Source organism: Ostrea edulis, chromosome 1, assembly GCF_947568905.1.
Source record: "Ostrea edulis chromosome 1, xbOstEdul1.1, whole genome shotgun sequence".
Taxonomy (NCBI): domain Eukaryota; kingdom Metazoa; phylum Mollusca; class Bivalvia; order Ostreida; family Ostreidae; genus Ostrea; species Ostrea edulis.
This window is the reverse complement of record NC_079164.1, coordinates 22,326,254-22,470,432: the sequence shown is the minus strand read 5'-3', so window position 1 is coordinate 22,470,432 and position 144,179 is coordinate 22,326,254. Positions and strand designations below refer to the sequence as shown.

Below are 144,179 nucleotides of genomic sequence, written 5' to 3'. Positions count from 1 at the left end.
TATGTACTATTTCATATGGATTGTAATTTTAAGATTTAACTCCCTTTAAATGCAATTTTTGTACATGATATGAATTATGATATTGCAATAATATTGGATGGGACCGGTCGATAAGGGATGCTTCCTCCTCCTAGGCACCTGATCTCACCTCTGGTATATCCAGGGGTCCGTGTTTGCCCAACTCTATTTTGTATTGCGTATAGGATTTCTGAGATTGATCACTGTTCGATATCTTCACCTTTCATTGTAAAGTTAAATGTATTAGATAGAAATCGTTAAGATGTACACAGAGACACTGAGTAAAAATTTATTGTTCTTTACATATTTCAGGGCTTATTGCGCATGTAAGTCGTATATTAACTTATGTCAATGTGTCTGAATAAATTGTATCAGTCACGAACCTTCAACAGGTGTTATGTTTATCATAACTTTTTTTAGTCTCTTCGGGTAGTTCAAACCTTTTAGACCTGGAATATTTATATGTATACTTCTTTTTTCTGTGTATTTTATTTCATAGGGAGACCAGGCTTGGCTTGCAAAATCAAGATGCATCCTTACTATGCTCTTATAAAATGGAATAAAGAGGTATGCGTCTAAATTTTGAAATGCTCCTCTTATCATCGCAAACATGGATTGATTTATCTTATCGCATATGTGATCTTCAAATGTTTTAAAAGTTGTTGTCTATTATTTCTCCTGTGTATATTTTTAAGCGCTAAGCGTAGCTTAAGCGCTTATTGCTGCCAGTTGGTTTTTGCTTTCGTCATCATGTTTATCGCCACCTATAGGCGAATTTATGCATCGCTGTAGTCAACAAGTCGTGTTTAAAGTAGTCGTAATTTTGCAACTGATCTAGCAAGGGGATAACATTCATATCTGCATTTGCATTTTTTCCCCGGAAATACAGTTCGTTGAACAGTGAATAAAATATGTATAAAAAGGGTGATATTTTTGTCCTCATTCTTGGGGAAAGTGAGACACAGATGCAGGTCATTCTTCAGTTAAAATTCCCATTTGAATCTGCGTCTGTAATAATTAAAGTGATTCAAAATCTAAAATTGAATAAGAATATGTATATGAAACCTTTCTAGCTAGGGTGCCTTTGCATTGTTACCTTCGCATGGCGCTTAGAAGCCAGGAAGATCAATTTGCATGGTGCAATCTATAATTAGAAGCCACGTCATTAAGCTATACACGAGTCAGGAGGGTTTTCCACTTGTGTTTTGGCTGCTGTTCCGACTCAGTAAAATTTTTGTCCGACGCAGCAAAAATGTGTGCAACACAGTAAAAAATTAACTGATCCGCGTCCATTGTGAACGAGAAAGAATTTGTGCACGATTATGCTTTGACAGCGAAGGACAGAGATCGGTGTCTCAGAAGGATGATATTGCGTAACTGCTTACACCTTCCCCGATCATATATGTAAGTCGGTCATGCAGAAATTTAGAGGATGCAACGGTGTAACTTAAGCTTACTTTATTATTTCTAAACGACCAAGATATTCTTCAGAATCATCGTCAATACAATCAAATTTGATTTCGTGATTTAGTTTCAAAAATGAGACTAAAAATAATAGTTTTGGGGCAAGGAAAAGATAAAAGGTACAACATTATATTATATCATATTATATTATGGAAGACAATACTCCGGTTTCAAGTATTCAAAACACTGCGTGGAATTTTACGAGGGCTGTATACTGAAATACATATGTTTAGAACAAGTGTTAGATAAACATTGCCACTGTGTCAAGCATGAATGTGAAATGGTTTGCGGTCCACAGCACGCTACATACAACGAAAAGTAATCGTGTTTTCAATTTCTTTGTACTTCAAACAAACAATTGACAATGACATGCATATGCATATGCTACATGTATTTCCGAACGTACAATTGATGAAGAAGGGGGAGGGGCATGGATGTACTGTCGTTGTTCCCTGTCCCCACATTTTGTTTTCGCTGAACGATCTTTTCATATAAAAAAGATGCATTTAGTTTTTTGGTGAGATGCCTCTTCATTATTTCTAACAGCGGTTTGAACATTACCGTTTGAAAATTACTTTTGTAACTTTTCAGTACCTAGTTTGGGATTTTCATTTAGCTACATTTACATGTTGTAAATCTTGCATATTTATTGCGAGTCACTTCTGTTGCGTTGGGGGTTTTTTCATATTAGAACTCCTACACAAGCTTCGAATCTTATGGTTTTTTGCTAAGGTTATTAGCATTTTCATATAAAGAACTGTTTTATAAAATTAAAACAATAGCAATGTGTATTATGTCTCATTCAGACAAACGGATGAGTCTCCTTTGCAATATGAATATGAGCTTTTACACAAGAAGTGTAATACACACAAGTTGATGAGTACAGCGTTTAATGTACCTGTGTACAAACTCTTGGGGTTTTTTTGGGGGGGGGGGGGGGTTGTTTGGTTTTTTGTGTTTTTTTTTTTGTTTTTTTTTTTTTAGATTTACGTATAACAAACAATCACTACAATTGCTAAATGTAAATCCATGCTTATATGTTAGTCTAATTCATCATCATATTTGAATTAGTATATCCTCTTGCACTAACTTTCATGTTAAAAATGAGCTATCTCCGCTCTTGTTGATGACGCAGTATTCCGTTTCAAAGTAATATTGCACATGTATGATGAACATCTTTTCTAAATAACTTCCTAAATTTTGTTTTCAGTTATACATGTATTTATCGGACTTATTTGGATTCAGATTCTCTCCAACCTGATTTTGAATTGAAAATAACTTCATTATTGATTACAAAAAATAATTCCACTTTCATGGTTTGATTGCTATTTACAGATAATTACAGTATGCACTGGATTCTGTAGTACAAGTCATACAGATGCATGTTTATGTGTGTATTTAAATTATTTCTGGTAAGGTAATGAAATGGATGTCAAGCGTTTCATAATCCTGCATTATTGGTGTGTTTTGACATGTGGCATTTGTTAGTGTATGTGGTTATGTGTAATTTTCTTTTTTGTCCAGTTTATTTGTTCCTTTCTATTATAAGTGACTTACATATATGTATCAAACTATTGATTTGTTTCATTTCAGTTGTATTCTAAAAATATTTCATACACTATTTAACTGGAACACAACAGTACGTTAGTTGCGCAATAACAATTGAACACTTTATACCGAAAACTACCATTACAACTGTTTTCACATTTTCTACCAAAAATGTTCTTCTCTATAACATCACATCTGTAAGAGAAAAAAATGCATAGTCATGTAGAGCATTTAATGATCCAGGGACCGGAGCAGAGCGGATCAGAAACCCTTGCCTAGGGAAGGTGGTGGGAGCTAAATAGGGTATAAAGTGTTCATTTGTCAAATATTTGAATAACATAGCCTTAAATGCTATTGATTGATTGTATCTTGTTTAACGTTCTTCTCAATAATTTTTAATTCATATGGAGACGTCACCAAGACCGGTGAAGGGCTTCAAATTTAGGCCTATGCTCGGCGCTTACGGCCATTGAGCAGTGAGGGTTTTTTAGCGTGCCACACCTACTGTGACACGGGATATCCGTTTTAAAGGCCATCTCCGAGGACCCGTGACATTCACACCTGATGCCGAGAGTTTGGTGATGGAACTGTCACTACCTGTTTAACGAACTAGGTCTGTCGCGGCCGGGATTCGAACCCCGACCGCCCGCATACAGAGCGAACACTTTACCTCTGGACCACCGCAGCGGTGGTAATGCTATTGATACTAAATTCTGATTATAGATATTTGATAAGAACAGGTGTCCTTTACCAAAATTGTAAATTTCATGATCCAAGGATAGGATTTTAGTTTAGTGTGGGATCAAAATTATCATAGTGGCCATTGTTTTAACAACATCATATAAAATTTATATTTCAACGTGTTGAAAAGTTTCAGGACATTGCTTCCTATCCATATTTGTTATTTTCTTACAGAAAATGTACTACTTAGTTATGCGAAAATAAAGAACAATGCATAAACCTTTTTTTAATGTTGTTCCTGCTCATTAACATTACATACAGAATTCATGAAGTCAGCTTAGCGCTTTTAAGTACTTTCAGTACTTTGATTGTTATCTGCTATTTGTAGAGGGTTTTTCTCTTAAGTTTGTATCTTTATTGTAATGTGTGATTTTTTTTTCTCACTGATATACATATGCTTACATTGATCTGAGTTAAACCTTTGTAGCCATGTGTCGCTTAAATCGGATTCATACACTGCAGTCCAGGGCTACTTGCAGTATTTCGTAGCCTTTTTCTTGGGATATTCTTTTGAGAGAGAAAATTGTTATCGACGAATAGATATATTTCCGAGGGGACAATTCTGGAGAAGCATCAGTCCGAGAACCGAACCTTGAGGAATACCTGATGTAACTTAATGTACTCCTTTAATTGACACTCTTTGGTTTCTTCCAGTTAGGAAACGTTCGACCTATGTGCCATGATCAGAAAAAAAATGAAACTCTTTGATGAATTATGTTTTCTTATGATTCTATATCCTTATACTGTAGAAGACATGACCAATGTGGGGATGCCTGATAATTATTTACCTTCTTAGGCTGATAATACTTTACTTCATAAGTTGGTCTACTTTGTTTACTTTCTTTGTCTTTTTGATTATGTATTTTTTTTTCGCAGTGCTGAATAGGGAATCTTACCGGGTACCAGTTGATTCATCAACTCATCCTCCCTTGAGCATAATTACGTCATCCATTATCCCTTTACGGATCAGTCCATTGGAAGAATAGGATATGTCCTAATTCGCTCCCTAGAAAATAATATTATATTGATTAGAAAGCCAAAAACAATAAACATGTTATTGGCAGGGTAACTACGTTTGTAGATTTAGTGGTAAATATTTGGGGTTTTTTTTAATTTTTATTTTGACATTATTTTACTCATATAAAAAAGAATTCTGTATGAAAAAGCGATGTTGATAGCATTAAGATTAGGGCAAACAAAATGGACCCTTAGACATACCAGAGGTATGGAAAGCCGTAGGGTACCCCCACATTATTATTATTTTTCCCTATATAAAATACCAAAATTATAATCTCTTCCAAAAATAAAAATTACCCCCTATTTGCCGATATTATTATTATATCGAAGCGATAATAATAATCTGTCCCGATTCTCAGATACCAAATTATAATTTCATCCCCAAAAGAAAAATATTCTTCATTTATGACATTTATTTATTATAATTATAAATACTGCCGCAATAATTATAAACCGACCCGATTTAAAGTCACACATTATCTTTATAAATATAATCTTTCCACCACAATAATAATTACTGAAGATCGCCAACAATAATTATCTTTTTTATTTGAACGCTACAGAATATAATCTGTACTGACAATAATAATTCTGGACCAGCCAAAAAGACAAGATTATTATTGTTGGTGGAAAAGATTTGGACGCTTGAAACAGAAAACGTTTGTCTGAATCGGATTCACAATAATAATCTCCGACTACAGAATGACAGATATTATATGAAGCGTGAAGGCAGATATTATTTCATGCGTGACTGTGCAAGTGGTTGGTCGAGAGGGAAATCACGTGACGTAGTTTCACTTTGAAAAGGTATCCTGGTATGTGTTTCTTTTGGAGGATGATAAATGTGAATAATTCAATGAATAAATCTTTGTTGGAACCGGTGTATAACATTTTATATCTTTGTGACATGATAGATAGAAAGGGAATTTTATCAAACACACTGGCCAGCTACACAGGCAGTTGTTTTTTTTTCGTAACACAGGCCACCCCAGGGCTTAATTACGCATTAAATGATATAGGGCTCACGGCGGGTGTGACCGGTCGACAGGGGATGCTTATTCCTCATAGGCATCTGGTCCCACCTCTGGTATATCCAGGGGTCCGTGTTTGCCCAACTTTCTATTTTGTATTGCTTATAGGAGTTACGAGATTGATCACTGTTCGTTGTCTTCACCTTTCATGGATCTCTTTAATCTGTGTTTTATGTTGATTTTTTTAATGTACTGAATAGGGTGTCATCGCATGATGTGTCCATTTCTGGTACAGGAACAACCTTATCCGGGGAGTGGGCGTGTCAGTACTAAGTAGCACCTCCACCGCTAAATCCCACATCATTTTGTATACATGACCATCCTTCTGCTTAGATAATTCACAAAGGTGGTACTAAGTACACATACGTCATGCAGTTAATTGTTTCCCAGCTATTCACACAACCATCTAAGGGTGCATACAATGTATAATTAAGGAGTTACCTTACATCGTCATAATGACTGACTTCCTTTTAAAACATGGATGAAAAAAATCAGTATTAGCAACATTTATCTATTCCTTTTGGATTTAACTACCTAGCTAAGTAGCTCAGTAGGTTAGCAAACTGACTGTAGCAACAACCACGCTCGCTAGGTGGCGCGTCATGTTCTATTTTTATTTCTACAGGAAAAGTGGGACGAGGTTCCACCCCATTTTTTACGGGCTAGTATGGATAAACCTAGAGCCTACGAATGATGCGAAGTTGATCGTTCGGATCTAAAATAGCTATATTTAGCGTATCTCACGTAATTAGGCACATTCCAGAAAATCCCTTTGAGATTGAAGCGATTAAGCAGAGCGAGTATATGTAAACATTTACTTAACGGTGAAATACGCAACAAAGAGTGACATATTAATACATTTTATGCATGAATAAATTATACTGAGGTCAAACATTGACGATAATTGCCCGTGTTCATATAGTATTTGATTGATTTAAATATCCAGGGAAAGATAACTCCCATTATTAACGTACTCACAACGTACCGGTGGTATACATTAACACAATGTTTATACATTTTTGAATGATGAGTGAATCTTTATTTTCATCAGAATATTTTCCATCACACTCACAGACCAGGTCCCCATACCCCTACCAGTGTCAATCTGTGACTGATAGCAATGCGGTATTTAATTTGTTATAGTCTAGAGGAAATTCGAAATATGGTAGCGACATTTCTTCCTCACTGAATTAGCTGGATTTTCAGCGTTTAAAGAAAAGTAGGGTATGGACTGGGTGGTTAAAAATGCTATTTGCCAAATTTTCAACAATATCAATTACAAGGCAAGGCAAAAGGGGTCATAAGCTACCGATGATGCAATTTTCTTAATTAGTGACTTACTTACAGATAAATCAGGGACCTTTATACTATAGTTAGTATATAGGTCCCTGGATAAATAAAGTAACTTACAAATATTTTATTTATTTATTTATCTATCATTTCATTTCATTTTTTTTTTAATATCATGGTTTGTACTTGAAGAGTCATCGCAATAAAGTGACATTAATTATTAGTGTTACAAAAAAATCTGATCATGCAGTTTTTAAATTTCTGAATTTTGAAAAAATAAAAATAAATAAATAATAGACTCTGATACCACTCAGCCCCCCGACTGGCCAGAGAATTCTGCTTCTGTCAATTCTGATGCAACTAGCTCAGCCCCCAGACTGGCTAGAGAGTCCACTGTTTCGGTAAACTCTGATAATGATGCAACTCAATCATAGCGCACATCAATTCAGCAGAATAATTACTGCTATCACCAATTCAATTAATGTATGCAAAAATTCTGAAATGAAAATATGTTAAAATTATTTGAAGAGATCATTGACTTGTTGCATGCTTCAAATGAATTGATAGTATCTTCAAAATAATTAAAGATGCCTTAAATTATTTGAGTTTATATTGATTTGGCACTCCATACAACTGAGCCAAAGACCTCAATAAGCTTGTCTGATCAGAATGTCATTCTTGCAAGTCCTCTTTCAATTTTTCATTTGGCATTTCAATGAAACTTAGTATAAAGTATCTTTGAGTAAAGAACTTTTAAGTTTGTTCATTTCAGGTTCCATGCCACCCCCAAAAGGGAAATGGACCTTATATCAATTCATGAAATATAATAAAAACCAAAACATGTTAAAGCATCTGCCATATTCAAGTGGTCCAGTGTTTCTTAACAAAGAATGACTACCAGAAAACCATCCGTATAAGAAAGTTAAACAATTATTTTTTTTCATTGAGACGTACCGGTAGTACATACACAAGAAAGATATTTCATTGAACTGAGAATCAATTCCACAATACTATCAAATAATTGTTATAATGAGGGTTTTAGGAGAAATCAACACCAATCATGGTTCAAAGAGTTATATTGCCTTAATTACATTAGCCCTAAAATATATAAGATTATTTAAACAATGTCACATGGCATAGTGTCTAAAACATATATATACAAGTATGTGGATGCATACTGTAAATTACATTATAGCAACCAACATGACTAGTTTAGATCAGAACCTTGCTTGGACAACCATAGTCAATGAAAGCACAAGCACTTTAAGTGTCAAAGACAAATCAATAATTACATGTATATTATTTATTACACAATCATATATATCTGACATGAAAAATACATATCAGAAGGTGCTAAACATTTTGAAAATATGTATGTATAGTAAATAAATTTGTTTTTCTGTAAACTTCTCCTGTGGTTAGCCAGTTTAACAGTACAAAGGTATGGCTTGGACAAAATTCATGGGTGTTTTTGTGGGGGTGGTGGAGGGGGATGGGAGTGTTCAAACAACAAATTCTGTTCATGAATAGCCTTTAGCATTCATATCAAATGAAATTCTGTAAAGCTCCACATCTAAAATATTTCAATGATAACAAGATGTGTTTGTGAAACACAAATGCCCCCGATAATGGCCAATTCCGAAGATGGCCAAGGTCACAAGGGCAAATATCTTGGTACCAGTAGAAAGATCTTGTCAAAAGAAATGCTCATGTACAATATGAAAGCTCTAATATTTAACATTTAGAAGTTATGACCAATGTAAAAAAAAAATTAAAGTAGGTCAAATATCAAGGTCAAAAGGTTCAATACCAACGGAAAGATCTTGTAACAAGGAATACTCATGTGAAATATCAAAGCTCTATCTCTTACTGTTCAAAAGTTATTATCAAGGTTTAAGTTTTCAAAAAGTAGGTCAAACTCCAAGGTCAAGGTCACAGAGTCAGAAATGTTGGTACCCACGGAAAGGTCTTGTCACAAGGAATACTCATGTGAAATATCAAAGCTCTATCACTTACTGTTCAAGAGGTATTGGCAAGGTTAAAGTTTTCAAGAAGTAGGCAAAATTCCAAGGTCAAGGGTCAGAAATGTTGGTATCCACGGAAAGGTCTTGTCACAAGGAATACTCATGTGAAATATCAAAGCTCTATCACTTACTGTTCAAAGGTTATTAGCAAGGTTAAAGTTTCAGACAGAATGACAGAATTACAAAATGACAGAATGACAGACAGGACAAAAACAATATGCCCCCCCCCCCCCGATCTTCGATCTCGGGGGCATAAAAACATCCCCAGAAAATGTGAATACATGTAAATGTATCTGATTAGTTAAATACATAAAACTATTGAACAGAAATCGGCTGACAATAAAAGCAAGTATACAAAGTCATTGAAACAAAGGTATATTCTACAACATCTCATGATGTTAAAGAATCATCAAATGCATCATGCACTCCCTCAGATATATGCAGAGATGACGAGCAGAGGTCCAGTCTCTCAAGGTGTCAGGCAAAGGCAGATCATGCTGATGCAAAATAGATGTTGCCACAAATGTAAAATCGTCATCAATATCTTGGAAATTGTTTAAATACAAGTCTCTGTAAATGAGGCACTGTATTTTGTTGAACTGCATAGAAGTATTGTGAAGCAGCTAAAATAGAAAAAAAATCTATTATAATTGCACAGTGAATCTCTAGACATATTCAACATACCCAGGTCACCTGAGTACTAGTGAAAAATTATCACTACTCCCAAGGGCTATGGAATCTAGAAATAATTTCCTGTTCTGAAATCTAATCTAAATTTTAACATTCAGCAAAAGTATAAAACAAGATGTGTTCTTACAACTTCAATGCCCTCATAAGTGCATGCACTGATGAAAGGCTTCACATGATACAAGAGATGTTTGTAAAACACATATGCCCCGCAGCTCAGGAATTCTATAGCCTTCTCTGCCCCCAGTGAAGTGTCCTGAAGGGCATATGCCAGGGCCATGTTTGATGCCGATGCATTGTGACCAGGACCCTCTTGACGGATCTCTTGGAATAAGGCAAATTCAGGTGAGTTGAACTGGCAATTTACACAAGTCAGAATGTATTTCCATGATATTCCTGCTTTTGTCGAGTGCAGCACAGTGATGTTCGGAGCGGTACAGGTGGTAGACTGATGAAGTTGTATCGTTTGATTAATCATCTCCATCATCTTCTCTTCGTCCACTATACGTCGCCCGCCTAAGTATTCTCTTCTCTTTGGTGTTTGATTTGGAAAGTCGGAAGGAAGTGGGTGCAGAATGCAGGATGGTCCACTCTCACCATCACAGTTAGGAGTTTGGTAGGACTGGCTGTCCAGACTTGGCTTGGTGACCAGGGCATGATCTGTTGAATTCAGCCTGACAAATGATCGTCGACTAAAATTTCTCTGTACATCAGTCTTAGTCTTGCGGCCAGGGGAATGACCTCGATGAAATCTGCCCTGCCTTGGGAGCTTCTTCTTGCAGAGTTCCTTCCCTTTGTTCCATGGAACCATATTTTTCTTAAACATGTTGGTGAGTAAAGTAGTGCATCTTCTGGCAGATTCAGGCATTGATATGTTGAATTCTCTTAGCTCACCCATATTTATAGTGCCTAATGTTTGGTTAACTTTAGAATGGCATCTTTCACATCTCTAATAACAGTTTTAATGTGACCAGGGATAATCCAGCATGACCAGTAAGTGCCACATCCTGATAGTGGCTGCTGTGGTCCTGTCTGCTTATCTGCTGACAACAGAGAGATTAATCTATTTTCATTGACTTCTGTTGTTGTTTCTTACAGCCAATATAATGTAGAATTTGGAAATATTTTTTCTTATGTGAAATTCTATTGTTAATATTTTATTTTAGACATTCTTTAAGAAACTTCACCATATTTGGGGGTAGCTTTTATAAAAAAAAAATCTTAAGATTATCTATTTACATTATTGAGCAAATTTGTTATCCTATTTAGGTAAAGGGGATGTGTATACAATATATAAAAATAATTGGTAAGAAATTTATTGCAGCATATGTCATATGTGAGCATTTCAAAATTGTGTATTGTATGTCTGATGCTTATTTCATCCTCTGTTTCAGGAGATTCAGCTCATCACTTCAAAGGGCCTTCACTCTGCCGTTCAGATGACAAATACAATGTGACTTCATAGGGATGTGTAGTATGGCTGTAGAAGTTGTTGTGCCAAGTTTCATGAAAATCAAAGAAGGTTTGTGTCTTTATTAGGTTACAGACTACTAATTTTACCCCTATTTCATTGACGCAAGTAGTGCCAATTTATAAATAGAGGTTTTTTCTTAAAAATTATTGAGGATGTCTGTGGGGTGGAATTGTGTTATTATAGGGCATAGATGGAAAGGAGAGGGTCTGATTTTTTTTTTTTTTAAAATATAATAATGGGAAATTCTGCTCTTAAGTGTGTAGTAGGAAGGGTGTAAATAGGCCATTGTTTACCCGCTTCTCAAAGGGAAAGGGAAATATGCAGGGTAGGGGTTACTTGCGGTGTCATAACAGAACTTGTGTGCGGTGGATTTTCCTGAGATTCACAAATATTTTTGGACTTGAATTGCTCTAAGTCTGTGCCAAATTTCAGGTAAGTTGAGGCGGTGGAATTTTTTATATTAATTTTTATGTTATAAAGGAATGTATAGGAAAATAATTGGTAGTCTGTGTCCAACAGTTGGTGCTGCTGAGGAAAAATAAGTCGTGTAACGTCTACACGAAGAACATTATTAAAATATGAGGAAGTAAGTAGCGTATAATTGATGTGAAATTTTAATTGACAGGTCCGAAATCTTCCATACTAGTCTGAATTTCGCTGCTGTCATAGGCGAGAAACGACTCCGTGACCTGGACCGGTAAATGTCCTAGTAAAAATAAACAAGTGAAATCGAGAGAACGATGACGTATATCTTTGTTATTTTAAGAACCAGTGACTTGAAATTTGGCATGCAAGTAGTTAAAACATTAATCTATGCACGGAAAACGACAAACTACGCATAGCTTACCTAGTTTAAGATTTTTTAGGCATTTGAAGCGAGTGGTTAGTTTTTTTATGTGTCAAGAGTTAGAACCCTTTCTATATTTATGGTATCACAGAGTTCGGGCCCAAAACGGGCTTAGCCCCTGTGGGCCAATGTTAAAAGATGCTTAGAGCTCCTAACAGATGATGAGTTAATCTCAGCGAGATTCGTCGAGGCTGGATATTTGGACTGACGCCTCTTCCGAATCTCAGACCAGTGTCACATAAAGTGATTCGGGAAATCTTGCCTGAACTTCGGCCGCTTGTTGCGATTAAAATGGGTTAAATTGAATTTCTTGCCCGCTTCAACTTTTCGCCTCAGACATCCTATTAACTCCCTATCACAATGAAACATGCATTTCTTACCTTTACAAGGTGTAAATCCCACAGTAATTCAAGTTGGCTATTTTCGAAGCCGTTGCAAACGGCCACCATTTCATATTTTACCTTCTCAACACTGAAGAGTTCCGATAGTTTAGGACGCCTTCTAATAGATTGATTAAATATTACACAGTTTTCTTTTTATTGCTTTTAATTTTTATGCTTAAATGCTTTGTACAAAGTAATTGTCAACCAGTAAGTTCTGTATTTTCAATCATAGTACAAATTGTCATGAAGTAGTATTGAGATTGAAATGAACTCTCTAACAAAGATAACTACTCTACGTGAAGAAATAGTTATAATATATAGCACAAGAATCCCACTTACGTCCTACTCGGGGTTGAACGCAACTTGTGGAACCAAATCTCTTAGTAGTGTGTGACCAGATTTTTATCCAAACCACATTAACACAGGAGTTTGACGATTTACAAAAATGATTTTAATTGGGGTAGTTAGTTGCACCAGTCAAAATGGCTTTGATAAGTCAAAGGGCAGACGGTTTTACAATTTTCAGTCACTTGGAGCGATAACTGACGTCAGTTTATGAACTGGGGTAAGAAATTCAACTTAGAAATGATATATAATGCTACACATTCTATGTAATAGCTTGTTGCAATGCTCAAACATTCTATTTAGTCGTATAGTGTCAGGACCCAGCTAAAATTCGACCAAAATTGATAGGCATTTTTCCGCATTCATTTATGCATATCTTGAGAAGTATATGGAATTTCGGAATGAACTTTAGTAGTAATGTAGATTGGTTATGTATGAATATATTAGAATACAGTGTAGAATTTTATACTATTTGGTTTATTGTTTTTACATCGGCGAACTTGGGTATCCTATATTTAGAGTTCTATACCTTTACTCTTTAATAGTAAATTTGAACCCAAACGATATAATTGTCTGTGTCTAGTACATATATCCATTCATTCATTGACATCCCGTGGGCATCCTGGTTAGAATAGGTCCTCAGTACCCCTTTGCTTGTCATAAGAGGCGACTAAATGGGGCGGTCCTTCGGATGAGACCACAAAAACCGGGGTCCCGTGTCACAGCAGGTGTGGCACGATAAAGATCCCTCCCTGCTCGATGGCCATAAGCGCCGAGCATAGGCCTAAATTTTGCAGCCCTTAACCGGCAGTGGTGACGTCTCAATATGAGTGAAATATTCTCGAGAGGGACGTAAAACAATATTCAATCAATCAATCATTCATTGGCTGGTTAAACAGAATATTTCCAGTAGCATATTGATGGTTATTGATGTCATTTTAGAAGCTTTATGTGTAATTCGTCGAGTCCTTGAGATTTGTTTATTTTCAACTTTTACATCCTCATGAAAGGTGAAGATAACGAACAGTGATCAATCCCATAACTTCTATAAGCAATACAAAATAGATAGTTGTGCAAACACGGACTCCTGGATATATCAGAGGTGGATTCGTGAGCCTAGAGGAGTAAGCATCCCCTGTCGACCGGTCACACCCGCCGTGAGCCCTATATCTTGATCAGGTAAACAGTTATCCGTAGTCAAAATCAGTGTGCCAAGAACGGCCTAACAATCGGTATGAAACACGTCAGACAGCATTTGACCCAATGATAGGTTGTATTGGCAAACTAGATCGTTATAACGACCATAGAATTTGCGAAATGCTGACTTCAAACGAGACTGTTGGAACCCATGCACCATCAACTTGTTTGTCAGTAGCCTGCTTCAATTTAAAAACTGACCATAAGCAGAACAAGCTCTTGCGTATCGAATCAGTTGAGAGAGATAAACACCATATGCAGGTGATAATGGAATATTGCTATAATACTCTCTGTTTTGTATTGCTTATAGGAGTTATGAGATTGATCACTGTTCGTTATCTTCGCCTTTCATTAAGTCTCCCAAACAAAGTTTGGAGACTTATTGTGTTTGCTCCGTTCTGACCATTCTTATTATTTTTCCGCTTCTTCTTCTTGCCGCCGAAAATGGCTGAAATATTATCAAAACGGCGTAGAACCATAAACAATCAATCTTCTTCTTTCTCGCACCTAAGAATGTTCGCAGTAGCTCTGTAACCCGTTGATGAAAGTATTAGATATTCATGGATATGATAGGCCAATGTATTTGGCTGTACAGAAATGATTTTATTGGCAAATGGAGGAGGGTTGGCGTACATGGGGGGGGGGGGGGGGGGGGGCAAATGGGGTCGGGTCTACCATAGATTTCTATGGGGGGGGGGGATTAATTCCAAACTTTAACAGATGTAATTTGACAAATATAATAGATAGAGTCGTAGGGGTATGAAATGAGAAGAGAATGACAGTGCTTACAAACTAGTATCAAGGTCAAGTGACCTTGACATCTGATTTTGGAACGTAGAATTGGTATTACTTCAGAACCAGGTCTGATAGAAACATTGGATTTTCAGAAAGGATTATGGTATCTACTAATTTTTATCAAGGTCAATTGACTCCATTGACCTTAACCTCTGACCTTTAACATAAAAATAGTATAACTTTAGAATCGTAATTGATAGACATGATATCTTCGGAAATGATAAGATGATGCAACAATGTGGATCATAATCGAGCAGTCCCCAGAGAGGTAATCCCCCTCTACACAGTCTTCGTCGACTTTCAAAAGGCCTAAATTGACAGCGTCGACAGAGATGTCATTTAGAGACCACAGGCACTCGACGTTTTAAACATCTATAATAAAAAATAGTCTTCCTGTAAACATAATATTAACGATGTTTGACGGTTGATTTTAGCCGATAAATGGACTTTATTTCCAGTTCACCATGACGATGCGAGAGGTAAGACCTTGACAGAGTTGCTTCTAACGGTAGGGGTCTAATTATCATATTATATCGAACTTTTCTCCGAAATTTTCAAGCGATGCAGCTGGTAAAAAAAAAAACCAAGATGGCGGCGTGATATACCTTGTGAATATTATGTTTACAGGAAGACAATTTTTTTTTTATTATAGATGTTTAAAAGATCGAGTGTCTGTGGTGTCAGGTTGCAGAAGAAACAGGGAAGACTGGGTTCCAAATCAACATCGGGAAGACAGAGGTCATGAAAGTGAACAACAAACAGCAAGCTTCAGTGCGACTCCACCAAGTTGACAAGTTCGTCTACCTGGGCAGTATGATCAGCAAAGATGAAGACGCCAAATGCCGCAAAACAAGACATGCTTTCAACACGTTGCGACTAATCTGGAGATCAACTGCTATCTCACTCCACAAGATTCGAATATTCAACAAAAATGTGAAGTATGTCCTACTATATGGTTCAGAAACTGGCGAGTTACAAAGATCAACACTAACAGACTATAGACAGTTATAAATAGATGTCTCAGAAATATCCTCAACATCAGGTGGCTGGAAGTCATCGCCAATGGACAACTGTGGGACAGGATGAAACTAGCCCCAATTGAAACTGAGATCAAGAAACGGAAATGGGTATAGATTGACCACACTCTACGAAAGCCTGCATCAATCATCACAAGGCATGCCCTGGATTGGAACCCACAAAGGAAACGGAACGTGGGTCGACCAAGGCGGACATGACACAGAACTGTTGACACCGAGGTGAAGGCCGCCGGAATGACTTGGGTCGAGCTGAATAGGATCAGCCAGAACCGTGTGCGTTGGAGGAGTGTTATTGCTGCCTTGTGTTCCTCCAGGAATCAAAAGGCATAAGTCCAGTAAGTCATACCAGTCTTTGCAAAGGTTTGGAATCTCCGCTGTATACATGTAGTCAGAGTACATGTAGGTCTAGTGAAATTATTGTTGTATATACCAATATATCTACATTCACTGAATCTTTTCTCTTGTACTTCTTTTGAAATTGACACTGCTTTCACCATACCTTGAATACATTTTTGTTGCAAACTAGTTCAGTCCGGTTTTCTAGATCCTCCTGTCTGCAAAATCATGACCAAATATGGAGTGTCATCAAGGTCAAAGTGTACATTGGCTGTTCTAACGACAATCGGTCAACCATATGACATTTTAGATCTTAATTCTAGTTTATAATTTTTTTTAAATACATAAAAATATAAACAATAAAATGTCTTTCTTTGTTGTTTCATTGTATGATGAAGGTAGTAATCATTGCATAAAAATTTTGCATTTTTTCTGCAATGCTAGCTACCTACCAAACTTCTGCCAGAGGTCGTTTGCACAACATATAGTATTATATATGGTAGTGTAATTACACACAGTAATTAGGGGTATGAATGGAAGCTAGATAAAGAAATAATGTACTCTAGTATGCACCATGTATGACAATTTTCCCCTGGACCTAACAGCTAGAGGAAACTGGCGGTGCCGAATATTTTCCATTTTCTGCCTTCGATCTTGAAGAAGTTATTTACTGCAAACTGGTGATACCTGTCATACATATTTGTTCAATGTCTTCATTCTATTTTAAGTGTTCAGATTTAACCCTAACCACCCACCCCCTTTCCAGCCCCCTCTTTCAGAAATGGCACGTAATATTAGGAACATAACGGTTGTTTAATTTGTTGTTGTTTTTATGACGTTGATATTAGTATTATCGACTTGATAATGTGACTGTGTCGTGCAAAAGTTTTTGGAGTATGATTTGAAGCCTTTTATGTTAAATATCCATCTTTTGCATTACAGTGGAGTATTAATCATATGTACTTAAATAATACCTTTACTATTATTACATGTAGTGTTGTTATGTTCATGTATATATTTTTTTCCGTGTGTATTTCTGACTGTTTTACATTAGGATACGGTGATACTTACATGTAATACAAATAAGTATTACCATGTTCAAAATGTCTCATGTATGAACATTGCTCATACTAATAGTGCATATTTTGCTCTTGTTTTGTTCTTTTCTTTTTATCATCATTTTTTTTATAAACATTGCACATTGAAATGTTAACAATCATGTATGCTGTATGCCCGAGAGGGCCCTAATTTGGAAATAAATCATATTCTATTCTATTCTATTCTTAGCCTGGTGCAAGCACATCGGAAGGCCTCGGGAACCAGGCTATTCTATTCTATATCCAAGAAAGCGGAAAAGTCTAATGGAATATTTTAAGTACGAGTTATTTGGTATAGTTGAAGATGGCGGCGCCCACTGATCACGAGAAAAACGCAAACAAAGTCATTAAAAGTGTTTCAAGGCAAAGCAATGAAAAAAGGTTGATAGTTGTTCTAGAAAAGGCATCGTTAGAATCAGTAAAGGTTTGTATTTCGTGTTTTATAACTTTTGGTTTGCATGAATGCACATTTACCTCTGAAATAAATGGTAAATTAGTTCGAATTATCTCAGAAACTAGTTAAGAATTTACTTTTCATCTGAATAAAACGTGAATTACAATGATTTATCTTGGTTTTAGGTGGGGAAGCAGTTTGAGTTGCTAAACTGCGATAAGCACAAAGGTTTAGCCAAGAAATTCAAACGGGATATATCACTATGTCGTCCAGACATAACACATCAGGTATTTTATCATTAAGAAAGTTAAAAGTAGATACCCGTGTTGTAAGTGGTAATTAATATGTATTGTGCTATACTGATTCCTGTTCATAGAACTTGTAGGTACTATGATCTGCTGGTTCCTATCCTCCTGAAATTGTGTTTTGATGAATTAAAATTTATAATTAATACATATCCCTGTGTGTCATACTTGCCAACCTCCACATGTAAAAATCTGGTCATGACCCTCTTTGGACTGCTGTGGTGAAAAAGTTAGTGTCAAACACTGCAGCGTATTCAAGGTTTCAGTTATGGTAATATATGAAAGAATTTTTCAAGACTGAACTGGAAAAAAACCCAGAAAGGATGTTTATGTTACAATTTCGTTTTCAGTGTTTGCTAATGTTGATGGACAGCCCACTGAATAGAGCAGGACTTCTTCAAGTATATATTCATACAGAAAAGAATGTCCTGATAGAAATCAACCCTCAAACAAGAATTCCCCGAACATTTGATAGATTCTGTGGTCTTATGGGTAAGAAATTCATCAAAACATACTATTAAACTAAATGTCAGAGGGACTTGATTTGTAAGTGTTTATGGTTAAATAACACCAGTATATTCTCATGATTTTATTTACAGTACAGCTATTACATAAGTACAGTATTCATGCAGCAGACGGACCACAGAAACTTTTAAAAGTAAGTATCTAAAGGCAAAAATACTGTTACAGTAGTATGTATGTGCAGACGTATGTACATTTGTATATATACATCTATGCAGATTGGCATACCGCAATTTTGTGCAGTTACAGTTTTTAGCTCACCTGAGCTGAAAGCTCAAGTGAGCTTTTCTGAACACCCGTTGAACATCGTCCACCTATCTGTCTGTAAACTTTTCACATTTTCTACTTCTTCTCCAGAACCACGGGACCAATTTCAACCCAACTAAGCAAAAAGCATCCTTGGGTGAAGGGCTTTCAAGTTTGTTCAAATGAAGGGTCATGCCCCATTCAAATGGGAGATAATCACAAAAATGGACTGGGGTCATTTAAAAATCTTCTCTTCAAGAACCACTAGGACAGAAGAGCTGAAATTTACATGAAAGCTTCCTGAAACAGTGCAGATTCAAGTTTGTAAAAACTATTACCCCCCAAGGGTAGGTTTGGGGCCACAATAGGGGATCAAAGTTTTACATGCGAACATACAGTGCTCCCTCGATATATTGCCAACTTTTGTTCAAGACCAATTTTGGCAATAAAGCGGGGGAGGCAATATAACAAATTCACCATTACAGATGATTTACTGAGCAATCAAAAGAAATTTAATTTTGTAAATTTATTTGGGCTCCATTCCATATAAACATTTATATAATCTTGAATCTTGAGTTTAATTCAGCAATTATTTGTAATTAACCTGAATACCTTGTCCAAACAGTCACGCCTCACTTCACTGCTCTCAAAGTACAAAGGTGTTAGGTACTTGGCATTATCATCAAAGGTATTAAAAGTTAAAACCCTATAAAATTTGACCATATGTTTGTGAAAATTAGTGCAGGGTTGGCATTATGACTGGGGCGTTAACATGGGGAGAAATCTTAAGGCATTAAGCGGGGGTGGCAATATATCGAGGGAGCACTGTATAGGGAAAATCTTTAAAAATCTTCTTCTGAAGAACCACTAGGCCAGAGAAATTTTCATGAAAGCTTACTCACATGGTGCAGATTCAACTTTGTTAACATCATGGCCCATTGGGGGTAGGTTGGGGCCACAATAGGGGATCAAAGTTTTACATGTGAATATATATAGGGAAATCTTTAAATATGGGTCAAGTGACTCAGGTGAGCAATGCAGCCCATTGGCCTCTTGTTCAAGTCTATTATATTACAGAGGCTTTTAGTTGTAAACATGCTTTAACAAAAACATTTGGGCATTTGCTCTTTAGTTGTTTTATGTGTTCAAGGAGCAAATGCAAACACTAGAATGCTTTTTACTGTAAAAGCCATATGAGACATACTACAGTTTTGGTTTTTAGGTGATAAAAAACCCTGTCAGTGACCATTTTCCTCTGGGTTGTAAGAAATATGGGACTTCATTTCATGTTGAAAAAGTGACAGATCCTCGTGAAATTGTGCCAGAAAAGGAACCTGTTGTTGTTGTCGTAGGAGCTCTTTCACATGGCAGTGTAAGTAATATAAGCTATACCCACAGAGCGTTTCTGTACATGTCTCTGATTATACTTTCATTGCTTTTTCTTAACTTATCAGGAATGTGATAAGTTTAAAACTGTTCTTGACATTTCATTCCTGGTCTATTTAATTTCTTACTCTATCAAAGTTCGGTCACCGTTTTTGTGCCTGTGGCCCACATGTTAAGGAAGTTTATTGGTCTGACACAGTGACATTGTAACAGATAGCCAAATCAGATTTATTTCTTCACATCCTGTACAGGTGGACGTTGACTACACAGAGGACGAAATCTCCATTAGCAGTTACCCCCTGTCTGCAGCCTTAACCTGTGCAAAGATCTGTTCAGCGTTTGAAGAAAAATGGAATGTTGTCTGACCTTAGCTGTCAAGGTTGTTTCACAATGCCTTCCTGGAGGGTGTTTGTCTTTCATTTATGTAACGTTTATAAATCTCCTTATTTCAACCTTGGGAGAAATTAGACCTTGGACTATCGATCAAGGCTTACAATGTACCTGATTTCCTCCACAATCAGAGAAACTATTGGAGGTAGTCAGTTTGGTATTGTTTAAGCATAGAATTTTTCAACAACAAAAAAAACAGACATTAAATATGTAGAAAACAAAGTTGAAGTTAGTAATAATTTAACCACTTCATATGTACTAAATAATGTGCTTTTGTTATCAAACAGACAAAATTGTAACAAATGATCTGCACTACATAATGAAAAAAGGTAAATTCTGAGATACTTAGATGAACTAAAGGCAATGCATTCTTAATCTACTGTTGCCACATTAAGCTTGCAGACTTGAGCGCAAGGATAAAAACAGGATGTGGCTGGAATTTCCTGTTAATTGATCTGTTCACCACTCATCATAATTTTTTCATCTCATCTCACTGTTGCTATCTAAACAATCTAATTAAAATTATATGTTAGATTCGCTCGCATTACATATGCGAGTATGCAAGCTGATCCAACTTCTAATTTTAATTAGATTGGCTATCTAAAATACCTAAATTTTAAAACTTTTTTTATTTTGTTCACACTTCCTCTTCAACTATTTGCTGTTTTACCAGAAATCAATCAAAGAAGCACATGTAGGTTGTCTAGGTTACCTCACAGCAACAGTTGTATTTGTGTCTGTATTCCAAATAAATCAAATCTTTCTTCTTTTTTCCCCTCAGAATCGCTGTATTTTGTTGCTGTTATTTGGGTTCTTTATTGTTTATTTCTTTTTTTTTAGTTTGAAACAACATATTGCATTCTGTTCATGAATCCCACACAAATTTTGAATAATTTGACAAGCCTGTAGAAGACAGTGACTTACTTGTGTTTTAAATATATTGGAAACAAGATGAAAGTTTTCAAACACTTTATAGCAAATAAAATCTTTTTCGGACACATTCATGTTTTGTTATATTGTAATGAAAATTTATTCCTTTGAAGATTGATATTGACACCAGACAGCTATTTTGTAGACAGAAAATCTGGTTTGCTTTAATTAGATTTGATACATGTACATGTAGTATAATCGACATTATATGCATTTTCAAAAAAACTGATTAGTTTTCCTCACCATATTTTCACATTTTATCTTTTTTTTTTTCGTGTCCTGGATCACAATATGTGGGACTTATTATAATTAAGGTAAAACAAGGTTTAAGTGAGTAATTTTATTGCAACAAAGAATAATGTATAGAAAAAAAATAAACAAGTTAACAAAATGCACATGCCTTTGAGATTCATTGGAAAATACAAACATTATATGAAATTATGATCATCTTATAATAGATCATGACTACACATTAGAATGGATCACATTTATAGCGCATCAAATACAATGCATCAAAGGTCGAAGTCCGCTATTTCACTGGACTAAGCTGAACATCAATGAGAATCGGTGTCAATTCTGTGAATGCTAGAATAATCGATTCGGAATCCTCGGAAGTTTGTGTTCTTGTCGGAAGTAAAGTGCAGAAGAAGTTTATTGCTGCTAAAATAGATGATCTTGTCTCCAAAATTATTTCCAGAAATCCTGAAATTAAAAATAATCTTAAATATTGTTTTAGCTTAGAAATACAGAACCAAATATAGGTTTTTACAGTGAATTTAATAGATAAATGAATGAAAAGAGGAAGAATGATTCAACTTACATTTGCCCCACCCTTTCTGGTCCGTATACTCGGACGTCAAGGACATCATACTCGTATTCCGAATGAAAGTCACGGAACGTCAGTTTTAAGAATTCAAATGGACCCTATCAATGTGGACAATTTTGTAGGTTTACTCATCAAAGTACAAAGCAATATTCGACAGAAATATTTGAAAAAGATACTCGTTGCAATTTAAAAGAAATGTCTTGAGAACTCACTTCAATTAGCCAGTGACATTCCGCGTTACTGTTATATTCGTTGGGGTAATTGGGAGAGAGAATCGTGCCATTTTCGCCCAGGAAGGTTCCTCCACAATCTTAAAGTATTAAAATAAACAATTTAGTAAAACAAAATCAACCGATGAAAGCATTTTGCAGAGAACAGTTGGTGATTCGCTGAATACTACTCACTCGGTGTAGAGGGCGCCACGTCGTCACACGTGAACCCACTGACTCCGTAGGGACAAATGCAGTGGCAGTTGGGTCCGATAAATCCACCATTTTGACAGACAAAGTTGGTTTTGCAATGCCCTATGAAAATTTATCTTTCAAGTAGTCAAAACATTTTAAAATGTGCACTTCATTTTATACACATGACATGAAATTCAGGTTTCCGTCTGTTGAGAGAGAATGGGTGCTAAATTGAACGATTTTGTAAGCACATGTTCTGCTCTATAGATTAAATATGGATTCATTACGTACTGTCGCACTGGTAAGCCTGATTAGCGAGCTTGATATCTAGAAAGCTTGGGCCGTCCCTTTGCCCCATCCACGACTGAACCAGAGTGTCGCGTGCAACAATTGTCTTCGATTCCCCATCTCTTGAAAATGCCTGCAGTAAAATGGTAACATGTAAATACGCCCACCCTTACGGCCGCCGTTTGTTTGATTATCTGACCAAGAACAATTGTATTAATTGAATGGTAGATTTATTACCTTGTCGCTATAATGCATGATGGATCCGATGTCATAGGAGAGGTTATACGTGTAGACCTTCTTGTTGGAGTATTTCTCAAAGTTCTTTTCGTTCCCAGGGCTGATGTTGCCATCGACAATGAGGATGTGCTGATCTCGGTCGGACCGAGATTGTTCATGTACAAACCCAAAGCTATGCCCAAGCTCATGCGCAATGCTCCCAGCCTTAAAGAAAAGAATAAAATGCAGTTGTTAACGAAACCCTGCAAAATTTGCAATGAGTTTTAAAATAGGTTGTCATAAATAATGGAACTGTAGCTCCAAGGAGCTTTTAGAACGACATAATTTCATTGCAGAGTGATATTTTCACATATTCAACTTAATCATTTTACATACCCCGCATCCATTGGAAACGTTTACAACCTGTTGTCCTCCAATTCGTCCAACATTGGATTCACATCTGAAACATTAAAACTTTTTAAAGACAAACTCAAAGAACGAACTTAGCTGCATTGATTTTCTGAATGATACATTTATAATCTGAGTGATTAAAATTTACATATTTGCAAAGGAATCAAAATAGAAAGTACTGCTGACACATCAAGTTATGAACTTGATTTTAAGTAAAATTTCAATGAATGATTTACATAATTAATTTCATAAAATAGAAAAGAAATGATAATGGTTTAAATATTTTAAGGTGTATACCAGCACATGTTTTATATTCCCAAGTAGAATTTTTTTTTTTTCGCAAAAGCTCACGAATGGATATTTATATAGCATTTTCGTAATCATAATATCTTTTGTGCTTTAAAAAAATGGGTTTTTTTTTTCTTTATAAAATTTTGATAAGAAGTTCCACTTCATTCGATGTGATATCTTTTGGGAAATTTACAGGAACTACGTCTGACTTCCTGTTTTGGATAGTTGATTTTGAACTACAAACTTTGTTCAGTGTTTCTATAAAGTCTATCGTTTATTGACCAAAAATAACATATTTTCCCTATATATCAAAGTAATGAATCGCCGAAGGAAAACAGTTGTTTTGTGTTTTTTTAATTTGAGGGTTTGAAAACATACAATAACATACCCGTCATAAGTCTGTTGAATTGTGACGTAATCACTATATTGGTTTTGGTTTGATGCGGTCCTGGCGACAAACCTAATGCACGTCAATTTCTCCCACATCTTGATCGCAGAGTTCAAATTGGAGGCAATGGTGAATTCTGCAAAGAATAACCAGTTTACTTGCTATTCTCGCCATTACACATCCAAAGATTTTCTCGAAGTGTTTCATTTGGACCAAAATATGACTAAAGGGTATAATTAGAGACCAAATGCAAAAGAATTTGCCACTGGTCGTAATTTCCACTGAAGATTTTGGTTTTCCGAGTTGTTCATAAGGTACATCTTCGGCCACGGAATCGAATCCCGCTGTGGGACATAGAAACCGGTTCCTCAGATGTAACCGAACACACCGAAGTACCATGGTTCAAATGTTTCTGTGTAGGTCAGTTTTTTTCCCCCGTAAATCTAAACAATAAAGCCGGTGTCACCGCAATAACGTGAAATGGCTTTCGAAATGATGTAAAACACACAAATAAAATAAATACAAATAAGCAAAATAAGTTCATTTGTTTTTGCTTGATTTGTAATACAAGGCTTTAGTAAACTTCATACCAAGATTTCCGGTTTCATAAGGAACAACACCATTGGGCCAGTAATATCTCGCGTCAGCGACAATTTTTCTCAACTTCAATGGAACCCCCATTCGCCGACGTAAAACGTCTCTATTTATAGCGATCTTCTGAGCTGGCGTCAAGGTCATGTCCGACTCGAAGGTCCAGGGTTTGGGATAAAGTTCATCGTCAGGTTGGTGTCGCTGAACCCGTGCTTTTGGTTGGTTGGTCAAAGTGTTGCTGTGAACATACTTCGACGGACTCATTCCGACATAGACGTTGAAAAAGTTATGCAGGCCAATCCCGGCTCCCTATCATTAGATATAAAAGACAGTCCTCACATCTCTGTGTATTAATTAACAAGAACATTTTTTTATTATCATAATAGGGGATGATTTTAGATGATCAAACTCGTTCACTTACCGTTAATGGAGCTGCAAGGACAAAACTTATGCATGATAGTGGAACTAAGAGAAACAACAAAACCATATTGTACAACGTCTAAAGTAGTCCTTCACGAGAGAGAGCAGAAATTAGCTAATTTATAGAACCAGTCTGCAGTAAATTACTTCGGAATGAACAATTCCAGCAGCAATAAATCCTTTGGTCCTTTTTCTGGTTCCAGTCTTTAAATACAGATTCCATGTCTTATCATGAGGCCTGGAACGGCCCGGCATTGTCGTCATATATTACGTTTTCCGCGCCCCTGTTTGTATGGTCCACGTACATGATGTTTTGGGTGGAATTAATAATTGATTACATGAGATAAAGAAAGGTAGACGAGCCTTTGGTATGTGATTAAATAAAAGATTGACTTCTTAAATCAAATTATTTGTTAATTATCAGGGTGTTTGACGGACACCTTTAATAGTTGTGTGCTTCATGGTGAGGCAGGAATTTACCTTGTATATACAGTTTACCATAACCAAGGGCAATGCCCTTTATTAATTAAAATTTAAAATTGTGTACAAATTTAGATTTGTTTAATTCCATATTAGTAAAGGACGGCAGCAAACTTGAAGGAGGTGGCAATAATTACGTAACTGCAATTCCAAAGACAAAGCGCTTTAAGCGGATGCAGCCACATTTGACGTCTTCAGTTTTGAACCTGTTATCGTGAAATTTCCCGGGCTTTTTCCACAAAGTTATATAAATGACTTCCAGTCAGCTAAGTAAATACTCTCACTACTTATCACTTCAGCACGTTTGTAATTAGATTTCATATGTAAATAACAACAATCCGCAGTCTCCACATTTACGATGTAACATTCCAATCCATGCTGAGAACTGAGGTCTTCGGTTCATTCACGTATAGCCCTCCTGAAGGCAGCTTGAAATTAATGTGAAAAAGATATAGATTGCAAGTCTGGGAACGGCAGTATAGGACATTGGGTACTCAGCATCTTTCGGAGTGACATTTAAAATACTTGTATATTTTTAGAAAGATATGAAAGAATGTTTAAATTTTCAATTATCTCATGTCGTTGAAATGACAAAAGACTCCATCGGCCATTTAAAAATCTTGTATATTGGTTTAACAATTTCAGTAATACATGAAAATACAGTAGATGTTACATGTAAATTTTCATGTCTTGGAAATGACAAAGACTCTATTGACCATTCGAATCCAAACAAATTCAATAGTTTTTAAGATTGCGACTGCACGTCCGACATGCGACTAGGAATGGTTCTTTACCTTAGGATGAACATACTGTGTTCGAGAAACAATCAACATCTTACTTACAAGTTCATTCCAAAAATAACGAGTGTCCGGTGATATTGGACATACAGCGTAGTGTCATAAATGTCATAAACTTTTATTTATCTTATTATTATGATTCATTGAAAACAACCACTTTTCTAAATCGATTTCTCAAGTTTATCAACATTCAAATTATAGTGACCTTTGTACCATTAACAGCACCAATATTTGCAGTTTCTGGTCTCAGTGGGGGTTTTCCCAGTACAGCCATGCACATGACTGTAAGCACAACTCACTAGAGGTTACAAAGGATCATATGTAAGGAAATGGAATACTAAAAGACCACATGCATTTCTGCAATTATTGGTAAAAAATTTACAAATCATGAATAGAATTTATATCCAGATGTTTCTTGATAAATGTTTTAGATTTCATAAAAATTCGAGCAAAAATTAGTTCAGGATGATTGTTCAAACAAAAGATATTTTTAATGAAATTTATAGCGTAAAATGTGAAACTTGACTCATTTATGGCACTACGTACTAGAACGATATATATATATATATATATATATATATATATATATATATATATATATATATATATATATATGTAAAAATTTCTCAAAACGAGGACCTCATATTAAATTGATTTCTTCCCTCGGATAGAATATTTTTACCAAGAAGGTAGATTTATAAGTTATCATGTTGGTCAGGAGCTGATACCGTGTTGAGTTTGCAACTCCATCCTCAACTCTAGGCCCTGCTTGGAAAAATTCTTGATTGGTTGAAATTTTAAATGTTATGATAATGTGAATAGTAGGTTGCGTGCGATCAACATCAAATTAAGTCAAGTTAAGGGCGACACAGTTTATCAAAGTAATTCCACCCTCCTATGATGTCATTAGATTTTTGCAAAATTCTGTGATTTATTTAGATTTATGCATGATAGGAACATAAATTTTGTTGGAGTCTTTTCTGATAGTTACTGTAAAAAATCTTGTTAAAATTAAACTACTTTAAAAGTCTAAGTTATAGGTAAATAATCAGTGATATGTTTCAAAATATTGAACCCAAGGGCAATAACTCTGTTTTTATTGTTTTCTTTATCAAGTCTATTACGCGATAGATTTCCTCTATTTTTTTTACAGAAATTTTGTATACTTTTGTGAAGAAACAGTTTTATGAAATTGTTATGAATGCTACTATATTTTCATAACCAGTTTTTATGAAATTTTGATAACACTGTTTAAGGAAAATTGCAATTTTCTGACAGCGATATATGATTCTGTACATATACAGGGGCGGATACAGGAATTGCGGTTACGGGGGGCGCCACTTTATGAGGCTGGGGGTCTGGTAGTCGGAAGCTCCTAGATTTTACAGATTTTATAGGGCTTGAAATATGTCTCCTTTTAAAGTCATTTGTACTGTTTTCTATCATTTTTAATAAGGTGAAATTAGTAAAATAACGCAAATTCTAAGGATTTCTGGAAAAAATTAAGTTCTCCCAATAAAGTAATTCTAGAAATCAAAGGATTTTGTCATTTATTTCTCCGAGAGCGGAAGAAATTATTGCTTCTTTTATCATTTAGTACATTTTTCTAAACAAGATGCCACGATTTACCTTAAATTTAAAAAAATTTAGGGGAGGGGGGGGGGGGGGAGGCGCTGGCAGCGCCACTGATATATGTATGTCTCACATCTTAAAAAGTGTGATGACCTATATATTTTATTTGATCATTTGTTAGTTTTAACTCTAATGAATGGAAATAAATACACTTTTTAAACTTGTATCAGATAAAACTGCGAGTATGGAGTTGTCTTAAACGAAAGAAAACAATGAGAAACAAAGACCCCAATCATGAATACTTGAAGAATTTTCCTAAACAGAGACCTTCGACTTTATTCTGAGGTACACCCACGATGTAACGATGTAAATAAAGGGAGGAACACGTTAAACATCCTGAGAGTTTAAACGTGACTAATATCTCGACAACATACTGATAGGAGAAGTCATTTGCTGACCAATCCGGAACAACAGTGTTCGCGTTTCTGGTATAAACGTGAACTGTTGACTTCCGATTTTGACGAACAGTCTTGTGATTTTCCAAAGACCAAAAAATATTGTGCTAAATGAAAAATGAGTTCATCACACCACAGTATGTATGGTATAACGCCTTTATTGGGCATGGATGCATTGTATCTGTATTATGCTATTGGTGAAAAGAAAGTGGGAGGGGCTCTACTTATCTAGAATTTCCTCCGCCTTGACTTGGATGTTGCATATTACCAGACGCTTGGCTTCTAATATATACAGATATGTTTATTCACCAATGAAGGGCTGTCGGAGGAGGGGGCCATGTACAGTTTAACTAGCAATTAATTTTAACAATATGTAACTGGGAGGAAAAACACAACAAACCAGACCGGCATTCAAATTGGGCAGCCCTGAATCTCTAGTCAGGTGCTCCACTAATCTCAGCGAGATTCGTCGAGGCTGGATATTTGGACTGACGCCTCTTCAGAAGAGGCGTCAGTCCAAATATCCCGCCTTGACGAATCTCGCTCGGAAGAGGCGTCAGTCCAAATATCCTGCCTTGACGAATCTCGCTGAGATTAGTGCTCCACCAATTGAGGTATCTGGACACGGGTGATGTAGCAGTGTCTGCTATTGCCAGTGTGAGGTGTTGCTCTAAAATTTGATAAAGAGGTCTACATGAAAATTTTTAAAGCCTAAAAAGGGTATTGTCAATTAATATTCCACTGTGATGTGGATAATTTTTATGTATATGATCTTTGATGTCATAATTCTCATTGAATTTGATATTTTAAAAACGTTAGGAAACGAGCAATGTATGTCAGCACTTGTAAAATTGTTTCCTTTTAGAATAGGGAGAGTGCAGGCATCGAGCAACATCAAATTGATATTTGGTATAAGCTTATGTTATTATATTCAAATTATGTACTGGTAAATATCTTTTTACTGCTCTACCAAGACCTGCTTTTTGTCAATTTTATCAAATAACGTTGTAATTGACATATAAATGACATAATAATTTTAGAAATGGTAAATTTAGTATTTTGCTGGAAATGCACTGATTTAATAGCTCCTTTTCATTTTGATATTTCTACCATCGATCACTTTGATATTATTTTGGAGTAAAAATACAGTTACTGTGTAAGAACCTTAAAGAATTCAACATTTTCCAGCTCCTTTTTCCCCACTTTGCTAACATTTTTTAAATTGATTTTCAGTGTATATTTGTATGTTGCTGAGATACAAACAAAGCGTAGGTTTTGTTCAATTGACTCATTTCATCAGTTACTCCTTGGACTTTGCATCCATTACACCCCCATCGGTACAACCCTAGATACTGTAAAATTAATGAAAAATGGCTTTCAGATGGACTTACTTCATTACAATATGAACAAGAGTCAGCAGCATTTGATTAAATACATCTTGCATACCTATCGTGCTAGAAAATGTCTTCACAAGTCAGCTCGATGGGTGGAGGTTTTCTTTCTGATGACAGTGCACTAAAATTTGATTAAAAATTTAACTGAAGTTTTCTGCAAAAGAAAAATTACCCTAGTAGTGTGTGTTGGAGGAAAAAATTGATCTCATTAAAATTAGATCTTTTGGTTCGCTCACTTAGATTATGAGTCATCTAAGAGAGCGGATTAAAGGATCTGATTTAACGTAATTAGATTGAATAATTTCATTTGTAATTCCAATATTTTATTTGTTGAAAAAATTTATTATTTTTCAATAAAATGATTTGCTTGTATAAACTTTGCAACGACATGACATGGCAGATGTAAAATTTATGCCTTGATTGTGTTAAATATTTTAAAGTTAAAATAGATTACATGCTTAAGGAATGAATTTGATAGTTAAACCCTGTATTGGGAATAAATAGTTTAGGGAAGTTTACGTACATTCATTACCATCTTTACAGTTCATGAAGCGTAAACTACTCTAAACATTTTTATACCCAGTAACATGTTTTGCTATTAACTTCATTTCTTAGATGTCTTCCAAATTGCTTTAAACAGAAAGCACTCGGGGTCAGGAAGAAACAGAGAAGTTAAGAAGTAATCTAGAGGAGCAACTGGATCGTCTTGTTCAACAACTGGCCGACCTAGAGGAGGCAAAGTAAACATTTTTATTTAAGGAATTTAGTTTCATTTTAGAGAGTACATAAGGGTATGAACTGTGAAAAGTATGTGCTTCATGAAAAATATGCCGGGGTGAAGCATTGCAGTTCATACCCTCATATATTTCCAAATAGGAATTTATTTTTAATATTTTCATTCTACTTTCATTTCTGTCAGAATTTCCAGTCATTAGATTAATAGACATACTATATTTATCAAGATTTATTCCTCACAACTAAAACACATTCATGAGAAAATAACTATCATTACAATTTGAGATATCAAAGACAGAAATATTGGAAATGTAAATATTTACAAATGAAAGTTACTATTCTCTCTCTCTCTCTCTCTCTCTCTCTCTCTCTCTCTCTCTCTCTCTCTCTTAGCTCACCTGATCCCAAGGCTCAAGTGAGATTTTCTGATTGAAATTTGTTCCTTGTCTCCTCACGTTGGCGTCATAAACTTTTCACATTTTCATCTTCTCCAGAACCATGGGGCCCAATTTAACCAAACTAGGCACAAGCATCCTTGGGTGAAGGGGATTAACTTTTGTTGTTCCCTTCAAAGGGGAGATAATCACAAAAATGCAAAATTGGGGTGGGGTCATTTAAAAATCTTCTTCTCAAGAACCACTGAGCCAGAAAAGCTTAAATTTACATGAAAGTTTCCTGACATAGTGGAGATTCAAGTTTGTTAAAATCATAACCACCGAAGGTATCACATTAGGGGATCAAAGTTATGCATGTGAAATTGTGAATATACAGAAAATATTTAAAAATCTTCTCAAGAACCTGACAACTTCCTGATATAGAGTAGATTCAATTTTTTTTCAGACCATGGCCCCCGGGAGTAGGGTGGGGCCACAATAGGAGATCAAAGTTTTACATGCAGATATATAGGTAAATCTTCTCAAGAACCACTGGGCCAATTTCAATCAAACTTGGAATAAATCATTTTTTGGTGAAGGGGATTCAAGTTTGTTCAAATGAAAGACCGTTCCCCTTTCAAAGGGGATATACTGTATAGCAGGTTAATATCGCCATCAGGAAAAAATCACGATTTTTTCATTTAGCAACAAATCGTGGCCGGTTTAATACGCGGAAAAACAAATCTTAATATCCTTCAATTTATTTCTTATCAATATGAAAGATTAATTCACTGAACGTTAAATTTGCAGAAATTTTTGTTTCAGCGAATATAGCGAAAATTAACTCCGCAAGTTAATTTCTTGCTATACAGTAATTACAAAAATGCAGAAATAGGGTGGGGGTCAATTAAAAATCTTCTTCTCAAAAACCACCAGGCCATAAAAGTGGATATTTAAGTGAAAGTTTCCTAATATAGAGTAGATTCAAAATGTTCAGATCATGGCCCCCGAGGTTAGGATGGGGCCACAATAGGGGATCAAAGTTTTATATAGAAATATTTAGGGAAAATCTTTAAAAATCTTCTCAAGAACCACTGGGCCAGAAAAGTTTATATGTACATGAAATCTTTCTGACATAGTGCAGATTCAAGTGTGTAAATATCATGCCCCGTGGGGGTAGGTTGGGGCCACAATAGGGATCAGAGTTTTACATGCAAATATGTAGGGAAAATCTTTAACTATAGGCAAAAGTGACTCAGGTGAGCGATGTGGTCCTGGGCCTCTTGTTTTTCATTCTTTGCATGGTAAATTTGTTTTTAATCTTTGAATGTAATGTTGTTCTGCCATTATCAATAGAGAAGACCTAGATGCAGATGAATATGAAGAAACAAAGCAGGAGACGATGGACCAGTTGACTGAATTCAAGGAGTCTCTGGACAATATGGTGGGCGGCAACCTCAGTCTAGTCGATCAACTCAGTGGCATGCAGCTGGTATGTCACAAAATAACCCACCATTTGTTCACTGGTATATATAGATTTGTACATTATTAGATAGGAGAGAAATTACTGTAAATGTATTTTTATTTGGCGTGTACCATTTTTAGCGGAAATTAAATTTTTGCCTGTTTAGCTTGGGTTTGATATAAAGTATTTTGCAAATATGCACAAGTCAACCCATAAGAATAAACATTTTGCAGTGTACTTGATTTAGCAGTTCTAAGGTCTCTTCTGCCAAAGGTGCTGAAAAAAATACACTAGCTGCCAAATGTAATATGTTTATAGTAAAAATTCAAACTTATCAAATTTGTGTTTAGCTTGATGAACATTTTTAATGGAATATGTGTTGGTGTGCAGTCATGCCATTTATTGACTTCATGATGCAAGATGTGACAAAGGTTGATATGACAAAGGATTACTGCAGATTCCTAAATATATGCGAAGAATTTATTTTCTCGTAACTTCATGAGAAGTATCATCTGCTAAATAAAAACTCACTTTTATTTTTCTGTTACTTAAATACATGTAAAACTGTTGATTAACAGACCATGAATTCTAAAACTGTTGATTAACGGACCATGAATTCTAAAACTGTTGATTAACGGACCATGAATTCTAAAACTGTTGATTAACGGACCATGAATTCTAAAACTGTTGATTAACGGACCATGAATTCTAAAACTGTTGATTAACGGACCATGAATTCTAAAACTGTTGATTAACGGACCATGAATTCATGTTCTCACGATTTGAAGTCTACAAGTTAATTCATGATATTAAGTTCTCACATAAAATAAGGACTCTATGTAGTATATATAAGAAGGGCTTTACTTTCCCAGTAAAATCGCAGTTGTGCTTTTGTGTCAAAAGTAAGTGTATATTTTGCAAGAATCACTATGCAACTCGGTTGTTATTTCCAATTTGATCAGTTTGATGTAGAATAGGAATTATGTCATCATAAAAACATCTAGCACATTTATGTCACAGATATATCTTTTTCAGTACACATAAGTGATAGAAAATTTTCTTTGTTCAAAGCTCTGCTCTATGTTTTCTGAAACGAAAAATGTTAACGTAAAGTATCAGCTTTAACCAAATTCGAGTAAAGTTAGAATTGTGTCATTATGATGCTAATACTGTAAATGTTAGGGACAAATTATACAAAATTGTAATGGACATGATCTTTTTATTTACTAAATGATGATTTATTTGTTTTTATGGCTTTAAAATTTTGAGTTTCGTGGTAGCCCAGAAAGACTGTCTTTACCATTGTAGTGGTCAGACGGCTTCGATCAAATCCCGGTCTGGTCCGTTGTATTTTCTCCCGTCCTGTTACATTTAATGGTGTTGACCCCTGGACTTGCAGGTTAAAGTCTAGTTTGGGGCAAAAAGAATCTGGGTTGTGTGTCTTCGAGGGCTAAGTAAAGAAGATGGGTGAACTTGCCGAACAATAAGCCTATTCATGATTGGACACCGGTCGCGAATCGGGAGTGTAAAGTCCGCATTGATTGTACCTGTAGTTACAATAGATACAGTACCATACCAAAACGATGTCCAAAATATTCAGAATTAAAAACAACTATATAGATCATACATCAAAGAAGGATATTTAATCAAAATCATTATCAGAATTTGTTTCACAGGCAGCATCATGTACATGTATATAAGACATTAAGCGGTTTTTAACACACACACATAATTACACTGATGCCTGGAGTACCTAAGGTACCCAATAACACTGCATATATGCTCGCAACATCCAACAGTACGAGTTCCGCATTTCCATTGACATATGAACTGATGTGAATGAGAAACTTCACGTTTTGTGGTGTAAATTAAATCAAATGTGGAATAGCGTTTTCTATATGGTGCAGTATTAATGCTTTGATTTGGATTCAGTTTTTCCCCAACTAATGTTTTGAATAGCATTTACAACCTACTGCTACTAATATACCGAATATAATAAAGGCATCAGGTTTTACAGTTACAGAACGCACCTTTGCTGTTAGATTTCCCAGCAAATACAAATGGGACAGAAACAGAGACTTGATTTGCTTTTGTTTTTGTACTGAACTGTAGTTCACTGTGCCTTTTAGATAGTCTACACTGGTTGCATATTTGGTTTTGTCATGATCTCTTCAAGTAACTTCTTAACCATTGTTGAAATTGTACTCATTACCTTTCCTTTAAATTGCATTTACAACATCCATACTTCACAGAAGGCCCCATACTTGTTTACATTTATTCACTTGATGCATGTTGGAATCAATTACTTGTGATTGTCATTAAGACTGCCTGCTATGAGTAAAACTTTGCATAAAATGCCAGAGACAAATAATTATGGGAAGTCTGATAATTCATAAGAAAAAATAATAGGTAGGAAAAATTGGTATTCGAACCACATATATGCAATCTGGGCCTGTCCAAAACTTTCAGTGAGACGTCCACTATACCACCTCGGCTATCCATCTCATGAGAAAATTTCGAATTTCAGGCTATGTAAAGTAACCCGTCGTGGACATAGAAATTTTCTTGATAATACGACAAAGGTTATATACAAGAAGTAGGTTTTTTCCATTGAGTGGGTCAAGTCTCCATACTTTTATTTACAAACATTTTACACCTGAACATGTTCTAACATATTTTACTCAGTTTCACAGTGGAGACTTGGCCCACTCCATATGAAAATCTGCTTGGAAAAGTCAAATTTATTGTTATTTTGTGCATTTTTCGCGTATACGTGATTTTAAATAGGATTTTTTCAATGTTCCTTTGAAATGGGCATATTGAAAAAGCATTTTTGAAAAATATGGATTGATTGTTGTAACTAGAATGCAAATTTTTCTTTTTCTGGAGAGTTTTAATTTTAACTTTGATATTTGTCCTTCTGTGGGTTCTCGGCTCGATAAAGTCACCCATCTTCTTTAAGGAGGGAGGAATGTAGTGGTCAGACAAATTCAACAGTCAGTGGCCAGGCAGTTCAGTTGGAAGAGCACCTGACTAGAGATTCGGAGGGCCCGTGTTCAAATCCCGGTCTGGTCCATTGCATTTTCTCCCTTCCTGTTACTAGTCAATGTAAACTTAAGTCTGTTATTTGCACATTTTGGTTTTACACATATATGATGTTCTTAATTCTCTTATAATCCTTTTGTCCAATATACCACCACTACATGTAAAAGTAGAAGGAAGGGGAGCAGGTTAATTCAGTACAAACATATTGCTGTTAATGGATTACTCCTTTCCTTCCCTCACTGTTACTTTTGCAACATTTTGCTACTGTCCAGGGAAATCAGAATACCTCAGCTACATGGTTATCAATATTTCATGGTGAATTGAGACCAACTAAAGCTTCATCATATTTTGATACAGTAAACGTGTTGAATATTGAGGGGTTCTCGGTGTCCTTGATATGTCTGTATAGTGCACATCTAGTTTCAATGTGTTCTTCTTGACAGGCCATCCAGGCAGCTATTAGCAAAGCATTCAAAACTCCCGAGGTCATCCGAATGTTTGCGAAGAAACAACCAGGACAGCTGAGACAAAGGTTAGCCGAGGTATGCAAAGAGAGACAACTCTGTTGAAGTTATTCAACATCAAAGAAAAATAAAGACTTTAGAATTCTTTTTCTTTGATTATAGATAAGAAGGGATGAAAAGGTGGGAAAACTTTCCAAAGATGTTGCCATTCAGCAGTCTGTAGAAATCCTGACAGCCCTGAAAAAGCTAGGCGAGGCCCTTTCCCCCGAGGAAGAGGCTTACTTACAAAACAACTCTAGTGCCAGTCTAAAACAGTTTGAACAAGTCTCAGGGGACTTGGGTTGGTTGATGAATAGTTTTTTTTATCTAATAACTGAAAGCTGCCAAACAGTATATCTGTAGTCTGAAAAAATTCCAAGACCATCGAAATTTTTCAGATATGGAAGCTTCAATTCTACAGCTAATAACTGTCAGATGCTGAATTTAAAAACATACCTGCTGTACCATTTGTACATGTTTAAGAAGTTTTGATCTTTGAGAAAAGCTTCTGTGTCTTTTTGATGTTAAAAGCAAATGTTTCTAATTTTTTTCCAGTTTTATTAGCTCACCTAAGCTGAAAGCTCAAGTGAGATTTTCTTATTACCTTTTGTCGGGTGTCAGTCCGTCCGTTAACTATTCACATTTTTTACCTCTTCTCCAAAACCACAAGGCTAATTTCAGCTAAACTTGCCACAAAGCATGCTTGGGCAAAGAGGGTTCAAGTTTGTTCAAATGAAGTGGCACACCTCTTTTGAAGTGGAGAAAATCTAGATTTAGTGATAATTGTGTGGCATCTTTTAAAAAATCTTCCCAAGAACCACTGGGCCAAAAAATTTGAAATTTACATGAAAACTTCCTGAAATAGTGTAGATTCAAATTTGTTCAAATGATGGTCGTTGGGGGGGGGGGGGGGTGTAAGGTGGGGCCACAATAGGGGATCAAAGTTTTGCATAAGGATTTATAAGAACAATCTTTGAATATCTTCTTCTCAAGAACAACAGGACCATAATTAATCATATTGATATGCAAACATCCCTAGGTAGTGTAGATTCAAGTTTGTTCAAATTGGGGACAATTTCTCCCAGAAGTAGGGTGGGACCACAATATGGGAATATATAGGAAAGGTCTTCTCAGAACAGTAGGTCCATGCTGAATCATGTATGTTCAAATTGTGTGCCCCCCCCCCCCCCCGGAGTAGGATGGGGTCACAATAAGGGATCAGAGATTTGAGATTTACATAAGAATTTATATGGAAACAAGATTTTCATCTCAACAATGACAGAACCATGATTAGTCCTGTTCATATGTAAACATCTACAGATAGTTCAGATTCAAGTTTGTTCACATCAGGGGCCTCGGGGATAGGGTGGGGCCACAATAGATCAAAGTTCATATGGAAATATACAGGAAATTAATTAAAATGGATTCTTTTTAAGAGTAGCAGGGCCACACTAAATCATATGGAAATACAAAGGTACCCAAGTTGTGTGAATAAAAAAAAAAATGTCCCCACAATAGTCAGGGATTGATTTTGTTTTGTGTGTCTGAAACTTTGATCTTGCTTATAACTTTTGAATGATGAATGAAAGGGTTCTCATATCTCATATGTGCATTCCTTGTGACAAGACGTTTTTTATGGCACCAAGGTTTTTAACCTTGTAACCATGACTTCAGAGTTTGACCTACTTTTAAGAAAACCTAATCTATTCAATATCTCCTGAATTGTTTAAGATAGAGCTTTCATATTTTGTATATAGATTTTTTTTATGGCTAGACCTTCCATTTTATACTATGATCTTTTACTTTGTGACCTTGACCTTTTCCAGAACATGGTCATGTTTGTAATTGGTATGGAGGCATTTCCATGTTGTGTTAATTCAAGTTAATTTATAGTGTGACCCTTTGGGGCTAGGTTATGGGGTCAAAAGTTTTAAGATTTCAAAAATTTGAATATTACAACAGCTGAACAACAGCAGGGCTATGGTGACTCAGGTAAGCAATGTGGCCCAGGGGCCTCTTGTTTACTTCTATATTATCTCAAGGTTCATAGGAGTCTTGATTTTGAAAACAGTACTTTCAGAATATACTATCTTGGCAAAATTGACTTTCGTTCCTCAAATGATGTTGTTATACATTCATGTAAATTAGACGAATGTGATTGGTTTAAAAACGTTTGTTAAAAAATACTTTTACCCCACTTCATGCATAAACCACGCCCTCTGGGTAACTGTACATAGCAACGGTTGTATGCATGACGACGGATAACAGTATAAAATTTGTTAACTGCTTAGAATGATTGCGTGTACGGTTATTTTTACATGTTTTGCAGAGTAACATGTGAAATGGTCACCCTTGAACGTTTAAAACATGTAATATTTTTATACTGTCACATGCATATTATACCTCAATCTAATTAAAATTAGATCTTTGATCCGCTCATGCAATCCCTATACACAAACTTTGTGTAGCGGTTGCATGAGCGGATCAAAGATCTAATTTTAATTAGATTGATTATACCTCTGCCCCTTTTGATATTGTAAACATATCGGAGATGATGCTATTCTGTATGTAAACATTGATAGTAAGTAGCTTTTCTTATCATATAGATGCTGGAGATTTTTTTCTTTGATATATTACAGTATAATGTGTACCAATATTATATTTCAATCCATGATATTTTTTACTAGTTCATGAATATTATAGGCATAATTAATTCATCACAGTTACTCTAAGCTGATCGAGTCTTCTTTGACCTATTTGACCCCCACTTACTGTGATGCGACTCTCAAGATCAAAGTCTAGCACTCAAACTACATATGATATACGTCTCTTAGATGATTCAAAGCAGGGTCACTGATACGTTTTACATATTTCAGCCTCTGGTGATAAAGTATTAGCAGTCGCTAGCTCACAGGTGAAGCAGGCATCCAAATAATTCAACAAAGAACAACGAAAGTTGTGTGCCCTCATTACGTCATCTGACAGGTCGTCCATTACTTACTTCATCACAACGCATACCACTACTGTGTATCCAGCGCTGTGATTTCTGCAGAGATGCTTCACGGACTGCTACAAACGAAAGGACTGATCCAATCATATTTACTTTTGTTACCCAAGAGACGTACTCTGTTTGAATATAATGTGGCATGACTTTGTACCAGCATTGGATTTGATTGGTTGTGAGATAATTCATGAGTCAGCAATATGATTTCCCTAATACAATAAAATACAATGCAGATGTTTAATTTATAATTACAGAAAATTTGTTTATAGTAAAGAGTGTATAGTACTCTATTTTGATTCTGCAAATTTGATCACAATTGTTATGTTCCCGTAAAACCTAGCGACACATAGGGATTACTTAGTCCATTGTTTCTCCGTACTTTGTCTGTCCGTCTGTCTGTCACACCCTAGAACTTTGTGTCTAACTTCGTAATGCAAGAATTTTTATGGAAGGTTCATTAATATAAATTATGATAATAATTAAGCAACACCATTAGAAGAAGACAGTACTTATTGACATTGATAGATAATACATACTGTGGGTTTTTTTAACTATTCACAATAATGACCAACATACCCACTGGCCATTAATAATAGACAAGCATCGTACCAGAAATGAATGAGAGCGTCTTGAGTGCATTTAAAGTGATTTAGTTGATGTCGAGGACAAAGTACAAACACGGAAGCAATATATTATGCATATCTTTGACTTTATATAATTGTTTTGTAATAATTATACTAAATAGCAGTATTTAATATTTTATATCATTAAAACATTTCAGTTATTTTTAATACGTCTTTATAAATTTGTTCAAACAACTGGTGTGAGATGTGTTCAACCAACTTTGCATTTTGTGAATGCATTTGTAAATTTTACTTCCACCGGATGATCTGTTTTCTGTTTCGTGTATTTCATTCCGCAAAAATTAATTTATTATATTTTTTAAATTTAAATATGTTTTTAGATTATATATATATATATATATAACACTCATATCGGGGGATGATCCGATTTGTATATATTTCAGTTTTAAAACGGAGGATACTCCGATTTGTATATATGCTCCGTTTAGCAGTGAAATCCTGCTAGTGATATCGAATCTCGTGCAGCATACAAGTGTACTGCATTAATGAAATGATGCTAAATTTCTACAGAAAAATATTATCAGAAATGATTTTTTGTCGGAGTACTCACAATGTAGGTGGTACAGATTAGATCGGGACAGTGTCGAGTTCGCAGGCAGTAAAGTTCCCCTCACGTTTTACACCCTGTTTGAGGAGGCTTTCATTGGGTTAGGGCTCTCTGTGGATTGTTATCCCATGACGGATATTGTGTGGTTGAGATAGACTCTTAGCGATCCCGCAAGATTATCAGTGATAATTATTAAAGCATCCGGACGTTTATTCCCCGAGCGGACAGTGCACAATCTTCCACGTCAGAAGATTAGATATGTAATTGGGTTTCAGCGTTTTACCCTCCGGTCAGAGTCTCTACAAAGGAAAGCCGTCGTGACGTATTAATGGACTATTAATGCCAATACACACTTTCAGGTTTAATAATTCCGTGTACGAGGCCACATGTAGCATGTCAAAAGAACCATGCTAAGTTCTCTTGGCGATGGACGTGAATCCCGGGTGTTCGCGCGCTTCTGTTGTCGGCTGCTGATGACTTACAAGAGAATCTGATGATGCGTTTTGCACATTGGCACGTTCTTTAACTCAGAGATGTGAAGTTCTTTAGTACATTTTATCGCCGCAGTTTTAGCCCCTTTCCCTTCGGGACAGCGCTGTATCTATGGAGCACCAGATTTCATCTGGATTGTCTCACTCTTCCATCGTTCACAGTGATTGCGGATGTTACAATGTTACAAAAACCAATAGCGTATGAATTTACATTTGTTTGGTAGTACACATATTTTGCCAAAAAAAATCATGAAAAATGTTGAGTATTCACAGTGCTTTTGGTTGGATTCTTCTCATATCCATCGGACGCATTGAGATGTGATATTTTTGCAAGCAATTTTTCTTATAACTGGGTGTTGATTATCTTTAGGGTTTTTTTGGAGGGAGGGTATTTATTTTTTTATTCATTTTTTATTTCGGTTTTTTGGTAATGGTGTTTTCTTACCTATTTTTAATATTTTGGTATCTTGGTCAGTTCAAGGTCACGCATTTCGAAATCCCGTCACAGAAGACATTAAGTTGTAACTATTAGTGGTTACATACTGATTTTGTTATAGTGATTAAACATTTTTATACGATCATATATTTGTATTTTTACAAAGTGTAATCAATAACCACTTGCAAAATGAGACGTACGATAGAATTAAATTCCACTGATACATGTTCATAAAAACATGTTGCACATTGATTTCAATCATGCTTCTAGGCTTAGAAAACTCTTGACTTTTTCATATAACACTGGTGTATTAAAGTGTATATGGACATAAAATAAAATATCGGATTACATAAGAATTCTTCAATTTTTATACCCCCCCCCCCCCCCCCCCCCCCCCCCAACGAAGTTCCGGGGGGTATATAGGAATCACTCTGTCTGTGCAGATTCGTGTCCGGGTCATAACTTCTTTGTTCTTTGACTTAGGCATACCATATTTGGCACACAGGTGAATCCCCATGAGACGATGTGTCGAGTACCTTCATGACCTCTATATGACCTTGACCTCAAGGTCAAAATTAAAGGGTTTTTTTTTTTTTACAATGGATTCGTGTCCAGGCCATAACTTCTTTGTTCTTTGACATAGGCTAACCATATTTGACACATGAGTGTATCACCATGAGACGATGTGTCATGTACCTTCATGACCTCCATATGACCTTGACCTCAAGGTCAAAATTAAAGGTTTTTACAATGGATTCGTGTCAGGGCCATGACTGCTTTGTTCTTTGACATAGGCATACCATATTTGACACATGAGTGTATCACCATGAGACGATGTGTCGGGTACCTTCATGACTTCTATATGACCTTGAACTTTGACCTCAAGATCAAAATTTATTATAGGGATTTGACATAGTCATATTATAAGACATGGGTGTATCACCATGAGACTATGTGTCATGTACATTCATGACCTCTTTATGACCTTGACCTTTGATCTCAAGGTCAAAATTATAGGTTTATGCCATGGATTTGTGTTCGGACTATATCTTCCATTTTCTTCTACAAAGGCATACCATATTTTTACACTCAGGAAAGAGGTAATTTATACCTATTAACAACACCCTTTGGGAGTGTGGGGTAAGCGGAGGGGGGTATTCTTAGTGAGCATTGCTCACAGTACTTCTTGTTACTTTAAAACAAGAATTGGGGTAAAGGAACATCTAAAGTGGCCTCTAAAGAAGTAGTTAATCTGATATTTGAGGTAGTTTTTATTGCAATTGGTTGTCGTGCGTTAACAATTGAACATTTTTAACTTCTTCTTGATTACTACCAGTCCAATATTCTTTTCAAATTTGGTATGAAGCATCTTTGGGACAAGGGGGACATAAATTGTAAATTTCAGGACTCCAGCACCCCTGGGCTATAGGGACGGGGCAAAATCTGTCCAAATTTGACTAATTTTCAAAACTTTTTCTAAAGAACCACACAGGTGTAAGAAAAACTAAATGCATAGTGATGTAGAACAGGAAGGGCTATACCAAAATTGTAAATTTCATGATCCCTGGGGTAGGGGTTCTGACCCCAGGGCGTGGCCAAACTTGGTATATAGTGTTTATATGTAAAACACTTAAATTAACATCTTCTTTAGTGCTATTGATACTAAATTAAAACTAAATAGATATTTAGAAAGAACAGGCAGTCCTTTACCAAAATTGTAAATTTGAAGATCCCAGGGATAGGGGGTTTTGGTATTAGGGTGGGGCCAAAATGGTCAGTTATTAAGTGTGTGAACAATAGACATTTTTAACTTCTTCTTGATAACTATCATTCCAATTCTATTTCAAAATTTGGTATGAAGCATCTTTGGAAGAAGGGGGACATAAATTGTAAATTTCAGGATTCCTACACCCCTGGGGCTTTAGAGGCGGGGCAAAAACTGCCCAAAATTGACAAATTTTCAAAAATCTTCTGTAAAACCGCACATATGTAAGAAAAGCTAAATGCATAGTAATGTAGAACAGGAAGGCCTCTACCAAAATTGTAAATTTCATGATCCCCGGGGTAGAGGTTCTGACCCCAAGTTGGGGCCAAATGTAGGTAGTCCTTTACCAAAATTGTAAATTTGATGATCCCCGGGGTAGGGGTTCTGACCCCAGGATGGGGCCAAACTTTGTATACAGTATTAATCTTTAAGTTTACTGATACTGTATAAAATCTAAATGCATACGTAGGAATAGCAGAAAAGGATGTACAAAAAATGATAATTTTACAACCCAGGGTTTTGACTCTGGGAGGGGTCCAAATTTGTCATATCATTTAATGTTAATACATCTATTATATTAAAGCCTTTCATCAGTGTATGCACTTTTGAGCGCATGAAGTTTTAAGAACACATCTTGTTTAATACTATTGCTGAACATTAGAATTTAGCTTAGATATTCATAACAGGATTATTATTTTTTCTAGATTTCAAAGCCCTTGGGAGTAGTGACACTTTTTCACTAGTACTCAGGTGACCGATAAGGCATGTGGGCCTCTTGTTCTATATTCTGTTATGTTTGCCAGTTAAGACTTGAATATATTTAGTTCTGCTGGGAATGAAAGTAATTTACCTTTTAAAAAAATCAATCGACATCTTATACTTACATTTTACAAGGGGACATGTCTGTAGGCTTGAAAGCTAAAAGTATTTCCGAACTCAAATTACATAATCCGGTCCCACGAATCACATAATCCGGTCCCACAAATTACACTAATCCGGTCCCACGAATTACATAATCCGGTCCCACAAATTACATAATCCGGTCTCACGAATTACATAATCCGGTCCCACAAATCACATAATCCGGTCCCACGAATTGCATATTCAGATCTCTCGAATTACATAGTCCGAATTATCAAATCGTTCCTATGGGTTACTAGCATCAATATCTTTATCACGATTACCAATTCCTTCCCACGGATTTACTAAACGTTCCTTTGGATTGTTTTGAATCTTTCCCACGGATTAACGATTTAAATCGTTCCCACGTATTACCAATTCTTTCCCATGGATTACCAAATCGATTATCAAAATCGTTATCACGATTACCAAATCGTTCCCACGGATTACCAAATTGTTCCCACGGATTATCAAATCGTTCCCAAAGATTATCAAAATTATCGTTATCACGATTACCAATTGATTCGCACGGAAAAAGAAATCGTTCCTTCGGATTCGTTTCCACGGATTACCAAATCGTTATCAAATCAAATAGTAGCAATTAATCAATTCCAATTAGGAAAATGTGAGGAGGGATATTATTTTCCTATAGCACAATATAAGAAAAACATCTTTTTTAAATATATAAATATTATGTATGTGTTATATATGAAATGATCTATCTCATAAATCCAATTAAGAATACAAAATTGAGAGTAGGGCAAACACGGACCCCTGGACACACCAGAGATGGGATAAGTTGTATAGAAGGAGTAACATCCCCTGTTGACCGGTCACACCCGCCGTGATCTATCCTTCATCAGGTAAAGGGAGTAATTCGTAGTCAAAATCTGTAACTAACAATTGGTATGAAACATGTTGGACAGCATTCGATCTAACAACCGTTATTGTTCGCCATAATTCTTCGCATTAGAATAAGAAAACAAATTATTAGACCAAGGAAACGAATTCACAATACACGTGGGACCGAGTTGATAATCTGTGATAACTCTTTGGTAATCAGTAGGAACGTTATAATCCGTGATAACGATTTGATGAATTGTGGGAACGATTTGGTCATCCACGGGAAAGGATTAATAATCTAGAATTAATTTTAGCTTTTCAGTTAAGACTATGGACTGGTCCCCTATAATACAAGTTCCCAAGACACCAATTTATAACTGTAAGAGAGAGTAATAGGACTTCATAACACACATATATATGTATTCAAACTGTATAAGTATGTTGCGTATCTTCTGATGATGTTTTCGTTAATCGATTTCTTTTACTTATTGCGTTACAAGTAACAAAGGTATTTCTGTCGTGTTGTCCATTACTGTTAAGCAATGTTACAAGTAACAAAGGTATTTCTGCCGTGTTGTCCATTACTGTTAAGCAATGTTACAAGTAACAAAGGTATTTCTGCCGTGTTGTCCATTACTGTTAAGCAATGTTACAAGTAACAAAGGTATTTCTGCCGTGTTGTCCATTACTGTTAAGCAATGTTACAAGTAACAAAGGTATTTCTGCCGTGTTGTCCATTACTGTTAAGCAATGTTACAAGTAACAAAGGTATTTCTGCCGTGTTGTCCATTACTGTTAAGCAATGTTACAAGTAACAAAGGTATTTCTGCCGTGTTGTCCATTACTGTTAAGCAATGTTACAAGTAACAAAGGTATTTCTGCCGTGTTGTCCATTACTGTTAAGCAATGTTACAAGTAACAAAGGTATTTCTGCCGTGTTGTCCATTACTGTTAAGCAATGTTACAAGTAACAAAGGTATTTCTGCCGTGTTGTCCATTACTGTTAAGCAATGTTACAAGTAACAAAGGTATTTCTGTCGTGTTGTCCACTACTGTTAAGCAATGTTACTAGTAAGTACTCGCAACCTATTCATAATCTAGAGAATAAATGCCCTTATCTGTGTTATGATGTTAAAGACAATGTTACCGTTCATCAAATGTAATTCATTACCTTAATGGGATTATTGTTGATTTCAAAAAGTCGAGTCTGTTTTCTGTCAATACTTGTTGTGCATATTATTTGATACAAAAGATGCGAAATGATAAAACTGAATTTATATTCATTTTATTGTCCTGTTGCCTGTGGTCATATTTTTAAAATGCTAATGACGGTCTGTCACGTGCATACAACACATGTCATAATGTTTAGTCACCAATACTCACGAGATTGTCGCCGGCACTCCGGCTCTTATCAGTATTCGTAGGACAGAATTAACTTTAAAATGTTCTTGGGCATGGTCGAGCACCAATAGTCAGCACGTTTGAGAATATATCAACACGTATTCCAATAATATGTGTGCAGAATCACGAATTTTGATGTGTATGAAATTTCAGAGCACGTTCAGAGGCTTTTGCAAGCAACTCGTTTTAAATTATTATCATGTTTTGTTTAACTGTTTGAAAGTCAATTGAAACTCAAGTATGTTTTGTAGAACAACGAACGAGCATAAAATTGTCACTGAAAAAAAAATCTACAGTTTAGAAATGTTTTGAACAAATACATGTACCTTTGGCAAAAACAGAATGATCTCCAAGTGAGATTTATTTTTTTTTTTTTTTTTTTTTTTTTGGTTCTCGTTATATAAACGACCCTATAATTTCTTTCTTGATAGATGGATCAAAATGGATTTCTTTCCCTATTCTAGAAAGATAGAAAAATTTCTGATGAAATAAATGTGTTCTGATGGAATATTTTCCTATATCCTGTGTGATTTTTTTCTTTTCCTGTTATTGGACGTTGAGTGTATGGTAATCTACCAAATCTGTACAGAAGATGAAACACCGAAAGCTATTATTTACCATTATAGTTTTTATTGTGATCCACGCTGGGCTGGACTCCACGGTTTATCAAATCAAAGCACACTCAAGCCCCTGTCATTTGGAAGATAATATGCTAAATAGTCGTTTATCAAACCAGCATAAAGTGTACAGTAAATCCAATAGTTCATTAGTGATTGCGCATCTAATGGCACGGGATATGTGGGAATTGACACTTGCACGAGCGCCTTGGGGGCCAGCAGCGTGCTGTTAGTGAAAAATGGACCAGCGGGACCGTGCACGTGTCCACATGATAACGTGAAATACACGATTTACGACCCATCACTCTCGGACTATCAGAATGGAACAAAGTTGTTCCAAAGGGGGAAAAATCACGCTTTTTTTTTTGAAAACAGAATTTTTTTCAAAGCCGTTAAAAATCTGTACTCTTCAACATCTCATTCCGTGGGTAATTTTATTTTCTGTAAACAGACTGAGTAACATCCTCCAGTACGAGCAATAACACAGTAGAAGGCAATGCCATGGTAATTAAGATTGTGCATGGTAACATTCTTTAGCGTTGATTTATAAATTAAATTGTTCTCTCTGAGAATCCCATCGAACGCAGATAAAGGGAATTGTGACGTTTTGTTTCATTAGCTCCATTCTCTAATTTTGCTCTGTAATTAGATCGTTTTAATGGACGTTCCTTGGGCACGTGTAAATTTTGATGTCGCGGAAACCGAACAGTCCGTAGATTTCTATTATTGAGTAAGTCTCTGAGTCACTGTTGAAACATTTCTGTTATAAGGATTTATTCAGAATTCAACGTTTTAATGTCGTGTTACGTTTGGTTTCCATAGATAAGATAGGGCATTTCATTGCTTGATATCACGAGAAGAAAATTTATGTGGCTCTAACATTTCCACATTCATCCTTTTTAACACTTTTCCCCCACATGAAGTTTTATAGTACATGTAAGTTGTAACAGTCGCCACCTGTTACGTTCACGGTCAGTGTTGTTTTTATATAACGTATCTATACTTGAATGCTACGAATGATACATATACTACTACCATACTCTTTGATAATTTCGTACAAACGACAACCTTTTTATCTATATCATATCTATAATACTAATGGAAATTATCAAACTGAATGTTAACCCGAACAAAATACAGTGCGAGCGAATTGATATCTAAATGCATTGCTTACAATATCTTGACGGGTAAGGATTGCACAGATCGGAACAAATAGCTGATGACATTTACTTCTAGATCCTTTTTATTTCCCGAGCATAGAAAGCAATTCCATCATCTGATTTGATGCGCATGGATCACACAAAGCGAATTGTTCTGTTTGAAGGTGCCATTAAAGCTTGTTTACGTTTCATCAGCACCCCTTTCCCCTCTCTATTGATAAATTCGAGAAATAGAGATGCAAAAAGCGACATGCTCCGTTGGCGGCCTTATCGAGTCAAAAGAGAAGACTCTCCGTTCATTTCGTCTTCATTTCCGCCAGCGGGAGGCGTCGTGGCGCACCTGAGGTAGACCTGCTGTCCTTATCGCAGCACGTTTCCCCGGCAGAACGTATGACGATACACTCATGTGGCCGATTAATGAAAGTTTGGTAGACTTCCCGTGCCATCAGGTGTCTTGGTATCTTATACTTACTTTGTCTAAAACGTTAATTGGAAAATACAATTAAGACAAGCGTGTCCACGTGGTATACTAAGAAGACGATCACCCCGTGAGTCCAAGTCTGTTTAATGTGAGTGAGGCAGCCTCTGGCGAACGGTGCTATACCAGGGGGCGCCTTTCACTGTTTTCCTGTACACCGGGCAGTTGAAAATCAACAGGCACCTGTGCCTTGCCGCTTTAATGATTGACACCAGTTTTGTAACACGCGCTGATCCGATCAGTTTAAAAGAGAAATTCGGAGCATCAGATGTACATTGCTGATAGGACGCAAGCACAGATTACAAGTAATTAGCAGAGGGAGAAAGAATTGCTGCCGAATTTCCCAGATATATTGGAAAAAGGTTACACGTTTTTGTGCAATATCGTTCGTGACAGCATGATTGGCAGGGTGGTGAAAATTTAACATTCATTCAGTTATATTAATTACCAAAACTATGCGGAACACATAGTTTTCTGTTTCGTTGCATGCTAGGAAAACAAAATTTGTTATTATGTGTGCATTCAGTGGGCTTTATACAATTCTGTAAACGACTAGTGGATGAGAAAAATGTGGATTAATTTTATTTTATTAATAGTGCACTTATTCCATTTCGGTTTTGGCGTTAAACTTGGCACGTGTTACCAGGATGGCAACTGTCTCTTGCCTTCGTGTTTTTGTGGAGGAAAAAACGCGCCAGGAAATCTGGAACCGACGGAAATTCCTCAAATGATAATGTTTTCATTTGATGATGCTGTCACCGGAGAAATTCATGAAATGTATGACAAACTTTTTTCTCGTGGACGATTGAATCCAAACGGATGTCCTATTTCTATGACAATGTTTGTTTCTCACAATTTTACGGATTACAACCTTGTAAAATCTCTGTTCCGGAGAGGACATGAAGTTGCTGTCCATAGTGTTACTCACAAAACTCCAACCACATTCTGGAAAAAGGCATCTTACGATCAGCTTCGATATGAAATTGTGGAACAGCGGAGTATTATCGCAGAAAATGCTAGAATACCCGTTCGAAACATTACCGGTTGGCGGAGTCCCTTTTTACAGCCGTCCGGAGACGCACAGTTTGCGTTACTACAAGAAAACGGATTTGAATACGATTCCACATTAACAATTGCAACAGAAAATGGATTTAGTGCTAAAAGGTGGCCAAACACAATGGATTTTGGGTGGCAGTTGGATTGCAATGTTCGCCCGTGTCCATTCGGAAAGTACTCTGGACTATGGGAGGTTCCAGTTCAGATGCTAGAGGTGGGAGACTCTGGAAGTGGGTGTCTTTACGCAGATTCCTGTCGTCCGAAGACGATGGAGGAAGCATTCCAGTTGTTTTGGGTCAACTTCCACAACCATTATACAGGGTCTCGTTCACCCTTATTTTTCACTATGCACCCTTCGTGGTTACGGGAGGAGCATAACATGAAAGCCTTGAACTACTTTTTATTGACTATATTACATTATTATCATGATGTGTATTTTGTGACTTATCAACAGCATTTAGCGTGGATGAGAAATCCTACCCCTCTTTCGGACATTTTGAGGTTTGCACCCTGGAAATGCGACCATTTACGATTGATTTCCAACACCGTTGAACAAGACGATGGTCGAAATAGTGCGTCAGAGTCTTGCCATTTTCCAAAACTGTTCCTTGTCTTCTCTACAATTCCATTGTTATATAGAAAAATATTTTTTGGTATTTATTTTCCTTTACATTAAAAGATATACTCTATAGCATTCTTTTACTGTCTTGATATATTTAGGAATAGTTCCTTTTGATATCGAAGTACAGTTATTTAAAAATGCAAAAATTACTTAAGGATTCTGTTCATAAATACTAAGTAACGTTCACTGCAAAATTATTATTATTCTATTTATTTATTTATTTGCAAACTTGTGGTTCTTGAATTTCAAATAGGTATTTTCTGGATCATATATCCTTGAATAGTTTTTTTTTTTTTTAAAAGATATAGATATTTATTTATGAATTCTCTAGAATAAGAAATATTTTTAAATGAATATATACATGTTTACATTGTATATTAGTATTCATGCAGATATGCATAGTGCTCAATCTATCACTAGGTATTTGAAAAATATGAAATCCTGCATAGTTATGATTTAATCCATCGAGAGAAGAAATTACCCAAACATTCCATCCATGGATTAAGTAAATTTTATGAAAAAAATGATGATATTATGACCGACTTTCAAGTTTTACTTGATTGCCATGGTGCATTTCAAAATAATGTAAAACTAAACTACCTGTGACTGAATAAGTTGACTTGGATATACCTGCAGTACGAGGTCGGTCTATTCGACATTACGATCTTTATATAATTCAAGTCGCGCGTTTCATAAAAATGGTGTAACCAGAATTGAAAAATAATAGGTAATTATTGTGCAAATATTTATAAAAGAATCAATGTAAAAATACATACAATTCAGTATTATTTACTTCTGTTTGGGGTTTAGTTTTGAATTTACAGTTGTGTTGTCGGTCGCTGAAGTGAATCCGGGAGTGGGTTTTTTCACGCACATGGATTCGCGGACACCGCGTGCCTGAGGGGTGTCGATGGTGAAAGCAACTGTAATCTTATCGTCAATCTTTTACAATACACCTGTGCATGGGGTCTTGCCTGTCTCGGCAGGGCGTGCCGAGTTATAACTGACGAAAATCCCACTTCAGCGCTTCTTTGCCATATTGCACGCTCTAATACGGCTAATGTTTTTTTTTTAAGTTTATCTAATTAAGCGTCAGAATTAGTGATTATACATCTTGACATTTTTGCGATAATTTTCAGAGCGGTTTTATTTTTATCGGACTCGGCAGGAACAATCTGATAACTCTTAAACCCTAGAATGCTAGTCCAAGAAAATAGAAAATTAAGTAATGCAAGAAAATGGGTTCCATTTCAAATCAATACGATATAGTCTTTGTTCTTCAATTGATTGCCGGTATCCCAATTGTATTTAGAAGATCAATTTTCCTATTACATCGCAAAAATTTCATCCTGTTTGCTTCCGCACCGATAAAAAAAAATGTAGAAACAATTGAATCTAATGTGCAAAAAATGCCGAGATTTCTCATTTTTGATATTGGAGTGTAGAAATAAGAGTGTTTTCGTGTCTCGGGGCTTAGTCTACTTCATCCTTCAGTCTAGTTTCGTAACAGTTACATTGGAATGATCGCCAAGTTTTGTTCTGCTACTTGACGATAGTGTAGTAATGGTACGAATTACCATTTTTAAAAAAAGCACGTGCCGGTTCTGTTTAATTCGCAGACATGCATTCCCCCTCATTAAGGTTTCCTTCTCTCCATGGTGCAGATTCTCTGAATTAATCAGAATCGGTTTATTCCCTCCGTGTAATAATGGGCGAGCTTTCATGTTATTTCGTTAATTCATAGCTTCAAATGACACAAGCAGCGCTTTCACTGCTGGTGTGGAGTTTTCGGTGCGTTAGACCCTTGGGTTCTGGAGACATACCACACCGTTTTCATTCCTGAGCATGATTTGTTCACCTTAAGGCGCGTTCGTATCAGACACGCGATTATCAGATGGTCCGAGGTTGTAGGGCCTGGGGATCTCTGTACCGATAACTCACGCCCCAGGGATAGGTGGGATTTTATTTTGGTCTTTATCAAAGCCACCTTATCGTAAATTTTATATCAACAAATTTACTGGCATCCCGTCCTCTATTAGCTGTATAGATAACGATTGTTTGTATATAAGAAACATTCTGAAACATATCTGCAAGTGTTTATGCGATCTGTATTTACTTTCAGGCAAGGCAATAATAATTCACGGTTTAGTTTTCCTATCATAGGGAGCAATGATCATTTTTAATATCGGAGAGGTTTCAGTTTTCTCAGTTTGATCGTGCGTTCTAGGCACAGAGTTGACCAAATTTTCTCCCTCAGACGAATTTTTGACAAGGAATCGTTAAACATGGATCCATCATACACAAGGCCTGGCGACTCTGGAATCATCAATTAATATCTTCTGTTTATAGGTCTGCTAACAAGCAGCCTAATTTGTATCGGCACACCAACAACTTGTCTGAACAACTCGAATCAAAATCTCATTAGAGGCACTTAATCACTGTAGCGGGTGATTTATGGAACGTTGGCCAGTTATTGTGAGATGCGAGATGTACGAAATATTTAACAAAGAAGCTTGTTTCCTCCTCGTCCCCCAGAAATCCTCTCTCCCGGATATCAAAACATGGACATTACCGTTGTTCTGAAAGTCGACGAGATTTTATAAATATACGACTCACTTTAAACTTAAATATTTATGCTTACATCATCGTTAGTGGCAAAAAAGATGAATGTCTTTTGACCCCGTTTCCTGTAAAACATACGAATGTCTTGGTTTATATCTGATTTTGCAAGCGTGGGCTAGATTCTATAAACCAGTCATTTCCGATATCGTGTAAATTTTCTTCTCTCTCTCTTTTTTTTTTTTTTTTTTTTTTTAGGAAAGGAGGATGTGGGTTTTATTATTTTTTGCAGAGTCCCTTCGTTTGATACCGTTGTCTTGGAGATATAGGCACAATGACCCTGCGTGACTTGTTTTCTTGTTTTACAGTGGATTTGGGTGGGCCCCTGTCGTGAGACGCGTTCTTTCTGTCTGTTCCCCTTGTCTAAGTGGGGGATCTACATGTCAGTAACTCCGTGTACATGTTTTGTAAACGCTACCGTTGTATTGACAAATCAGAATTTCTCTTGTCGCGGAGTGAGAAATGCTTCCGTATCACAGGACTATTCTGGACCACGACCTGCGAAATGCCAGGGAATGGTCACGGTTATTGGAATTTGTCATTAATCTTCCATGTAATATACCGCTAATATCCCGCTTGATCAGTACAATACAAGAATCTTTTTGTTGTTTATTATGCTATGTCTCAATCCATCTTGATTCCCTTGTCCACAAGACTCTTAGTAAGGGTCATCTTGACATTAATAATACTTCGACTTTCTACCTTAAGTGCAAATATATTTAGGTTTATCTACTCAACTGTCCTTCTTTTTCTAAGGAAGATTTCGAAACTTTCTCATGTGAAAAATATCACTATACGTATCAACATTTTACTTTAATTTCATAATGTTTTAGTTTCGGTAGTTTCTTGAAAACCAACGAGATAACGTACCAATATTTGTAAAATAAATACTAATAAATATATATTTCAATTTACATAAGGTAACGTTTCGGTCAGATACTGCACAATAAAGAAACGAAATAAAAACTCTTTTAACTGCCTCTCCAAGGAGCAGAAACATAACTTGCCCGGTAAAAATAATTTGAAATATATATAAACAGTGATTACTGAATATATACAAGAAAATACAGTGTTGTACAAATGTACCTTTAAAAATAGATCGTTGCCGAAGTAAAGGATCACATTTCTGTGGTTTATGTTAGAAGCCCCATATAGGATAAACCGAGATTTGTATCAAAACATGCAATAGCAATATCGACTACCTGTTTGCTGAATTTTCACAATATGCAATATACATGGTATATGTTCGGCTTGATTTACATTTTCTGTCTGAACGTGTCAAATTAGCACAGTCTCAGTTTTTTCTGAAATCTCCACTTGCCATGCATGCCCTGGGTCATTTATTCAAAATGTTTGAAAATGGAGATGGCGTTTAATTTTGCACCCTTCTCAGATGACTCCTGATTTTTGAGCGTTAGTTTGATTTTTTCCCCTTAACTTTTGATTTATGTTGTCGTTTCATTTTGATAACTGGATTATATTTCAATAGTACAAAATACTCCGTCGATGGGATGCAAACCCTTCAACCGCAATCATTGCATTTGGAGTAAAATTACATCAGACTTCATAGATCAGACACCAAATGTGTTGGACTTGGGTTTGGGGATCTGCAACTTTTCTGTAATCTTAGTACAAATATTCTGACTGACTTTAGATAATGTGACACGACCTGACAAACAGATGATTTAACACAATGTTGTTGAACAGGAATTGATCGTCAAGCTTTAATAAAATAAAATGTCTGTAGGGAGATATCAGTTCCTTTGGCAGCATCGCAAGAATATAAACATGTCTTAGTAAAGCTATTTGTAAAGTTATATGACCCATGTTCATTTTTTTGTTGTTGGTGAAATACAAACAGAGACGAATGAAATTTCAATGTCACCGTGGTAGTATAAATATATTTGCATCAATATACTCAATGTGTTCTTTAGTTTGACTGTGTACAAGTTCTTGTCTGATTTTTACATGATGGTACATGTACATTGCATAAAGATCTTAGGTTCAATTACTCTCAATTTCAATTACATTTACAGGAAAACTGCCTTACACAGAAACATGTTTTCTTTTTTATTTAAAAGGTCAAAGATCATCGGAAAATACTTTCAGGAGTATTGTTTCCTTAGATGCACAAGATCAAGGTTATAAATTCCGACATTCTCGGTGTAGAGGATTCTTCTTCTTTTTTAATTCCATCTTTATCAATATTTCAAGAATGGTACTCTACTTCCCAGGTTAAAGGTCAAGGTTATTGGAAAGGGGAAAGGGGATTTCAGAATTTTTAGTATACAAGTGTTAACAGTTTTACATGGTTTTTATTAAACGTCCAGTAAATCTACTTTGAATAAAGAGAGCTACTATGTCCATTATAACATATGTCTTAGGACCATCCTAAGAATCATTCTGAGACATATCACAAGTCATGTCTTAGGACTATTCATTGGAAACCTTCGATAGCATGCCTGCTGAATTACTATTGCTTTTCATGCTAAAATATGTTGGTTTGGTTTGAACATATTTTATTGTAACTGAATTTATAAAGGAATTGAGCACAAGTAAATTCTGTAAAGGTCAAAGTTGAAATATGTAATTCTAACGTTCTTTGTGTACATGAATTTGAGTGTATTTTATATTCGATTACAATCATACTTGCAGAAATATCGATTTTATCTTGCGGGTAAACCTGACTTCTTCTTTTTTAGTTTCCAAAGGTAACCACTCGAAGGATATTTCTTTGCATAAGTCTCAGGTTCTCTTACAGGGATGTTATTTTATATAAATACCTGTTACTTCTCAATTTCAAATGTCAGAGAACTGGGTTGATGGAGAATGAGTTTTGTCCAATGTTTTGACAAAAGCTATTTGCAAAAGCTTGGAAATTTCGCATGACTTAAGGATGACAATAACCACTCTTGATTTAGGTCAAGGTCATGATTATAGGAATAAATGGTTTTCCGATTACTGTCCGTGGACTTGTTTTAGCCAGGTTAAAATTTAAGCGGCTATTGCGGTGAAGCAAGAGCGCTAATTCATAGTTGCGCTAAAATAAGGAATTCTCTCTTTATCAATTATCATACATAGGAGAAGCGATCAATCATGACGTCAAATAGAGCATCAGTCCCGACTGCACCAAATTTTAAAGACGCTGAATTAAGTACACTTACAGTATATCTCTGATTCTATATTTGAGCTGGTTTTTATGGTTAAAGTTCAAGGTCACTAGGTCACATATATATAGCTTTAAGATATTCGAAGCTTGGTATTAAAAATTCCCTTGATATCGGTTTTAGGTCCGAAGATAAAGGTCAACTGCTCACATAAGTATCTTCTTCTTTCTTTTTTTTATCTAAATATCTTTTATTTTCCAGTTCCTATATAGGAATTTGGTTGTAGGAATATGCCTTTCTACAATGGAATTCTCCTCTCTGCAAAACCCCCATAGTTGAGAGTCAACAAATCATTTGACAATTAAACCTCGCTGTCTATTACGTATTCATATATAGGCATGTAAAATGAAAGGTGAAGATAACGAATAGTGATCAATCTCTTAACTCTTATAAGCAATACAAAATAGAGAGTTGGGCAAACACGGACCCCTGGACACACCAGAGGTGGGATCAGGTGCCTATAGGAGAAGTAAGCATCCCCTGTCGACCAGTCACACCCGCCGTGAGCCCTATATCCTGATACGTTAAACGGAGTCATCCGTAATCAAAATCAGTGTGTCAAGAAGGACCTAACAATCGGTATGAAACACATCAGACAGCATTTGACCCAATGATAGGTTGTATTGACGAACTATATCGTTATAACGACCATAGAATTTGCAAAATGCTGACTTCAATCGAGACTGTTGAAATCCCTGTACCATCAACTTGTTTGTCAGTAGCTTTCCTCGATTTAAAAACGTGTATCAAGGGTACAACAGAAGCGGCGGATCTCCCTGGATTTCTATATCTGGACAGCATGCGCTAATTTACTGTCACTCTTTAAAAACCGTAAAGATTTTTTATAACTCATTTACATACACAATGTTTATTTTTGACATGCAGTCTGTCTATTTTTCGCATAAATTTCGAATATTAGTCGTTACGGTTCTATAAAGTAAAACCATGCATTCAAACGATTAGAATTTTAGAATTGTTTTTTTTTTTTTTTTTTTTTTTATAAATGAACGATTATATACTTCATCGTAAATTCATTGTATTCATTCATAGAGAATGACATTTGGTTGTCGTATGATCTATTGTTGAAATCGTCTTATTCACGGTTAAAGGGACTGATTCACGATTTTACCCAAAATTTTCTTTTTCATTTTTAATTATCAAAATCTACCGTCTGATGTGTTTGAAAGATTTCAAATGAAAATTAAGGTTAAACATCATCACAGAAGCTCATTTTAGAGAGTTTACTATTTGTTGTGTAAACAAAGATTGCGGTATGCTATTGTTTACGAAATTTTCAAAAGAAATGGATATCGATCTAAGTTTATTATATCTTTCACATTTCAAGCATTTTGGGGGTAAAATGTGCCATCTAAAAGTTAAAATTTGTGACAATGCAAAATTAAGATGAATTATATTACAAAATCAATAATTCACTTATTTGTTTGTTTACATAAAAAGACTCGAGTCTTTGTTTACATAACACATATCTAAGGCTAAAATATTGCTTTCATTCTTGCATTCAGAAGGTCAAAATTTTGGCTGTCAACATTACATGAGTTATATTTTTAATGTTTAACATCAAAAATGAAAAATATTTTTATCAAAAATCGTGAACCAGTCCCTTTAATTAAAGTGACACTTCCGTTAAAAACAGAAAAGTTTCGTCCCTGTAAGGTTAATTTGAATAAAAAGTAAATTTACGTCATCATTCATGAGATCGAAAAAAATTAGTATGAATGGACCAATGGGTAATGGAGAAAGAAACAAAGCGTAATCAACGAAGCGTATCCGACAATAGGGGAGTAACCTTAATGCCTCCTGGAATCTGACATATTCTTGTTTAAATCCATACTGTGATTGTATTTTTATAAAAGATCAAGGTCACTGGAGGAGAAATTCCTTGTATAATTTTTACTGTATTCTAATTTGGTTTTCCCATTCTACACAAAGGTCACGGTTCCCATAAATAGGTCAAAGAGAAGACATGCACAACGGTCAGGATTCCCATCTCGGTCAAAGAACAATGACACTTAGAAAATTCAAAGTGTATATACATGTACAAGATTTTAACCATATTGCATGTTCTTTTTATTACACTTGCACGACTGCTACCTTGCATAAAAATCTAGATTCCAATTGACTCTCAAGGTTAAAGTCTAAAACATAAAGGTCAGAGGGAAACTTTCAAATTGCCCAATCTCACTTTGAGGAACCTATATTGGAGTCGATTTGGTTGAAGCTGTATATTTTACAAGTATTTCACCATCTCATGCGCATCATTAGTATGCTTTAAGAGAAAGGGACTGTATTAGACTGTTGCACCATCATAAAATGGAGAAATGTGTCTTTGGAAGATTGTAGGAGTTACCATCAGAAACGTATTGTATTTCTCCATAGCAGGCAAAAGAAAAGACAAAATATTGATTCGTTTGGTCATGACATGTTCTTTGGGGGTGAAAATGAACTGCTTCCCAAAACTAAAGCACGACGCTAACTCATTGATGGTGTTTCAGAGTTGTATCTACTACGATGACTCAGACTAATAAGTATGAAACATGTCATGCTGTTTTAATACAGTGTAGCATCCCAATACTAAGATTTAGAAAGTACCAACCCGGCCATTGTCCGCGGTATCATCCAAAATGTGTTTCTTCCGTTCATAATGGGGAAAAAAATCGTCTTAGATTGCAATCACCGTTTATAAAAGGAGTCGATTGAATAATCTCCTGTTGACTGCTCTTGCGCATCTTATGAAGAAGAGGATGGAAATATTTCTATTGATTGTCTGGTGCGATTGTTTTGTGCTTTTGTTTTATGGGAAGGAGTCACACCATTGTGAATCTGACGCATCTTGATGCATTCACGCTTATATAATTCTCTGTGTTATAGCGTTGTCTGTGTGATTAATTATTGTTGAAGAATTCACAGATTGTGTAATTCTGTGACGTAATTCACAGATTGTGTAATTCTGTGACGTAATTCACAGATTGTGTAATTCTGTGACGTAATCCACAGATTGTGTAATTCTGTGAGTACAGAGAGCGTAATTCACAGATTGTGTAATTCTGTGAGTACAGAGAGCGTAATTCACAGATTGTGTAATTCTGTGAGTACAGAGAGCGTAATTCACAGATTGTGTAATTCTGTGAGTACAGAGAGCGTAATCCACAGATTGTGTAATTCTGTGAGTACAGAGAGCGTAATTCACAGATTGTGTAATTCTGTGAGTACAGAGAGCGTAATTCACAGATTGTGTAATTCTGTGAGTACAGAGAGCGTAATCCACAGATTGTGTAATTCTGTGAGTACAGAGAGCGTAATCCACAGATTGTGTAATTCTGTGAGTACAGAGAGCGTAATTCCCAGGGAAATGAGTCGATTAAATCCCGCACATCCACATCAACAAACTTTGTAGAACTTTCCACAGTAACTTTTTCTTCCCCTTTAATGTTAGAAAATGTAATGGAAACAAAAGTTGTTTGAACTTGTCTGATAAAGTTCAATGTCCAAGGAGTTCATTGTAAGTGTAAAGAATAAAGAGACAGCCACCGATTATGTATTGTTTATGAACTGTAAATTTATCGATCCTTTAAAATGTTCAACTCCTTAAAAAATCTATCTCATCGACCCTGTGTAAACTGTATTTCTGACCCTTTTATTCGTTTCCGTATCATGACGGAATATGTAGAATTTTATGAAGTATATCCCATGTCTGAATTTCAACACATCTTAGGATCACTGCAGAAATTCTTACTCGAATTATTATTTACTGAAAGTAAACGAAGATGATAAGGATTGACTTTATCTAAAACACATCCTCAAAAAAGAAATGCTGTCTTTGCAACAACACTGTTTCTTTTGATTTACTTTTCCCTTCATGTACGGTTTGGTATTCCTTCACGTGTTGTGTAAAGTTGGTCAAATTAAAAAAAAAAAATCTTTGACTTTAATTATCCGTCAAATCTTTAATGTTTCAACATGCTGTCAGTTGACGCTTGTTTTGTGTGGAATTCTTAAGAGTTTTTTAGATCCTGGTGTTTCTTTTCTGACTATATTAACGATAAGGCAAGGAAACGTTAACTCAACCACACAACGAAAAGCGATAATATCAAACACTTCTTTAAAAATAAGATGCAGACATATGAAATTTTAGAAATCACTTCTCCCTTGATACTGTTGAAAAATCTGAACCCTCACGCAAACAAGTAAGTAGAGAAAAACTGATCAAATAGCTCCGATTTTATTACCATAGATACGTGTATGTTTAATTAGGTGTCTATCTTAGCATTTTCTTCTTGACTTAGCGCCGAGCAGTGTCGTTAAAACGAACTGATCCAAGATGTTCTTAATCATTTCATAATTTATATTTCTAATTTCTCCCAGGAGTCTTTTGATAAAAGATTTCATATTGCACATAAAGTCAGTATCGTAATTTGCGTGACGTTTTTACGATTGCGTTTCTGCACGGACGACGGCGCCGCTACTTCCCCCCCACACAGTCCTCTACACGTGCATTATAATTGGGGGGTATTGTATCTTTTCCATTGTCGATAAGACATGCTTTTCCCTAGAATATACGCTCAGATATCAATCAAATGTAAGAAAAGTGGAATGAACAATTTTGATTACTCATAACTCGGAGAGAGAGAGAGAGAGAGAAACCTGGAGAAATTTAATAAACGGCTAAAAATGTTATTGGAATGGTTCTTCTGTCTGTGATCTTTAGATAACTCCGAACCAATACTTTCTGCAACGACCTTTGATCTTGCTTTTTCCGAACATTGCTGACTGACGGACCGATTTCCCTACGAGATGAATGCTATGACTGATGATGAATATCGTATCAATTTCCCCGATTACAGATATTAATTTCGTATTTTCTGGATTCTGGAGAAAATGAATGGCGGTTCTTATCAAGCAGTGAGCACAATTACATGTGAACAGGCGCCTATAGATTCGTCACTCCAATATAGTCAGCATTTTCCCCGATTTTCCAAGAAAAAAAGAATAATTGTGTGCAAGTCAGTCTCTGGGTGCCATAATGTAGGAATATGAGAAACTGAAGGAAGTGAAACATTATTGGCACGAAATGGTTTGGAAAAACTATGTCCGATTGGATAAGATTTTTATCTTGTTTTGACTCTGAGGTTACTAACCTGTTTCGTAGGGGAAATCGTCATTACTTGAGCAATTAAACCGTTAAACAGGCTTTAATATGACTTGGGCTTTCGATCGATATAAAACAAACCCAATAATAAATTTATTTTCCTGGGTCGCTACAACAAAACAGTGTGAGAAAGTACACCCATTGCAAAGTTCATCTCTCTTAATCAGTAAAACCAGGTGCAAATCAACCTAAACTGAAATCTAAATCTCTTTTGTGATGCTTCACTTGGTCTGTCCTTAGTCAAATATCCTGTAGTTTGTTTACAAAAAAGATAATTCCTTCTGCAGAATTCTTGCAAGTGATGGCCTCGTTGTCATACATGGTGTTAAAGCTGCTCGAACAGTAGCTGCTGATGACTTTGATTGCTTCTACAGGTTTTATGTCTGCATCACTCACCAGGTGTCACTCAAGTCTCGTGACAGAGCCCGCGCTCTGTCAGGTCGCTAATCTGCCGAATAATTTGTTTCATCTTTTCCCTCCACGATTGTCGGGTCACTGCAAATTAACTGTAAGTGTTGAGGAACTATACTTTACCAATGATGTCTGTTATTAGTAATCGCTTTAACACATTTTCTTCTGAAAGTGTTGATGAAAGAAATAGAGTTTATTTTTAAAAACTTTGATTTCGATCTATACCACGCGCAACTCTGAATTAGCGTGTTTAAAATTTGGTAATCAGAGGTTGTGCACTATTTGACTTCATTATAGTGTTTCATATTTTCATAATTTAGAGCAAACAGAAATGAGCACTATTTTTCTTATGCAAAATTTGAACAATGAAGGTTAAATCAACGTTCACTCAACTTAGTGGAAGGGGTATTTTTCATAGATTTTCTTAAATTCTTTTTTCATTTTCTTTTATAGGTCATGTATCTTTTTCTTTTCTTTTTTAGATAATATGAAAATCGTAAAGATTTCTCTCTCTCTTTTTTTTTTTCTTTTTTTTTTGTTTTTTTTTGTCCATTTAATTTGCAAAAATATATCTTAGTCTATATTGCTTTCCCATATTAAATGGGATATATTTAGATTAATCGAACAGGAGATATCTCAAAAACCTTATAAGACATAACAATATTTGAATTCTACTATTCAACAAATAAATCTATCTTAATGTAAAGATATTTCGCACAGGAAAAGGGACATCTCTTTTAAAGATCTTCCTTGTCCAACACATAAAATGTATGAATCAATACTGAATATGAATCGATCCAACAAGTACAATGTGATGGAAAGCAATACCGGTGGGTAACATGCCCTTTGTCCAACACGTAAGATGTGATATGAATCAATAAAAAGTAGACATGCTCCTCGTCCAACACGTACAATGTAATAGAAATCAATAAATAGTCGATATGTCCCTTGACCAACATGTACAATCTAATATTGATTGATTGATTGTATCTTGCTTAACGTCTCGCCCGAGAATTTTTCTCTCATATGGAGATGTTACCAAGACCGGTGAAGGGCTTCAAATTTAGGCCTATGCTCGGCGCTTACGGCCATTGAGCAGTGATGGTTCTTTAGCGTGCCACACCTACTGTGACACGGGTCATCCAATTTGAGGTCATCTCCGAGGACCCGTGACATTCACACCTGATGTCGAGCGTTTGGCGATGGAACTGTCACTACCTGTTTTAACGACTTGGGTCTGTGGCCGGGATTCGAACCCCGGCCTTCCGCATGCGGGGCGAACGCTCTACATGTAACCTCTCGGCCGCCGCATGCGGGGCGAACGCTCTAACTTCTCGGCCACCGCGGCGGTGGCTGGTGCAATACGAATCGATTCGTTGGCATACCGGTAATCATGTTATTCGATATTTATTCCGTAAATGTGACTTTTAAAAACGGAATAAATAGCATGATTAGTTAACATGAGTAAAAGATATAAAAGTATTAGTAACTATTTAGTCCGTGTGCCGACCATCTATAATTATATATCTTTCTACATATAACCATGATAACGATATTGTTCAGTACGCGGATCGAATAACATGATTATGCCGATTCTCATACATCTCTTTCAGAGACATTTCTTTCTGACTTTATACGAAATGTATCTTTTATGATAAAAATAGCTCATCATGTGCTATTTTTATCATAAAAGATACATTTCGTATAGGTATAGAAAAATTTACAGAAGAAGTAATAAAATAAAAAAAAATATATCACAAAGCCGATAGAGTATACTCGACTAGTTTCTTCAATTACTCGACTAGTTTCTTCAATTACTCGACTAGTATCTTCAATTACTCGACTAGTTTCTTCAATTACTCGACTAGTATCTTCAATTACTCGACTAGTTTCTTCAATTACTCGACTAGTTTCTTCAATTACTCGACTAGTATCTTCAATTACTCGACTAGTTTCTTCAATTACTCGACTAGTATCTTCAATTACTCGACTAGTTTCTTCAATTACTCGACTAGTTTCTTCAATTACTCGACTAGTTTCTTCAATTACTCGACTAGTTTCTTCAATTACTCGACTAGTTTCTTTCAATTCTTCAGGAGTTCAAATGTATATACTCCTAGAAACTAGTTGAGTATACTCTATCGGCTTTGTGATATATATCAATTTCAAATACATATGTATACATTGTATATATATTTAGAAAAGAGACGTCATTCTGATTTTGAAAGGACTGTATCTTGATTTTCGGATACGGTTTGCCAAAGTAGTTAACGTTTTGCAGTAAGAGTGGGTTTTTTTTTTTTAACGTTTATCATTTTATCTCGAAGGTTTTTTTTTTTTTATCATCGAAGATAGATCTGTCAATGTGTTTTGCTTAACTTTTTAATACACACACATGTACAGTATCTTTAATTTCAAATAGTTTAATCCGGGGAATCTGACGTTTTCAGCTTTTGCATGATTTTGATATTTCATGTACTGGAAAAATATCTGAACTCCCGCCATATGTTAAAAATTAGAAATTTCACAGGCTGCACTTAACGACATTTGCTACAAACTTTTTTGTTTTAATTTTGAAAATAAAACCTAAATTTATGGGTTTTTTTGTTTTTTTTTTATATGTTAATGAATGTGATTTACCGTGTGGATGTAATTTATTCCCGTGATTTCTCAATTAAATCCAAAACGGGAGGGGGGGGGTATAGTGTTATATAGTGAAGATAATATTTTGAACATCATAGAAAATTTACAAGTCCCTTATCTTTTATATTTGTATTTATTATAACCAAACTGGGCCAAAAATATGCATCCATTTCTTGTTTATACCATGCGGTACTCTCGGCCCTTATACTGCATTTCCTTCATGTCAATCTCACTGACCAATAATTTAATTTTCATCAAAACTTTCACTGTTAAAGCTCGTGAATAACTGTGATAAAATGTAGTGTTTTAGAATAATCTTCTAGAATGGACTACTGCACGTGTACACAGTTTTAATAAAGTAAGATGCTAGACAGGTTCATCTATTTATATCAATACTTGTTTAATATATTTCTAAACTTAGATACAAAATGTATCTGCACTACGTAGCTCCCGATTGTAGTCGATAATTACTGGAATTGAATGCAGGGAAAACTGCAATTTACAACGGACTCTCGTACCCCCAAAATCTTACGTTCTCCTGTTTTTTAACGGTTTTCATAACTAGATAAATTGGAACCTTGCTTGGCCATTTCTGAAGAAGAAATAAATTTTGGATTTAAATAATGCGGTTGGATTAAGTGATTTTTCTGAAAACAAATGTGACCAAAAACTGTTATGCATGTATGCCATTGATATACACCTCCAAATACCTCACCCCAGTCACCATATACATGGAAACTGTTCTCGGCATTTTATAAATTAATGTTTATTTTTAACATTTCCTTTTATCAATAGATCTTTAATTCTTTATAGGGACTGGAAGCATCATAAAAGGTTTATAAATGACTCAGATAACCCATCGTCAATGTCCAGCACTGTCACCTGGACAGCTCATTAAAACCAATGCAATAAAATCCCCATTTTCAATTAATTGATTTTCGGAGATTTCCAGTCGTTATTCTTTCTTTGGCGAATTCTAAGTTATACGCTATATGTGTAATAACTTCTGGCGAACAATTTAAGAACGATTCAATTTGCCCGTTGTTGATCGATTATAAAAATGATCGAGTAAAAACGACTGATCGAGATAACATATACATATGTACCCTGAATGTATTTGTCATACCACAGGTATTTGAATTTTAATCAGTAAATAGATATAAACAGACAAAAGAAGAAGAAAAACTATGTGGTGTATTTATATATAGATAGATAGAGTTTTTTTCCTTCTTTTTTCTATTCATATTTATTTTAATATTCATTAAAATTCAGATACCTATGGTCATACCCAGACTGATTTTCTAACAGATCCATGTATCGGGGATGGGAGAAACATGAAATGTTGTAACATGTCATGCATATGCTCAAAGGCACAATAAAGCTATCAAGACTTAAGATACTTTAAATATCTTGACCATTTGGTTGAAAATGGGGAGATTTTTTCTCTCCATATGTTTGCAATTGGAAGCAGGCATTTGCAAACTGTATAGTAAAAACGTAAAATAAATAAATAAAATAATAAAATAAATGAAGATATCTTAAAGGGACTGGTTCACGATTTTTGATAAAAATATTTTTCGTTTTTGATGGTAAACATTAAAAATATAACTCATTTCATGTTGACATCGAAAATTTGGACCTTCTGAATGCAAGAATAAAAGCAATATCTGTGTTATGTAAACAAAGACTCGAGTCTTTTCATGTATACAAACAAATATGTGAAATATTAATTTTGTAATATAAAAGCATCGTAAATTTGCATAGTCACAAATTTTAACTTTTAAATGACACATTTTACCCCAAAAATGCTTGAAATGTGAAAAATAAAATAAACTTAGATCGATATCCATTTCTTTTGAAAATTTCGTGAACAATAACATACCGCAATCTTTGTTTACAAACTCTTTAAAATGAGCTTCTATGATAATGTATAACCTTAATTTTTATGTAAACTCTTTTAAACACATTAGACAGTAGATTTTGATCATTAAAAGTGAAAAAGAAAAGAGGGTGTTGCACCGAAGCGGGAATTTTCCCTAATCGGAGCTCTGTGCCAGCACTCGTGACGTAGAACTGACCTTCATTCATTTTTATACTCATTGCGTATTTGTCATTTAAATACCTGAAGGATTCCCCAGTACTAGGGACAATCCTAAAACATTTTATGTGTCAATACATTATACATGTAGTCTAAAGATACTTTTTGAAATCGTGAAAATTAAATTGTCTTCCTTTTTTCTGAGTATCAGATACAATGTATACGGTTACATGTTACGAGTGTATCAACTATTTAATATTCTATATTACCTCTTATACTCGTATGTATTATTTTCTACAACCAACAATTGGCAACTGTACATGACTCTGGTCACAAAACAAAATATGGGAAGTTTAATACACATTGATAAAGTTCAACGTTATTCGAAGTACATACAACCTGTAAAAATTGATTCAACATAGTAATTTGCTACTAGAATACATATAAACTCAAACTGTTTAATAGTTATTTACCTTGTTTGGCCCTAAAGTTTTTCTTCCGAAGCTTTGCCAAGTTCACAACGGTTTTTCGTAAAAGGCACCATGCCTTTGTTAACAACTTTCATTCAGAAAAACATACAAGTTTTTGTTAGCAACCTTGACTATTAAAACACAGACCCTGTACTGTATTGCATGCTATATTCGGCGTATTTGTTGAGAGTCCTATTCACAAACTAAATAGTGTCCAGGTTGGAAGCTTATTTCAAACTCGGCACATGGTAATAAACAGAGATTTGACATGAAACATTTATAAAAACTAGAAGCGTGTTTCAATTAAGAAAAAAAAAATCTAGATGGAAAACGTAATATGAAAAAAAAAATGTGTTCGTGAGAGAGTCCAACCCGGTCGTTTTAAAAATAGAAAACACCTTTACATATCAGATTCGACTACCTTAACCACTGGACCACGCAGTAGACAATGAATTTCTAAGGAAAATTAACGTACAGGTGAAGTTGAAAATAATACCAGTGAAGTCGTTTCAATTTTTTTTAATTTACAAAAAAATGCCCTCGTGAAACAAAATTTCAAAGCGACAGTTTTTTTAGAGGAAAACTCGAAGAACATGTTCATGTTAAATATATTTTGTTTCACGGAGGCAGTTTTTTTTTAAATTCGGGGATATCCCTCCATTTTAACGCTAAAAATCATATAAATCGCTTATTGTTTGATTTAAACTCGAAATATTTTGGCTAATTTTGTCAATAGACGTACGCGTTTTTAAAACTTATTTTCAAAAATTATTGAATCAAGAGATACGTTCCAATTGGTTTTATCATATATTTGAATAACTTAAATTTTTCGATTTTTCATGCAACACCTTTAGGGAAATTAAAATGAGACGTGCAACACCTTAATTCTTTTGGGGGAAATCGTGAATCAGTCTCTTTAAATTATTTGAAGATACATGTATCATCAATTCAATTATTACGCGCAATGATTGAAATGATGCGCACATCGATATCAAATCAATTATTGCTCTCTTCAATTCAATTGTTGAGAACAATAATTGATTTGATGCGCGCATCACTTCAATTGATGAGAGCAACATTTGATTTGATGCGTGTTTTAATTCAACTGAGAGAAATAATTCAGTTAAAGAGATCATTAATTCAATTGTGGATATCATTGCGGACATCAGTTGAATTAATACTATATATACAGGGAAATATTCACCCCTGTTTTATTTTCACCCTTGTCGTCAGTGGGCGAATTTAAAATAACCCTATATACAGTCATTGATATCTTTTAATTCAATTGAAGAGAGCAATGATTTAATTATTGCGTGCATTAATTGAATTGATGCGCGCTCCAATTCAATTGGAGAGGGCAATAATTCAAATATTGCTAGCAGTAATTGATATAATACGTGCATTAATTCAATTATTGCTCTCTTTAATTGACATTGTTGCGCGCATCAAATGAATTGATGATATCTTCATACATGTATAATTAAAGATATCTTCAATTATTTGAGTTTATGTCAATTTGGCTCTCCATATTTAAACATCGAGCTAGCCAGGCCGATTTCCGCGGTCCATGTTGCCCTAACCACTTCAATATAAATTTTACATTAGATGACGCAGCGAACGCGTCAACTATGGAGCGCCAAATCAACATAAAGTCAAACGATTGAAGATTAGGCCTATATCTTTAATTGTTTTAAGGTATCATCAATTTAATTATTACGCGCAATAATTGATTTGATGCGCGCATGAAATCAATTATTGCTCTCATAAATTAATTTTGATGCGCGCATCAATGTGGTGGAAATATTGCTCGAAAAAATAGATTAAGGGCCCGGCATAAATGATTTAATGATAAAGAGATTATTAATTTAATTAAAAAGATAATAAATTCAACTGTGGGATATGTTGAATTGAAGATATCTTTGATTAGATAGTTGCTCTCTCTAAAACAATTTATATTTGAAGAGAGCAGAAAAATTAACGCTCGCAATGATTATTATTTGAAGAGATGTTGCACGCATCATTTTCATTTATTTGACATATTATTTGACATATTTTACAAAATAATTCGATACTCCTTTGATTATTATTAATCCCCCCCCCCCCCCCCCCCCCTTTACGAATACGGATAATATTTTCCCACTTCTTGTATTGGTTTTAAATTATACAACGTTCATACTTAATCTATTGTGCGTTTTGCAGATAGTGCTCTTAGTATATACTTCACAAAATCCTGTTCAACATTGAGCGCTTTTTTCAACAATGCCCGTGACAGCTGACGAAGGAGGTGTGAATGGTACCAACGTGATAATTGCGTCGATGAAAAAGGTAGGTTGCAATTTACCGCATCGTATCCAGTGCAAACACTGATTTTCTGTTGTCAAGGTATGTATACCATGAGTACAAATGACTGTTTTCTCTTTAACAGTTTTAAACAAACCAAAACCGTCATCAAGCTCTAGTAGCATGCAGATTAAAACCATCGCGTATGAGTAGATGGAGTTCATAAGTTGAGCTGCAACACTGATCAATGAAACTCTTGTTACTCAAGTCAAATCATTCCAATAATTCTGTTCTGAAAATTAACGCTAAATTCTGACTGGTTATTACAGTAAAAGTTGGAAATTTCCAGTGTCATGTTATCCTTAATTGTACACTGTAACATAAAATAAACTGGATTGTATAAGGAAATCACTTATATTGGTAAATATTACACAGGTCGGGTTTGAAAATTTGTGAGCAAAGTTTATACTCAATGAATGCCAGTATTCACAAGTATAAGTTCCATACTTCTTTATTATACAGCTAAACCGTATTTCAGTTGTTTTATGTTGAATTGATTTTTCCCCCATCAAGTTTAGAAACTCGTGAAGCATTATTGACACTTATATGAATGTATGCTTCACAGCTAATCATGTTTCAACCATTTCAGTGAAATCCAGTGAAATGTTTCAGGTAATAAATAACATACTTGCTGGTCCTTAATATAGTAAATATTAATTGATACTTTATATTACTTATTAGATAAGATACTGAAATTGGTTAGCAGAGCTTATCAAAGAATAGCTGGTCTGTCATCTTTGTTTACAGCTAGTGTGCAATAACATTAACTTGTACAGGGATCTGAAACATTTCAGTGTGCAATAACATTAACTTGTACAGGGATCTGGAACATTTAAGTATGCAATAACATTAACTTGTACAGGGATCTGGAACATTTAAGTATGCAATAACATTAACTTGTACAGGGATCTGGAACTTTTCAGTATGCAATAACATTAACTTGTACAGGGATCTGGAACATTTCAGTGTGCAATAACATTAACTTATACAGGGATCTGAAACATTTCAGTGCAGATCCACTTATTTCATAAAATGTTGGGTTCAATAATGGCCCAAGTATTACAGCTGGCTTAATTGATCCTTTTTGGTACAGAGTCTGGTACTGTTTCAATTGGGAATTTTATGTTGAAAAATTGCTATTTTAGGAAAATTACTTAGACCCCCCCAAAAAAATGCATTGTAGGTAGAAAAACAAAATGCAGTCATTTATATATCATGATTAAAGATACATATATGCTCCAATTTTTATGTTAGATATGAATAAAAGTTCACGGTATTTCTAAATAAAATGGGGGACTTGATGTATGTCTTTATGTGTTTATATTTCATTTAGACATGTTAGATAAGCGAACTTTATACTTTTATATTAGATAACACAATCCCAAGATTTTACGTAAGTATATAACAACACATGCAGATACCATATAGTGAGCTGATAATTTGGGAAAATTTTAATCAAAATTTGGAAAAAACCCCAGTAAATCTTCAAACAGGACTGGGTATTTTAACAGGATCTGCATACAAGGATATTTCAGCCCTGATTACGCATATACATTTATGTAATAAAGCATTTTATGGAATCAGAAGTGTATAATTTATTTCATTCTCACCTCTACTTTTCCATTTGGAAATTGACTCTATTTTCTCCAAAGTCTTGGAGATACCTTTTTCTCTCCCCCCCTCCCCCCTCACCCCCACCCCCCCCCCCCCCCCCCCCCCACACACACACACTGCATTCTTTTATTGTAACTTCCATGATTGGCATGACCTATATAGGTTGTTCTAATAGTAATAGTTTCAGACATATTTTCATGCTTTTGGAAATGGGTTGCACTATTCATATGAGAATTTTGGTGTTAAGATAAATAGTGTTGATATGTTGACAGCAGAGTGCAAACTGAACACTTCATGGATTTTACAAAGATTCAAATCTATTTTATTGTACAAGAAAAGGGAGATAAGTCGATCCTATAACATTTTCATAGTATTAAATATTTCGACAATTCCCGAAAAATATGTATTGCAAAAATTTACTATGACAAAAATAAAGTCTCGTGAATGATTGATTTATAGTAATACAGTTATCTGTTTGAATTTTCAAACTATATAATTCTGATTACAAAAACATCGTTTAACAAGGATATTTCTCAATTCTGATAGTACACTATCTTCTTACTCCTCTCATACAAACATGCACATGTATTGTTCAAAATATTTCTTCATTTCTTTTTTAGGACACAGCCGATGTAGAATATGGTTGAGCAGCATACATTTCTCCATGTGGCAGGTATTGTCACATTATATTGGACAGTGTCCATTTCTATGGTGTTTGTCAACAAGCATATTCTCAGTGGTTCCTATGGTGACATGGACCTGTCAATATTTGTGGCCTGGTATCAGAGTTTTGCTGCAGTGACCATCCTACAAGCTCTTGGATGCTTGCGAATTTTCGGAAGGGAAAGTTTCAAAGTTCCGGATGTTGATTTCCATACTCTCTTCCACAGTGATGTGTTAAAGTTATCCCTTTCCTTTGTGATGAGTGTAGCACTAAACAATTTAATGCTGAAACATATTGGTGTGACCTTCTATCAAGTAGCTAGGTCCTTCACTCTGATATTCACCATCGTATTGTCTGCCACCATGTTAAAACAACCCATCACGTTGAGGGCCATATTAGCTTGCCTGTTTATCGTAACAGGGTTTGTGATTGGGATTGATGAAGAGAACGAGACAGGTGCCCTAAGTGTGTGGGGCATTATGTATGGACTATTGGCCAGCTTTAGTGCTGCCATATGCGGGATGTATTACAAACGAGCTGAGAGTGTTCTTAGTCATAACAGCCTAAAACAGGCATATTACAACAACATAAACAGCTGTCTGCTTCTATCCCCATTGGCCTACAGCACAAGGCAGGCAAGTCAGGTGATTCAGTCAGAATTTTCAACCTCGCTGGATTTCTGGATCCTCTTAACGCTGTCTGGAGCTATGAGCCTCGCTATAGGGTGGGCTAGTGCTCTGCAAATAAAGGTTACCTCCCCTGTCTCTCATCACATTAGCATCAATGCTAAGTCTGTTACCCAGACCATTATTGCTATCCTGTATTACAAGGAGGAGAAAACTGTGTTGTGGTGGTGTGGAAATATACTGGTTATTTGTGGGGTTTTGATATACACATTGATTAAGGCAAACAAACAGGAGGCATCAAAAACCAAATCCACTCTCCCAAAGTGAATGATGTACTACAAAATCCTTTCAATTATTGTTAATGACATATATTTTCTTTAACTTTCCATAGAATATGAAGTCTTTGTAGTGTAGTATTTCAATTATATTTAAACATACTATGCTTTTAAAACATGCAATTTTATATTAATAACTTGTTTGCAATGTCATGATTAACGCAAGATTTATTTTTTATATATCAGTTATATATTTTTATTTTCTTATACTCTACATGATCGAATCTTTTTAAAAAATTGTGTAGTTTTGCAATATTAAGTCAAATTCTATAGATTTCATTGTTCATACAATTTTTGTACATTATTACTAATACGTAATTTCTGCGGTTGTCCATTTTTGGGGATAGGAAATTCTGCAAAAATTACAATTGCACATAGGCATCATAGGCATGTATGGGTGAAGTGAAACCACAGAAATTGGAAACACAGAATATAATTTGCCACCATTTAAGGATCAAATCGCAAAATTACCAACCTCATATATGGTATTACGCAGGCTGTCCAGCAGCCCTTAAATTCCTTAAAAAAAATCCCAATTCTTTTAGTTTTTCTAACATTCCTTAAAACATGTTGAATTCTTGGGGAAATCCTAAAAAGGCCCTAATTTTTCATGTCAATTCTTTTTTTTTTTTATATATAATTATATTTCTACTCTAGCCATTTTGAAAATACATTCAAATCAAATTTGACCAGTGAATCCATGTGTCAAGCTGTGTATTGGTTGTGAGTTAGTGAAAAAGATGTAACTATAAAACCAATAATAGCTGGACGTCACCAATACCGGTGAAGGGCTTCAAATTTAGGCATATGCTCGGCGCTTACAGCAATTGAGCACTGAGGGTTCTTTAGCGTGCCACACCTACTGTGACACAGAACATCCGTTCTTAAGGTCATCTCCAAGGACCCGTGGCATTCACACCTGATGCTGAGCGTTAGGCGATGGAACTGTCAATACCTGTTTTAACGGGTTTCCATTGTAAGCTGATTAATAAAGAGATTGATGCTAATTATGCTTCTATCTATTTTACATAACCCATCTATATAAAATAAATATGTGACAAGTTCTGTAGCTTCACTGAAAGTTGTGGAATATTAAATGTTGGTCATTTCTTCCTGTCAAATTTGAAAAATATAGGGGACAATGAGACTGAAATTATTTTCACTGAAAAGAGGTGGATTATGTTTCATGTTTGTGCTTACTAAAGTAACTTCCCATGGATAACTTTAAAAATTCGCTACCGTGTTATTTGCTGTTCTGATATAAATTTTGAATACAATATCGCATTAGTTGATATATAATATTTATATATATGATGATAAATAGTAATAATAATGTATCTTTGCCCCATATCTGTCTGTCCGAAAATTTACCCTTGCTCATAACTATTGAATTGTGAGTGATAGGGCGCTCATATGTGTGTTTCTTGTGGCAAGACCTTTCATTTTATGCCATGATATTTAACCTTGTAACCTTGACTTTGAAGTTTGACCTACTTTTAAGAAAAATTACATAAATTCTTTCTTTACCACCTGGGACATATTTCCTCTAGTTCCATAATTGTCTGGTGTATTAAAAAATATATATACATTTTTCATTGAAATATTGGCAAAATAATAATTCTGCTATGCTATGAAAAAAATGCTAGGGATGGCTTCATTACTTTCAAGGATACACTATTAATTCTGATTAGTATTTAAAGGGTCTTTAAGTATTATATATAAATCATGCATATAGAGACTGTAAAATAAATGTACACTTTCATAACATTTTCCATCTTTTGATAAATTTGATATGCATAATACTAAGTACAAGTGGATATTCTAGGTCCTTTTGTTGCTTTGGATTACTGGTAGCTTTGTGGTAAAATTTGGCATTGGGTGTTTTAAGAGTTTTTTTTTTATATACGGATGTCTTTACACATACACTGTATATATTTGTTGATGCCATCATTTTTAGATTCTTGAATACATAAATAGAGAGTAATATATGAGAAAATATCTATCTCGCGTCATTTCTTACCAAGACTGCAATAAGGCTTGTTTCAATGCATATCAGGGATGCCAGTAATGTAAAATCCCTATGCATTTTAAGTAAATAATATTTGATTATGTAAATTTTGATGGTACATGTATTTATTGAATTTTATTTAGGTGTGGTATCAGCACATAGTGCCTTGTATAAGTTTTAGCTTATTAATTAAAGAGAGCTAATTTCAGTAAGAATTTTTTACTTATACATATGAATGTTGTACTTTATGAATTAATGTAGTTTTAAAGTAAACGAAAGGGAATATTTTGAAATGCAAATTGAATAGTCTGTAAGGATAAAATACACGATAAAAAGAATCTCCCATGGTTTGTGGTCGGATATCATTATTTCTATTGTCAACACTCCGGGATAGAAAACGCACAACTCATTGGATAATAATCATATGAAAGGTGAAGATAACGAACAGTGATCAATCTCATAAAACCTATAAGCAATACAAAATAGAGAGTTGGGCAAACACGGACCCCTGGATATACCAGAGGTGGGATCAGGTGCCTAGGAGGAGTAAACATCCCCTGTCGACCGGTCACACCCACCGTGAGCCCCATATCTTGATCAGGTAAACGGAGTTATCCTTAGTCAAAATCAGTGTGCCAAGAACGGCCTAACAATCGGCATGAAACACGTCAGACAGCATTTGACCCAATGATAAGTTGTATTGGCAAACTGGATCGTTATAACGACTATAGAATTTGGAAATGCTGATTTTAAACGAGAATGTTGGAACCCCTGCACCATCAACTTGTTTGTCAGTAGTCTGCTTCGATTTAAAAACTGACCATATGCAGAACAAAAACTCTTGCATATCGAATCAGTTGAGAGATGTACACCATATGCAGGTAATAATGGAATATTGCTACATAAATATGGGAAGTTGACGATGGAGAAATTGAAATCATCCCATTTGTCATAAAGTTGAGTTGTTAGTTTGCCGTTAATATCTACTTTCAATAAAATATCTATATGAAGCAGAAGTGGATGACTCTGTGGTGTCTTTTATTTTTGAGTTCACTGGGATATATTGAATCGGCATATGATGGAAAATTATTATTGTTAATGGATAATACATCGTCGACATATCTAAGTGTTGAATTGAAGGCCACAGCAAGAGATTTTTTCTTCTCATGTAGAAGTTTTTTAATAAATTCTGCTTCATAGGAATATAAAAACAGGTCAGCTAACAAAGGGGCACAATTCGTGCCCATGGGAGTTCCAAGACCTGGTATCCAAACACAAACCATGGGAGATTATAGATATATATAACACCGATATGATCAATGACAGACAGGAACAATTCGATAAGCTCTAGGGATGATTCATCCCTTCCTCTGGACAAACGATTGATTGTATATTGTTTAACGTCGCACCAAAGAATTTTTCACTACATATGGAAACGTCACCATTGCCGGTGAAGGGCTGAAAAATTTAGGCCTATGCTCGGAGCTTACGGTCTTGAGCAGGGAGGGATCTTATGAATCCCTGGACGCACCAGAGGTGGGACCACGTTCTTGGGAGGAGTGAACATCCCCTGCCGACCGGTCACACCCGCCGTGAGCTCGATAAGATAAGTCGTACGTTGAATTAAATTAGATTTGTTTGTGTTGTTGGTCATATCAGTGCTTTTTATAATTTTTAATGACCTTGTACATGTATCCACTATATGGATCCGACACGTCTAGATCTTGTTGGATTTTAGTGTTGTTTTATGTCACAGGCAATTATATCGCTTGGATTCGAATTTTTTTTTTTTTATTGATTTTATCTTGTTTAACGTCTCTCTCGAGAATTTTTCACTCATATAGAGACGTCACCAAGACTGGTGAAGTGCTTCAAATTTAGGCCTTTGCTCGGCGCTTACGACCATTGAGCAATGAGGGTTCTTTAGCGTGCCACACCTACTGTGACACGAGACATCCGTTTTTAAGGTCATATCCAAGGACACGTGACATTCACACCTGATGTCTAGCCTAGGTCATGCAAGCCGTTTGACTTTCCACTCGTTTGTCTCGTAGAACACTGCATTGACAAACGTGTTGGTGACCTAGACTAACCTGATGTCGAGTGTTTGGCGATGAAACTGTCACTACCTGTTTTAACGACTTAGGTCTGTCGCGACCGGGATTTGAACCCCTGCCTTCCGCATGCGGGATGAACGCTCTAACCTCTAGACCACCGTGGATTCGAACCCAAGCGAAATAGTTGCTCTAGATGACAATGACAGCTGTCTGTGGGCAGATAGTTAAATTTTCCATATCCTAATAAATGTGATAGGTATTTGAGGTATAGAGCTCTATGTTGTAACTTGTATTCCATTTTAGGGCAGGCTCTGTTGTCCTCTTCCAACAACTTTTGTTTGTTTGTTTCAAGTCCTGTCGAGAATTCTTCACTCATATTGAGACATCACCAGCTATAGGTAAAGTACCACAAATTAGACTTATGCTTTATAGCGCTCAGGGCTGTAGCGGTGAGGGTTCTTTATTGTGATAACACCTGCCGCGACACTGGAACCTCCGGTTTTAAGGTCATATCCAAAAGACCCGTGATTCTCACTTCTAGATACCGAGCGTTTGGCGAAGGAACAATCATTACCCATTTTAACGTCTTAGGTTTGACGCGGCCATGGCACAAGCGGGGCTCGAACTTACGACCTTCCAGTTACGAAGCGAACAACTGTTGAATTTAGATACATGTATTGATTGCTTTATAGTCTGAATGGTCTCGTGTTGTATTTTATTGTCAGTTATGCTATCTTATGTTGTACGTTTGATGTTATATTTATATATAAACTGCGGCGGAAGCTTTTCCTACAAAATTCGTATTTTGCTGCATGTTGCTCATGATGAACAAACCAGCTTATATTTGAACATGTTAATTATTTTATCCTACAGTAAAGACAATATGGGCATAGCATTTTAAAAAGATTTCATGAATCACTACATGCAATGTTTGCCATATATCATAATCTATTATTTACATGTTGTTCGAATTGATTTACCAGTGTTGTTTAGATGACATAAATAAAATTATTAATTTATTTTCATAAATATGGTTTTGCTTTGTTTGTTTTTTAACTTGAAATGTTTATTCCGCAGAAAAGATGAATCAGCAAGCTTACATTTTGTCCTCTGCTATTAATTTGGTCTGTCCAGGCGCGTAGCTGCCTATACACAAGCATGCAACTGCGTACACATTTGCGAGCCATCTTTATCGTTAAAATGTATGTGCTTATGATTAAATCAGCATCGTGATGTCCATTCAATGAAATTTTAAGGTCCTTTTTGAATTTCAAATCATTTTACATCATGTTGAATATCACTTTAATGTATATCGTATATGTACATGTAGTAGACGGATTTGTATGTTCTTTGTTATCAGCAACATTTACCCTATATACATGTACCAGTTGAAACAACTAAAAAAGATCGTATAATGAATGTAAAGTCAGTTCTAGTACACACAGTTGGTATAATAAAACACTTTAGAAAATCTCTTTATTTTGGAAATTGACAAAAAACAAACCCTGTTTATATGCACAAAATTAAGTGATTTCATTGGAAACACCCATGAACTTCTAGGAGCTTCGCCCCCGTTCCCCCACCAGGGCTTTGTCCTGAACCCACGGGGGTCTCGAGGCAGCCACCAGACCACATGCCATACTTTGCGTACATTTTCTTTCTGGCTACGCGCCTGCTGTCCGACAGTGTCAGTCTGTTAAAAACAGAATGGTGAGTTGTAGGGTTCTTATACTTCATCTGTGCATTCCCTGTGACAAGACCTTTGTTTTGGTACCAAAGTGTACCTTAGATGTACATTTTAATGTGCTTTGAAGAAAATTCAAACTAGGCATAGATTCCTCGTGACAAGACCCTTCATTTGATTCTTTCTTACCACCATGTCTGGGTCTTCATTTCCAGAACCACTAGGCCAATTTCAACCAAACCTGGCACAAATCATCCTTGGATGAAGGGCTTTCAAGTTTGTTCAAATGAAGGGTCATATCTTCTACAAAGGGGAGATAATCACAAAAATAGGATGGGGTCATTTAAAAATCTTCTCAAGAACCATTGGGCCAGAGGAGCTGAAATTTACATGAAAGCTTCCTAACATAGTGCAGGTTCAAGTTTGTTAAAATCATGACCCTGGAGGTAGGATGGGGCCTCAATAGAGGATCAAAGTTTTACTTACAAATATATAGGGCCAAAAAAGTTGAGATTTACATGAAAGCTTCTGACAGTGAAGATTCAAGTTTGCAAAAATCATGGCCCTGGGGGTAGGATGGGGCCACAATAAGGATCAACGTTTTACATGCGAATATGTATGGAAAATATTTAGATATGGGCCAAGGTGACTCAGGTGATCGATGTTGCACATGGGCCTCTTGATTTATGTTTAGAAATTTAAATATAAAGGCAAGTAATTTTGTTTTGGAAGTGCATGATGTCTCTCGCAAAATGACGCGAAAATGAATTCCTTATGTATATATAGGAATATACACCATATGTATCGGGGAAATATGCCCAACTCAGCTTGAAAACTATCCATCTGCACAATGACCGATGGTCCCAAGTATTTACAGTGCGGGGTTTTCAGTAAAAGCCAGGGTACTCTTTATAGAACCTGCAGGGGGAAAATATCACAATATGTAATAAAATATCGCAATATATGATAAAATATCACAATATGTAATGAAATATCACAATATGTAATGAAATATCGCAATATGTAATAAAATATCACAATGTGTAATGAAATATCGCAATATGTAATAAAATATCGCAATAGGTAATGAAATATCGCAATATGTAATAAAATATCACAATAGGTAATGAAATATCACAATATGTAATAAAAAAAAAAGAGTATGTAATAAAATATCGATATATAATAAAATATCGCAATATGTCATATGATATCACAATATGTAATAAAATATCACAATATATAATGAAATATCGCAATATGTGATAAAGTATCGCAATATGTAATGAAATATCACAATATGTAATGAATATCGCAATATGTAATAAAATATCGCAATATGTAATATAATATCGTAATAGGTAATGAAATATCGCAATATGTGATAAAGTATCACAATATGTAATGAAATATCGCAATATGTGATAAAGTATCGCAATATGTAATGAAATATCACAATATGTAATGAAATATCACAATATGTAATGAATATCGCTATATGTAATATAATATCGTAATAGGTAATGAAATATCGCTATATGTAATGAAATATTACAATATGTAATAAAATATCGCAATATGTAATGAAATATCACAATATGTAATGAAATATCGCAATATGTAATAATATATCGCAATATGTAATAGAATCTCGCAATAAGTAATAGAATATCGCAATATGTAATAAAATATCACAATATGTAATGAAATATCGCAATATATAATGAAATGTCACAATGTGTAATAAAATATCATAATGTGTAGTAAAATATCACAATATGTAATGAAATGTCACAATGTGTAATGAAATATCGCAATATGTAATAAAATATTAAACACCAGTACTGGGTCCTGTGAATTTTCATAACTGTAGCATGACACAATATTCAGAAACACTTGCACTATCAGAAGACACCCATAGTACAATCACTATCATTATAAGTGCAGATTAGAAGTGAGGTTGAACATTTCACACACACACACAATCAATCAATATTTATAGAAAATACATGATTTTGTGCAATGTCAAGATTGAATGCTCCAAACAGGAAAAGTTCCTGGCTCATATTATGTTGTACAGGTCAGATCGGCGTTCTTTTGCCAATATGATATTTCTAAATATAAAAAATACATATAAAATAAAATGAAATGCTTTTAGTAAAGCACAATGAAGTATCTGTTGATTCGCTTATAATGAAGAAGTTGGGAACTGTTCAATATGCTGCGTATAAATGTTCCTTAATAGCAGCACTATATCGAGAAGGGGGTACCGGAAGTCCTGTCCACAAGCATATAGATCTTGATAGAAATCTTTCAAAATTTTAATCATAAATGTCCATGCTACCATTTGTCAATAATGCAAGCAAACATCCACATAAAATGTAATTTAATCTATTCTATTGAATCCTGTCTATAGCGTGTAAAACGTTGCAATATTAAATGCACAATAAATTTTAGAATGCAAATTAATGCAGTTTTTGTGATTAGTCATTGCAATATTCTCAGTCAATGGTCATAGGGCCACATCGAATGAACGTTTGACGTGAATGTTAACAGAGGATTTTGTGTTCAATGAAATTTCAGATTATTGTTTGATAAGAAAAATGTGTTCAGTTTACGGGTGTAATACAGAAAATTGTCTTCAGGTATCTTTCAATAAGTTCACACTGATTACAGTTCATGTCTTCAGATTCTCTCTCTCTCCCCTCCCCTCCCCCCCCCCCCCTCTCTCTCTCTCTCTCTCTCTCTCTCTCTCTCTCTCTCTCTCTCTCTCTCTTTTTCCTAACTTTTCATTGTATTTTATGATCGTCCTATTTAATGGTGATATCTCAGAATATTACACTTAATTTTAATATTAGCGAAAAATCATAAAAATGATTTAATACTGAGAAATGTTTTCTTTCATTCTCATTTCAAACATTGATTTTTAGGACAGGTTTTATGCAGCATAAATAATGCTTTTAAGCAACGAAACCTCAAGGTTTGAATGTTATAAGGCGGTGTTTTTGCACAGTCGAGGCCTACGTCAGCACTTGGATGCCTATTGTCTGTGGCTGTCCGCTCATCTATGTCCCCAACCTCTACCCTTGGTTCTTCCAGATCATGTTTGATAACTGGCCCTTATTTATTGGACTGAGTATGGAAGAGTATAAAGGTTTGAAATGAAGGTGAAGAAGGTTTCACAAACATCCTGTGTTAGTGTTATAATCTGTCACTTGTAAAATGTGAAAAGGGAAATGCTACCTTTCGTGTGGGACCGTTTAATTAAAGGGGCATTAGGTGTCATTTAGTCACCAAAAATTGAATTTAATGAAAATTGATCTCAGTAATAACACCAATATTTAATTATTTCAAACACTTTTTAACCTCAAAGCAGGCACATGAATATGTAATTTTGATGATTAAATATTGTCTTGCAAGACAATAATTCTTCCTTTTATATATTTCTTTACTCTAAAAGCGGTTATCTAACGTAGTTTTATTAGGTTTCTCTTGTTTTCGTACAAAATATATTGTATGTTTTTATTAGTCATTAATATATATTCCTATGCCATTGAGAAATTTTGAGAGAGAGAAAATGGTTGTCATCACTTTCATAGTTAATGTCCCTTTAAGGAGGAATACATCATAATGTCTAAATGAATGAAAATATAAATATCGGCAATGTATGTATCTAATTGCCTAGGTTAGCATGTTTACCGTCAGCAATGTACGTGTGGTTCTTTCTACCTGAGCTGCAGTTTTTGACTAAACATCGGGACGTATGACTTTTCAACACTGAACACGACCATTCCTCACGATAAATTATAGCCTTTATGACAGTTGCTTCTTCAACAAAAATGGAAAAGGGAAATGTTCGAATCTAGTAATCAGTTGTCCAAAAAAAAATCTCTTTGTTAAGCGCCACACTGATTCCACGCACAAGTATTCTAAAGTTGAAATTTTAAAAAAAATATGCTGGAGTTCGTCACATTGACAATATCTTCGTAGTTTTTGGTAATCAGGTCTTCCAACAGTATGTTGGAATTCCCATGAGCACGGATTGTGCTCCTTTGTTAGCTGACCTGTTTTTATACGCCCGTCATTAGACAGGATGTATTATGTTATATGACACTGTCCGGCTGAGGTCATGTTGTCAGGAATTTCCACCAGAGAACAGCCTATTTTATGACGCAATGGAAAGGTATGGAGTCTCAGACAAACATCGGAACCGGGTGTATTTTGTATTGGTGAATAATAACTTTCTTGGAGTGAACTTAAAATATCGATCCGATACCAAGAGAGATATAGTGTTATATGTATGGTGGAAGTAATTAACAGGATTTCTTAGTTTAAAAAGTTTTCCCCCCTAGAACCAATAACATACTTGAAAGTGTTTTCGTATCTCATGAATATCCCACTTCTATTTCGAACGAAAATCCACGATATTCATTGTAAGTGACAACATTCATAAAAGACAGGCTAATACCACTTCAGATGGACATTCAAAAAATAATTAATGTACAAGTTTTGAATTCATGAATGTTGGTATGTTTGTTCTGTGTATGTATTGAATACTTATATAAGTTGTGCTCTTTGTACAGTTACAACTTGTGCACTTCCCATGTTTGCACATCATTATTTCACCAATCTGCCATTGTTTTTGGTGCTTTTGTGTACAAGGAGAGTGAAGAAAAACAAGATTGGGATATTTAAAATATGATTAAAAGTTTTAATCCACTCGTTTTAAAAATCCAAAGAACCTCAGAATACGTTCCCTCCATTTGGTCCTCCGTTACATTGTAAGTATATATTTTTGTATCTTATGATTATCATAATTATGATAATAAAATATTTCCCCCGCAATATTGAGTCGTAATGACGACATTACGAAATTTACGACAAATTTTTGTACCGATGAACGATATTGAACATGAGTAAATGGGGTAATTTCAAAATTGGTACTCCTTCTACAGTTTTGTATATAACTAATATTAACTTTGTAAATAATTATGTATGTCGATCCTTTTTGTGGGTGTTCCTTAGATCTGCCTTGCATGTGATTGTTCATCAGACCTGGCCAGTAGAGCTATGGTCTCATTCACAGGCACTTGTCTCATACATGGGTCACCCCCTCCTTACTAATAACACAATAGTCAGTGGCGGATTTAAGGGGGCGCAGTCGAACCCCCCCCCCCCTAAAATTTTCAAATTGAAGGTAAATCGTTGTCTCTTGTTTAGAGAATTGTAAACCATAAAAGAAGCAATAATTTCTTCCACTCTCAGAGAGATGAATGACCAAAAATATTGTTTTATTGAATTAATTATATTAGGAGAACTTACATTTTTTCCAAAACCCCTTAAAATATGCGTCATTTTATTAATTTTACCTTATTAAAAATTATTTAAAAAAATGATAAATTATATATGACTACACAGGAGACATATTTCAAGCCATATAAAATTTGTAAAATCCAGGAGCTTCCGGGATCTTCGCCCCCTGGGCCCCCACCAGAGCGAAGCCCTGGACCCAGTGGGGGCTGGTGGCTTTGCGCATTCCGGAACAATTTTTACCGCTACGGGATTACGTTTTGTGTTTTATTCTTCGCGCACTTGTTTCCGTTTTAATCCCTCTCGCTATTCGAATTTAAGCAAAAAGTTCCAAAATAACTTTTTCAAGTTCTTATGATATTCAGACTATTGTAGAGGTGAGTTTACTAAAGAGAGTAGAAATAATTTGTCATTTTTATATGTTTCCAATACTGGAAGTGAAAGGCTTTACCAAGCATGAATATGGTATTGTAACCAACAGGCCTGAACCCGCGAATTTTTGTTTTTAGTTGAAGTTAGGCCTAACATGAACTTGTATTTTGTAGTCATTCATAGATAAACTTAACTCTGTAATTTTCTCATATGCTCTTGTACATACGATTACGAGCACAATGGCTCGGTTGTCGAATATTTTTTGGTGGTTTTGGGCTTTTGACGTCATGCACTAAACAGGTTGGGAACACTTCCCCCAAAACGCGAAATATCTTATCCCTCTCTAGCGAGAGTAAATATATCCTGTACAACCGAGAAAAACACCCGTGGAAAACATCTTGTGTTTCACGTGAAAAGAAGAAAAAGTGCTAAAATGTGTGATACGTCTGCAAATATATTATTAATCAAAACAAAAACACTCACGATGTGTATTGGATTTCAGACTGCTTCTCTCTTACGCAGCAACTTTGATATGAAATTTCTTCACTATGTTGTCAATTTCATAGAAACAATTTGCTTCATGTTGAGTGTGTGTCGCACTTATTCAGCGTTGCACGGGATTTGCTATTATTTTCAATCAAGACGCCAAAACACCTGTTTATGGTAATGTTTATTTCTCGCTAGAGAGGGATAATCGCGTTTTAGCGAGAATATCTCGCTATAGGGGAAGTGTTCCCAACCTGCTAAAGCAAGAGCATCTGATCTGAACATGGGCACACTAACATGGTACATACTTTTCGTAGGATGATAACATTTAGAAAGGTAATGAAGATAGATGTGATTGTCTTCTCTTACATCGGTTGCATGTACACAGAGCACATTTCAGAAGCATGTAAAGATATTGTGACTCGTATACTGTACAGTCTCTTGAACAGTTCCGGATTATGGCACAGGCACTTGTTTAAGGAGGGGGTGACTCATGTATGACACAAGTGCCTGTGGATCATGGCCAGTTCTGAATCACTTTGTAATTATCATTATATATATATATATGATCCAGAAATAGGTATAGAAAAATCTACACACACACAAGTAGTAGTATAAGGCCTTAAAATAAGTGTGTGTTTCGGGTAACACTGATGAAAAAATTAGGGTAGGTAGGGATTCTTTTTTTATTTATTTTTTTATATATGTATGAACACTGAAATATAGATAGAAAATCATGAGAATATTATTTTGTATTATATAATTTAACTCCAACATGTTTGAAAAACATTAGACAACTAAATTTTACAGAGTTTCATATCATTTTAATTTTTTCATTTTCTCTTCATTTTAGCTGTGTCACAAAATCTTTAAATTACAGAAATATCAGTGTCAGAATTAAATTATCCAAAAGATTTCCCATTCCATAGTTTCTCTGAAGATGACATGTTAGACAGATAGAAACATTTCAAAGAGTATTGTTTAAACAACAATTATTACAGTGACAAAATTATAAACACATCAAAAGTTTCTTTGTGTCTTACAATGCTAATTATCCATTTTTCCTCTGTGTGAACATTTTTTGCTCCATAGGAGCCTGGGTCAAGGTTATTGCACTATAACCTATTCAATGGAGGAAATTCGAACCTCTAATAAATATTTCTCTCCGACCTATGGTGTCTATTTATACATTTTATCATGTTTCAGGAAGCTTAAATACACGTGTCATTATCACAGAACACTAATTTATCCATGTTTTAAAAACTGTCTTATTTCACAGATTCATAAATATATATATCCATAGATATTTAACATAGGTAGTGTTCCTCGCATTAGAAGTAAAAGTAAAGGGTCTTTTGGATATAACTATAAAAAAAATGTGTTGTGAGTTTTCGTGATTTCTGACCCTCTTCACTATTATGTATGTAATATTCACTATTATTTATGTAAAAGGTACAGTATAGAAAACTTTCCCAATATGACTTATAAAGTTTTTACACACCTCCACAAATTTAAACTCCTGTTCACTAGCAACTCATTTGTCCATGTTCATTAGTGGTGATTATTTCTTTGGGATTATTTCTGTTTTATCTGCAGCACCCAGAAATATATCTTTTATCAGAGATCAGGGTTCGACATTTTCTTTTTTAAGCACTAGACCAGTCGGGCTACTTCAAATGATGCTTCATGCTAGCACACTTTTCATGAAGCACTAATGTGCATTGCAGTTCACACCCTCAAGTTATTTTAAGAAACGAAATTTATTTCTAAAATTATCCATAAGAAAAACAGATGGTTTATACCATCATTATATTCCCAAAATTGTAAAAAAAAAAAAAAAAAAAAAATTCAATATCTAGAAACAGGGATCCATATCATGAGAAGCTGTAATTATATTTATAGTACGTGTACAGATATACTGAGAGAGGGAGGGGGGTTAATTGTTTTGAGTAATGGACCAACTGATTCAGATTCTTTATTTCCATGAGCCCCAGGTTCATTGGATATCATATACATAAATACATTTATACAAACAAACAAAAATGGCATTAGGGAGAGTGAGTAGACAACAATGTTACAACGATGTATAATTTAGATTAAACAAATGATATACTGTAAAAATTTTCCAACATTGGACAGAGATGCCTGGAAGTCAAATGTTAGGTCTGCCATGCGTGCAGCAAACCAGTTACCTGGAAGGGAGCCCACTGCTGTGGAAGATGCACATAATCCTGCACGATAATCAAAATGCCGATGATGATGATGATGATTAATCAGTTCTTTAGTATTTTTAACACTGAGTAGTTTAATCAGTTTGTAAACACTGGGTTTTGTATAATAGAATTTCTTAACATTTTTTTCTCAAATCATCATATAGAGGGCATTTTAAAATAAATTGGAACTCCTCCTCTACATCACTTAATTCACAAACAGTACATAACCGTCGTTCTCTGACTATATTATTATGCCTTCCAACTTCAACATTCAGTTTATGCGATGAAGTTCTAAAATGAGTAATAAAAGATTTGTGCACAGAGTCAATGGGTTTAGTCAAGTAAAACTGTAAACAAAAGTTATCAATCAAATGCTGATATAAAAAACCTTTTGGTGAATTTGTAATGTTTTCTGAAATTGTTTGTTTGTAAACATCAATCATACATTGTTCAATTAACTTGTAAGTATTATTATTTACATTTGAGACATTCCAAAGATAAGATAAACCTAGATTTGCCAGTTCTCTTTGAATGTTTACAGTCCAACTATCATTACAGGAAATTCGTTCATCATAGCATGCTTTTAAGATACAGTTTATATTTGATTGTAGTAATTTAAGCCAATACTTGAATATTCTAAGTTTCATTTTGATTGCTAGAGGAACTCTACCAAGTTCGCAGTAAACTAAATTATTGCAGGTTTTACTGTTTACACCTAAAAGCTTTTTACAAAAGCCTATATGCACTTTCTCAACATCTCAAGCTTTATGAAAACCCCATATTTCTGAACTGTATAATAAAACCGTGTTGACATAGGTATAAAAAATGTAACATTGTGTTTCTGTATTAAAAGAATGTTTTTTCAAATTATTGGAAATTGATAATAATGCTTTTCTCCCTTGTTCTGCGGCACTCCTCAAGTTCAAGACATGACACTTTGTGACAGTTCAAGATGGCATTGTTTGACTACCATTATTACATATAAATGTATACCCGTTTTGCTGTATTCATATTGAAGATCAGCATTACCTGGTACTTCTTGGTTCTAAATACCAGACTGATTGTATTTTTCCCAGCCATGAAGTAGTTCCTGTTGTGTGTGTCAGTGATGGAGAAATCCAAGAAGGACATCTTGATAAAGAACCGGGTGGGGCTGGTGGAGAACATCAACATTGAAGATGGCCTGCTGACGGAGCTGCTGTCTCGACAGGTTCTCACGCAGAGGACAGTCAAAAGCATACAGGTGAGGCCAGTCAAAAGCATACAGGTGAGGCCAGTCAAAAGCATACAGGTGAGGCCAGTCAAAAGCATACAGGTGAGGCCAGTCAAAAGCATACAGGTGAGGCCAGTCAAAAGCATACAGGTGAGGTCAGTCAAAAGCATACAGGTGAAGACAGTCAAAAGCATACAGGTGAGGCCAGTCAAAAGCATACAGGTGAGGTCAGTCAAAAGCATACAGGTGAAGACAGTCAAAAGCATACAGGTGAAGACAGTCAAAAGCATACAGGTGGAACCTATTTGGGCTTAATTTCAACGATATTTTGAATTTTTAGTACAAATGTGATTATAATAACATTTTTAGCATTTTTGGAAATAAAGCACGGACATTAATCAAACTAATTTTTAGAGAAAATTTTACCAAAAACAGTAAAACACGGCTATATGGCAAACCTCCATGGCCAACAAAAAATACCAGGATAGTTTGTTATAACCAAAATTCATTAAATCCAATAATCATGAATTTAGCAGCAATTGATCAAGGTTCTTTTTACTACCGATAAAAAACGCCTTCCCGTTTTGACAAAGAATGAATATTTTCCTTTTCAAAGTTGATAGAAAACGTTTAAATTGTAGAAATACCCTATTCATATGATAGTATATGAATTTTTAACAAAAGTCCTTTATATGTAATATATATTCTGAGTTATTTTCTATTAGAATCAAAGTCTTACAATGTAAATAAGGATCAGAGATTAGTCATTTTTACATATGTATAGATTTCTTATAATCTGAGATGTGTCGCTCCTGAACCCTTTCCCCTGGGAGGTCATCCCTGATTCTCAAAAATTCTCCTTCAATATGAAATGGGTAGTAACATCTAAAAGCTGGATAAAACCCTGATTCATGACATCATATGTGTATTTATTATCAGCGCATTTTACTGAATTCCTGATGCCAAAATTACCAGATATACAGCATGTAAATGTATACATGTGCAAGTTTCGAATCAAGACTTATTTTAAGTTATATTACACCTAGCATGACACATGAGAAAGGAAATTGAAACATTTGGAAATTGAATTTGATGTACTTTTGAAATTTCTAGGCAAGAAAGACCACTTTTGACCAGACAGAGGAATTACTTGACAAAATTTCGCTTAAAAGTAATGGATTTGAAGCACTGAGTGAAGCTTTAATAGCAAATGGTCAAGAGGACATAGTGAATTTGTATCTAAAAGCAGCACAAGAGGATAACGAAACCGTGAAAAGTGAAGCGAAGATTGAGTCTGTCATATCTCAAGAATCTCAAACTCAAACAGTTGTTCAGGAACCTACACGTCCCCAATCCTCCCCTCCCCGTCTGCCGCCGCCAGGGATACTGCTGTCTCACCCCACCACCAAAGCAGTGCAGCTTTTCCAAGAATCAGATTGCTCCAGTGCCCGAGTCATAGCTCAGGCGCCACCAGAGGGTGTCCACACCTCTCAGTTAGTTCACCTTATACACCAACCACCAACCGATCATGTCTTCCATCCAATCGCAGACCAGAGTGTTCAGTCCATCCAAGCATCATCTTCTGCTCATGATTCCTCCATTATCTGTGTGTCCGGAAATCCCAGCCAAGCTTACGATTTCAGCAATGCAGTATTCTTAGATAGGATCAGTAAAAATGACAAAAGTTTTAAAGAAAACGAACCAAGACATAACATGAAGCACTATATAGATGACCCAAATTATCAGGTGCTGGAGGGATCCACTCCAAAAACAGTGTCAACACATATTCCACTTGTGTTTAACAATAATATTCACCCCATGCCAAAAGAGGTGGTCTATGTACCAAGTATTAAACCTGTCCCACTACAAAGGGAGGATACTCTAGGTAAAAAAAAACAAACTGTAAAATTTGTTCCATTTTAGTAGCGATAAGTTTATTTGACAGTTGATCATTTGATAGGGATGACAGCGATCTCATTGACAAATGAGCTGGAGAATGATTTCTTTTGTTTTTTAGATGCAATGACAAAACCTTTTGGAAACCATGAAGAGAATTGTGAGTCTCCAGGTAATCTGTTTATTTCAATCCTTACATTAAGTATGACGCGTGTAGGTCAACAACAATCTCAGTTCAATATTTTGTAGTGTTCTTAGTTTTTAACATATTAAACACGTTTTTAGCTAAAAGACAACGAAAAGAAGATAAAATTGAAATCACCGTTTTTGAATCAAACCAACAAAACCCAAATGACCCAGTGATGAACGCGGCTGCTGTCCAGCCTGTTAAACTTCAGGGTGAGCTGGATGACCCCGAGATAGAACTCACTGATGGACCTGTGACCGTGAGGGTAGATCATACAACGAGGCAATTCTATATCACAAATTATAAAAAGGTCAGTTAATACAGATATTTGTTGCCATCAATTGAGCTGCTATGTCCCCCATGAAAGATTTCCCTGAAACAAGTTTTATTTTACATCTCGATATGTTGTTTATGATTTAGAAACCATAAGACTGAATATTTTTATTTTCTTTTTAGATTTTTAAGAGTTTTGTGTGTCTTGTGGTTTCACAAACTATTTCTCATAAAGCATTTATTTACAATAAAATCAAATCAAAATTTTCTTGGTAGTGTGCAAAATAATTTTTATGTGACTGTATAAAGCCAGTTCTAAGATACCCTAACTTGGCAGAATGTTTAAGCAATTGAAAATCTTGACAAAATCAAGGCATATTTTATCAAAAGTTCAACTCATCATCATATCCTGATAATGTTATTCCCCAGTCTTTTCCACAGTGTCATCCATTCCATAGAGGAAATGTCGTGCTTTGTTTCCATTTTGTAAATGTACATAAAACTTAAGAATTACTTGTATCTCAATTTTAACAGGTGAATAATTCATTTGTGGAGATTCAAGCCATCTGTAGAGTGATCAATAACATGATTAGTCACCCGTCTGCTCAGCGAGTTTTTATAGACATGAGCAATAGTGCAGTTAATTATTTATGTGAAATTCATAGGTTAAAGCTCCTTTTAAGATTCAAGCAATTTAAAGATTTAGCACCGAAATATATTTGCATGAAATTTCTTAAACAATTTGACACAAATTCGCAAAAAGGTATTTTTAAGAAATTCAGATTCATGGTATTACCCTTAATTCTGATTGTCATAGTTTTGAGATACTGCTAAATTGAGAGTTCCATTACTCAGTGGAAGTAAGATCAAATTACATGCATGATTTTTATCCTTAGTCCTATGCAATGAGGAGACTGCCACGAGGAAAAGCACTGATCATTAATGTGAATGAGGTGGAGGGGAAACCCCCTAGAAGGGGGACGGACATCGATAGGGATAACCTGTATCACCTCCTGACACAACTTCACTTTGATGTCCAGGTCTTCAATGATAGTGATGGACTCACGGCCAAGGTGAGGGTCAGTCAGTTATATCAAATTGTATAACCTGGAGGTGATAGAAAGAGAAATTATCACGACAATATCTGGGATGGAGAAAGTATGTAAAAGATCAAAGGAAAGGGATATCATGATTTTTTTTTTTATGAAAGAGTGAATTACAGTTGGAATTGAAACAGAAGTTAACTGTTATGTTTTAAGGAGGAATAACACACCAATCCAATATGGATGGATAGTGGAGGATGCATGCCATAATATTTTCAGATTGTAAAGTTTCAAATTTACCTTATTTAGTTCAAAATTGTGGTTTTAGTTGAAAGCAATCTGGAAAAATAATTGAAACCCTGCTAGACTCAAACTCAAGAATTACTGATCAGTAGTCGATACTTTAACCAACTGAGCTACCTGGCTAGGCAATTATATTTAAAAGAAATAGACAAGTATTACTGATATTTATACTCAAAAGGAAGTCAGCCTTTATGATGATGTATTCCTTTTTAAGCTCATTTAAACAGAAGTACGAGAACTCACTGGTCACTGTTCGTTATCTTCACCTTTTCACTATACACAAGTTGGCATTTATATCATCTCTGCAATATTTTTGTTTATAGTGTCCCCACAACACTTTCCAAATAGCCTATATATATGCATTTGATAGCATTGGTGTGATTTTATTATCACCATTTATTTCATATCTATAGTAAATGAAACTTATTAGTATATAGCTATTGGAATGAATTTCCACAGTATCACCCAGTTATTGTTGCCATGGCAATAAAAAAACCTTTTTGAATATCCTTTTCAGAAAGTTCACAATCTAACCTTTCAGGAAATATATACTTTATTATAGGTAAATAAGACCAAATCTACAGAGAAAATACATTGATTATATGTTGCTAATTTACAAAAAACTGATTTCTCTACCATGTAAGGGGTTATGGCAAGCACACTCAAGTAGTGTAGATTTAAGTTTGTTTACATTTATAACCCTGGTATCTTGGTGGGGCCACAAATGGGGTTTAAAGTTTTACTTAGGAATATAAGTGTGTAGTTTTCTTTTTTTTTTTTTTTTTAAAGAATTCAAATCTTCTTGAGAACCATAAGGTCAATTTATCATGTAGTCGTCCTTATTATGTGTTGTAGTTCAACTTGTCCACACCATGACCTTGGGTCGGGATGAGGTCGAAAGAGAAACAGTTGACACACACACTCATGCACATGCGCACACATACACAACTCCCCACCCAAGGCTAGGGTGAAGCCATAATGAGGATGCTATGTAATTATGATGGCCATCTTGTTTAAAATTGTGGTGACAGGTTGCGTGTATATTCTTCGATGTCTCATGAATGTAATTTTTGTAGGATATAGCACAAAAATTAGAGATCTTTGCTGCTGATCCCGCTCATCGCCATGGAGATGCCTCATTTGTTTGTCTGCTCAGCCATGGGGAGGAGGGATTTATATTTGGTACAGATGGCCGCAAACTCCAACTAGACAGTGTCTTCAAGCTGTTTGACAATAGCAACTGTCCTACTCTGGTTGGCAAACCTAAGATCTTTGTAATCCAGGCATGCAGGGGAGGTATGATTTTCATTCTTTATACGTGATTTCTTACATGAAAAATCAAGATGGTCTCTCCTCCAAAATGCTAGGAAATTTCACTTTTAAGAACCCGCCTCTCATTTTTCCAAGACTAAAGGCATCTTGCTATTATGCATATACCTGTAATGTGAATACACTGTTAAGGTTCTGTGACACTAAATACTAATTGTATTTAGAATCATTGCAGATGGTGAACAGTCCCCCCCCCCTCCCCTCATCCTCACCCCTAAATACCATCATTTCCTGTTACACTGTAGATTGACACTTAGATAATTTCGTACATGTACATATTAATGGACAAATTGAATGTTTGCAAAATGATGTCTCATTGATAAATCTATGACCAGATCACAGAAGTAAAGTCTTGCAATATTGAGGTAATTTACAGAAAATTGGGTGGAAACATTGGTTAAATTGTTGAGCCGACCAGAGAAGGATATTTTCATAAGCCTATATATTCCACATTATAATTTACACAAAAAACAGTTTCAATACCTGTATTATTTATTCAGAATCGTTTATCTTATATGGAGGCTGACAATGAACTGTCATTTGTGATGTCACTATGTCTATTCCTGTTTTCATCCTCCATCAGCAATGTTCTTATCAGGTTATCAAGTTGAAAATGGCAAATACCATATATACTCTAAGTTGACCCACGTGTATAAGTTGAGGACCTGCTTTTTAGAGAAATTTTCAAGAATTTCACAATGACCCTCTTATAAGTCGGATTGAACTTTTTAAAATCATATTGCCCATCAACTCAATACCTGTTTTCTATCAAGATTTGTTTTTCTTTGTTTATAGTTTTTTAACATTGATTTTTAACATTATTGCCAATGACTACATGTTAAATACACTGAATGAGTACAATAATAATGTTACAGAAATTTTGCTTCATTTTTTGTCTCTTTGGCATGGTGTGATTGGACCTATAATTTTACCACATTAAACTGGATATCTGATATAGAAATTTAGTTACAAGATGCACACTGTCCATATTATTTAATGTTAGGGGGCACTTGCTGCCCAAGCCATCCCTTCAGTAAAGCGTGGTCAGATAATGGGATAAGGCCAAATAAAATTGAAATTATGGTTCTCAGGTCCACACGCATCCGTTTTGAGGTTGCCGCATTGCCAATTTTATCGATTTTTCAATAAAATAAAAAGTTGTTAATGTACTTACGTATCGGGGGGGGGGGGGGGGGGGGGGGGCATTCATTCGGAATTTCACATTTTGCAGTCAGAATTCTCTTGCATCTTTGCAACTTCTGAATCACAGCCACTTGGGTACATGAGTAAAGGTTATGTACAACTTCTTACCCCAATTCATAAGGTTCCGTAATAGCTTAAAGTGACTGAAAATTGTAAAACCGTCTGCACAAGTATGACAGCCATTTTAGACCAGTGCCAAAATACCCATATTGATTTCATTATTCTTAATCGTCAAGCACCAATGTTAATGTATTTTGATACAACTAGACATATCAAGAGCTGTGTATCTTTATAAGACTTGTTATTAGCATAATTTGTGTACTATATTGATTTATTATGTACCAAAATTAATTTTTAAGCCTCTAAATCATTTTGGGTCATTCATCATTTTTGGGTATTTAGTGCCATCGATCAAAATTGGCTGTCAATGTGAAAGTACAAACGGTTTTACAGTTTTTAGTCACTTGAAGTTGTAGCTATTACAGAACTCATTTTACGAATGGGGTAAGAAATTCAACGTAGAAATGATATCTAATGTTGCACAGTCTATGGAATTGCTTGTTGCAATGCACAAACATTCTGTTTAGTGGTTCAATGCCAGGACCCAGCTAAAATTCAGTTACAATAATTGACATTTTTCTGAAATCGTTTCTGCATATCTTCGGAATGAGCTTTGGTAGTAATGTAGAGTGTTTATGGGTAAATATTCTAGAATACAGAGTAGGAGTTTACATCATTTGGTTTATTGTTTTTCTCATTGACAAACTTGGTTACCCTATATATTTAGAGCTCTGCAGTCCCTAGTTCAGATGACCAGACCTTGAAGTGTGTTGTTGATGACCAAGATTATAAAGGAAAGTCTACTGTGTTTATGATTCAATCATAGAATTTTTACGTTTAAAGTTTTCCCCCTAACAAGTTTGGGATTTAAAAAAAATGCCTCCCTCATCTATTTTATTGCTAATAAAAATGAAAACTAAAAAGCCCCCCTCCCTCATCTATTTTTGACAAAATTGGCCTGAGAACCAGAGAATTAATTTTATGTGGCCTAATCAATTAATTACTTTAGCTCAATTATCTTATATAATAGAAATCCATCTTTATGTCTTTGACAGTGTCATAAACATACATTGTACTGCAGTGTGTGTTTGTTTAATGACACACTCCTGTATTGAAAATAATTATTATGGGTAAATGAAAGAAAGAAAGAAAATATCCACACGGAAAATGTTAATATGTAGTGAATTTTTAGTGTACTTGTTCTATACAATGATTATTGAAATACAGAATATCAATGTGTTTTACTAGTGGTAATCAGATTCGTTCTTAGTGAAATGTTCACTTAATTTTATAATGCTGTATGTTGACTTTAATCGACATGTAAACATGATGAATTAAAAACATCTTCACTAACTGCATTGCAGTGGTAACTAGTAGTAAGTTATTTTGTTATGTAAATTATCAATTGTGGTGATTTTTCACTGATTAAACCGATATTAATGTATTAAAATCACCATCAAATGTCACAATTCGAAAGTTGTGCAGCAAGAAAAAAATTTTGGTTGTTGTATGTGCATTTAAGACGGACATAGACTTCAGAGTCAAAATTTTACTCTCCAAAAAAAAAAAGACTAATATGCGATTCTGTACAGGAAACTCTGATGAATGAGTTTAGATCTGTACCAGTTTTAGTCTGTCCTTAGTATGATAAAATCGAAAGTAGGAAGCTGAGTCCCCTGTTCAGGCTTTGGATCAGTGTTGTGGGAAGCTGAGTTCAGGCTTTGGATCAGTGTTGTAGGAAGCTGAGTTCAGGCTTTGGATCAGTGTTGTAGGAAGCTGAGTTCAGGCTTTGGATCAGTGTTGTGGGAAGCTGAGTTCAGGCTTTGGATCAGTGTTGTAGGAAGCTGAGTTCAGGCTTTGGATCAGTGTTGTAGGAAGCTGAGTTCAGGCTTTGGATCAGTGTTGTAGGAAGCTGAGTCCCCTGTTCAGGCTTTGGATCAGTGTTGCGGTATGTCTAGATGTCTGATGATGAATGTTATAGAAAATTTACAATGTTTTAGGTGGAATCTGGTGCTGTCCAATCAGAGGATTTTGAACACATTTATGTGTAGTATATATCTTCAAGTTGGAGCATTCTGTTTAAGATTTTATTTGCATCTGAAGAGAATTAACCTTGACATTGATCCAGTGTATCAAGAAAGTTGCCGACAAGATTAGATTTATTTACATCATAGGTTAGATGTTTTGTGCTTTTCAATACAAAAGAAATTTACAACAAGTTGCCCTTCAGAATTTGATTTATTTGATACTCAGAGCAATAAACATACAATGAAATGCATTGTAATCATTTTTTTCAATGTTGTGTTTTCAGTGTTGAATTACAATCAACATGGGTTTCCCTTTCCTTTAATATGACTTCATTTAACGATGAATAAATCTAAAAGTAGCCATCACACCATTTCTGTTCAGTTCTTTTCTGCTGTAATTGATAAATTTTAGCAATATAGTCTCTTTTCCTTTGAATTTGACAAGACCCTGTTTTTAACTGCCTAATAATTTCACCAAATGCAAGATGAAACATTAAATTAAATTCTGTTTTTAACTTGAGGACTCTTGCACAAACTGTAAGAGGTAGAATGTATGAAACCAGCAGCTTTTATTTCTCTTGAAAAACTTAAATAAACTTAGCAACTTAGGAATACTGCTTCTTTTAAAATAAAGCTATTTTTATTTATTCTGGATTGTGACAAAACAATGATATGGTTTCAGCCTGTACAGTTGGTTGACTAGTTTTGTTTCAGCCTGTATAGTTGGTTGACTAGTTTTGTTTCAGCCTGTACAGTTGGTTGACTAGTTTTGTTGACTTTGATGTACTGTTTTCTAGATATTGATAACATATACACTGTGCTTGATAATAAAAATTTTAAATCATTTTGGAAATTTTGAAAATTTCTTCTCAGAGTTGAAACAATTCTTGATGTTTTATTTTAAGAAGTCCAACACAGCACCATATCATCTTATTGGTTTCATTGTAAAAATGGGAAGTCAAAATTAGTGTTGGATGGTGTAGAGTTGAGATACGTATAAATTAGTGTTGGATGGTGTAGAGCTGAGATACGTGTGTAACTTATTGATGATAGTGTTGGATGGTGTAGAGTTGAGATATGTGTATAACTTATTGATGTTGGATGGTGTAGAGTTGAGATATGTGTATAACTTATTGATGTTGGATGGTGTAGAGTTGAGATATGTGTATAACTTATTGATGTTGGATGGTGTAGAGTTGAGGTACGTGTGTAACTTGTTGATGATTGTTAGAGTCTGGATATAAGTTATTAAGGATGTTTATTATTTTAAATATAACTAACTGAGGATTGTTATTGCTGACCATGGTAGCTTAATGGTGGAGCATTCGCTTTGTAACAAGGAGGTCGTGAGTTCAAGCCCCATTAAACCTAAGACAAACATAGGTAGTGATTGCTTCTTTGCCAATAGCTCGGCATTTACAAGTGAGAATCACAAGTCTTTAGGATATGACCATAAAAACAGGTCCCATGACGTGACAAGCATTGCCACATTAAAGAACTCTCACTGCTACAGCCCTGAGCGATAAGCATAGGTCTAAAGTGGAAATTCACCTACAGCTTGTGACGTCTCAGTACGAGTTAAAGATTCTTGATTGGACGTAAAACAAACAAATTAGTCTAAGTGTCTAACTTACTGAGGATTGCTATATGTATAAATATAGAATATTGAGACATTAGTCTAGATGTGACTTATTATCACCTAGTAATGGGTCCATTCATGTGTGGGTGAGTGTATGTGTGTGTGTAACATTGAGCTTGTAGACACTCTAAAGGCCGTATTGTTTTGGTTCCATTGATTTCATACTTCGCATGTAGCTTTTTTTATCAAGGGAAGAACCCTGTTGATTTTTGTTTTAAGGTCAAGGTCACTGTGACTTCATTAAAAAAAAGCTTGTAGACACTCATTGCTACTGCACCTAGGGGAAATATCCTGCCTTACGGAGTTCTTATTGAAGATTGTTAGAATCTATATATGATGTATTGTATGGAGCGCCAAATTAACATAAACTCAATTAATAGAAGATATCTTCAATTATTTGAAGACATCATCAATTCAATTATTGCTTTCTTTAATTGAATTAATGCACACTTTAAATCAATTATTGCTCTCATCAAATGAATTAATGCACGCATCAATTCAATTATTGTTCTCATCAATTGATCTCATGCGCGCATTATTAGCTCTTCTGAGCCAAAGGCTCAAAGAGCTAATGCTATGGCCATTTGTGCGGTGTGCGTAAACTTTTTAGAAAAAGGGCTATAACTCAAGAACCCCTTGGCCAATTTTTTTCAAATTTGTTACAGGGTAGCATTGGCCCAAGGGCTTTCATACATACTAAATAGAGGGATGTGACCCTTTAACAAGGGGAGATAATCAGGAAAATACAAACAAAAGTAGTGGTTGCTAAAAAATCTTCTTCTCAAGAACCACAGGGCAGATTATCACCAAACTTACACATAAGGATGAGGATATGTTGTAGATTAAAAATTGTTCAAGACATTACCCTGGGGCAAAGGTCGTGGTCTCAAGGTCACTTCAAAGTTGACCTAAATTTAAAAAAAATTTAAATTCCTTAAATCTTAGATATTTTAGTCATTATAAGGACTAGGATCATCAAATTTTGACAGTTGATGCATCTTAGGACCTTGTGTCAAGTTGTCTCAAAAGTAGGTCATGGTGACCTACTTTTTGAATTTTGCAGGTATTTATTTTAAAATTAATTTTGATGCATATCTTGGACACTTTGAAGCCTATGATCATCAAAACTTGTCAGTTGGTGGATCATGGGACTTTGAAATGCGTCAACTGAAAAATAGGTCACCGTGACCTACTTTCTGAATTTTATGGCTTATCATTTAAAGATATATTTTAAGTTGTTATTTCAAATACCGAGAGGTTTAGAATCATCAAATCTTGTAAGTTGATGCATCTTGAGGCTTTGAAACATATTTATAAAAAAAGTAGGTCACAGTGACCTACTTTTTGAATTTTGCAGATATTCAAATTTCACATTTTCAATTTTAGATGCATATTTTGGGCACTGTAAAACCTAGGATCATCAAACTTTGTCAGTTGATGCGTCTTCAGTCTTCGGTTTGTGTCGACCAAAAAGTAGGTCACCGTGACCTACTTTTGGTATTTGACAGCTAAATTACTATATTTCAGACACTATTTGACCTACAATCATCAAACTTTGTCAGTTGATGCATCTTGAGTCTTCGGAGTGTATCGACCAAAAAGTAGGTCACTGTGACCTACTTTTGGCATTTGACAGTTATATTTATATATTTCAGTCACTAATTGACCTAAAATCATCAAACTTTGACAGTCGATGCATCTTGAGTCAACGAAGTGTGTCGACCAAAAAGTAGGTCACCTTGACCTACTTTTGGAATTTGACGGCTATATTCATATATTTCAAATACTATTTGACCTACAGTCATCAAACTTTGTCAGTTGATGGGTCTTGCATGTTCGAAGGGTTTCGACCAAAAGTAGGTCAACTTGACCTACTTTTGGAATTGGACACCTATATTTATATATTTCAGATACTATTTGACCTACAGTCATCAAACTTTGTCAGTTGATGCGTCTTGCATGTTCAAAGGGTGTTGACCAAAAAGTAGGTCACCTTGACCTACTTTTGGAATTGGACGGCTATATTTATATAATTCAGATACTATTTGACCTACAGTCATCAAACTTTGTCAGTTGTTGGGTCTTGCATGTTTGAAGGGTGTTGACGAAAAAGTAGGTCACCTTGACCTACTTTTGGAATTTGACGGCTAGATTTATATATTTCAGATACTATTTGACCTTTGATGGGTCTTGCATGTTCGGAGTTCGCTGACCAAAAAGTAGGTCACCATGACCTACGATTGGAATTTGACAGCTATATTTCAATATTGAGATACTAATTGGCTTAAAATCATCAAACTTTGTCAGTTGATATTTCTTGGGTTCTCAAAATGTGCAAACCAAAAAGTAGGTCACATTGACCTACTTTTTTTGAATTCTTAGGATTTAACTAAAGATTTAGAATACTAAAAGGCTAAAAATAGAAATGGTGGGGTTGTACAATTTATCAGAAGAGCGATTCTAGGCCCTTGGGCCTCTTGTATCAATTATTGCTCTCTTCAATTGAATTGTAGCATGCATCAATTCAATTGTTGATATCATTAATTCATTTGAAGAGATAATTAATTCAATTAAAGCGTGCATCAATTCAGCTTAAGAATTAATGCTATCATCAATTAGATTAATGCGCGCAATAATTCAAAATTGAAGATATCATTAATTATTTGAAGAGATCTTTGATTAAATTGTTGCGCGCATCAAATGAATTGATGATATCTTCAAATAATTGAAGATATCTTCAATTATTTGAGTTTATATTAATTTGGCGCTCCATAGTATTGAGGATTGTTATTAGTTTAGATATAACTTATTGAGGATTGTTATTAGTTTAGATATAACTTATTGAGGATTGTTATTTGTCAAGATATAACTTATTGAGGATTGTTATCTGTCTAGATATAACTTATTGAGATTGTTATTAGAGTAGGTATAACTTATTGAGGATTGTTATTAGTTTAGATATAACTTATTGAGGATTGTTATTAGTCTAGGTATAACTTATTGAGGATTGTGATTAGTCTAGATATAACTTATTGAGATTGTTATTAGTTTAGATATAACTTATTGAGGATTGTTATTAGTTTAGATATAACTTATTGAGGATTGTTATTAGTCTAGGTATAACTTATTGAGGATTGTTATTAGTTTAGATATAACTTATTGAGGATTGTTATTAGTTTAGATATAACTTATTGAGGATTGTTATTAGTCTAGGTATAACTTATTGAGGATTGTTATTAGTTTAGATATGACTTATTGAGGATTGTTATTAGTCTAGGTATAACTTATTGAGGATTGTTATTAGTCTAGGTATAACTTATTGAGGATTGTTATTAGTCTAGGTATAACTTATTGAGGATTGTTATTAGTCTATATATAACTTATTGAGGATTGTTATTAGTCTAGGTATAACTTATTGAGGATTGTTATTAGTCTAGGTATAACTTATTAAGGATTATTAGTCTAGGTATAACTTATTGAGATTGTTATTAGTTTAGGTATAACTTATTGAGGATTGTTATTAGTTTAGATATAACTTATTGAGATTGTTATTAGAGTAGGTATAACTTATTGAGGATTGTGATTAGTCTAGATATAACTTATTGAGATTGTTATTAGTTTAGATATAACTTATTGAGATTGTTATTAGTCTAGGTATAACTTATTGAGGATTGTTATTAGTCTAGATATAACTTATTGAGATTGTTATTAGTCTAGGTATAACTTATTGAGGATTGTGATTAGTCTAGATATAACTTATTGAGATTGTTATTAGTTTAGATATAACTTATTGAGGATTGTTATTAGTTATTGTATAACTTATTGAGATTGTTATTAGTCTAGATATAACTTATTGAGATTGTTATTAGAGTAGGTATAACTTATTGAGGATTGTTATTAGTTTAGATATAACTTATTGAGGATTGTTATTAGTCTAGATATAACTTATTGAGGATTGTTATTAGTCTAGGTATGACTTATTGAGGATTGTTATTAGTTTAGATATAACTTATTGAGATTGTTATTAATCTAGATATAACTTATTGAGGATTGTGATTAGTCTAGATATAACTTATTGAGGATTGTGATTAGTCTAGATATAACTTATTCAGGATTGTTATTAGTTTAGATATAACTTATTGAGGATTGTTATTAGTCTAGGTATAACTTATTGAGGATTGTTATTAGTCTAGATATAACTTATTGAGGATTGTGATTAGTCTAGGTATAGCTTATTGAGGATTGTTATTAGTCTAAATATAACTTAATGAGGATTGTTATTAGTTTAGATATAACTTATTGAGATTGTTATTAGTCTAGATATAACTTATTGAGGATTGTTATTAGTTTAGATATAACTTATTGAGGATTGTTATTAGTCTAGGTATGACTTATTGAGGATTGTTATTAGTTTAGATATAACTTATTGAGGATTGTTATTAGTCTAAGTATAACTTATTGAGATTGTTATTAGTCTAGGTATAACTTATTGAGGATTGTTATTAGTTTAGATATAACTTATTGAGGATTGTTATTAGTCTAGGTATAACTTATTGAGGATTGTTATTAGTTTAGGTATAACTTATTGAGGATTGTTATTAGTCTATATATAACTTATTGAGGATTGTTATTAGTCTTGGTATAACTTATTGAGGATTGTTATTAGTCTAAATATAACTTATTGAGGATTGTTATTAGTCAAAATATAACTTATTGAGGATTGTTATTAGTCTAAATATAACTTATTGAGGATTGTTATTATTATAGGTTATTGACTTTGTATGAGAAAATAAGATGACCGAGTTTTTTGGCGTGTAGACGGATCGAGCTTGCGAGGTCCGCCCAAGACAAAAAATGAGATTGTCATATTTTCCCATACAAAGTCTATAGCCTTTTTATTATATACTTTCAATTTCATTTAGAAACTAACAATAATTTTATTTTAACAATTTCTTTATTGGTATAACTGAGTAAAAGATGAAAAACACGAAAAATTTGAAAATTAATGGCGTAGTGTATTGATTGTGATGTATTGTTTGCGGGCTGGAATGTTTCCGGGCATATATCGTGTGATATATGCCTGCAAACTTTTAAAGAAAAAAGAAGAGATGAAATTGAAAGTATATAATAATTCAAGATATAACTTATTGAGGATTGTTAAGATTTATATATGATGTATTGAAGATTCTTAGTCTAGATAGAACTTATTGAGGATTGTTTATATTAGTTTAGATATAATGTATTGAGGATGACTAATCATCAGGAATTATTGAGGAATAGTTGATGTACCAGGGATGCGAGTACTTAAAAGTACCCAGTAAACTCCCATTTTTCAAACAAACATAAGAACTTGTGAAACCAGTGTATTATATGATATATGATCCTGATTTTCTCTTCATCTTGTTAATGACTGCTGATGTAGTGTAATCTGAGACTCGGTGGATCACCGGGTAGTGACAGGCATGGTGCTGTAGTGTGAGCAGCAGATCGTTGTCTAGTCACGTAGTTGTCACGTAATAGTCGGGACCCTTACTTGCTTCTCACAGAACAGCAGCTGTGAAATCTGGTGTCAGTCTACTAAGAATCAATATCATGGCTAGTATCTATTAGGGTTGTTTAACTAGAAATGTAAGAGGAGATATATACATTAGAGTATTTAAAGAAATGGAGAGGCGTCTCAGAATTATTATATAAGAAAAGCGGGACATGGGGACAAACATCTGATGCTGTACAGGGCATTATTATTCTATACTTAGATAACAACACAGGCCTATAGTAATAGAGGGGTATAGTAATATTAAAACAGTAAAATGCTTTCTTTGTTGTTTTACTGGGTGTTGAAGGTACTATATATACATGTATTTTACTTGAAAGACAATTTCATTCACTGTAAAAGCATTGTTCATATAGGAAATCATCTACCAATAATAAATTAGAACACACCACGAAATATATCATATTCATACATGTATGTATTTGTTGTGGTACTCAGTTTTCCCACATGTTGACATTTTAATGTTTTCATCTTAAAGTTTAATATTGAAAGCTGTGAGATCTCCAGTGCTTGTTTGATATGAATTTGATTATATGTTTAGGATTTATGTAGATTAATAAACTACTTACAGGTGCCCTAGATAGCGGTGTTCCATTTACTGATGAACACGATGGATCCAGTGCTGCATTTAAACAGCTACCAACTCAATCAGACATGATTATTTGTTTCCCAACACAAGCAGGTGAGAGCACATCGGTGCCAGATTACAGAATTCCAGACATGCAATACATCATAAGAAAAATATTATTATTACTTGTTTAGACTTTAAAAAGCTTAAGGTTTTCCATTGGTAAAGTTTATTGAATTATCTAACAGTCCATAACATGGTTTTATTCTTTGCTAACCTGAGTGAACAGTTTGCTGGGTTTTTTTTATCTCAAGTTCAACATACATATAGTTAACATAAGTAATGATGACAAGGGTATTATAATTTTCTCAAAAATGACTGCAGGTTGTGTCACAAATTTAGGTGGATACTGTCTTCATAGTTTGCTTCAAAATGCAAAATTTCAACATGGTTACAGCAATTTCTGAATAAAAGAGACATTTTCTACTTCATCTCTAGGACAGCTATATTCAAACTCATAAAAGATGAAAAAATGTTCCTTAAGCAGTACCAAAGGAGTGATGGGTACAGTAAAACACAGTTATAGCGAACCTCCAGAGCCTGTGAAAAACAGTTCATTATAGTCAAACTTCGTTATATCCAATAAAAGTTTGTTAATTTCCTCTCATAAGAGAATGAATATCACTTCGCAAGAAGCATGAATTCATTATAAGCATGTTTGTTATAAGTGTGTTTTACTGTAGATTTCTGTTACACTTCCACTGTGATAAAGTGTAAGTTGTTCAGGTAGATATTGTAATCTACGGGTTTTACAATTGATCTACATCTGCTGTGCATTAACAATTGAACATTTTTAACTTCTTGATAGCTACCATTCAAATTCTTTTCAAATTTGTTATGAAGCATCTTTTCAACAAGGGGGACATAAATTGTAAATTTCAGGGCCAAACTTGGTATATATAGTGTGTATGTGTAAAACATTTAATAATATCATATTTAATGCTATTGATACTAAATTGAAACTAAATAGATATTTAAAAGGAGTTGGTAGTCCATTACCAAAATTGTAAATTTCATGATCCTAGGGGGTAAGAGTTTGGGTTCCAGTGTGTTGACAAAATTATTATAATGATTATTGTCTTTATTGTTTGAAAGACTTCTTTCTTTAAGTTTGCTAATACAGTTTAAAACTAAATGCATATTTAGGAACAGCAGAAAATGTAATGTATCAATATATCAAAATTGTGAATTTTGCAACCCCAGGGTTTTGACTCTAGGACGGGTCCAAATTATTCATATAGTGTTATTGTTACATATATAATATATTATGTTTAGCCTTTCATCAGCATAGGCACTTTCGGGGGCATTTAAGTGTTAGAACACATATTGTTTTGTACTGTTGCTGAATATTAGAATTTGGTTTAAATATTCAGAACATAACGTTTTTTCTAAATTTCATAGCTCTTGAGATTATTGATACTTTTGATACTCAGGTGACCTATAAGACATGTGGGCCTCTTGTTTGTTACACATCTATAGATCAACTTGTACATTTTCTCATTCATCTTTTCATTGTTAGGGTACTATGCTTGGAGGAATCGTGAGCGTGGGAGTTGGTACATCGAAGCCCTTGTACAAATTTTCATGAAATATGCTAAGAGTGAGGACATTTGTACAATGCTGCACAGGGTAAGTTTTCTTTAATGCCCTTATTTAATTTATGAAGTTGAGGAAAATTTGGTTCTGTCAGCACCTGTGGAGGAAAACATAATTTTTTTTTTTTAAAATGATGTATAATAATAATAATAATAGCCTTTATTTATCCAGGATAACACAAATTAGCATATAGCTAGTTTCCATTGTGGTCCTGTATTAAAACATATACACAAACATAAAATTAACATCTAAAATTAGTATCTAAATATGAATACCATATCAAAGGAAAGGGGGGGGGGGAACATAGCATAAGACACATCTAATTAGTGATAAAATTATTACCTAAATATGAATACATGACATAAAAGGAAAGAAGAAAAAATAGCATAAGACACACGCACACACAGTGCCATATCACAACTACATTTGACACACCTGAACAAAAAAGAGGAAAGCACGATGTTTAGGTGCTACTTCTATGAAAATATTCCATCAAATACACAGTTTTAAAAATGCCAACCGAACCAGAGTTTCAAACATTTTGAGACAGTTTGTTCCAAAGGAATGCAGAAGAGTAGCTGTATGAACGTCTATGATTTTCAAATTTAGCTCTTGGTAAATATAATAAATTAGACATATAATCATTCAACCTGGTTTGGTGGCAACTCACATCTCTTGTATATTTAAACATGTTTAGGTAATTTGGCATTAGATTGTTTAAAACTTTGAACAGAAAGACAACCTTTCTAAACATAAAATAATCCTTAATTGGCATCCAATTTAATGTATCTGTATCTGAGAACATGTGATCCGGTTACATCGGGGTACATCATACTTTTATATGCTTCAGCAGTTTTGTTCTCTAGGCTCTACAGATTTCATTATTCCCTGCTCTGCTGGATTTTCAGGTGAACCTCTTAGTGTCCAGGAAGATATCCCGGTGTCCACAGATTGAAATGGATTCAATGTCTCAGATGTCCGAATATAAAAGCACTCTACGCATGCCACATCTCTTCTTCTATCCTGGGATTGGCTGCGGATAATTTGAAGGCCAGAGAGCTTATCTTGTTGATTTTGTTTTCTTTGCATACTATCCACTCTCGAGATATGATAAAAAAAAATTAATTTCAGTATCTTATTAGATGGGAGAAAAATTTCAATTAAAACATGAATATATTACAAGTAATTTGAAAGGAGGCAGCCTTGATTGGGGTTTGGGATACATATTTTACAAAGGTGTTATTAAAGAATGAAACTTTGGCTTTAGAGTCATTTGGATAATGGGCCCTCAGATTTTTCCTTCCTGTTTTCAACTGTTTTGATAGCAGTGAAAGTAAAGGAAGTAAATTTAATTAATGGTTTTATTTGTCAGTCAGAATGAGGTTGGAGAAAAGTTTTTTAAAGATGGTTATGTGATAGAAATCATTCCAGGCTGTATTGTATTGCCAAAATAACACCCATTAGTACAACTGTGTTGTGTTGGGTTTGAGAAATCCGTTCTATTTACTGTTGATTCACAATCGAGAGCAGAGTTATATTTTTATGTGTCACAATGTTATGTTTTTTACATGTTTTATGTGAACTGTAATACAGTAAAACACAGTTATAAAGAAACTCCAGTTCCAGTAAAAAACAGTTCGTTATAACCAAACTTCATTATACAGCAAAACACAGTTATAGACAAACTCCAGTTCCAGTGAAAAACAGTTCGTTATAACCATAGAATGTTTTGGTATTTTCCTTTCATAAGGAAATAACTACCACTTTGCAGTAAACATGAATTCATTATAGCATGAATTCATTATAAGTGTGTTTTACTGTACTGTAAGGTAATAACATAAAGATGTTTTAAAATCTGATTCTATTATGTTTGACATTTAAATAAATACTAAAATGTACTGTCACTTCCCACTAATCTGAAGGAATATCTTGGTGGGCAAAACCTTCAGATGGGCAGTTTTTAAAAGCTCTGTACATGTATGTTATGTGTAGTAAGAGTTGTATTAATTGTATTTTTTTTTTTAACTCATCCACAAAATTGTGTTCCTGGTTGTCACAAATATGTAATGTTTGTGTTTTGCTTCAAGTTATTTTTGGTTTAGTGTAGAGTCTAATGTATCTATTCAAGACATGATTTTTATCAGACATTTTTGTTTTGTTTTTGAATGTTTCCAAGGAAGATTTGATATACAACTTCCAGTGGAATATATAGTCAACCATATTGATTACACACTGTAGGTATTTTTTATGTGCTAAGTACTTTGTAAATATCAATGATGTGGCTTTTTCATACAGCAGGATTTAGTTTCTCGTGGAGAAAAAAGATGATCAATTACACTGTCCAGTGAGTATAATAACATTACAAAGGTAGAACATTAGCCAATATTACCAAATGCCCTGTCAAGAGTTATATCCCTTTAATGATCTGCAGTAAATTTAACCGCTTGGTAAAATAATGGTCTTTTTAACTTCATTAAGCTTGACATACTGAATGTCTGTGAGTTTTGTATGAAAAAAATCAGCAAAATTTTATAAGTTGTTGAGATTTCTTGTGAAGAAGAATAGATCTAAATGAGTAGGGAGTTTGTTATAATTGTTTATTATGCCAAATTAGATTGATATAACTTACATAGTTGCAAGAAATCAATAATGCATGTAATTTATGATTGCTGGAAGAATGTCTTTTTATTAGTTTAAATTATATACCTACTTGTATGTGAATGTCAAGTTCATTGGCTCTTTGAAACAGTAACCACTAACTAAAGAATTGAGGAGGGGAGGGGATGAAGTTGCAATTGTTGATGTTGTAAAAATGAGGGGAGGAGGAGGGAGCAATGAACTTGCCATTGTTGATATTGCCATTCACTATAGACCCTAGGTATTGTGTTATACTGAATGTAAATTAATTACCAAAAAAGACAATGTGGATTTCAACTACTGTGGCACTTGAAATCCCACCTGTAGTTATTGCCTTTGGGAAAATAGTCTTGAAACTGTTATTTTCAGATGAAAAAGATAATTTGCTTGTAGAAACCAAATGAAAATATCAGATAAAGAGAATCTAAATGAAGGTAACAAATACTACTAGTGGATTGTAATGCCAGTTTACCTTATGATATAGTGTCAAAATCAAATATTGTTTAGCAGAAAAATTATAGCCCAAATCCTTTCTAGGCAAGTCAAAACTACACTAACTAAAGTATTATAGTAGCAAGATAGCTCTGAGTAAATTTAACAAGGGGCTAAATTGATTTTTCAGTGTATAAGAGCAAAAAACAAAATTTCCAGTCCACGGTATGCATATCCACATACATATCCACATACATGTAAGTTCCAGTCCACGGTATGCATATCCACATACATGTAAGTTCCAGTCCACGGTATGCATATCCACATACATGTAAGTTCCAGTCCACGGTATGCATATCCACATACATGTAAGTTCCAGTCCACGGTATGCATATCCACATACATGTAAGTTCCAGTCCACGGTATGCATATCCACATACATGTAAGTCAAATGTATATACATGTACCTCTGTGTGGCTATCAAAACTAGTTCATATGATATACTGCCATGTATGGATTTTATATAGGATCTCCCATGGTTGGTGGCTTGATAAGATTTATATTCAACGAGTCTTGGCGAGGGGATAAAAAACATATGAGTTGAATATAAATCAAATCAAACCAGTTTACCACAAACCATGGGAGATTCTTTTTATCACATGTTAACCCCCCTCCCCCATTGGCCCGATTGTTCATTTATGTTACTGTATTGTTTGGGAATTTTACTTCCTGACACTTTGTAAACAAACTGCGTAAAATTGACGTTTGTGACATCGCAAATGGCGTAGGGAAACATGATGTAATAATCAAAATTTATGTAATAACTGATATCCACTGAATAAAGGAGTAAACATGTTATTATATAAATATTGCATTTAGTTGAGGGTAACATTGAAAATTTTCACCCCAAGAAAACCATTGTCAACCGAGGCGTAGCCAAGGTTGACAATGGTTTCTCGAGGGGTGAAAATTTTCAATGTTACCTTCAACTACATGCAAAATTTGTTTTATTATACTGAATGTTATATAAACAACAAAGCAGAAAAACGTAAGTCTGTTGACATTTGATCAATCACGGTCATGCGATATTTCGTATATCTATGCAGGTATTCGTGTTTATTACAAACGCTCAAACGACGTCGTCTAACAATCTACGGCGAACCGTACGCGCATGAATTTGACGCATGTGATAATTTTTTATAATATCACCCGTTGTCAAGTACTGTTACCCGTTGCTAGATACTATCACCATACTATCGCGTGCTTTCTGTTCTCAGAGGGTAACAATATGTTTTTTCAAATGATTCTCGACCAATCAGATTCGAGTATTTTACATGAAAGTATAATAAAAACATATATATTATTACTAAAGTAACTTGATCCGAAGAGTCGAATCACGTCTCATTGAAAGACGCGGATCGTCAGATCATGCACACAAGACGTCGAGTTTGATCTGTTGATCCAAGCCTGTCAACGAGACGTGATCCAACTCTTAGGATCAAGTTACTGTAGTAATGATAAATTTATTATATACCCCCTTATGTATTTTGAGATCCACATTTATTAAATAATAAATCAAAAGCACAATTTAATACAGTGAAATTATATTTTGTGTTCGCAGCACTGTATGTGACGCGGTCAATATTTTCTACAAAAAAAAAACGTTGCATTGATGCATTTCAATGTCATCAGTTTCAGAGAATACTAATACAGAATCAGAAAACCAGTGTGGTGATCCGGAAAATCGGATCACACTCTGTGAAATCAACAGTATCAAAAAACAAAACATTGATGGGTATATAATAAATGTATTTATAATATTTCATGGACAAAGTGCTGCTGGTCAATGTTACAAAATTGACCTAGATTATTTAATGGTTTTTGTTGGTCAATTCAAACTGCAACTTGCACAGAATTTCACTGATTTTCGTAGTTAACAATGGTGAGGTCATGGTAGCTCATCAGTTACTTTGTTTTCATATTCACCAAATTAAAGTATGATAAAGTAACACCCATATATACTTGGCCCTACTTCATTTTGGGTATCCTCATATAGTAATGAATCTTTGATTACCGGTCTCTTCTGGATGGTTTTGCAATCCCAAATTTGTGCAACCACCACATTTACATTTTGTACTAATTTGGATGTTTTCCAACCATGTGAATTTTGGATATAAACATCCAGGTGGGTCCTGCTTTCCTATATTTTAGTTCCTAGATTAGGTGATGCTGTGTAGACACGTTACATTAATTTTCTTTTTTTGAATTTTTTTGTTTTAAAACTTTTTTTTCACCAATTGTGTTCAGTGATTACCTTCACTTGAATATACCATTTAGATGTTTTAAGTCACATCGGTCAACTTTCCGTCCAACTTTTTTTTGTAAGCTCATGGAAACTCTTAGAAAAGATTATTGTTCAATTTTCAAGTTTTGACTCATCTTTTCATATGCATTTGACTTTGAACTAAATTTTCATACTCTGAGCTGTGACTTGTGGTTTTTTTTTTCACTTTCATGCCAAACTTGTAGCAATGTACAATAAAAAAAAATGTATTGAAATGAAATCTGTATTAAATATGCTACTCTACATCTGTGACAGGTTGTTTTGTTTATTAAGCTCTTTGATATTGCTTGTGGTCCAGTTTTTGTGGTTTTCATGGAATGTGATTTCGTAAGTAAATCTACTCGAGTATTAGATGACAGCATTGTGCATAAAGTAATTAATTACCTTGAGGTGATGGAATAACCACAAATTCATCAAACCATCAGAAAAATCATTGATTTCACAGTACATGTACTGCAAGTATTGCTGGACAAAGGTCACATTACAGAATTAAAATATCAGCTGTGATCCGACATATCTATAATTATCAACATCTATAAAAAAGAGCTATTTCTTTCAGTTTTAAAGAGGTTCGCACCTGAGATTTGGAGTAATGTCAATGTTTTGGGAAATGTATTTTTGATTTCTACATTGAAGGAGAATTAGGAAATTAAAAAGAAAAACTTGGGTCGCAACGCTTGTTATTGAGCTTAGTGTTCTAAACATGACCTTTTTGCACTTAGAATTTATTCAATTAAACTTAAACAACATAAGCAACACAAATCAATCATTACCTAAAATAGATACATAATCATGTCTTCTATCACTACAGTTAAAAAAAATAAATTAATACTAGTAATGGAAATAATAACCTTCATGATATCAAAATTGATAGTTTAAAAGGACATATTGGGAGTAATGTCAATTTCTAAAATAATACCAGTTGGCTCAGATTGTGTCAAAACCCTGTGGATGCTTGGTGGCCTTACTCTTCTGGTGTATAAACTCTTTAAAGATCCCTCCACTTCCCCATTATTCATGGATTATGTAAAATTTGATCCTTGAAAATTTTTCTCCCCATACTGTAGCCCAACTTAAACCCAAAAGATCACGACATAACAGAACTTGGATTCACAAAGCATGACGATGCCTTAACACCAACATGGCTAACGACCGTGCTGAGGTAATGTAAAAAAATTTATCCCCCGATTGTGGCCTCGCCCTACCTTAGGGCCATGATTTGAAAAGAAGAACAAGTACTGCCAACAATACATTATATTGATGTTTTCCGCACTCAACAATTTTTCAGTTATCTGGTAGCGCCCAGTTTATATTGATGGAGGAGAGAACCCAGATACAATGTACCTGGGAAGAGACCACCGACCTTCCACAAGTAAACTGGGAAACTTTTGCACTTATCAGCGTGAGCGGGATTTGAACTTGCGCCGACCAGTGGTGAGAGGCCATGTGATTTTGAGCACGATGCTCTAACCATTCGGCCACGGAGGCCCTCCATATGCTAATATTGGGTGTTTTTCTTACACCATGATTTGTAGAACTTGGCTTTAGGGAGTATCAGCAATCGTCAAGTTGTGACATACTTTCTTTGCATCGTAAAAACAGACAAATCATGTATTGTCTATGTAATATTTTCACTTGTCCTTGCCCCAACGGTTTGGTCTGTATCCTGTTACTACAACCTTGACCTTGAGAAACAATAGGCATCCTCCACTTGGCATAAGGTGTATGTGTATCAAATTTTGCAGTCCTAGCCCCAACAGTTCGGTCTTTATACTAGCTGCCTACAAGGTTTTCCTACTAAGTGATACTGTAACCTTGACCTTTTACCTTTAAAAATAATGGGCATCTTCCTCTCATGGTGATCAAATGTACCAAGTTGTAATATCCTGGATCATGCAGTTTAGTTTGCATCCTGTCTACAAGGTTTTCCTATTAAGTGATACTACAACCTCGACCTTTGATTCTGACCTTGAAAAACAATAGGTGATCAAATATACCAAGTTGTAATATCCTGGAGCTTATGGTTTGGTTTGTATCCTGAAGTAATAGTACAACCTTTACCTTTGAATTCTGACCTTAAAAAACAATCGGCATCTTCTCATCATGGAGATCAAATATACCATGTTGTAATATCCTGGAGCTTTGTATCCTGCCCATAAGGGTTTCCTAAGTAGACTGGGTTTTCCTAGTGATACTACAACCTTGACCTTTTGATCTTGAAAAACAATAGGCATCTTCCTCTCATCATGGTGATCAAATGTACCAAGTTGTAAAATCCTGGAGCTTACAGTTTGGTCTGTATCCTGCCCACAAGGTCTTGACAGACAGATGACGCCATACCATAATATGTCCCTCTTCAATGGGCATATAAAAATGGAATCTACACTACTGGAAATGACCACATCTTGATATAACTAAGCATGACCCTGCAGCTCTTGAGAGGAAGATCCCCCCTCCATTTCCCATATTAAACTGTTCCTCTATTATGGCCCACCCTACCCTGGGGCCATGATTTGAACAAAATGGAATCTACACTACCTGAGGATGCTTGCATATTAATAATGACTAATCATGGCCATACGTTGTTCTTGAGAAAAAGATTTCTCCATATATATCCTCATGTAAAACTTTTATTCCCCTATTGTAACCCCGCTCTACACCTGGGTGCCTTGATTTGAACCAACTTAAATCACGCTTCAATATTAATGACTAATCATGGCACTACTCCTTAAAATTAAGGATTTTAAAAGTTTTTCCCAGCTATATTTATATTTCCCCATTATGACTCCTTCCTACGCATTCCAAATCTCTACCAATCAAGGATGCTTGCACACTCAAATGACTAATCATAGACCAATTCTTCAACTTCTTGTGAAGATTTTTCCTATTATATATCCCCATGTAAAATTTTATGTCCTATTGTGGGCCCGCCCTACCCCAGGAAACATTTGAATAATGTTGAATTTCCACTCATTAAGGAGGCTTCGTCTTTTTAGGTTCTTCAGAAGATTTTTTTTAAAAAGATGCCACGTTACCATACTTTCAGTTTGTTGATTATAATCTCCCTTTTGAAAAGGGTGCGACTCGTCGTTTGAATCCTGTTTACCCAAGAATGCTTGATGGGTAGTTTGAAATTAGCCCTATGGTTCTAGAGAAGTTGGAAATATGCAAAATTTACCAACAGTTGAACGCCAGACAACAGGTGATCAGAAAACCTCACTCAAGCTTGTAGCTCAGTATCCAGTAGCACAAAAGTTAGTAAACTTGAACATGTTGAAAGAACATTTAACTTGCCAGTCTCAACTGACCTGACCAAGCCATGGATATTGTCATAATTATACACAAAAATAATTGTCACAATACAAACAATTTAAGATTTCTGCTGCAGATGTAGACAAACATTTTCCAAGATTTAATACTTTTTCACTATATAGCCATACTGAACTCACCCCAAGTCTGAACCCCTGACCTGGCCAGGAGCAATGCATTTCACAATTCATTTACAATTAGATGAATTAGGCTTCATAGATATCATATCACTACTGTGGAAGTTAGTAAAAACCATTTTTGCTAATATTCAATGCATTTTAACTGTATATATATGACCATATTAGCCCCATCCTAGAGCCTAAAACCTTTAACCCAGATGCCATGATTTTTCACAAGTATAGAGGACCTTATGGACATCATAACTTCCTCATACACAAGTAGGAGGAGAGAAGATACAAGACGTCTCACTATATGGCAATATTGACCCCCACCCTAAGGCGCGAGTCCCTGGCCAAGAGGTCATGAATTTCACAATTTAGGTAAAGATCCATGGACATCATATCCATGCATTTAGTTTCCCTCGTACGTCCGAGTAGAGAAGATTTTTTTTTCAGATTTAATACATTTTCACTAGATAGCCATACTGGCCCCACTCTAGGACCTAAATCCCTAACCCAGGGGTCATGATTTTCATAAATTAGCCAGAAAGCTTGATGGACATCATAACCATGCATTTTTGTTTTTCCTCACATTTGAAAGTAAAGATTTTCAGTTTTATTACATTTTCACTACAGAACCATATTGGCCCCACTCTAGGGTATAAACCCATGGGCAATAAAGTTAACAATCTTCATGTACATCATATTATAACCATGCATTTAATTTTCCTCACACATGTCCGAGAGTAGAGAAGATTTTCCAAGATTTAATAAAACCTTTTGTTGGTTTCTTTTTTATGTAAACTTGACTTTTTACTCTCTTCATGCATGTCCATCCTCCAATATTCACTCCACTTTTCATACTGTATACATCTTTTTTGTTTATACTTTGTAATTGAATATGTATTATGCTGATGAGCCGTAAGGCTTAAAGCCAATAAACAATACAATATATATATTTTTACTATGTATGGCCATATCAGCCCCATCCTAGAGACTGAGCCCTGACCAAGGGGTTATGAATTTCACAATTTTGGTAAAGGGCTTCATTACCATGCACTTAAAAATATTATATTGACAACTACTATTCAGCATACATGAGCCCGAAAATGACATCTTTTATTAACAAACTCATCCAGATAGATGTGCATGGACTGGCGATTCCATTATACCCTCTCCAAAACCTGTGAAAGAACAGTTGATTGCAAAACAAAGTTGAAAAAAACATGAAAATTTCCTTGAATGCTTATGAATCTCAACACGAGCACTTCATTATATACATAATGTATACAAAGTTTGAATCAAATCTGTTCGTTGGTTTTTAAAATATGCTCTGGAAACCAACACCCCCTCAAACTGGAAAAAAATATCCACAACTTCCTCAAATATCGAACTATCATCAAAATTGCAGGTGCAGAACTTCATTTATTTTCATATAAATATATATAAAGTTTTACTGAAATCTGTTAAGTGGTGTTAAAGATATCCTCTGGAAAAATGATGTCTAGGGACAAACATGGCTTAGACGACAACAAATAATCTGATCCAAATCAAGAATCCCGTTAAAAACAAATTTTAAGTGATTAGTGTTCCATCAACCTCGTGCTCCCGTCCCAAACACAGAACAAATAACACACAATGACAAAAAAGCTTTATTGACAATTGAGAAATACATTACAATAGTACAGGTGAAGGACTAGTTAATACACACCCCCTGAATATTGGAGCACTCAACCTTTACTATCCAACTCGTATGGAGGCCAATCTGGCTCCCAGGGGCTTCATCTTATAATTCCATACAATTGGCAGAATCCTAAACACAAAAAGCACTTTCAGTATTATGCCAAATATTTCCAATCTTGTCTAAAGTTTGTCAAAAAATTATTTTCTCGCACTTGACTTTAAAGACATGCATAATTTTCATCTTTTAAATTTCATTATAATGCCTTCCTATTCTTTTTTTTTTTTTTAAATATATGAACTACACATGACAAATCACTAACACAATTTGAACCTTTTATACAATCACACCCATACATATACATTTACTCGTTTAATAGTAGTACTTTAGGATATAATAAATATCTTACAGAAATAACAAGACCACATGTAATGTCATTTTAATGTACATTGTTTTAATTTTCCTCATAGTTTGATCAAGACAGTCATAAAACAAATAACACGGTTTCCTTAGGGGAATGGGGAATTATCCCAAAGATATAAATTAAAACTCCTACAATCATGAAATTATGTTACAAATACATTCATAAGTAAAAATTTGATACACACTGTGAAAGAGATAAAGCAAAGTAAATTGCTTGTCTTCCACAGGGAAATAAAGAAAAGTACACATATTCATTGCACTAATTAAATATATAATACAAAACAACACTTAGCGTTCAGGTTTGAGGGTGTGGTGTGGACACATAAGCCTACATTTAGAAGGTCTACCATACTCATCAGTCCATTACAATCTAACAACATGGATTACATCTGTCACTTAAGCTCACTTATAAAAACTAAGTTAAACAATTGTTGCATGTTGTGTGTTTCTGCAACAATCAATATATATTTAAAAAAAAAAATCCCCATCTTTGATCATATTGACATATGTACTACTTTTTCCCTTATGCTATCTGATCATTAATGTTTTAATCCATGAGTCAGAAATTACATTTGTGTACAAGCAGACAAAGCAGTGTTTTCAATTACAGTCATACACATATGATTACTCTGAGAGAAATATTAAAGACACATCACATGGCACACATGTGAAACGTATATATCCATACACACAAACTATAAGACTAATATAAGATCTGATTTCCACAATGAAGGATTTATCAAATACCATGTCCTTCGGCACACAGTGTCAGCCAGATAGATGCCTCGGTGTTTTATCATCAGGTCTCATATCACCACAGTGGAGAAAATCTGACGACACAGGCGCTCACTGCTTTGTTATCAACCCCCTATAGTGTGATTACTTCATGAATTATAACTAATATCCACATTAAATCACTGTTTTTATCATTCACATGAGAACTGAATGAAGAAGAAAATTCGCAATAGATAGGTACTGTAGCACAGTTTGTTCCCTCTAGTTCCAGATCTTGAGAAAACTATCCCAGGACCCAGTGGCCACAGCCATTCCATCCTCAGTTACTCCAAGGCAGCTCACCCTGTTGTCATGTCCTGCTAACACTCCTACAATTACACAAATTATATCCACTTAATGTTTATAGATATCAGCATGAATTCTAGGAACCGCTTGTGTGTATGATGAAATTATTTTAACATTTAGTTTACATTAATGTAAAAGTGGTTATTTACGCTTGGGGGAAAATTAACAATAATTACAGGGTTACGCAAGAAGCGCGAAAATTCCCTACATGTGTATGGTTTTAAATATTCGATATAATATATATATCATATTCAGTTACTGCTTATCCCCCCCCCCCCCCCCCCCCCCCCCCCCATATGTAATGTTGGACATGAAAAAACACGCAACTCCCCCAGCGTAAATAACCACTCTTACAGTATCAGTTGAATACCATGAGACCAAAGTATTGCAACAAAATTCCGGTTACTATAAAGGATGCTTTAGGGTATTAGTGTACTTTCCATTTAAAACTGATGGTGTCTCTGCCTGACTTACCAGCTCTATCCTGTTTTAGCACATCCCATACATTGCAGTTAAAGTCATCATATCCACCAAGCAACAAACGACCAGACTTGGAAAAGGCCACAGATGTTATCCCACAAATGATGTTGTCATGAGAATACATTCCTATCTCTTGGTCAGCACGAATATCAAACAATCGGCACGTAGCATCATCAGATCCTGTAGCAAAGGCATATCCATTGGGGAAATACTAAAGATAGAAGAATATAACATGATTTTAGAGTCCATAAATTCTTACTATCAAAATTCATTCAAACACCATACTTTGCCAAATATAAGACACATCTATTTTTTCCCCCTAGAATTTTATATTTGTGAGAAAGGCGTGCATATTATACATCACTATATGGGTTTTTGACCTGTATTTTTTTCCAAGCAATTTTGTCACACTAATATTATTTGACCCATATAAAAATAAATATGCCTTTTCTCGTTCACCTGTATTAGCCCTTATATATATTTAAAAGCAAAAATCAATCTCTCAAGAAAATTGGATGAACACAAAATAGTAGAAAATGTGTTACTTATAATCTGTAAATAATTATAAGTATTCTGAAAGAGTCAATTAGCTTGACCTTTTTACTGTCAGAATCAACGTCTTTCACATATCATTTTAACTTACCGTGATAGCATTTATATCAGATTCATGACCAGAAAATGTCTGCTTGCACATTCCATCTCTTATATCCCAGAGCTACAATAAAAAAAAAATTATATTTAAAACAATGTAACATCACTGATCAAAGCATGATGCAATCTGAATTGTAGACAATAAAAATGAGTTTAACATGGCAAACCTTAGCTGAAGCATCACATGCTCCCGAAACAAAAGTCCTCATGTCTGGAGACAGGGATAAACTCATCACATCACCAGTGTGGCCAGTGAAGGCAGTGGTTTGTTGACCAGTCTCTATATCCCACAAAGCACTGTAATGATGACTTGATTGTTAATAACAGTTTTCTAATTCTGCTCACTAGCCATACTCAGCAAGACTACTACCCCCCCCCCCCTCCCCCAAATCATTAACAAATTGAAAAGAGAGACAAAGAAAACAACACTAAATTTTGAGATATTTAGTTATTAATTACTTTTTCCAGTAGTATTATTCTATGGGTAATTGTTAAATATACTATATGCATCTTTAATTCTAAATAAAATTTCCTCTTGGTATCTATAAATGCAAATTTTTTTTATTTCCATGCTAATAAAGAATTTTCACTACAAGGAAAAATATTTATCCTACACCAAAAGTCAACTCCTGTGAAAATAAGGCTTTATACAATAACTTCAACAGGTAAATCAGAAACAACAAATTCAAAGTCATCAAATGATATCCCAATGCATCTGTGCTAAAATAACACAAGGTATAAATTTTTATCATAACACAGTCAATCCCACTTGCATATATATTCACCAGTCCACATGTGGAAATTTCATTGTATTATCCACTACTTTACCAAGAAATACCTTATTCATACATATTGTGTGTATCAAAATCAGCAAAAGTCAGATTCTAAAAGGGCAGGGACCATAGATTCCACAATTTTTCAAATGTGAATTCAAAAGATGTTCCACAGCAATTTTGGTAACAAGAGTACAGAAAACGGTACATAATACACCCTTGAAAAGCTTAAATAGGGTCTTTTTCTTACACAATGGTTTGTAGAACTTTGCTTCAGGTACTATCGGCCATTATCAAACTGTGACATACTTTCTTTTGCATTGAATGAATAAAAGGTCCTAACTTAAAAACTGTGACAGGAGGTAGATAGACAAACCAAAGTTATGTGTGTAAATTATTTCCCTATATTTAACCAAGTTCAACAACCTATAAATATTTCAAACATCAAAGAAAGTTAAATATTGTTGAGAATCAAAATCCTTGCACTATGTGCATCTTCAAGTTATGCAAAGACCCTAGCTTCAAAACTGAGAGAAGGACAAACCCTGTCCTTTACCGAATATAATATTTCCTCAAAATGGACTACTTTCCTCAAAATGGACTACGTTCAACAACTTGTAATTTCCTCAAAAATTAAAGAAAATCAAAATCCTTCCCACATACCAATACAAACACTCTGTAAAACAAGGTCCTCACTAGAAAATTGTGGGAGGAGTTAGTCGTACAAATTATGTACCCTCCATATAATAATAATTTTCAAATAAAAGGGCAAAACTCTTGTAAGGGAGGTCAAATGGATTGGAGACGAAAAGGTGGGTCATCATCGGCATTTTGATTAACGTGCAGGATTAGGTGCATCTTCCACAGCAGTGGGTTCCCTTTCAGGTAAGTGGCTTGCTGCACACATAGCAGACCTAACATTTGACTTCCAGGCATCTCTGTCCAATGGGTTGACATCACAAAGTCCCCACTCACGCTGGTCTTTTTCTAGCTGTGCTTTCCAGGTCATCTTTGGTCTCCCTGGTTGTCGTCCTCCCTCTTTTTTCATATTAAAGACATTATTGATTGCCCCACTGGATCTAGCAACGTGCCCAAACCAGCGTAGCCTCTTTTCCCGCAGGATAGCATATCGCAATAGGTCACCAGAGTATTTATAAATAAATATATGTTAACATATGACCAAGAACATTACTCTAAATTAAGTGCATACAGGAAGAGTGATTTTGGTCTGAACACTGAAAAACAAAATTTCTCAATTATTTTTTAAATAGAAGCAAGATTTCATAGGTACAGGAAAATTTTTCGTCACTGGGGAGGAATGCAAAATGGCAATCACTCATCCTAAGCCAATTTTAACTTAACTAGGACCAGTAGACAAGTACCTTTTATTTTGCACCCTGCAAACTTCAAACTTGATACTTATTTCATGGTTTTTATTTAGTTACTTAAAAATTCTTAAGCCCAAACAAAACATTTATGCATCTAAAATGGACAAAACATACTGAAAAGGGACATAAAATCCCTTTAAATAAATCTTGCTGAGTATCTCAATATTATAAAGCAATACACAAAGTAACAATGCTAAACCTCAAAGTATAAGGAAATACTCTGAACAACTGATCTGAATCGCTTTTGCAGTTTTGGTTAACAAACATTTATTTCATTGTTAAAATTAGAGTTCAGAGATCCTAATCAAATTTATATCCCCTTCTAAAAGTAGTTCACATCCATCATTGACCTTGCAGGTATATAATTCCCTTGGTTTAGACAAAATGGACTTTTAAACTCTATTGTTGAAGAGAAAATTAAAATTCTTTAACTATATTGAAATTCAATATATTGGCTTCAGTTACCATAAACATGATGGTCATAGATTTTTTTTTTAAATAGAACTAAGTAAACACTGCTGTAAAATCTTTGGAGGCTTGTTAAATGGATGCCCACTGTTTTATCAGCATCTAATTAAGACTTCATGGTTTATGCTTTTTAACAGATTTACTCAAATTATCTAATGATTTGAAATGCCAAGGGAGAGGTTTTGAAATGGTATTAAGGATTTCATTTAAGCGGATTTCATACACACCATACAACAACATTACACATGATCCAATCTGTCTGATTTTTGTACAAAGATTATATCTATTTCTTTGAGACAACGATAAATGGGCGCTGACCACAAAAATAAATACAGTATCAGTGATTTCCATTTCTTTAATAGCAAGGAAACAAGCAAGAGATGTGTACTTTTCTTCCAATGTCATGAAAGTTCTGGAGTGTGTTCATTTCTAATAGCAACACAGAAATCAATACTGGAACATACTCCTCCAGTGAACAACATCAGCAGACAAATCAATACTTATTTTTATACACGTCAATCTGCAGAACATGAAAATCAATTGGTCTTATTAAATCTGCTCCATTCCACACACAGTCCTGCTTCTCAGCAGAGCATCTGTTGTAGCCATATTCATTATAACACTCCATACTACAGCAAGTTATTTTGGGGTTTGTGAATGATTCTCATACTCCAACTCAGTGCACACACACACACTAAATGAGTCATACACTTTAACTCAACAGGAAACCAGAAATAGAGTGCTTTTCATTGTGCCACACAACTTAATTTATCTTCTCCATAATGAAATGTGGTTTATGACTTTAGTGAAATACAAGGCAATCTTAAGAGGTATCAAACTGACCAACTATTAACTCAGAAAATAAGAATGCCTAGTTCGAGAGAAAGTTGCATACTATTTGACACAGTATGTAGTTCAATAGATAAGGATCACCATACAGAAGTCCTTTCTGCATCTACTGATCAATGTCAATACATTTGTATTAACTCCTTCCTAGTTCTACATTGCCCTGTTTTTAAAACTGTGCCTGTTCATCACATGTATAAATACTATGATTACACTCTACCTCATGTCCATTGAGCGTAATCTACAAGGAAGTTAATCTTCCTTACTTATCTTTGACCTTTCATGTATGTTTGGCTGGTTTTCAAGTATTGCTTAAAGCACATCAACAAAACTTGTGTTCTTCAATATATATGCAATAAAAACTGCCTTTTTGTGAAGTACATGTAGGAACAGCAAGATAATGTGGATAAGTATGACAAGTTGATACAGTAACATTCAACCATACAAGTTTTCTACAGATATGCGTGCATACAAAGAACAAAAACAGTCTCATTAACATAGAATCTCATGGCATTACTTAGCAACTTTCTTAGGTTTCAGACTCCTGATCTAAAATCGGATTAGGACATTTTTCTTTCATCCACTTATTCCTCACCTCAATTTTCAGAATAAGTAAGAGCGGTTCCAGAAATGATCAAATGGGGGGGGGGGGTCGGGCGGCAAATGATATTTTTTTGTGTGGGTGGTCGTATTTTTTCATATTTTAATTGGTCCGTGGTTGGACTGCTAAAAAAATATTTATTATGGGTAGTGGGTAGTTTCTATTGTTTTATTTTGTGCCATGTGGGTGTTGAGTTTTCAGAATATTTTTACTGTCGCTCTTGTCGTGTTGGTTACAAAACGTCGGAGGGAAAATTGAAAACGTGCTTTCGAAATCGGAAGTAACATAGAACTATTCGAGTTGTCGCTCTTTGCAGCGCATAACTTTCCATTACGGCACTCTTCAAATTAGAGGCGCGTTTAGTAGGGTCCCTTTGGACGTGATGACGGCGAACTCTGTTCTGTAGATTATTACAGTTTACAGTGCATCGATTTTGGGAATATTTTGAAACCAATAGGTATTCCGTTTTCTAATAAAAATAGGTAAACCTTAGTTGATTTATACGAGGGTACCGATGCGTTATATTTATCAGTCGGTGTGATGGTGATATAAAGGCCTCCGGGCGCGGGCTCCATTAGAAGATGAACGATTCGTGGAAAAACATATCCATACCCATTTCATGATAATAGCATCGTTTGGACTCCCAATCTTTCCAACATTCCCGCCATAGATGCCTTTGATTGTTGATGTGACATCGTTTCTTCAGAACTACTGTGATACAATGTCGCACAGGCATTACCGCGTCATTGACTAGAATGTTTGTCCCGAAAACCTCGCGAGATTTGTACCGTTTTCATTTTTAAAAATATTTTTGTGGTGGGTCTGGTTAGTTTTTTTTTTTATTAGATGGGTCATTGTAAAATGAGTTTATTAATTTGATGGGTCATGGGGTAGTTTTTTATTTTTTTTTTATGGGTGCTTGGTATATACAAAAGGTACCTCCCGACCTCCCCATGTATTTATTTCTGGAATAGCCCTAACACATGCTCCTTTTTTCAATATTTAGGAAATGCCATATGAATATATACAACAAAACCAATTTCTTATTCAATTTCACACATTAATCACAACTTTGCTTTTAACTTACCAAGTCATGTCTCCTGAACTTGTAACAATTTGGTTGTCATCCAAAAATCGACAGCATGACAGATACCCAGTGTGTCCTGGCAATTCTCTGCTTACTCGTACATTGCCTTCTCTTGTTTTCAAACTGTAGATTGAACAAATGTTGTCTAGACCACCACATGCTACATAACTCCCTGATGGAGCATAGGCACATGTCATTACCCAACTGGACCTCAATGGTATGGCATGGACCTGCAAAAGATGTCATTCATGAAGATTCCCATGGCCTCTTTAATCAAATTTGCAACTCAAATTTACTGATCTTTTTTTTTAAATTTGCCACAATCAAAATCACATGTTTTGTAAGACAACACTGAAATTAAGCCATGTTCAACAATACAAATAAGGGGAAAAAAGCATAAAGACAAATCAGGAAGACTTCTGTATGAACATATTTACCAATGGTAGATAAACATGCACTGCATCACCAAACCAGGAAATAATTAAATATCCACTACATTTCAGGTCAAAAGTTGTCAGAGAGCAAAATTACAAAATTATACATGCATATCATCTTCCGTAACAGACTTCATATTAGTGCTTCTGAGCACTTTTGTAACAAGATGACTGTGGGCCACAAAGCTCATCCGAGTCACCCTGGCCCTGCTCTTCTTCAGAACACTTTAAAGGATTTTTTGCTCTCTTTACTCCAACAAAATTTTTGACTCCATATTCTGACCCCACCCTAGTTCCACAGGGTAAAGACTTAACCACACTTGAATCCACACAACAGGAAATGTATTTATAATATTAACATGACCCCCCCCCCCCCCCCCACTCATTTTTATCCCCGATTTTAGCCCCTCATACTTTAAGGTCTATTATTTAAAGAAGAAAAAACCCTGGTTGTTTTAGATCCTCAAGGAACTGATACATCACCAGCTGAAGTACAACAAATTCAGACAAGGGCTGTAGCAGTGAGGTTCTTTAATGTGCCAATGCCTACTCTGAAAAGGGGCCTCCATTTAGGTCATTTCCAAAAGACCAGCAATTCTCATGTCTAATTGCCAAGCAATAACTACCTATGTTTACGTTTTAGGTTTGACATGGCCATAGCACAAGATGAACTCAAACTGATGATTTATTAAGTACGGCTATTTAAAAGAAATTTCATTAACCAAAAACTATATGTCGGCATGACACAAATGACCCCGCCTGCAGTAAAGTCAAATGTAGGAAATTCATCGAAGCATAGCATTGAATGTAGTATTCAGTTTGTATATTACATACATTTTGTTCAATGAAGAACTCAACAATCCTTCATATGTTTTAACAGCCATAAAATAAATACATTAATATTTCTACATTAAAGGGGCACAATTCCATCAAAATCAACGAATCGGAACAAAACTAAAACTCAATCTGTAGACGTTTAAAAAAACAAGTCTGGGAAATTGGATGTTGCAGAAGGACGGACAATGGTAAAACTATATGCTCCGACCACTTTGCGGCTGGGGTATAAAAAATCACCTACATATTCTCATGCAAAACTATCCCAAAATGTATCCCTATGTAAGCTCCAAAGTACATTCATGATTTGGTCAAATATAAATCTACACTACATTGGACTACTGGCATATCAATAGTAGTACAGTGGAACCCCGTTATTACGTTCCCCCTTTATTACGTTAGTCCGCATATTACATTGGAATTTCAAAGCACAAAACCATTTCTTCACAAACCTATATAAAATAGACCTCGTTATTACGTTGTCCTAAAACGCCGGGACTCGGTATTACGTTGTAAAAATTCCGACAAAAACGTAATAAACCCCTAATTATTCAATAGTGATTCTCAAAATAAGAAGCCATTCACACCTTGATTGCCTGAGGCAGTCACCACATAAATTCCCTGGTCTGTTTGGGGATTAGAGACGCTTGACTGATCACGCTTCAATAGATCTAGCAACATCAATACAGGTGAATACCAGGTATAGAAGCCAGTGATAAACAATTAAATAATGTTTATTTAGAAATTGTACTCTATGAAATTTACTTCATTTTTCATATTTTGATAATCAAAGAAATAATTTCTCAACCACCTGCGTGTTCAGCATAGTGTGATTACCTTCGCTATTAAAACTCTATTCACGGACAGCTTTGGTACCAAACAAGAAAGACAAGATTTATCGTAGCAATGTTACAACCGCTTGGGTAACTGCTTGGACATAGGTGACTAAAGGTGTTCAATTAAAAAAAATTGTTCGTTGTTTGGACATGCAGCTTGGGTGTTCGTAAATCTCGTCCATACATACACCAATCTATCGGCCGATTCGTGCACGGCATTTACCTCAGAGAATATTTTAAAACCCCTTGATGCGCACGTGATTTTAGTGCCATCATTTAGCGTTATAAATGAAATCTTCGTGCATCATTATATTTTTTTTATGTGGATTGCGCTTAAATTGTTCTCCGTGCATGTTTATCGTTGGTGAGAAGTGTGTAAGTGTTGGGTATCATGTGCGTTTTGTGTCTATAGTTTTGTTGTTTTTTGGGTGGGATTTTTTTATTGTGTTGTGTAATCAGAGAACTTGATAAAAACGATGTTTTGTTATTTTTTTAATACGAATGTTGAATACGAACCGGAACGAGTTATTGAGACAAATTTACATGAACGCAGTTTTCAAGTTGAACAAAATGGCAGTCCAAACGAATGCAGAAAAAGCAACGTTTATCAAAACATCCTTATGTATCCTACACCGAAATAAAGAAAAGGGATAAGAACATGAAGAATTACGGACATTAAAGATAAGATGTAAATAAAACAAAGTATCATAGTCTTTTAAACAAAGAAACAGTATAGATATATTCACACACCCTTCACGGAGTACCAATGGACGATATACAATTTCCAAATGATATTTTTAACGGATTTCACTGGGAACGTTTATTACGTTGCCCCCGGTATTACGTTATTTTATCGTGACAAAATGGAAAACATAATAACGGGGTTCCACTGTATTAGTAATATTCAAGACCATCGAATCAAGATTTCACATATCATGTGTGTTTATTCCAATGTAAAAATCTGATCCCCAAATATGATCTAACCCTACATTCTGGGATTATGATTCAAACAAACTTGAATCTGAACTACCAGAGGATGACTGCATATTAACATGACTAATACTGGCCCTGCTGCTCTTAAAAATAAGATTTTCTCCTATATCTTGAATATTCATATGTAAAACTTGGGAGGGCAAGGTGATGGCTTGAATCTGCACTACTGTGCATGCTTACATTTATCATGGTCTTTCTACTCTTGAGTTTTTTAAAAAAAATAGTTCTTGCATATTCAGTCTAAATGGAAAACATTTGAGCACTGACAATTTGGGCCTCTGTATCTAGACTGTTTACTAGACCTAAGTAAAATTCACTGGCCGAAATCAAACAAAATTGATTAATTCTCTCAGTTTTGAAAAGAACCTTGAAGATCAAGAACACACTAAACAACTTGTAGTATTTTGGTGAAAATTAGTTCAAGTATGCTTTAAATAACTTATTTTACGATTTATTCTGATTATAACAATCATCACTTCATTTCAATATATGGATCGATGATTTTAATAAAGTCTGCGATATTGATGAAAGGAACAGACGAAACGGTCTTGTGTAAATATTTTTTCAAGCACAACCGAATTTTATTGGACTTGGACTTTGGGCCAGTGGCAAATTTCAAAGACTACGACACACTATTGTGACTCCAACCAATCCCTTAGGGCCAGGATTTGAACTCAACATGGTTAGGAAGATGTCACTTAAGTTTCATATTTTCTAGCCCATTGTTTTTTAAGAAAAATTTTGAATGACCACCCTATTTTTTTTTTTTTAACCTTTTTAAATCATCTTCTCTTACACAAGGATACTTTGTACCTAGTTTGGTTAAAATTTGCCCAGTAGTTCTATAAAAGTAAAAAATGTGTAAAGTTTACAGATGGATGGACAGACAGAGACACACTATGAGCTGGTGAATAAAACACAAAACCAAAGTTAATCATCAGTTACTTACTTTGTTTGTTGTGTAACCATCCCAAACAATTAATTTTCCATCCTGTGAAGCTGATACTAGGTTCCTGCAAAAGAAATACAAATGTAGTTCAATATAATACTTCTGTGTGAAAAAATGTATTGTCATCTAATGAAGAGATACAACTTGCACATGAAATGTATACCATAATTCACGCCTTACCTTGAATCTGATGCCCAATGCATGGCATATATTTTGGCTAAGTGTCCCCTAAGGGTGCGCCTTGTGCGCATTTGTATCCTTCCAATTGGTTCAACATTTGCTGTGGCACTGGCTAATGTGGTATCAGCTGCTGCTTTTCTGGCTTCCTAAAAATTAAAATATACACCATAAAAATGATTCTCAATATATCCCATAATTTACAAACTTGTATACATTATGTAATCTATGGCATTGGCCATGTACAGATGACAGTTTGTTAAAATTAGAGTATACATTTCAATAACTAAACATTAATATCTGATGATGTTGATGAAAATGAAGTTCAATTTGATTTCGTTGTGCACGATTGAAAACCTGTGTTCTTTTAATGAGCTAACAATAGAACATTTTTTCCTGAGCAGAGAGCATTTTGCAAAGTTTGTACCTTATTAGGGTTTAACAGACATAAAAGCAAATTTGCAAAGTCTATGAAGATCAAGCACTTTAATATACTTCCGTTTTAAGATAGATACATCTTTTTAAATCAGACAGTAAGTCACTTTAAGGTTATCCTAGATGGACCACTGTTAGCATACATTGGGAATGACATTGCAGATGTATCATTGTTCATCAGCATTTTCAAAGAACAGTTAAAGCTCAAGATGTTCGTTTATGCCTGGTCATTTCCAATCTCCTTACGGAAGAGTAGAAATGCCTCCAGTTACTTAGCATTCATGATGATTATGATCAACAGCGATTCAATGAGACTGAACGGATGACGAAACATGGATTTGTTATTTTCAACCCCAAACTAAATGTAAAATCAAGGTTTGGATCAGAAAATGACCAAAAGGCCTCAGACAACATGCAGAAACAGGTTTTTTCACTCTACGACGGACAATTTGTTATTTTTACCCGAAAACCCAGTAGCCCAAGTCCAGAACATATGAGTGCAGCGTTTTCCTCCCTTATATAACTGGTACCGCATTCCCAATGCCTAAAAACTTTGATTTTTCTCAATTTTGAGACTAAAAATTCCATCTTCTGCTGACATCTTAATTTACTTAGTCTGAAATGTTATATGAGTTAACTAAATGTTCACTTCCGGTATTAAATCGAAAGTACAGATCATGGCAGTGCGCGTCACATGTTGTAGAGGTATGACGATTCTAGAATGAGCCTACGACGACATGAAAGCAAGAGAAATAAATTTGGTAAGACATGAATACTTCTTGTTTTGTTCTTTACTTTGTTTTTCTTTTAGTTGAAATCCGATACATTGGTAGAAAATTCCCAATTTGTTGGATTTTGACAATTTTTCCCAATTGAATGGGTACCGCTACCAGTGGGTAGGAAAAAAAACACCACGCTGGAGAGTTATAGGTCAGTTCAATACTGAAAATGTTCTGTCACATTATAAAAACATCCATCCTGCAACAAATACTAGAGAAATGACAATTACTGACTCACAAATCATCTGTCGTAACAGAATATTTAAAGGAAAATGGAATTGGCATTTTGCCACATCCACCATATAATCCTTAGTTAGCTCCATGTGATATTTGATTGAACTCCATCATCTAAGACACCCTAAATGGCTGGCGATTTGAGAGTTGTCATGCTGTTGGAAGTGTCGTATTCAAGGGTAAACCAAAAAGGCACATACAGATCAGCAGTTTAGGTAATGGAGTTACTATACCATCAATATTCAGAATTTATCAAAAGACCATATCACATTAGAAAAGTATGAACTATATCCAATACAGTAATTCAGTTATATTTCTGTATCATGCACTGTTGTCTACAGTGTTTAATTAAACCTATTTTTTCTTACCATAGTAAGAGACAAAGAATTAAATTTATTTCTGTTGGAGAATAGGGATACTTTGTGCAATACAAAAATGTAAACAATATGCTGTAATACATCATGGAGTCAGATATGCATACATGCATTGCACATCAATGAAGAGTTAAATTCTGAAAAATAATTTCAAACACATTATTTTTTCTTTCCTAAAACTGGTTTCCAACTTAATGAATAATTCATTTGTTATTCTACAAGAAGGGTGTTCTATGTCAGAAACCCAGCAATGTCGCATAGTATTGATTTTTTTCCTTTTAACCTTTCTGCAAGCATGTTATTTCCAAATGAGATCAATTCATCTTGCTAGCGAAATGCAGTTTCAGTTTACCATCATTAAATAATAATTTTTGTTTACTATTGACTGTCTTTGTACTTATAATTTTTAATAGTTCTGTAACTAACACTATGATTCACAAGATATGGGGTTTTTTGGGGTTTTTTTTGGGTTGGCCTGTATCAATAAGTATAGATATTGGTAATTTATAAATTCAATTATCCTTTGAAGTTTTAATCCACCTTTTCTATCATATGCAAGGGTGTGCAATTGCAAACAATGGTCCATTTCATATGTTTTATCATTAAGCAATTTACAGTGTTACCTGCAATTTACAGTGTTACCTTGGTATATCGCCAGCTTTTGTCCTAGCCCATTTTGGCATTATTTCCAGTGACGTTATAAAGAATTTGGTTATTTTAGTTCATCAATTCGAGAGAAAAAATATGGTTGATCAATTAATGAATTGTTGTCCTTTAATTGTAGTCCCCATATGAGAAGATATGTAAATGCATGAAATTCTTTGATTTAGTTCTTAAAACTCAGGGTTTAAACTTGGCACTTCCCAACTCGCCAAATGCAAGTAAAATTTTGTGTGAGCGCCTAAATTCGCTGTCTCGCTTGCCCACATGACGAGTGATTTTTGTGAACAGGAATCGGTCATAATTGTATCAAGGTTAGGTAATCAGTATATCTTTAGCAACCAGATGCTTTTTCTCGAGTTATTTACAAGCTCAATTTAAAGCGTTTTGGAGAACTCTTCTAAAATGAAAGGAAACCATGTGCGATTTTTACACCCAAGTCGATCGGCAAGTGAAGATCACTTTCAAAACAGCTGGAAGTTTTTAAGCTTGCCGAAAAAAGAGCACAATTGCAGTCTTTATGATGATTATGACATAGGGATATGAAAAAATAGAAAGCTACAGTTAGTACAAAGAAAGCAACGTCAACATGTCAATCAGAAATCGACATTAACGGTTGTCCGATTTCCCGAGGCAAGTGAAAACCCAGTTCGGACAAGTGAAACTCAATACATGGGGCAAGTGATTATTTCAGAAGGAAATGTGATTATTATAATAAATTGTGTTAAGCTTGATGAATATCAAATAATAGAAAATAAAGTCTACTCTGTATATTTTTGTTTTCTTTACCGAATCATCAGGTTTTTTATTTACTAGTGAAGGTCCATTGCAGATCATACTAATCTTATCCTAACAGTAAGATGTTCCGAATAGCATAAACTATTCGACATACGACTTATCTTAGTCATGTTTGTGAAAAAATGGCGACTCGAAGCCTTCACAAGTCTCTTTAATTAAGCATTCTAGTGAGGTAAACGCCCAGAAAGTAGAGTTGTCGAAATTTTTAAATCACTGTCAGACATTTGGTCTGACAGAGTTAAAGGTTCTGTCAGACCAGACAAAGTTTTGTCAGACCAGATATACAAGTACGGCCATCATTAAAATTTTTGTTTTGTTTGATGTACTCCGACTAACATTTTTCAAGGTGGGTAGATAGGTCGGTATTTTTTAGAATTTTTTTTTAGAATGATGTCATGAAAATCAGATTGACAAATTTTCTGATCTTTTTCATTAAACATAAAACGTTGCCAGACAGAATAGAGTTTAGGGCATTCATTTTGTAGTTGTATGTAATACATGTAAATATTGCAAAGTCTCCAGAAATTTTCTCTGGACGTTTTGTATTTGTCACGGATGAAGACCTTTACATTTATAGTTGTTAATAAATTAACATCCCTTTTTTATTACCATCGATCGATTCTCCTATTTAAAAAAAAAATCCAGAAGTGTTTTGTGGTTTGACATTTATAATTGTAATCACTTAAACACTTTAATATGATCCATTACTATCCAAGTGAATTGCATGATGACGGCAATTTACCCTTAAATAAGTTGCGATATTGCCCAATATATATTTTAATGCCAATTTCTCTGCATCGTTCAATTTGTAGTGACGATCGTCTTCCATTCGTGTGTTTCAGTTTAAGAGCAACGTAAAAGTGCCTTTCACCTATTAAATTGTCATAATATTTATATAATCCCATATCAAAATAATGCGCGTGCTTTTTTAGAAATATAGACCAACAATTGGAACGCAGACTGTGATCCGCCATATTTTGCACAGTAAGATAAATCACATGATTTTCAATTTTAGTAACATGGCGTTTGTACACAAGTACGATCAGGCATCCAAGGGGGGTGTTGTTGGTAGATAATGTGGTAAAATGGAGCAGTGATGAGATACATTTGATCCCTCATAGAATATGTTTCTTTGAAAAATCTCAATCCAGATTTTAACGAATGGTCAGTATAAAAATGAAAGTAGAACAGAAAATAATGTTTTACACTATTATTTTGAGCCACTCAAAGGACATTTTGAATAAAAAATCGTAAAACAACTAGACCTAATAAAAAAAATTATTTTCTAGGGAACAAAAAAAATCTTAAATTTCAAAGTGCTGAAAAAATGATTGGGTCGGGGCAAAGAACAAGGTACGATTGTATACATAAAAAGGAGGCCCAACAAATTTTTCTCTATAAAATGTGTTAGGAATTAACCTTAATTAGCGTTTTAAGAAAGTAAAATTTATGCCAGGTATACTATGTCAACAAAATCAGAATCATATTCCTGGATAGCATTATGACATCATGAATAAGACATTTCCTGCCTTTTTTTCAAAATAGCCTGAAAACTGTCAAATGTCATACAAATTACTGCTCAGGAAAAGATGTGCGTACTTGTCGAGCAAAATGAAAATGATATATATTGTGTATTATTTTAAGATGAAAAATTTCCCTTTAAAACTAAATATGATAATTGTTGAAACTACTTGATGAACAAGGAAAACATACGATCAGAAATAAAACTCTGTATATACCTTTTCTACTGTTTATTCACAAATGAAAGTGTACAATAGAACTATTAAATGTTCATCAAAATGTAATATTATCATGAGGTTTTTAACAGTCGCTTGTATTTTTCCTTTTTCAACTGAAGTGTATCAATGTTGGATGACAGAAACTTGCTGGAGATTTTATCCCCCTCCCCCTAACTATTTGAATTCATAGATTTTTATCCAACATTGTTCTTTTGATCTCATCCCTAATCATGCCAGACTTAACATAGTTGAATGTTTATGGTGTAATTAGAAACCAATTTCACAGTGAAATTTTCATTCTAATACTTCATAACTCTTAATCATTAAATGATTTTTGGAAAGATACCTATTTTCTTGGATGGTATTACCCTAAGATGACATATCAGGATCAAAGTACTTACTCTTATCTGGTTTTTCAACTGTTCCGTTTCTTGACGGAGGGCTTCTAGTTCACTGCTCATGATGACAATTTATCTACAGGTGCACAATCTGAAAAAAGGTGCGTTCTGTAAGTCTTCTTAGATAACTCAGGTAAAACCATTTTACTTGAAAATGTCATTCTGAGAACCATGCCGGCCTTTTGTGATTACCATTTTTGCAACATTTGACACCTCTTGACACTAGATATATATCTGCAGACCTTTTATTAATCTTTACCATGACTATGTGTAAAACATCAATCTATTTACATTATTTCAAACATCCTTATCAAACATATAGGCATGGTGCACTATAAAAATTACTGCTGAATTCATGAAATGTTTCAATACTTAGTTCATAATATCTTGTCTAAATTTAAGGAACACTGCAAACATTCATAGGAATATGTATAGAAATATTCACGAAAACATAACATTCACGCATTTATCAAAACTTTTGTACCCCACCCTATTCTATAACAAAGTGTGAACCAAGCGAGACCAATGAAGGACACAAAGCGAAGACAAAACACACATCAAATACTGGATCACTTCCTCCATTCAACCAAGAAATTTCTTTTCATGCCATAAAATGTAATCCAGTGATTAATGTGAAAAGGCATTGGCCAACTTCGACATGAAACCATCTCTGCATAAAATTATCGACATAACAAGATGGAGGCTCCATCACCTACATCAGCATCAATATTTTCCTGTGTGATGACCCAAATACTATCATCAACTTCGGAATTCATACATAACCTTCAAAATCAACATCCTTACATCAATGATACATATATATATATGCTTAACATGTTGACATTTTAACATGTAAACAGAAAATTCATCAAGCGGAAATGGACCAAAAATCCATCACGCACTAATCTGACGTTACCTTTTAAAATTTACACTTCAACTCAAAACAACGGATCGTGCAATAAATACTTACATAAAACAGAGAAAAAGGAGACCGAGACCTCCTTTAAATTGTCATTGAGACGCGTTTAATCGTTTATTTTAGTCCGGCATTAATCAGTATGATGTCTGTCTTCCTGTAATGGGGTGCGGTCCTCCCTGTATTTGCTAGAAAAAACCCCATAAATAATGTAATCGATAGAATGCGCATGCGTAAGTCATACCGGCGAGAGTTATCGTCCTTTTCGTTATAAACTTGGGTGCGGATCCTTATTTATGTAAAACCCAAATCACCATTTCATCCTCTTGAATATAAATCGAATGACTTTAAACGTACATCGGTGGATCATAGTAACATAAATAAATGAATCGTTTCTCTTTTCATTTCATATAAAAACCACCTTTTTGAAAATATTGAGTAGGCCTAGATCTATATAGTTTCTGCATTTTTTGTCAGATATATTCGCTTCAAAGTTTGGAAGCTAAGAAAGAGTTCATCAAGATGCTGTTTAACGTTAAATGTTGAAGTTTGATAATATTAACATTTTTATAGGTAAATTTGAATTCTTCTATAAACATATAATAAAAATATTACATTGCGACAAGAAATAATATACCATTTCCTCATTTTTACTTAGCTTATACTTTGGACCAAAAAAAAATTCAACAATTTTCTACTTTAGATAATAAGCAAAAACTATTTTGGCTACTCAACACAGAAGAGAAAGAAATTCTTGATCTTGTGGACAGATTTATTTACCCGTATATACTCGCCTATAAGTCGGATTTTTGGGAGTCAATTTTTGGTCCAAAACTCTATGTCCGACTTAGATGTTTTGCACACTCTAACGTCATGCTAGGTCAAAAGGTCATAGGGGAAAAAAATCTTACATCCGGGTCCTTTGTCAATGTGAAACAGCGAACGACGACGGCTGCTCACCAACATTTTACGGGTGAGACATACTTTGTTTAAGCATGTAAGATGATAAAAATATAACATTCGTAAAAAATACACTTTAAAGTTACCATAAAGAGTTACAGATTAGAATGTTTCATTCACATTTGTATAATTTGAGCTGGTGAAGTATAGGTTGTTTATGTCTGCTCGCGCTCGCTACTTTCACTTGCGATGTTTTCTATCGAATTACAGTCATTAGCTCTCTAAAATTAACCCAGTGAAGTAGTACATTGCATAGAGAAGTGATAACAGTTCAATAATTTTATTGACAATGTGTCTTTTTTCTTTTAAAATGACAAAGTGGTTTGATTTATCGGCATACCCCCCTCTTCTCTCTCTTCTGTGGTATGCAGTACTGAGTAGTAATTAAGTTTGAACCTATGAATTAAGTCACCCCTCACACAATTGAGGATTTTTATGTTTGGATTGAATTAAGTTTTATGAGTTGTTTGGTTGTTGTTTTTTTAAAGTGTCTATCAGCATCATTGTCGTGCCAATCATTTTTAATATTCGCACGACGGTTGCGCTTATATTAGAGCTCCTATCCGCACGATATTCTTTTCCCAATTATAAATTTCTTCTACTTGCCCATGAGACAGAGTGAGAGATATATTTCATTTGTATGATTTTAAATCTTATAAGCTTCTGACAATTTAAAAAAAAACCCGAGATGTCTACACAATTATTTAATTTATCTAACTTTGACAAATTTTTATGACCAGTTCAAAGTTCATTTTTAGGTATAACATATGTAGGCCTATATATATATATTAAAGCTAGAAACTTTATTGCAAATAATAAGGATACTAGTTATAAACCAGGTAATTTAGGTTCACCACCCAATACCCAACTGTTAGTCTATCCATTTTCAGCAGTCTGATTTAAACAACCGACTTCTCTTTGCGAGTGTAAGGAGAAAGGGGTGTGTAAGACAAGTGTAAGGAAAAGGAGGGGGAATTTGACGATTCTAAGAAAGGAGGATTTGTATTAGACGAATGTAAAGAGATGGAGGTATATTTGACGAGTGTAAGGAGAGAAGGGGGTTAACTATATAGACTACAAGTGATTTTCAAAATTTGTCGTCGTGCGTATAATCTCGCCCCCCCCCCCTTTTTTTGTAAAATTTCCTTTTTAAAAATATTATCTGTATAGATCGTAGTAGTTGTCAATATTTATATTTTGTACCCCCCCCCCCCCTCCCCTTGATAAGGGACCCTATGATGTGCCTGGATAATACTGCCGTGATTTGTTGTAATGCATTATAATCTATTTTCTTTGTAAAATTACCATTAATAATGAATACCCCCCTGTCCCTAAAAACATCACAATACAATAGGTCCAGTAGTCGGTAGAGGGGTGCGTCCTAAGAAGATTGGTATTTTTCTGGGCGGCGTAATGTAGTGTTTTTTAAAACAACTCCGACGATTATCATGGACTACCACACAAATGATTATTGTTCACAAATATCTAGACATATTAGATTGTTTATGTATTTTAAAATACCGGTAACTAATACTTTCAATTCAACTAATCTATTGTTTATCGGTAAAATTGAATTACGAACCCGATTTAATATTGAAATATTCATACGTATACCGGCTGAAATATATTTCATAAAAGATTGAATATTGTTAACAGATGATTTAGATCATCATTCTTGACTCTTAAAAACTCTATTGTTGATACAATGAATTATACCGGAATCTCACAGTAACAGTTTTCGCGAGGCGCGTGCCACTAAGTAAACACGGTGTCAGATACTGGTAATTAGGAGACCATAATTGCTTAGGTAAACAAGGGATCGTTGTCCATAATAGATCAAGGGTTGCGTTTAAACCCCAAACAGATATGGCTTGGATATTGAACACCTCATAATTATTAATTTCACAAAATATTTTTTGAAACATAGGTAAAAACACTTGAAATTGTCAACCGATTCTGACAAAAATTTGTACCGACTTATAAGCGGGTCAATGGCAAGTTCCTACAAAATAACCTTAAAAAATACAACCGACTTATAGGCGGACCGACTTATAGGCGAGTATATACGGTATAATAACATAGTATAGTAATATATATATTATGTATATCTATATATCTATGACATTTGTAAAAGAATTATGTATTCTTGAGTATACCTTGTATACCTTGTCAGTTTAATATCGTTATCAATTAATATGCATATTCTATTGTTTGGCATCTCTTCTCTTCATTATTGTAATCATGCATCTCATGTTTGTCTACTTTGGACTCTGAATTAGAAATAAAGTATTCTGTATTGCATCTTTACTTATCTAGCTGAACTTACCAAATAGTGTAATGTGCCACTATATTACAGTGGCGGATTTAAGGGGGGGGGGGGGCGCAGTCCCCCCCCCCCCCTAAAATTTTCAAATTTAAGGTAAATTGTGGTCTCTTATGCATGTAGAAAAATGTAGTAAAAGATAAAAGAAGCGATAATTCCTTCCACTCCCGGAGAAATAAATGAGAAAAATCTTTTGATTTCTTGAATTACTTTATAGGGAAAACTTAATCCCCCTCCCAAACCCCTTAAAATGTGCTTCGCCCTGGACCAGTGGCCTCAAGGCGGCCCCCAGACCCCCTGCCTCATAAAGTTCCGCTCCCCGTAACCACAATTCCTGGATCCGCCCCTGTGTTATGTCTATATTCCTGGAGAAGTTGTTAAAAATGCACCCCTTTTTGCAGCTATTATACTGCAGTATGTACATATTTAATTTACATACACAATTTAGCACATAACCTTTACACGGACGGGAATCGGGTGGCACCTGAAGCATAACGCTATTGGAGCAATATCACATGCATGTTAACAAATTCCAAAAAATCTAAATATATGTAGGCCTATGCATATTATTTTATGCATATTAATTTAAACTTTGAATACACATGCATCCAGCGGTTGAGAGATAAGCACAAAACGTAGGAGGGGGTATAATTATATTCATTTTAGCTACGTCCTTGCCTTCTTTGGCCTTGGGTTTAAAATCATTCTTCATACGTGTGTCACCAGATGGTGTAGTATAAATACTACCATGCCGCACTTGATATCACTTACGACCTTGACCTCAAAGTCAAATTATGATATTCTTTTCATGATATATGAATCAAAGGATGTATGATACACACTTCTATATAAAGTTATGAGAAAAACACAAAATTCAGTTTTAGACACATTTAGTATCGGAGTCAATGGGTCGGAGGAATATGAGTTACCGTACCTATACTGGATTCCTAAACTTCATAAACACCTTTACAAAGATACTCGGCATCATGTGGGGATCCGGTTTAGAATAGGCCCTCAATATTCCTTGCTTGTCGTAAGAGGCGATTGAATGGGACAGTCCCTAAAACCGAGGTCCCGTGTCACAGCAGGTGCATGTGGCACGATAACGATCCCTTCCTGCTCAATGGCCATAAGCGCAGAACATATGCCTAAATTTTGCAGCCCTTCACCGGCAGTGGTGACGTCTCCATATGAGTGAAATATTCTCGAGAGGGACGTTAAACAATATTCAATAAATAAATCAATCAATCATACATTCCTGGATCCAGTAAGTGTTCTACCAAGCCTCTATCTTTGCTCCTCACGAAAATATTAACAGCTGTGAAGCAGAAACTTCAAAAGTACTGTACGACTACATATGCCAGAAGTGTAGTAAATCATATGTGGATTCTAAAAAAAATTCAAGAACTTTTAGTAAACTTGAAATCGCAGAACTTCTCTCAAATCAACAACATCAAAACGTATGACTTTCCTCACGATGAATTAAAGACTAGACTTTTTGACAGTATATAGACAGTTGTTTCTTTAACAAAAATGGAAAACGGAAATATTCATATCTAGTGATCAGTTATCCAAAAAATTACTTTGTTAAACACCACTCTGAATCCACGCACAAGTACTCTGAAGTTGAAATTAAAAATATGTTGGAGTTCCTCATTGAAGATATCTTCGTAGTCTTTGGTGACCAGATCTTCCAACAATCTGTTGGAATTCCCATGGGCACGAATTGTGCTCCTTTGTTAGCTGACCTGTTTTAACAGTCTGTTGGAATTCCTATGGGCACGAATTGTACTCCTTTGTTACCTGACTTGTTTTTTTTTTTATTCTTATGAAGGAGAATTTATTCATAAACTTCTACGTGAGAAAAAAATCTTTTGCTTTGGTTTTCAATGCCACGTTTAAATTTATTGATGACGTTTTATCTATTAACAATAATAATTTTCATTCCTATGTCGATTCGATATATCCCTGTGAACTCAAAATAAAAGACACCACAGAGTTGCCAACTTCTGCTTCATACTTAGATATTTTATTGAAAATTATAATAGATATTAACGGCAAACTAACAACTCAACTTTATGATAAACGGGATGATTTCAGCTTCTCCAGCGTCAACTTCCCATATCAATGTAACAATATTCCCTTATGACCTCCATATGGTGTTTATATCTCTCAACTGATTCAATACGCAAGAGCTTGTTCTACGTATAGTCAGTTTTTAAATCGAGGCAGGTTACTGACAAACAAGTTGATGGTGCAGAGGTTTCAACAATCTCGTTTAAAGTCAGCATTTCGCAAATTCTACGGTCGTTATAACAATCTAGTTTTCCAATACAACCTATCATTGGGTCAAATGCTGTCTGACGTGTTTCATACCGATTGTTAGACCGTTCTCGGCGCACTGGTTTTGACTACGGATGACTCCGTTTACCTGATCAGGATATAAGGCTCAGGGCGGGTGTAACCGGTTGACAAGGGATGCTTCATCCTCCTAGGCACCTGATCCCACCTCTGATATATCCAGGGGTCCGTGTTTGCCCAACTCTCTGTTTCGTATTGCATGTAGGAATTGTGAGATTGACCACTGTTCGTTGTCTTCACCTTTCATTTGGATATCGTATACCTCTGTCGAAATATGAATTTTGTCAAACTACTTTTTTTGTGTATATTATTTTTTTTTTTACATATAATATAATACTTATTTAGGCTTTGATTTTGGAGATTGATCGTAAGAAATATCATAAGGGATTCCAGATTGCCAAGTTAGGAGGCCAGGGCAACGAAACCACTAATCTCGGCTGAGATTCGGCTTAGCTGGATATTTGGACTGACGCCGTCACCGAATCTCGGAGCAACTAGTGATATACATGTAGGTATGTGGAGATACTTATATATCAGTAATTTAATAAAACAGACTAGAGGAACTCTTCAATTTCAGAAGATAAAATATTGCGCCATGGAAGTCAGCATTTGAACGGAAAATTTAGTGGTAGTTTTCATTATGGAATCTACATACCTAGACGGTAAGTAATACAGCATTAATAGTGATAAAGAGTTGATCTAATAATCAAATAACCTATTAAAAGCGAACAGCAATGTCACCTAGGTAAGGTGCATATCAATGCTAGAACCGATCAAAGTATATGGGTTGTATATAAAGTTTAACGTCCAATCAAGAATTTTTCACTCATATGGAGACGTCATCATTACCGGTGAAGGGCTGCAAAATTTAGGCCTATGTTCGGCGCTTACGGCCTTTGAGCAGTGAGGGATCTTTATCGTGCCACACCTACTGTGACACCGATCGAGTATCGGTTTTGCGGTCTCATCCGAAGGGCCTCCCCATTTAGTCGCCTCTTACGACAAGCAGGGGATGCTGCGGACCTATTCTACCTATCCCGGATTCCCACGGTGAATGAAAATTATGAATGACTGATCCGAGATTCGGTGATGGCGTCAGTTCAAATATGCAGCCGAGCCGAATCTCAGTCGAGATTACGAAATCGCGTGATCTGGTGGAGGATCAACTGATGGGGAGGGGCGTGAAGCTCCTGAAATATAACACATTTCTTATTGCAATCAATAGTTGAGTTTTTCTTTCATAATTAGTCCTGTATTTCATTAATGTTGAGAGAATTGTCCAAGCGCAAATACTTCAGATATAGCCATTTTTCACTGATATATGAAATATACAAGTTTCTCCCTTTGAAATTCTAATGGGGCGCGAACACTCCCTCCTAATCCGCCTCTGGATAGTGTAACTCTCTCCTATAGAAATTGTAAAACCCTTATATTTACATGGGTGAACTTACATACAGTCTTTTAGCTATAAAGTGATCCATAGATTTGTCAGTCACAACAAATTGTTATACCAAAATGAATTTGAAAATTTACATGCAGCACATGTGATGAGATTCCTTCTTTTGGATGATGGATCTAAAAGTATCGCGTTAAACCAGAGCATTATGTTGACTGTTAATGGTAAAGCTCGACTGGATATTTGGACTGACGCCTTAACCGAATCTCGGAATAGTCCTTATAATAATTCATGCTGGAAATTTACATTCACCTTTGACCGGTTCTAGCAATTAATGTGATTGCCGCTCGCATCAAATAAGTTATTTGACTATTAAACCAACTCTGTATCACTGTGCTGCATCACTTAGCATCTAGGTAGGTAAATTCCGTAATAAAAACTACCTCTAGATTTTCAGTTCAACTGAAGACTTCCATGGCACAATATTTTATCTCCGGAAATTGAAGAGTTCCTATAGTTACTTTTATTAAATTACTGATATACAGTATCTCCACATACCTATTCGTATATCGCTAATTTAAAAAAGAAACAGACTATAGGAACTCTTTAATTTCGGTGGATAAAGTATTTCGCCATGGACGTTATCCTGCATTTGAACGGAAAATTTAGTGAAAGTTTTTATCATGGAGTTCACATACATACACCGTACGTATTGTAGTAAAAATAGTGATGCAGAGTGGTTTAATGATAGTCAAATAACTTATTTGAAGCGAACAGCATTATGAAGGACTGCTCCGAGATTCGGTGAAGGCGTCGGTGCAAATATCCAGCCAAGATTGTTTGCTTTGCTGTTTTCCGCCACACTCGACAATTTTTCGTCTGGTGGCGCCCAGTTTTTATTGGTGGAAGAGAGAATCCAGATACAATGTACCTTGGAAGAGATCACCGACCTTCCGAAAGTAAACTGGGAAACTTTTCCACTTACCGGCGCGAGCGGGATTCGAACCCGCGCCGACCAAAGGTGAAAGGCCGTGTGATTTTGAGCGCGATGCTCTAACCACTCGGCCACGGAGGCCCCCTTCCAGCCGAGATTATGCAAGTCATATGCAATGCCTCGTCATGGACGGAGATGGATACTGGGCACCATTCGGCCCTAGGCTAACTTCGTAAGGGCGCACGGGAGAAGGGACTCGACAAAATTGGCCGGCAGCTCATTCATGAGAGGGAAACTCTGATCACAAAACCGGTTTGCGGGGACTGTTACAAACTGCCATGTTGGTCCTCTAGACATGAAAGTGGGGGTTGAACTCGAGGCCAGTCACCTCATTCCTTAGAAAACAAACGGTTATGGAAACCATTACAACAAACTATACTAATACAGGAGAATTTAGCACGACATGCGAAATTCCCGATGAAGATTATCTACATTGGGTCAAATGCTGTCTGAAGGTATGACGACAATTAGAGAAAGCCGAACGGATTCTAGGGACCCGAAAGGAACAATGTCATCCATTTCAACACCAAAGGAAGCCATCAATTCAAGATATGTTGTTGGAATGATTGTTTATCAAGTAGGAAAAACAAGGATCATTACAGGGATATTTAATAGATATTATGGTGTTGATGAAAGGTGAAGATAGCGAACAGTGATCAATCTCATAATGGGACTAATGATGTAATGAGACTGATTGAAGTGAGATGGACATGTTTTGGAGAACTAAAGCCAGTCTCCGGAGAAACCATCTTGTACTCTGTTGTAGAGGAACATCACAGGAGTGTAGGATTAATACCCATTGGAATGGAACCCTGTAAATAACAGTATCTTCAGAGCTCGCTTTTTCTCTCTTGTTCTCCTATCATACAAATACACCGTCCAACAAACGATACAAATCAAGCAGATAAACATTTACAAAGATTCGTCAAGTACCGAAACATGAGACACTAATGGTGATGGGTGATGTAAATGCATGCAATGGTTGGAAACTCAAGTGAAGACTGAGAGAAAGCACCTGATCCCACCTCTGGTGTGTCCAGGGGTCCGTGTTTGCCCAACTATCTATTTTGTATTGCTTATATGAGTTATGAGATTGATCACTGTTCGTTATCTTCTTACCTTTCATACAGCTTCTCCATCGTCAACTTTCCATATTTATGTAGTAATATTCAATTATCACCTGCATAGGGTGTTTATATATGAAAAGCGAAGATAACGAACAGTGATCAATCTCACAACTCCCACAAGCAATACAAATTAGATAGTCGGGCAAACACGGACCCCTGAACACACCAGGGGTGGAATTAGGTGCCTAGGAGGAGGAAGCATCCCCTGTCGACCGGTCACACCCGCCGTGAGCCCTATATCCTGATCAGGTAAACGGAGTTATCCGTAGTCAAAATCAGTGTGCCAAGAACGGCCTAACAATCGGTATGAAACACGTCAGACATCATTTGACCCAATGATAGGTTGTATTGACGAACTGGATCGTTATAACGATCGACCATAGAATTTGCGAAATGCTCACTTCAATCGAGATTGTTGAAACCCCTGTACCATCAACTTGTTTGTCAGTAGCCTACCTCGATTTAAAAACTGACTATACCCAGAACAAGCTCTTGCGTATCGAATCAGTTGAGATATATAAACACCATATGCAGGTGACAATGGAATATTGCTACATATAAATATGTGAAGTTGACGCTGGAGAAGCTGAAATCATCCCGTTTGTCATACAGCTGAGTTATCAATCTGCTGTTAATGTATACTATATAATGTATAATATATATCAACTGATTCAATACTTTTGTTCTGCGTATGATTTTTTTTTTTAAATCGAAGCATGCTACTAATAATCAAGTTGATGGTACAGGGGTTTCAACAGTCTCGTTTAAAGTCAGCATCTCATATGGAGACTTCACCACTGCCGGTGAAGGGTTGCAAAATTTAGGCCTCTGCTCGGCGCTTATAG

At 35.0% G+C, this 144,179-nt stretch overlaps 7 protein-coding genes across 9 annotated transcripts; 5 read left to right on the top strand and 2 right to left on the bottom strand.

Moving 5' to 3' along the window:
* Window positions 1–17,571: 17,571 nt before the first annotated feature.
* On the top strand, window positions 17,572–21,574 carry LOC125663713 (ribosomal RNA small subunit methyltransferase NEP1-like). The gene is made up of 6 exons (XM_048896042.2): window positions 17,572–17,755; window positions 17,911–18,012; window positions 18,381–18,522; window positions 18,630–18,688; window positions 20,021–20,170; window positions 20,436–21,574. Exons 1-6 carry the CDS (start codon window positions 17,636–17,638, stop codon window positions 20,547–20,549), a joined length of 687 nt encoding a protein of 228 aa, XP_048751999.1. The 5' UTR covers window positions 17,572–17,635; the 3' UTR covers window positions 20,550–21,574.
* A 255-nt stretch (window positions 21,575–21,829) lies between these two features.
* LOC125663712 (blastula protease 10-like) lies at window positions 21,830–25,537 on the bottom strand. Its single transcript, XM_048896041.2, has 10 exons — window positions 25,341–25,537; window positions 24,919–25,228; window positions 24,329–24,464; window positions 23,635–23,698; window positions 23,260–23,463; window positions 23,026–23,155; window positions 22,735–22,854; window positions 22,543–22,640; window positions 22,325–22,428; window positions 21,830–22,206 (listed from the first exon to the last, which is right to left on the bottom strand). The coding sequence occupies exons 1-10, from the start codon at window positions 25,404–25,406 to the stop codon at window positions 22,059–22,061; spliced, it is 1,380 nt and encodes a 459-aa protein (XP_048751998.2). The 5' UTR covers window positions 25,407–25,537; the 3' UTR covers window positions 21,830–22,058.
* Window positions 25,538–28,633: 3,096 nt separating this feature from the next.
* LOC125663711 (protein LZIC-like) lies at window positions 28,634–39,954 on the top strand. 2 transcript variants are annotated; one of them, XM_048896040.2, is made up of 6 exons: window positions 28,634–28,780; window positions 30,678–30,777; window positions 32,503–32,638; window positions 36,100–36,198; window positions 36,283–36,460; window positions 39,036–39,954. In XM_048896040.2, exons 1-6 carry the CDS (start codon window positions 28,762–28,764, stop codon window positions 39,092–39,094), a joined length of 591 nt encoding a protein of 196 aa, XP_048751997.1. In that variant the 5' UTR covers window positions 28,634–28,761; the 3' UTR covers window positions 39,095–39,954. The 2 variants fall into 2 exon arrangements, with proteins under 2 accessions (XP_048751997.1, XP_056009041.1); XM_056153066.1 differs by having other exon boundaries at window positions 28,640–28,780; window positions 36,283–39,954.
* An 8,910-nt stretch (window positions 39,955–48,864) lies between these two features.
* Window positions 48,865–50,192, top strand: LOC125663710 (chitin deacetylase 7-like). The gene has a single exon (XM_048896038.2). The coding sequence runs from the start codon at window positions 49,005–49,007 to the stop codon at window positions 50,175–50,177; it is 1,173 nt and encodes a 390-aa protein (XP_048751995.2). The 5' UTR covers window positions 48,865–49,004; the 3' UTR covers window positions 50,178–50,192.
* Window positions 50,193–68,877: 18,685 nt separating this feature from the next.
* LOC125663709 (GDP-fucose transporter 1-like) lies at window positions 68,878–74,433 on the top strand. 2 transcript variants are annotated; one of them, XM_048896035.2, is made up of 2 exons: window positions 68,878–68,963; window positions 71,213–74,433. In XM_048896035.2, exon 2 carries the CDS (start codon window positions 71,232–71,234, stop codon window positions 72,207–72,209), a length of 978 nt encoding a protein of 325 aa, XP_048751992.2. In that variant the 5' UTR covers window positions 68,878–68,963; window positions 71,213–71,231; the 3' UTR covers window positions 72,210–74,433. The 2 variants fall into 2 exon arrangements, with proteins under 2 accessions (XP_048751992.2, XP_048751994.2); XM_048896037.2 differs by lacking the exon at window positions 68,878–68,963 and adding an exon at window positions 69,566–69,590.
* A 9,112-nt stretch (window positions 74,434–83,545) lies between these two features.
* LOC125663707 (uncharacterized) lies at window positions 83,546–110,958 on the top strand. Its single transcript, XM_048896033.2, has 10 exons — window positions 83,546–83,653; window positions 87,424–87,590; window positions 88,674–89,445; window positions 89,578–89,628; window positions 89,742–89,953; window positions 90,813–90,989; window positions 92,339–92,558; window positions 103,646–103,756; window positions 105,222–105,331; window positions 106,207–110,958. The coding sequence occupies exons 2-10, from the start codon at window positions 87,456–87,458 to the stop codon at window positions 106,339–106,341; spliced, it is 1,923 nt and encodes a 640-aa protein (XP_048751990.2). The 5' UTR covers window positions 83,546–83,653; window positions 87,424–87,455; the 3' UTR covers window positions 106,342–110,958.
* A 4,820-nt stretch (window positions 110,959–115,778) lies between these two features.
* LOC125663706 (guanine nucleotide-binding protein subunit beta) lies at window positions 115,779–134,440 on the bottom strand. Its single transcript, XM_048896032.2, has 9 exons — window positions 134,228–134,440; window positions 133,261–133,348; window positions 127,844–127,989; window positions 127,664–127,727; window positions 123,618–123,847; window positions 118,622–118,751; window positions 118,447–118,518; window positions 117,798–118,014; window positions 115,779–117,346 (listed from the first exon to the last, which is right to left on the bottom strand). The coding sequence occupies exons 2-9, from the start codon at window positions 133,318–133,320 to the stop codon at window positions 117,240–117,242; spliced, it is 1,026 nt and encodes a 341-aa protein (XP_048751989.1). The 5' UTR covers window positions 133,321–133,348; window positions 134,228–134,440; the 3' UTR covers window positions 115,779–117,239.
* Between the last annotated feature and the right edge of the window lie 9,739 nt (window positions 134,441–144,179).

What these genes read in the sequence shown, in the direction of transcription:
- LOC125663713 (XM_048896042.2), top strand. Translation starts at nt 17,636, where the DNA reads ATGGCGGCGCCCACTGATCACGAGAAAAACGCAAACAAAGTCATTAAA. An exon ending in CATCGTTAGAATCAGTAAAG is followed by an intron (nt 17,756 to 17,910) that starts GTTTGTATTTCG and finishes TCTTGGTTTTAG; the next exon opens with GTGGGGAAGCAGTTTGAGTT. An exon ending in GAGCTCTTTCACATGGCAGT is followed by an intron (nt 20,171 to 20,435) that starts GTAAGTAATATA and finishes CATCCTGTACAG; the next exon opens with GTGGACGTTGACTACACAGA.
- LOC125663712 (XM_048896041.2), bottom strand. Translation starts at nt 25,406, where the DNA reads ATGGTTTTGTTGTTTCTCTTAGTTCCACTATCATGCATAAGTTTTGTC. An exon ending in AATGTCACTGGCTAATTGAA is followed by an intron (nt 22,429 to 22,542) that starts GTGAGTTCTCAA and finishes CCACATTGATAG; the next exon opens with GGTCCATTTGAATTCTTAAA. An exon ending in CCAGAAAGGGTGGGGCAAAT is followed by an intron (nt 22,207 to 22,324) that starts GTAAGTTGAATC and finishes TTTTAATTTCAG; the next exon opens with GATTTCTGGAAATAATTTTG.
- LOC125663711 (XM_056153066.1), top strand. An exon ending in GCCGACCTAGAGGAGGCAAA is followed by an intron (nt 30,778 to 32,502) that starts GTAAACATTTTT and finishes CATTATCAATAG; the next exon opens with AGAAGACCTAGATGCAGATG. An exon ending in AACTCAGTGGCATGCAGCTG is followed by an intron (nt 32,639 to 36,099) that starts GTATGTCACAAA and finishes TCTTCTTGACAG; the next exon opens with GCCATCCAGGCAGCTATTAG.
- LOC125663710 (XM_048896038.2), top strand. Translation starts at nt 49,005, where the DNA reads ATGAGAAAAATGTGGATTAATTTTATTTTATTAATAGTGCACTTATTC.
- LOC125663709 (XM_048896035.2), top strand. Translation starts at nt 71,232, where the DNA reads ATGGTTGAGCAGCATACATTTCTCCATGTGGCAGGTATTGTCACATTA.
- LOC125663707 (XM_048896033.2), top strand. Translation starts at nt 87,456, where the DNA reads ATGGAGAAATCCAAGAAGGACATCTTGATAAAGAACCGGGTGGGGCTG. An exon ending in GGACAGTCAAAAGCATACAG is followed by an intron (nt 87,591 to 88,673) that starts GTGAGGCCAGTC and finishes TGAAATTTCTAG; the next exon opens with GCAAGAAAGACCACTTTTGA. An exon ending in ACAAAGGGAGGATACTCTAG is followed by an intron (nt 89,446 to 89,577) that starts GTAAAAAAAAAC and finishes TTTGTTTTTTAG; the next exon opens with ATGCAATGACAAAACCTTTT.
- LOC125663706 (XM_048896032.2), bottom strand. Translation starts at nt 133,320, where the DNA reads ATGAGCAGTGAACTAGAAGCCCTCCGTCAAGAAACGGAACAGTTGAAA. An exon ending in ATGGTTACACAACAAACAAA is followed by an intron (nt 123,848 to 127,663) that starts GTAAGTAACTGA and finishes CATCTTTTGCAG; the next exon opens with GTCCATGCCATACCATTGAG. An exon ending in CTGATATAAATGCTATCACG is followed by an intron (nt 118,015 to 118,446) that starts GTAAGTTAAAAT and finishes TTCTATCTTTAG; the next exon opens with TATTTCCCCAATGGATATGC.